Source organism: Daucus carota, chromosome 6 (assembly GCF_001625215.2).
Source record: "Daucus carota subsp. sativus chromosome 6, DH1 v3.0, whole genome shotgun sequence".
Classification (NCBI taxonomy): Eukaryota; Viridiplantae; Streptophyta; class Magnoliopsida; order Apiales; family Apiaceae; genus Daucus; species Daucus carota.
Genome location: NC_030386.2, coordinates 14,476,152 through 14,583,745, shown reverse-complemented (window position 1 = coordinate 14,583,745; position 107,594 = coordinate 14,476,152). Strand labels below are relative to the sequence as shown.

Genomic DNA, 107,594 nt, shown 5'->3' with positions numbered 1-107,594 from the left:
TCTTTGATTTAAGTAAGAAGTCATTTATTTGAAGTTAACTCAAACGGTCCAAATGTAAATTTTGAGTGTCGATGACAAAAAAGAAAAAAAATAATTATGATGGTCTCCACGACGCTTCTCTACAAAATACAACAATATTCTAAAATAATTTTTAAATTTTTTTTTTGAGGTATTGGAAACGAAATAGTACTCTAATAATATACTAATGAAGTCTTAGGAAAAGTTCGACAATATCCCTAACAAATAATTATATATATATATATATATATATATATATATATATTAAAAAATAGTGTCCAAGTGATTTAGTAAATGACTTGGGTAAATGAACTCCAACAATATATTTTATAATTGTGTTTTATTAAAATAATAATATATATTTGAAATAGCACAGGACAGAAACAAAAAGGATGAGAGGTCAAATATGTTTTAAAATGGAGAGAAACTAATCTTTTATTGATAATAAATAATTCAGGACATGTAAAGTGATGTCTTAAAAATCAAACGCTTGTTGGATGTCCCTGTATTTTAAGGGGTCATTATGACATTGTTGAAATATGCCTTAAATTTTGATCTTACATATTATCTTAAAACATTGTTGGACTTGCTTTTCAAGCACCTCCAACTAGGCCTGTAAACGGATCGGATTTGGATCGGATCTAGCTAAATCCATATCCTAATCCATTTAAATTTGTCGGATTCGAATCGGATCGGATCAGGAGTCGGATATTTTACAAGTCAATCCATATCCGGTCCACTCGGATCATGGATAATCGGATCGGAGCCCCGATCCACTAAAAATTATGAAATATATTTTTTCTCCGTGAACAATTTTTTAACTTCCATACAAAAAAAGTGACATTTTCTAGCTATATTAATTCATAAACTTTAGCGTAATAGGTAAAAAAAAACTAATAAAATAGTATTTAATAAAAACTTTGTTGGTTGTTCCTATAAAAACTTCAACACAGAATTTATCAAGTAAATAGAAAAATAATAAATAAGTTGCTTAATACTTTTAGAGTAAGCAAATTATGATTTGCTCCTCTATTAATAAGGATTAAAATTGATAAATATGTCTTAAATACGAAACCAGGTGATTGAGGAGGTTTTAAGTGGAAGAGTCGGCTCCTATGTTTATACTCACTATACATAAAAAAAGAGTGATTATCAGAGTAACCGGATAACAAGAGTGAGAGCTATGTCAAGAATTAGGAGATCGATTATAAGAAAATATGATTTAGGATTTTGTCATGTATCTTTAGAAATTTTTATTTTGTATGTACTCATATATTAATAATAATATATTATATTATAATACAATATAATATAAAATATATAATATAGTTAAGCATGAATCGGATCGGATCGTTAACAGATCGGATTTGACCATATCCATATCCATTCTTTATCGGACCGGATTATTATCGGATCGGATTATTAGCAGATCGGATTTTTTTAATAAGGATCCATATCCATTTATTTAACTACGGATCGAATCAGGTCGGATCGGATATCCGATCCATTTACAGGCCTACCTCCAACTAGGGTTGCACATGAGCTGGGTCGGCCCAGTTTCAACCATTAAAGCGACCCAATCCATTTAATGTGGGATATAAAATATTAACCCATTAATCATTAAAAAAAATTAAAAACCCAACCTTACTAATTGTCTGATGGTTGGGTTGGTTAGGGTTGGGTTGGTCGGGTTGTAAAAACATGTCGCAATCATATCATGACAGTACGAATGCTACATTCTCGATGGCTAATATGAATGATTATTACAGATGTCCTAAATTTGCTAGTTGTTTGCCTCCCATGTACAGACGTATTTTAAATTTTATGTTGCGGAACATATTGAAATGTTTAGTTTAAATAGCTCACTTGAGTACTTTAGTATGCATTACCAATACTCTCCGGTTAATTCAGTTACCAGCTCAAGCTAAAGATCGAGAAGATAATAAGATTGAGTCAGGTGGGGACGGGGACGCGACGACAAGATATGCATGTCTTTGAAGTTTATAACTCTAATCCATGTTTTAAATCGGGCTGTTGTAATTTAGCAGATATGAAATGGATTGAGCTTCATTACTGGACTGGGTTGTGTTGGTTCAAGGTTTTTAATAGCCAAATTTTGACCCAACTCATTATGAACAACCCAATTAAAAATCAACCCAATTAACCCATAATTTTGAATGGGTCGATTTGGTCGGCCCAATACAAAGTTGGGTTGGGTTAATTCTAACGGGTTGAATAACCCATGAGCAGCCCTACCTCCAACAGGATTCTAGTGTGTTTTCTTTATAAGCAATTCAATTTTTAGTAAATTACTCCCTCCGTCCCACCAGGTTCTTTACGTTACTTTTTGGCACGCATTTTAATGCTCCTATAAAGTATACTTACATTATATATTTATTTTTGAAAAAAATTCCGAAAAAAAGTTTGACGTTTAAACTTTTATTCAAAAAATGAAAAAATTAAAAATACATTATAGAACTATACTTTACGAGAGCCTCAAAATGCGTGCAAACAGTGTACGTAAGCTTCCTGCTGGGACGGAGGGAGTAGTATATTATATTGAATGACAACTCCAACAACTATCCCTGTTTGTGCCCCCTATTATAATAATAAGGGTTTTTCCGGGCACACACTAACAATCGCTTTTTACTTAGGTGTAAACAATGATTGGTGAAGATTTTTGTGCATGCAGACGAGCCATCATTATTAATGGGATGGGAGTAGGGCTTTAAAATGATACGGGTGATACCGGATACCCCAGTGTTCAAGTATCGGATCATATTATTTTTAGCTTGTCCAGATTTGGGCCCCCAATCATTTTATTCGGATATAAACCGATCCTGGATATTTGAGATCCGGATCTGAACAGAAAATGATCTAGTATCGTATTTTCTATTTTTTAACCTGGTAGTTTATAATCCAAGGAATATGAGCTGGATATGGTCCACTAACATTAAATATCATTATTATTTCAAATTTTCCAATAATTATCGTTTAGTCTAAATAAACAAAATATTATAAAATATACAAGTTTAAATTAAAACTTACAATTATATGTTGGTATATATAATTTATTAAATATATATGAAGTTAATAAGCATTATCACATTGCATAAATCATATTATATGAATATTTAAACTTAAACAAGATATTACACGTCCATGTGTTCCAGCTACTTTATCGCCTACCTTAATTTCACGTTTCTGTAAAATATATACATTAATCGTTTCTAGATTATAACTAGAAACTACCCTTTTCTGGATCCATCTCACATCAATAACTCGACGCCTACCGCCTATAGATAGTTTTAGACAAGTTTCTTTTGAAGTATACCTGAATGACAAGTATGGCTCGTAACAATCTATCCTCCAAGGCATACGACGATTCCTTCACCATTTAGGACGTTAATTTACCTACTAAAATCTCACCCGTTTGTACCTAAGATCCGAGTGTTTTTTAATCTCCTCGAATAAAAAGGATCAGGTTTATAAAATTTACGGTACAAATGTGAGTACAATTAAACAATTACAAACAACAACTTCAATTAATTTTTTTGATTCACAATCATAATAATAAAATTTGAGATTTGAAAAGCGATAAAAATTAAGGCTACATTCGTCTTCATTTTTCGTGTAATGTCACAAATTATATTTGAAAATAAAATTTTAAATTTAAACAGAGTTAATTACGGTTTGTCATACTTAACTTTGGTCCAAATACACATGGATACCTCCACTTTTATCATGAGATTTTGCTATCTAAATTTTGTAATGCTTACATTTTTATAATTCCAATTCGATTCTCCGTGAAAAATTACGGTTAACATTACTTATTTGTATTTTTATGGTCTTGTTTGTCTTACCTTATTTTTCAGAAAAAATTCATTTATTTATTTTAAAAAATATGAAAGTATGTATTTATTAACAGAAAAGCGCTTGGGAGTATAACATGCAAGAATTATAAATTTAAGTTGCATACTATAAAAAAAATAATTTAAGTGTGTTTGGATCAAAAATAAGGATTACAATTCATTTAAATATAATTGCTCGAGTTAGAGTTCAAACATGAACCGTATATAATTGCTGGAGTTAGAGTTCAAACATGAACCGTTCTAATTAGACAATGTTTATTATAAATAAATGTAGAGGTAATTAAAATTTGAACCCTTATCTTTCGTTTAAAAACGATATTTTACCCATACTTTTAAAAACTCAAATCAAACCCTAAAACTTTATATTTCAAGAACGATATGCACCCCCTCCGTTAACTGCCATTAGCTTCTTACAATTACCGTTAAAATACTCCTTCCGTCCTTTTTTAGTTGTTACATTTGGTTTTGTTCCGGTCAAATTGACCAAAATTTCACCGAAATTTATTGATATTTTAATAAGTATATATTTTCTTTTAATAGAAAATACATATTTCTTGATTTTTAAAATAGAATAATTCATATTTATTAATCATGTGATCAAATGTAATAAAATCTTTTATTTTCTTTCCCTTTCGTGTTTTCTTTCTTCTTTCAATAAAACATTTTTAACCTTAGTTTGTTTTTCCGGATCTAAGGATTCAAAGCCTTTTCCGATTTAGCCTTTTTTTCTTAGATCTCAATTCCACGGAGCTACGGATTTCTCGTTCTTCCCGATGTTTTTATCCTCGAAAGTGGTCCGAGTTATCTTTGTGGGTTTGTTCTCCAGATCTAAGGATTGCGTTGGTTTAGCTAATTTTTCATTTACGCATTTGGTTGTTAGGTTGTCAATGGTTTTATTTTTTTTGTTGTCTCACCATTTGTGTGAGTTGTTATATTCTCACCGTTTGTGTGAGCATGGTGCTTGATTTAGTAATAGAAATTGTCAGGGGATTGCATTCTCAGTCGATAGCTCAAACTGATTGTGGCGGAAGCGAAAGTGGCGAAGTATGTGTATATATCATCTTCAACAAATCACGTGATTTTATCTCCAAGAAGAATGGATTAATCAGTGATTGTTTCTGTATTTTGTTTGTTCGACGCGACTGTTTATGTAGATGCCGTATGGTTTTTTATTATTGAATTAACTCATTTATAAAAAAATAATGTATATATGCTACTCCCTCAGTCCCTTTTTAGTTGTCACATTTCTGTTTTTATTAGTCAAATTGACTAATTTTTGACCAAAGATTAGGAGTCACTCTTTCACTATTTTAAAAAACTGAAAATTACATCTTAAAGTAGATTAAAAGTTATTTCCGGTGATATATATTTTTTATTTTATCAATTGTTAAAATATCAATAAATTTTAGTCAAGTTTTGGTTGATTTGACCGGTACAAAACTAAATGTGACAACTAAAAACGGAAAGAGTATTTTAACGGCAGTTAACGGAGTGAGGTGCATATTGTTCTTGGAATATAAAGTTATGGGGTCCAATTTGATATTTCAAAAGTATAATGATAATATCGTTTTGTGAACGAAAGACAGGGGATCCGAATTGCAATTACCTAGTGAAGGGATTTAAAAGATTTCCGGTCATCTCGAATTTTTTAAAACATAAAATCTACTTCCTGCTGTAATATAATACTAGCTTATAGCCCGTGCAAGGCACGGGAGCTTTTTAATTATTTATAAACTTTTTAAATATATTTTAAATAATGTGAAAAAATTTAATTTATAAATAATAAATTAAAATTGTGTGTATCATGCCAAAGTATTATATTATTTCTATCAAATTTTAAATTATTTTAAGTAGAATATGTGACGCCAACTCCTATTAGATTATATTTATAAATGTATTTTATATTAGAATTATTTTAATGTGATTTAAATATTTTCTTAAAATTTTTTATGGTTCGAGATTAAAATTAATAAACACGATTTGTTTTGAATTAAGAAGATAGAATCATAAAAATGCAATAAGGTGGTAGAATTTGTTTTGGATTAAGAAAAAGTTTTTGTATTCGTTTCTCATATAAATTGGGCTTATTAATTTTCAAATATATTAGATAAAAATAATTTTGTGACGGTTCGATTTATATGATTCTACAAATAAAATTGGTAGAAAATATTTATTTTGGATTAAAAAAAACCAAAAACACATGAAAGAAAGAATTTGTTTTGGATTCAGAAAAGGAATTATAAACATGCGTAGATGTCAGTTTCCTTTTTAAACAGAATTTAATTTTGTTCTAATCTAACGGTGCTTATTTGTTCAATATACGATCCAACGGATGATAAGCTTTTGGACCATAGGACCATGCGACCAAATTATGTCCCTTAGGCTTATTATATATAAGTATATAATTCGACAGTTTGGTCATTGTTTCCCGTGCAGTAAATTCTGGTCCTCCCCGTCCCTAATTTCTTAGGGTTTCATGACTTAAACTGACCTGCTCACTCCCTGAAATCTTTCACTTCATTTCGCACATTAAACCCCTGATCCCCAACAAAATAGACCAGGCATCAGCTGCACATTGCTAAGCTATCAATGGATTTCCTGAAAAAAATAAGAAAAAAAGCCCACAAACAAGCCCCGCTGAATGATTCAGACGCTAAGTCTGCTCAGCAGTCAGAACAGGCAGCTGCTGAACAGAATGTTGATGCATTGGGCAAATCAATCAGTGTTGAGCCTGAAGACAATAATGATAATGGTGATGAGGAGGATGATGACGATGATTTCATTACGAATGAAGTGAAAAGGAGGTTGAAGGAGCTGCGGAGGAATAGCTTTATGGTGCTGATCCCGGAGGAAACGTGCCCCGAAGAGGAGGAGGAGGGGGAGGAGGAGGAAGGCGAGACGAGCTCGGCTGATTGGAGGGATGTGGAAGCGGAAGGGAGGCAGTTCTGGTCGGGGTTCGCGGAGGTGTATGATAAGTATTGTGAAAGAATGCTGTTGTTTGATCGCTTGAGTGCTCAGCAGCTCAACGACATTGGTATTGTTTTCGGGTTTTATCTGTTTCTCTCTTTAATTGATGTGTTTCTTGGATATGATTTGGTACACATATGTGAATTGTAGTCAGTCATAATGTGAGAATATGCAATGGATTTTACAACATGTGATTCTATCTCGTTATCTACATGTGGGAAATCCTACATATTAATCACTATCTCCTCTCGGGAATTAGAGGAAGGTTGAGGATTCTATCTCAGTGTCGGGATTGTGTGTGATTATTATAGTTTCTGTAAATACGTGTGTGAGTATCTCAATTTCTGTCGGTATGTGTGTTATTATTATACTTTCTGTAAATACGTGTGAGTATCTCAATTTCTGTCGGCATGTGTGTGATTATTATAATTTCTGTCGATACGTGTGTGATTATCTCAATCTCGGTCGGTATCTGTGTCTTGAGTATCTTAATTTCTACAAGTGCAATTGATCATAAATAAAAAAACAACAAAACTTAGCAACATAATTAACATAACTGCTATATAATTGACCTGAAGGTTTGAGTATTAGTCCATATGTGTGTCTGAGTACCTTGATTTCTGTCGGTATGTGCATGTGATCATTGAACAATTTTTACAAGTGCAATTGACCATATCCAAAAAACAGAATTTTATGACATACTAATATAACACATTATTGCTAAATAATTGAGCAACAAACAGGACTAGTTTCCTCAGGTTGCTAATAAATCGATATGTAATACACTTACTGCTTATGTGTTTTAAAAAGATATTTGAAATGTTTTTTTTTTCCAAGTTCTCTATAACACTTTATAAAATATATTCCCAAATATGTACTTAGTAACAATAGTTTAATTGCAATCATGCTTTTATGTAAATTTGGTAATAAGTTTGATTGACTTCCTTGATAACTTAAAAGTTGCACTATTCAAATTGCATATAATTTTTGAAGTGTTGTGTGATCAACTCCGTCACGAAGGTTTCCTAATGCAGGTTCTCAATTTTCATCAACTCCGTCACCAAGGTCTCGTGATACAGGTCCTCAAGGTTCATCGACTCCGTCACCAAGGTTTACTTCTAAGAAGCTTGCATCCCCTTTGCGATGCCTATCCCTGAAAAAGTTTGAAGAGCCTGGGGATGAGACTGAACAGTTACAGGAGCTCCCTAACAGCCCATTACAAGATCTTGAAGTCGCATATGCTGCTCATATATGCTTAACTTGGGAGTTGCTCCATTGCCAGTACACATATTTAAGCCAGAAAATATCTGTTGAACCTGAAAATTCCTGCACCTACAATTACAGTGCTCAGCAATTCCAACAGTTTCAGGTTTTGTTACAGAGGTTTGTCGAAAATGAACCTTTTGAACAGGGTCACAGGCCGGAAATATATGCTCAAACTAGAAAATCGCTCCCCAAATTACTGCATGTTCCAATGGTGCAAGGTAAAACTCACTTCGGGTTCCTATACTCTTGAATCTGTAGATCTGTAATTAAAATTTCAGCCCTAAAGACTTGAAAGTTAGCAATAACTCTAAAGTCAGTCTTCTTTAAATATTATTTGTGAATTCTCTTTTCTTGATGTTCAGAAGTTTCATGTCAGTTATAAACGCTCCTTCTGAATTTTGAATATATTCCTCATTATGGTCATTATTTTTTATTTGTGAATTAAAAACTACCCAGGTTTAGACAAAAAAGAGGTGAAAGAAGAGGAGTCAGATCTGAAGGTACTTGCTCCAGATTTAATTAAAACAATAGAGAGCTCAATCCTCACATTCCACCACTTCTTGAAAATGGACAAGAAGAAATCAGGTGGTGTCCGTGACCTTTTTGGAGGTCAGACTCAGTTGCCTACTCCCCTCCAACAAGTTCAGTCATCTCTTAAACAGGTAAATCAGTTATGCTATCTAATTTAAAATCGTTTACAGGCAGTCTGTGTGAAATCATTTTTAGATGCATATTTTTCTCGCAAGAACATTTTAGCTTCTCTCCAAAAGTCTTATAAGGTCAAGTAACCCAGAACTGGGGGCGTCACAGACTCACAGGTTTTAGCATATGTTTCCCCCTATTTTTTTCTCATAGATTACCTTGCATACAATGTTGTTTTGCACATTGTAGTCTCAATAGCTGAATAGTTTGTATAGGAACTAGCCTATCTCGTCCTACCTAATAATTTGTATGTAAAAAAGTTAAACGTTTTGACTGTTTAAATTCTGCTAAAATGTTTAACTGTGAAGATGAGAAGAACAGAGCATAAGCTCTTAATGTATATCACTTCAGATGATGTTTATTATCAGACTTTCAAATGCTAGAAGAGGCCTAGGAACAAAGGTAGCTGTCCAATGTAACATAGTCGATGAATCTTTTACCTGATGCGAATTACACCATATTTATTGACATCGCAGCAATGACCACACTGATTAAATATGGTAATATGGTCCCATAGAACAAGCAAATTATTTACTTCTGCAAATAAGATTTAATACTTTATACATCAACTTATTGATATCTTCTTTGGGTATGACTATTGACTACCTTCCCCTCACATATACGTTACAGTCATTAGATCTCCTTTCCTGCATACGTTACTTTAATTCCCTCTTCTCAAATATCTCAGGCATAAACATATAGAACCTGCTATCATTGATATTGCAAGTTCCACTAAAATTTTCTAGTCCTAAAATTGAATTTAAGTGCCTCGGTTAGTCAATTGTGTTATAGATTGTATTAGATGTAAAACTTCATTTAGTTAAGTAGCTGACAAATGTTAATATGATATGATTCTGACAGTATGTACTTGATATCTGCAGAAAGAGATTAAATTGAAGGAATTGCGCAAAAAGAGGAAGGGTTGGAAGAAGAAATCTTGGCCAGCAACAGAAGAGGACGTGGAGCTCTTGTTAGGACTGATCGATGTCAAAATCTTGCGCAGGGTTTTACGGATGGCGAGGATCAGCAGAGAGCAGTTGCTTTGGTGTGAAGAGAAGATGAAGAAACTAGACTTGTCAAAAGGAAAGCTGCAGAGAGATCCATCTCCTATACTTTTTCCTTGCTAATGTAAGAACCAGATAATGGTGAACTAGCTTGTCAATTTTCATATGAAGTTGCTTGGATGGAAACCCGTTCACTCTGCCTTCCCGAGAATTATTACCGGGCATCATCCTGATTCTTCAATGAGATTTAAGGAATGTACCAACTAAAACATCAAACTTGACATCTAGTTTATAATTTAAAAACTTTACCGAAACCTGTGGATGGTTGAGAAACGTGTGGCTTTCTTTTCCTTCTTCGGTTTATGTCAACCATGAACCAAGGCAGTGAATTTTGGTGGTAGATTTTTACATATATCTGGAGTTTTCTTTTCTTGTTCATTTTGTCAGTGCTTAACATATGCTAGTATTTATATTTAAATCAATATTATTATTATTATTATTATTATTATTATTAAATTTCCAACCAAATCAATGGATCTTGTGCCTATTACCGGTAATACTGGATGGTCCGGATTATAGCAATCTATTTTGGGTTTTTCGTTGCTGTAGACTTTTTATGTGAATATATGGTGTCATTGCGCCTATTCGTGCTTCAGACACATTTTAAATACTTTTATCTTTCCTTTATTAAAAAAACATGCATGTTGGACATATATCTTAAAATTTTCTATCTCCCTTTTATAAAAAATACATGCATTTTAGACATTAATCTACGAATTTTATTTTGTAATTCTTCGAAACAGGGCAGAGGCAAAAAATATTGCTTCAGTTTAGAGTTTAGGACTCAACTATGGAAATTGCTTGAACTATCTGATGGTTTCCGTTCAATGAGTTACATTTTGTTTTTGCCCTCCGGAGAAAAGCATAATCAACTGAGTATAATATAATGTAGAAATGTGTTGTGGTTTTGCCCTCGGGAGAAAAGCATAATCAACTGAGTATAATATAATGTAGAAATGTGTTAGTGTATATAAGAGCATCTCCAAACATACAAAATCTTTAGCTAAAAAGTGAGTTGGCATTCCAAATATAAAAAATTTAGCCAACCTCTTGAAAAAAATCGCACTCCAACCACGTGAATCTGTTGTCTATAATTTTAGTCAACCTTCTATGGACGACTATATTTGTCGAACCTCTACAGGTCTGTAACAAATCTGTAGGATGATTGCATATCATTTATTACCATATTAAACTGATATATTCTATTTTAACAAACTAAAATATTAATAACATTCGATTTTTAAATTATAACCAACCAATATAGCCAATACCATTAAAGTACAATGTCTTACAGGTTCAGCAAATTTTACATAATGTCTTACAAGTTTAATTTAGCCAACGATTATAGCCAACGCAGTTGGAGATGCTCTAATGGGTCTTTAGTTTTACTCAGCCCCGGTGTTCTATTTATCCTGTTAATGAGCCCAATTTCATGCAATATCAGAAGATTTTCACCGATGAAAAACTCCGAATTAGTTTATTTCTCTTGATTTGTTCTCGTTTTCTCAATAATACTTCCTACCGGATCCGTTCCAATATTTAAGATCTACTCGATTTTCAAAATTTTGATTTGGTGATAAATCAATTGTGGTCAATGACGAGTTAAGCGATTGCGATTCAATCTTAGCCATAAGAGTGATTACATATATTTATATTCGATAATGTAAGGCTCGTGTGAATTGACCCCAAAACAATGACATGAGTTCAAAATCTTTTGTTTTAGTGATTTTTAAACATATTTGTCTTATATGTCCTTTCTAATTGGTCATATATTTAGTTTTTTATTTTTATGAATCGTTTTATAACTAGATTTATAAGACTTGTTGTTTCTTTGATTTTTATTATTGTGCCCCTTTCGAGGGAGTGCCATAATTTATGACTTTTGATTGTGTATTGCGATTTTGTTTGTCGTTTATTAACGATTATGTCATTTTTGATGACTTTGTTTTGGTGCTTGGTATAATCTTTCGTGCTTGATTCTTTCTTTATTTCCTCCTTTTCTTTTCTGTAACATCCCACATCGGTTAGATAAGAGAGTATTTGGGCCTTTATATGCATAAGCAAATAACTAATGTATACCAAATTTGCTAGCACTTTTGGGCCGACCTGTGGTGGTTGAGTCCGGTATGCATCTAGTTTTGGGCTTGGAATGTTATAAATGGTATATGTGACAACCCGGATCAAATCCCGAGTCTTTTTCGAAAATCGGGTCGAGTCTCGAATTCCAAATCCAATTGCAACAACTTGGGTAATCCACAAGCCCATCACAGGCCCCCAAAAGATTATGATTTGTTGGTGCAATTGGTAGTAGTACTTATGCCTATAAACTGAACTAAAGTCCACACACTCCTCCGATGTGGGACTGGGGTGTTACAAACTCCCCATTTAAATTCCTGACGTCCTCGTCAGGCCGAAACGGATAGCCCATAGGCCCAGATCGAACCTCTCTAGCCATTGTGGGATAATACCGGCTTGCTCTGTGTCCCCGCCTTCGGATCTCTGCTTTCGAGAGCCTCGCTCTAATACCATATGTGACAACCCGGGTCAAATCCCGAGTCTTTTTCGAAAATCGGGTCAAGTCCCGAATTCCGAATCCGAAAATAAGTCGAAATACACTGGTCCAATTGCAACAACTTGGGTAATTCACAAGCCCATCACATGCCCCCAAAAGATCATGATTTGTTGGTGCAATTGATAATTGTACTTATGCCTATAAACTGAACTAAAGTCCACACAATCTTCGATATGGGACTGGGGTGTTACATTTTCTCTCCTTTAGTTTCTTTCTTTCTGCGGACTTTTGTCTCTCATCCGGGTTTTTTTTTCCAGTCATTAAACTTTTATTGGCAAAATTTCCAGGGCCATCTCTGCAAGACCTTTGGTTAGTCCGGATATTTTTTTGAATGAAAGTTTTCCTTTATTCTTAGTTGTGCGGATTTTGCTTTTCTTTCAAGTGTTTTTTCCAGACATCAAAATTTTTATCTAATTTTGTGGGGTATTTCGACATGTCTTTTGGTTAGATGAAAGTCTTTCATGTATGAAAAAGCTTACCGAGATTCGGTATTGTATTTCGATACAATTCAATGATGTGAAAGTCTTGCGACAAAAAAAAAAAAAATTCTATGAATTTCTATATTTCCTACTATAAAAAATCACCGTAACCTACTTCAATCTCCAGTATAACCGTCTGAATAATGAATTAGTTACATGTTTATGGTAAAGGTGAAACATTTAATTCTGTTATGAGCATAAAATCTCATTATTATTATTATGTGGGATCAAAAACTTGGAAAGTGGACGAGTACTGCACTTGCTCTTACAAACACGATTCTTGGGGGATTGCGTGGAAACCTAATTATATGACGATTCCATGTGGATTCTGTGAAAGGGAAATAACGAGATTGTGTGCCATCTATTCCAGCATCCAAAGCAATTGGGCGTAGCGAGAGATACATTCGCACTAACAGTCTAACATCACCACTTTGTAGTTTAGATCAATCAGTATACTCAAATTCTATTCTGCTCCACAGATTCATACGTCTCATATATTGCGCTATCAAGACGAATAAATAACGCAACAGACCATATTTTACTATTTGCATGTGGGGTAAACTCGTGAATGTCCCAGTTTAGGATCCTTGGCAAATATGCAGATGATGTAAATTAACACTCAAGGCCTGTCATTTTCATGCGAAACAGGACACATTGTATGCTTCTAACTCTAATAATTAAAATATGATGTCAAAATTCTCTTGGCTATTTCACAGCAGTGATCAGCAAGCTCCATTACAAAATGATGGAAATACCTGGTATCCTGACAACTTATTTTTTATACAATACACATATTATTTTCATCAAGTTTGTCCTAGTCATATAGCACAAATCATAAAGAAACCTACCAATTTCTTAGAGCTCGTCTCTGGTGCTATCTTTTGTATCACCAAAAGATGCGTACACTTTGATTATGGACTCATAAATCTCGATTCCTCTCAGGTATTCATCCTTGTTCAGAAACTGCAAAATGAATATACAACAATCAGACACATCACATGGAAATCTCAAAAGCAATTCTATCCTAAAGATCTTTCTACCAAAGCGGGTGCATCGTTTTACCAAAGCGGGTGCTTAAATTTGTATAACATACAATGTCAACTTTTGTTATAGCCAAACATACTATGTCACAACATCATATTTTGCATAAACTTAGTCTCTTGCACATATGAGTATCTCATTCATAAAATAACATTCGAGTTCGACAGACTGATAGATCAGTATATTGTTACAAATACTACCTCGTTGTGGTCATGAAGGAGAATAGGAGTGTTTGCCATGGGAGAAAAGCCAATTGCTGGTAAACCTCGATCCCTAAAGTAACGAGCATCTGTTGAGGCAGGAAAAATCTCGGGCTTTTCAAGTTTCCCATTAGCTTTGGCGATTGCATCTTCTAATAGTGACCACCAATGATTGGATTGATCTGTAGCTGTGAGGATAGGTTGTCCAAACTTGTCATATGCGGAAACCTTCTGCTTAAACTGCCCAAGCTAGTTTCATATAAGTACACGGGGCATGAATTGGAACTTCTATAAGATATTAAAGTGCAGTATTTTGACAAGTTGTTTTACATTTTCGGCCATACAAGTATTATCTATTGTATACCCGCATTTTTATGAGAGGTCCAAGAAAGAAATCCTATAGCGAAAACCATGAGATATGGATACAGATTACAGACATACACACATCTATTGACTTTATAATGGCTTCACAACAAGAGGTGTACGACAGCATGTAATATTCAATATCATCAGAATTAGGGACACCTTAAACAGGCTTTATTGAAATAGCTTACTAGAAACAACTACCACAGGAAAGCCACCAAGGCACATAAAGCTTCAGTTCTACAGTTACAATAAACCATAACTGGCCTTGGAAAGCACGAGGACATTATATGTCTGCATCATTGCGTGTGTGTAATATCTATATACCAAGCAGGAGAACAGAAAGCATATCGAAATAAAAAATTTCCACTTCACATCATCTAACTAACTGGTCAAAAATCATAGGAAAACAAAAACTTTACAGAAATACTGCTGCTGTAAGTACTCAGGAATAGAAAAGAATGCAAGTATGCTTTATCACCTCAAATGTCATGTTACGTGAAGTCGGCGCCCATTCTTCAGCAATTCGTCTCTCCAAGGAAGCTTGATCAGCAGTTGGTGGCACTCGAATATCAAAAGCAGCCTCAGCTTCAGATGGCTGGAGATTCATGACAAAACCCTAGTAGAAAAGAAGGATGGTATTAATATTCAGAACTCCAACGATGCAAAAGCATTAAATTGGGTACACAAAACAGCCAGAGAAACAGATAGAAACAGCATTAACTACAATTTGAGGTCCGTACTATGAATTTACTAATATAGTTACTGTTCCAAAGGCACTTGCTGATGTTGTACGGTTTATAAAATCACAGAGAATCTAAAAGATACAGAGGGATGCTCAATTGCTTTTATGGGGCTTCAAGAACATTTCACAGCCTATCTACCACAAATTCTTCTGCTAGAACTACTACAAGAAAGATATAGACGGCTGCTCAATTGCTTTTATGGGGCTTGGTGATCATTTTACGGCCATTCTACCACAAATTCTTCTGCTAGAACTACTACAAGAAATTAACAAGGTGTACTCATGTTTCAAAGAACAAGTAATTTGTACAAGTTCGTTGTTCCACAAAGTACTGCACTTTATCGTTTATCTTCTCAGTCGTATGAGAACAACTGATCCTAATCAAGATAGATTATTATTATTATTATTTTAACTAATAATGTTAGAAGAGGCAATCTATCGGGCACTTACTATGGCACAACTCATTCAGAGGAAACATGTTTTAAGTTGATAGGATATCCTTATCACCATAAAAGTACGAAAGAGCACCTCTCCACCTTTCAAGTAAACAATGCTTTGTTAATTTATTTGAGATTAATAATGAGCTTAAACCGCAGCCTAATATTCCTAGTGTTCCAGCTTTTACAGATTCTCGCTTACTGCAAGTCATGCAATGCCTGAAGCTCGTAAACTTCACTTGCATTTAATCGGACCATCTAATTGGTAATTATGTTTGTAGATTTCTTGTTTCCTTCAATCTCCCTTTGTCAATTATCTTCTTCATCAACAGAAATCCCACAATTAATAGTTCATCACATTAATAGTTCGATCGCCTCCTGAATCCCACAATTTTTTATATCCAAGTAGCCAATTACCTAATGGTCCAAGTCTTTGTTTTGTTCATCAAGGTTATGAGAACTTAAATTCCCATATTCCAAAACAAGATAATATTACATCCTATAATTTTTTATATGAATTCGTGTCTGCTGGCACATGAATAACGTTCTGCAGCCTTAGTCCAAAAATTATGTATACTTAAATATCTAATGCGCAAAAAAAATTCATAGCATGCCCAACAAAAGAAAAGGGCAGCTTAGCATAAATTCCAAATACAATAAGACGCACATAAAGAATAATGATTATGATTCTCTTTCTCTGATATGATGTGATCAGTATGCACTTACAGTTGGAGACGGAGTGCCAGCTTTGAGGGCTACCATATTTACGGAAACAACCTCGCCTTCAGCCGTCAACCCGGCCTTAACCAAATCAAATTGAGCACCTCTAAACCTCCTAATACTCTCAATACTCTTAAACAAATTCTCCATAGCAGTATTATCATAAAGCTTAGCACCATGTCCAGGAGCACCAGTAGACTTAATAACCAGCCACCATGGAGACCTCTCAGCATAAAACACTCTATACTTCTCATTAGTCGACGGCAACCCCTCATCCAACACAATCCCCACATTCATCCTCTCAAAAACCTCCGAATTCGCAAACTTTTCAGCCCCATCATGCCCTCCAATCTCCTCATCAGGCACAAACGACAAATAAACATCGCGTAAAGGCCTAAAGCCCGAATCTTTAAGCTTCCTAATGGCCTCCAAGTACTGCAACCCTACACACTTCATATCCTGAGACCCTCTAGCATAAACATTCCCATTTTCGACACGGGCCTCAAAAGGGGGCAGTACCCACTTGTGGTCCTCAACAGGGACAACATCAGTGTGTGAATTCAGCAGAATGGACTGTAAAGTTGTGTCCTTTCCAGGCCACTTGAGTATAACAAGGGGCTTCCCTTTCACAAACTCAATTGACTGTGATTCTAAAGACAAAGCCTTTGCTTCAGACAGTATGAAATCAGCTGCTTCATAGTACTTGGGGTTTGGATGGGCTGTGTTTATTTTCAGGTATTGTTGGAATCTTGAGATGATATCATCATCAGTCACTGAAGTTGTCACTGTTTCATCAGTGAAACTGAATAACACAAGTATTAGTAATGCAGAGTACATATGAAAATCTCTTCTTCTCATCATTTTTGTGTTTACTTTCACTTGCAAACACCCCAGATGCTTTTGACCAGAGAGATGATTAGATTAGATCAGATGAGATTTATATTAAATAAATAAATAATTTATTAAGGCGGAAAAAGCAACCTCCGGTAGACTGGTGCCATTGAAATTCCATCTCATCATATTAGAGCCTTTGATTATTATCGACTAATTTTTCTGTTCTAACCGGTAAATTGATTAAATTTTGATTATTCAGTTAATTCTAATCAATTTGATTAATAATTAATCTCGACCAATTGAATTAATTTTTGATTATTTAATTAATCATTCACATTTCAATTTTTTTATAAAATATATGTCTATAAATTATTTCCAAATATTTTATTTTTATGGATGGCCTTTAATGTTCAAATTTCTATTTAGAAATATAAAATATTAAAAATAAATTACAAAACTACTTTTTTATAAAAATCTTAAAATATATGTCAAAGAATGTAAAAGGTACTAAACACATACACATATTAAAGGGGGTGTTCAATTTAAATTTTAAATGATTATTTTTATACATAAAATATGAGATTATTCAGTTTGGATTTTAAAAAATTTATCAGAATCTTGAGGTATTCAATTGAGATTTTATATACCTGACAAAAAAATTGAGATTTTAAATTATGATACAAAATATGAATGTATTCAATCATTATTTTAAATTATACTTAAAAATCCGTATTTAGTTGGGATTGTTTAAAATTCATTAAAATTTAACGATATTTAAATACTGATGAATTTTTTTGAACTTTATAAAGTGATTGATTTTGTAGGATTGCTTAGTATATTTTAATTTTTGTGAAATCGCACATATTTATGAAATTTTGAAGTATTGTACTCAAATTTGCAAAAATTTATATCAACTCCATGATATTTTGTTAAGAATCCAATCAAAATCAAAATCAAATACAATACATTAAAATCCATACATTGAAAACAATCTATGAAAATCTCAATTGAATACAAATTCGTATAAAAATATAATTATACATATGTATATTATTAGTTTTCGTTTGGAATATAACTTTAAACAATATTATATTTTATAATAATCTTACCCTAACTTAGGACGGAGAGTAAGAAATACTAAAATAATAGTAGTTAGGGTGAAAAATGGGGCGGGTTTGGGGCGTGAACTTCATTTCCCAGCCCCGCCCCATATATATTTTCCCTCCCCGTCCCCGCCTCATTTTCTGCATGGATTTATTTTTAATCTCCATCCCCGCCCCACTGGGATTTAATATAATTTCGCCCCGCTGCTATAATATTACATTTTAAATAATCATTTAAAAATTTATTAATTTTTTCTTCAGAATTTAATAAAAATATACGAGGCACATATATTAGAAGAAAAAAACTAAATAATGCATGCATGTCAAATTACAATAACAATATAAGCACACAATCTTTTTTTAGTAACCGTTTTGCATATAAAAATATCAAAAAGAACAGTTTACTTACATAAGAACTTTGTAATACTTTCAAATCTTAATATCTGAACTACTTGAAATACTTCACAAACTAAAGACATTAATGACATAATAGAAAAAGTCTTCATCTTCTCCAAATTAAATAGATTTTAAAATTATAGTTTTGTGTATTATAAAATAATAATATTAAATATAATAAATATGTTATACTAAATATAATAAATATATTATATTAAATATAATTATTTATTTATATTAAATATATGCGGGGCGGGGCGGGAATCCGGCGGGGATTTCACAAATACCATACTTGCCCCATATTTTGGCGGAGCTAAAATCAATCTCTGTCACTAGCTCATTTCTCATATTAGCGGGGCGAATCTACCCCATTGGGACGTGTTCCTATTATTTTTAACCCTAGGAGTAGTGGAGAGAATTAGGATTTAAAGGTACACAATTAATCATATTGAATTAACAATATATGGTCACATAATCTTGATTAAATAGAAAAATAATAATGTATTTACTCGTTATTTTGAGACTCAACTAAGCATGAAATAAGTCCAACTAAGCAATCCCTGACACAAGTGTCTTAAACACCTAGGCGGCCAGGCCACACTCCTCTCCTCCACTCCACTCCACTACACACACAAACACACACACCTCTTCTCTCTCTGATCCGATCAATCAAAGCACAGAAATGAGCACAACAGACTCTCCCCTCCCATACATAAACCCCCACCTCTCCTCCTCCTCCCCCATCCCCGTCTCCGACACCGACAGCTACCTCATCGACTCCACCGCCTCCGGGAGCAACAGCTTCCAGAAGGACACCTTTCTTTCCGCCGAGCCTCTCGACTTCGGCTTCTCCAGGCCTGATTTCCGCCAGGCTCCGCTTGTGGGGACGGTTGATTATTACCAGCGCCATGTGTTTCTGTGCTATAAGAACCCGGATGTGTGGCCGCCCAGGATTGAGGCGGCGGAGTTTGATCGCTTGCCTAGGCTTCTTTCCGCGGCTCTTGCGGCGCGCAAGCCCTTCATGAACAGACATGTTTTTTACTAACCTCCTACTCTTCCTTTCCCAATTTTTTACTCTAATTAGGTCAACACTGCTTGTTTCTTTAGTGAATTGTAAGCTACATTTCGGTGAACGAAGTGTTGTTACTCTTCAAAATGTTGTGGTGAATCCTACTTTTGTTTATAAGTGTTTCCCGGATTGTTGTCGGTGAATTCTCGATTTATAGCATTTCTATGCTAAGAGATTTGTTACTCCTACATTGAAAGCTAACATTAAAATGAAAAATAAAATTAAAAACGGACTACATTGTGAATTGAACTCTTATTATGGGCGATTTGAATTATCGCGAGTCTTTAATCTTCACTACTGGTTTATAGTATTGTACGTGACTGCTGATTTTTACTATTATGAGTCTTGACTAGTGATTTAGTTTTTTCATTCTTGATCTTTGTGGGTGATATGGTTTTTAGTGAAGTTTGTATGGCCCTAAAATATAATTTCATCATGTTGCTGTAGTTGTTTTTGTTTTGATCTTTTTTTTTTTTTCTTATTTCTTGCTAGACACGTTTAACAATATGCGAGGGTCACGATGGGACAGAGACATCAAATGGGGATGTGTTGATTTTTCCCGATATGATTAGATACAGGTTGAGTTTTGTTATGAGTTTTATTACTTTTGGTTTGTGTAGTTACTTTAAATTTAAAATTAAGTTTTAATTTGTTAGAATTGTTTGCGATACAGGAGATTGACTCATTTTGATGTTGACACGTTTGTGGAAGAAGTTCTTGTAAAAGACGGTGAATGGCTACCTGGAACTCCTGAACCACTAAGAGGGTCATACATATTTGTATGTGCTCATGGTACAAGAGATCGTAGGTGTGGTGTTTGTGGACCTTCTGTAGTAGCAAGATTTAAAGAAGAGATAGAATTACGTGGTCTTCAAGGTAAAGTCCATGTCCGTCCGTGCTCACACATTGGAGGGCACAAGTATGCAGGCAATGTCATTATTTTTGGATCGACTATTAGTGGAGAAGCGACTGGTCACTGGTAACTCGTGTACCCTGCTCTTGTCAAATTATTTATGTATACTGTTTTGTTCATACACTGTTTGCATTCCGCGTAGGTATGGGTATGTTATGCCAGATGACGCACCTACTTTGCTTGAGCAGCATATCGAGAAAGGGCAAGTCGTGGATTTGCTTTGGAGGTTGGTCTAAATTGTTCTCATCTTTATAACTCTTTTATGTTGGATGTTTACAGTGTTTTTCACGGTGATGATTAACGTCTTCTTTGGCTAGTTCAAGGCATTACCCATTACTGCTGTAATATTTGTTGTGCTTAATAAAGCAGGAACACCGACATATAGTGCTGGCTAACAAAACCTATTATTTACATAACATTTGTTTCTATTTGATCATTTGCCTATATATACTTCCACACATCCATATATATCAAATTTTGGGTATGAGTGTATGGCACACTACCCAAAGCGTTGGAGACCAGGAGAAGTCTCAGAAAAACAGCAATACGAAAAAGCTTTCATCAGGAGAGAATAAATGGCACTAATCTTTTTATTCAAATGCTTGAGGCTCCATACAATTGAATATTATTGATATTCAGTTTTCTGCTTCAACCTCAATCCGCATGTCACTCTTACCACATAACTGACATATATTATTCTAGGATCTAACAGCATATAATGACCCACCCAATATGAAATGCCTTCATTTTAAATTCATGTGGCAGGTTTTGTTAGTAAGTTTGTCTGAATATGTTCAGCATCTTTCATCTGATGTGTATACAAGGAGGCACCTCACACCGGTAACAATGAAGCACAAACACCTCCTGGCTGAGCACAAAGCATCAGGCTAGGAGTGCCCCACATCCAAGTGGGCGAGGAATACCATATAGATTATATATCCCTCTCTATATGTTGTTTTGTGTTTAGGTTGGGAATTTTGGTAGATATATGTCCAATTACTAAGAATTAGCCTATAGTTTCTTAGATGTGTTATTGTCGGTCTAAGAACATCTTTTAACATTCTCAAAAGCTTAAATAAATAGTCAAACAATTTGGCCTCATAAATAGGCATGAATTGTATTTTTTGCTATGACTTGACTGCAATTCTAAAATATATGTCTGATTTCTGTTTTTTTTATAGCTAGGTCTAACTTTGTAAATTAAAATAAGTTCTAAATATAAGCATTAGGATTAGAATTTTAATGCATATAAATATATATTATGTTTGTAGTACACTTGTATTTTGTGCACTAAAATAATATTATTTTACTTCTCAAGACTCATCTTACTTGTGGTGATTAACATTTACAAATGGTTATTCCTTTTAATTTTTCTGTTATCGAGGGTCTCCTTTTTTATGGGTTTTTTGACTTTCCACTTTGTAGCATGGTTGTCACGTCGGTAAGTCGAAGCGAGTCGATGGACCTTCGGCTAGTTGACTAGTCGATTAGTCGTAGACTAGTCGCAGACTAGTCGGCAAAAAATAATATATTATTATATATTGAATATAATATATATACATTATGTAATTCAGGTTTCCCAAGTTCTGACACCTTCACAATATTATATTCCAGAATCTAAGGAATTAAAGATCGAACACGTGAAGAGAATGACGGAAAAGTGGAAAGAGTTAACAAATAACAACAAAGCAAAGTACTTCTGATCATGTAAAATATGTAACAATTAACAAATTAACAATTGTGTGATACTGTGATGTGTTGTAATTTGTAATTAAGTATGGTACTGGTAGTGCAGTGCACAACAAAATTATACAGAAATAATATATACAGAATTATTTATGCACAATGCAGATTACAAATAAACAGAGCAAAAGCAATAATCTGTAGAATAAAGAGCAGAAATCTGCATAAGTGCAGAACAAACAGTAACAGAAATCAAACTGCGGAGTGCAGAAATTAGAAATACAGAATGCAAGAAACACATAACCAGAAACCATTAACATATCAGTAAACACATTCTGCTGGAAAGTGGAAAAAATAAGAAGTCGGCAATAAAAAAGTCAAAATGCTCAATCTGTAGCTGAAATAGTCGACTAGTCGACCGCTTAGTCGACTAGTCGACTGACTAGTCGACCAGGCGACCGAAATATCGACATTCAGCTAGTCGAAATGTTGAGTCGACATCCCTTCATCGCTTAATCGACTAGTCGCCGACTAGTCGCGACTAGTCGACCGGCATGACAACCATGCTTTGTAGAGCGAAAGAAAGGAAATATACTTACACTGGTAGCTTGGATTTTGTATGAGTTTATGATTGTGTTATACTGTTATATATCTTTTTATTATCTTATTAGACTCTAGACATAAGTTCAAGATATTTTTTGCTTCGACTTAAAACTAGTGCGACTTGATTAATTTTTAGTAAAATCCTACTAATGTCTCAATAGTAATGTCTTAGAGCATCTCCAAGAGTATCTAGTGGTTTCCCTAGAATATATAATAAACAATTCAATTTATAATAAGTTAGACATTATATTGAATGGCAACTCCAACAACTATCCCTATATATGTTTCCTATTATTACTATAATATTAAATTCAAAATCTGTTAATAAGGATATAGTGTAAAAATGGTGGGAAGGAGTGTAAAAAGGTGGGAAGTGAATACTTTATTTTAAAGATGAAATAAGGAATGGTTAGTTGTTACCTATAAGTGAGGAATGAAAGGAGGATCTTAACTTTTTAGGGAATGACTAGGACTCTCTTGGAGTGACATTTTGTACCATATTTCCCAAAATTATAGCCTAGGACATCAGATAGCTAATCTCTTGGCGATGCTCTTATTTCTCTTATGGGGTAGTCATTGGAGTACCTGTTTCATGACACAATGTGACTTGTCAGTCACTTAAATCATTTATATCATATGCCGAAGTATATGCATATATGTGTTTTTGTTATCCAACATAGCCATAGGTTCGCTGTATGCATTTATGTATATATGCAGTCCTAATACAAAAAAAAAAGAGAATAGAATTGTTTTGTTCCGGAATTTGCCCGAAGAAGCATATCTTTGTAGATTCTGTCTAGGACATTAATTGTTCTAGGTATTGCTTTATGTTATGTACTTGTCTTAAAAAAATCTGTCCTCATTGGTTGCTCACTTGTTTGGTTTAAATATATTAGTTATCTTTGCTTGAGCTGATCTTGAATGCAATCTCTCTTTAGGGGACAGATAGGATTATCAGAAGAAGACCAGAAGAAGTCTCAGGAAGTAAGACTTCAGTTAACTGGTGGTAATAATGTGGAAAAAAGCAAAAATGAGACCTCACAGACAATTGAGATCAGTAGCAGTGCATGTCGATCTCAAGTGAAGGGTACTTGCTGTTACCAAACGAATAGCATCTCCCCTTCCTCGTGTTGTCAGGACCTACTTTTGCCTGAAATATCTTATACTGCCGAACCAAGTGCGGAGACAACTACTACTTCTGAAAAGAGAAGTAAGAAACAGCCTTCCCGAAATAATAACTGCCAGGCGGCTCATTCTCGCAAGGTGTGTGCCATGCCAACATGGATTGAGAGCTGGGAACGTGAAGATACCTATGCTACCATGGCTGTTATAGGTGCGGCGGTGTCTATTGTCGTTGCCTATAATTGCTACAAACAGCTAACGTAAGTTTATGCATCCAGCAACCGCTGATGTCTCCTTTAATCTCTGTAGCATAGAAGGGTCCTCCAGGGGAAACCCCACTTGAATGGTAGTTTTTGTATATGCACAAAGAAAATGAGAGTTCAATGTGTCCTGATCTCACCTTGAATTCTATAATACATGAGTAAATATGTTTCCCAGCATGCTCTTTGTTAAAATCTTTGGCGCAGAGAACCTGTACCCGATCATTTCAAATTGGATGGAGGAAATTGCAATTGGTTTACAAAAGCAAATATGAATAAATTTTTTGTTTTGGTTTTATCTGTAATTGTAACTAAATGTGATCATGTTTTAAAGATTGTACATTTTCTTGAAAAGAAATGGAATTGCAAATTAAGTTAATTTGTTACCATTTCTCTCCGTATGGCATTTTAAATGTTACAGTTTTTTATATGTATATGAAACATTTATGGGTCCCGGTTCCCAGCAAGTGATTGCTTGGGAACCGTTATCTAACATATGGTTTTTCCATCGTTAGAGCTGGTCATGACGGTGATAGATTTTTTATGCGTCCAGCGCTTAAAAAGCGCTTGACAATGGACAAAAACAAGCATGATCTCAGTTATTTATGATTCCTCTAACCCTTTTGTCAAGATTACACAATGCTTAAAGACCCACAACAACGCATATTTAACCATTCAAATCATACAATAAAAATCATTTATCAAAATCATGATCTTATAAAAAAATAAAGCTCGCCAAAAGTCTGTAATCCATTGAGTAGTGTTAATGGAAATCCATTGAGTAGTGTTAATGGACGTTTACCTGAGTAGTGTGAACGTGTGATGTGTAGTGTTTGATTCTGGGAATCAATTATGTTCGCACAAACCAGTTGGAAAGTAAAATCACAAAGCAAAGTTTCGCAGGGTAAACGTGGGGAGTATTTTGATTCCGTGATAGTGTTGCTGTTTTTGTCATGTTGTGTTTAAACTATGTCTGTTGTCTAGCGTTTTTTAAGCGTTGGACGTATAAAAAATCTCTCACCGTCTAGCGCTTTTTAACCGCTAGACGCTACGCTTTTTGACCGCTAGATATGTAGCGTCTAGCGGTTAAAAAACGCTGGACGTGTAAAATCTGATTTCTAATTCAGACCGTTCATGACCAGAACTGACGGTGAAAAAATCATATGCCGGATAACGGCCCCCCAACAGTCACTTGCTGGGGCTCAGAACCCAACATCTATATGTTTGACTATTAATAATGTTTTAAAACATTATTAATAGTTTACAATTAGAGATATTAATAATGTTATTAAACAAAGTTAACAAAACAAATCTCAAAACAAAATTAGATGAAAAGAATTATTCTCTCTAAATACGTGATTTTCCGACACAATTTTGAAAAGTTTAGGTATTACAATTTGAATTTTTAATTATTTGGAATAGTAACTAACGGGGGTGTATTCGATTGGGATTTTAATTTTAATGGATTGTTTTTAGTTTATGAATTTTAATGGATTGTATGGGATTTTGATTTTGTGCGGATTCTTGATAAAATGTCGCAGAGTTGATGGGATTTAGGTACAATGCTTCAAAATCCCATTGATTTTGACGGGATTTCAAAAAACTTAAAATACACTGAAGAATGCCACAAAATCCATCATTTTATGAAATGAAAAAAAATCCATCAGTATTTGAATACCATCAGATTTTAATGGATTTTAAACAATCCCAATTGAATACCATCGGATTTTAAAGCATAATTTAAAATCCCAATTGAATACCGCCAGATTTGGTAGCATAATTTAAAATCCCAATTGAATACCTCAAGATTTTAATGGATTTCAAACAATCCCAATCGAATACCCTCGGATTTCATGAATGCAAAAAAATGCTTTAAAATCCCAATCCAATACACCTCTCTAAGTCATGACATGTTCGTCTGCATCAGTGTTGCAAAAAGCAGGAATCGGATTTAATCGGTTGAGTCACGGAATAAGGATTAATCGGAGATTAATTGAACTGATCGGTGATTAATCGGAGATTTATACGGTTTGATGAGTTATAGAATAAAGATTAATCGTGATTAATTACCGACTTTTTAGAAGTTTGCATAAAAATTTAGCGCTCCCTGGTCTAGATTAAATTATTTTTATTAAAAATCGTAGAAATGGATGTCGTTGGACTTAATTTTAAAGAAAGAAAACAATAGTTATATAGATACCGGAAACAAAATGTTTATCTTTGTGATTTTTTTCCCCGACATTCTCACCACCACCAAGGCACCAAGTAGGTGTGGATTTTGTTGCTTCATACTCGACTGACTATACTACAAACGGCCACTACCCCTATCTATATATACAATACAATCTGTTGTAAGTATACATTGAACATGGCCCACCTGGTATCCATCCAATATGGTTACTCGTCGGAGTTGAGAATCTCTCTCACTTGTTCTTCCAAACCACTCACCTCCTCAAACAAACCCAATTCCAGACTTCCAACTCGCGGTAACTAATCGGCTCTTCTAAGAGTTTCCAAACATTATCTTTTAAATTATTGTAATTTAATTTTTCTGTTCTATAAACATTATCTTTTCGCTTCTACTGTTAAAAACAGCGGCTATTCTCTTTTAAGTTGCTACTTATTGGATTTATAATATTTAACTTATCGAGATCAGCCAGGACCAACTGTATATCCTGCGCTTAGTTCTGACTTAGCCTGGAATCATGCTCCAATTTTAAATTATAATAATTATTGTAACTCATCATTTCTGTACACTACTGCATTATGCATTTATGCTCTGAGCTCAGGTTACTTTATCTGCTGGCTCCGGTTAGTTACAAATTTAATCACATGTTATTTGCCTATCTTTCTTTTTTTAAATAATAATAATAATATTTAAGTGTTCTTCTTTTTGATGTGTTTACTTGATGAGCTGCTTAGGACCATCGGAGACGAGGCGCAAAATTCCTAAACTCAATTTGGAGGTTTCGCCACACAGAGCTGGTAAACTTATTTCCATAATCTATATAATTGTCATATATATATATATATATATATATGAAATCTCCGTGTCTCGCAGTTTCAAATGTTTCCTATTCGAGATCATTTTATGCATGGCTACCCTGCTGTATGAAGATTCTATAGTTTTCTTTTCAACTCCCCTTTGATGCCAATGTACTTGATATATAGTACATTTGTCCATAATATTTTATCCTTGCTGACGGTTTGATTTATAAGAATTCTAGTTGATATTTATGTTCCACACGTATTGTAATTTACAGTCAAATGGCAATTATTCTTCTACATCTATCATTTATAGAGAAAAAGATGAGGATATCTTTTCAAATTTTAAGTAGTGCCATTAAAACCTCATAGGCTTATAGCATCATGACCAGAAGATAAAAGTTTATGCTTAGTGCCGAAATTAATTCTTCCCTAATACTGTGTTTTATATTCAATGACACCAAACCACGGCCTGTATAAATGGATTTCAAATCCCAGTCATTCCTCTCACTTTTTAATGTAGAAGATAGTTTGTCCCAGACTAAACAATGTTCATTGATATATCTGAATTTACTGGCATGTATATTACTTGCTGTGGCTTATCAGTGTGCTAGTTTACTTTTTTTGACATGCCTTGTTTAGTTTCAATTAACAATATCTTATAATGTGCAATTGCGTCAGTTACTTGACAGGGGCTTTCAAAATGGATCTACTTTCTTTCTCACCTCTCTTCTCTTTGGCTCATATAGTTTCTGCTGTGAGACTGATGCGAATAGAATTTGGTGGTGCTTTCGCTGATCTATTGAACGAAAAAGGGAAAGGTTCTGGTGAAAATGAGATGGGATATGTTGAAAGAACTCTCGGTTTTCGAACGCGTGATTTGGATGACAAAGACCTGAGACTGGTCTCTCTCTCTCTCTCTCTCTCACACACACACACACACACACACACACTCACACACGCGCGCACACACACATATTAGTATATTATAACTTAATGTATATTATCTTCTATTATTTTCTGAAGCGATTGGCTCTGAATCTATTGATTACTTTACCCTGATGAAAATTTTGAGGGATTACACCAAATCCAGGTCTACAAACTTATTTATTAACACCAAGTGATCAAGCTATTAAATATTCTAAATGATCTTACCATACAGGTAACGGATATTGTTGGAGGTACCATTCGTTGGCGAAGATATCTTGATTATCTCATTTCGTCACTGTGTCATGATGCAAAGACTTTTAGTGGCATGGAACCCCTTCTATTACAGGTTGGGTGGCCTTGTTTCTCTTCCTGGTTTTTTCCCATCATTTGTTAGTTTAAAAGCATTACAGTAGTATTGCGAGTATAAGGTGCTGTTTTTTTTTCTAAACAAGTTGAACTTAAATGTTCATTTGTAGTTACCTAGGTTCCATGCTTGTTTTAGATAGGTATAGATTATCAGATTGACTATTTTAGCATACAGATTTTTTTTGTTTTTCCCACCATCATTTGTGTTTCCATGTTTCAGATTATTTGCGATGTCTACATTGATACACAAACTTTCACTTTCTGTTTGATTAAAACAATTTCTCTCCCCAAATTTTGTGATATTACTTTATAAGGTCAACAAGTTACATTGAAGTGCATAATTCTGTTCAGATTCTTCGTATTGGTTTCTATGAAATCTTGAAGCTAGAGATGCCTCCTCATGCTGTTGTTCACGAGGTAAGTTTAATATGTAAAGTATTTCCTCATACTCCACGGCCACTATTTTCTTTTGAAATTTCTCTTATTATAAAGAACATTATTTAAACTACATGAGATTACATTGTTTAAACTATATTGAGAATAAATATGTGTAACATCATCACACATACGAATTCTTGATAAACTATATGTTAGTGCATTGTTTAAATATTATTCTCAATGAAATGTCCTTGGGGTTTAAATAGAACATAAAACCACCATTTGACGAGGTCAACTCAGTGTCCCAGGCCATAAGTCGTTTTTTTTAAAAATTTGACGGTATTGCCATGTAACTGCCAGCTCACTGCCTGATCAGATTGTTGCCACGTGGCAAACAGCAATTTGATCTTTCTTGTAAAATTTTGATTGACTGCACCTTTTGATTTGAAAGTGATAACTTGAGACCCCGAATTTGTGGGTGGTAAAATAGATATATTGGCAATTATAAAGTGGTCACTTTGATAATTAACCTAATTTTAGTTCACAGAAAAACAAAATTAAAGAAATAAATAAGTTTCTAATTCCAGACAGTGCTGTGCTGAACTACTCTTTTGTATGTTGATGTTCATGCTAGTACTTGGAGAAATGGTTGCAGTTTTATTGTAAATAGTTAGGGTTTTATTGTTTGCACTGCAAGCCCCCGGTGTTTATTTTCCTGTTTTTTTTAGAGTAGCCCACAGTGTTCTTGATACTTTACAGTTTGGTGAATTCCTGTTCCGGATTTACATAATGTCGAAGCATGTTGTAGTCGAAAGCTCAACACAGTTTATGTCATTTTGTCTAAACACTCTTCCATTTGATGCTTCTACAACCTTTAGTTGGTAACTGAAGTAAATTTCCTGGGTGTTACATACATAATTGTAGAATGTAGGGCTCGCAAAGGTTGCCCTAAGGCCTGGTGCTGGTAATATGGTCAACGGAATTCTCAGAAAGCTATTGTTGCTCAAGGTATATTCTCTTGTTTTTCTCCTAACTATCTAAATAATAATATACCATATTACTCTGGACTTCAGTGCCTGCCTTTATCTTTTTGGATTTGCAGGAAAGCAACTCCTTGCCTTCACCCAAATTGGAAGGCAATGATCGTACGCAAGCACGTGCTCTTGCCATCCTTTATTCTCATCCAGTTGTAAGTTTGGAGCTGCATATTTTGTTCTCCTTGTAAAGGTTAGAACTTAGGAGTCAGGCTCCATTCAACAAAAAGAACTTGATTTAATAAGAATAACACACTCATCTAGATAAGTAATTCAAATAAGTAAATAACCAGTAAACAGTGCTAGTGGCTGCTGACTGAGAGACTGTCATTTTTCTCCTCGCCTAAAGTTGGTTATGCATCTAATGTATTCATACTCAATTTCATCTCAGGAGTCAGAATATCATGTCAGTAAGGTACATACAGTTAGGGCTTGATGTGGAATTTATATGTATAATTCTAGTTGACTTGATCATCGGTTATAAAGTTATAAGCTTTAGGAACTGTATTTAATACTATGCAATAGGAGAGATCAAGCAAATCTCACACGGCACTGGAATTGTACCTTTAATGATTCAGTTGGCTAGACCAGTCACTAGACAAGTAGACATGTCTATTAGACTTGCTTCGATATAAATTTCTGATGGAATTAGTTGAATCTATAAAGTCTCAACATCAGTAGCATCTTCTGTAACATAATAACTAAAGTTGGCAGTTCTGATTTTTTTTTTTTTTTTTTTTTTGCTAAATGGAAATTTTGAATTTTATTAGATAGTTATGATGTAAGAAACCTTATTATAATCTGTAAAACTTTGATTACCACTGGCCAGTCTTTGCCCAGTACCAGGGATTGATGATAATATCTCATTCTTGAATTTTTCTCGGGATTTGCGGTTATATGAATCTTTTCAAGTGAAAAGGTGTTGGTTTCTTATGCTATACATATCCAATTGGCTAGCATAGCACATATAAACTTTGTAAACTTTTTCCATTAGGTGACGTACTGACATATGCACAACTTTGTCTTACCCAAAAATGGATGATCCTGTCCAAATGTGAACTTGAATTTCTATATTAATTCTACATTATTTTACCGTCTTTTTGTGAATTGCTGGAATTTTCAATCTGTACATCGAAATTGGGGAGCAAGTAGTTGGCGTTTATGGCGCTTCATCTGACTAACTAATTTAGTATCATTTTAGAAGCAAGGAAGGTATTAGAAATAGGGAATCTATCTAGTGATTCTCTCAGTTTATCTGCACTTCTCATATATACATTTTGCAGTGGATGGTGAGACGATGGACAAAGCATTTTGGGCAAGATAGCGCTATAGAACTGATGACATGGAATAACAAACATCCTAGCTTTAGCTTAAGGTTTTACCATTTAATTCTGTTTCCTTTGAGAATATTAAATTTTCCTGTCCTGATGTTTGGTACATAATACTGCTTTCTTCAGGGCAAATAGTGCAAAAGGTTTTACAAGAGCTGACCTTGAGTTCCAACTTAAGACGCTGAAGGTGTTCTATAATATTGTTTCCTCCCAGAATGTTCATTTATGGATGCATATATTATATAAACATGTTCTGCAGAACTAATTGGACTTCCGAGTCTGATGTATGTCTGCCTCTGTTCTCTACCTCCATCACTGCAGACACATATCAGGAACAATCTGAGACTGAATATTCCTGTAATTGTGTTCACATTTGTTGCATCCTATTTACAGGGACGTAGTTTTCTACATTTGTGCGTTGTATTAAACTGTCATGGGACGGCATCAACAAAGTTGATTTCCTTCTTATAATCTCAGGTTCCCCATGAGCTTTCTCCAAACCTCAGTCATTTTGTGCGTATCAAAACTGGCCTTCAGGTATGATTATAAACATTTGTTTCTAGTATAAGTGGCGTTTAGGAACATGACCTTTCTGTGAAGTATTTCACTGATATCTTCTATTATGTATGACAATTATCTGAGCTCCTCCTATCTTTACTGCCCATCAAACTTTTATCCTTAACTTCAGGGTGGATAAAAGGGGCATGCTTATGACTGGAAGAAGGCCATAAAAGTCTTCGATGTACTGATTGTTCTTACTTCTTATCAGGCAGTCATACAAGCTGGTCTACTGAAAGAAGGTTTATGTTCTGTTCAGGATGAAAGTGCAGGTTAAGTTTATCTTACCAACACTTTCCTAGTCTGTAACTTGTGTTGTTGTATCAATTATTACCGAGAGGAAGAACTGACCCTAGTTTTACTGCAGGCTTGGTGGTTACTGTTCTCGACCCACATCCTGGTGAGATTATTCTTGACTGTTGTGCTGCTCCCGGAGGAAAGACGCTCTTCATTGCATCCCTTATGAGTGGTCAAGGTATTTTGCCAACAACCTGGAGCTTTAGCTAGATGTTAAAATGATTTCAATTAAGATATCACCAAAAATGTACTTTTTTCTTAACTTATGTGCAACTCTACTAGCTGTCTGAAACTATTTGCAAAAATATGGTCTACAAATAATTGCAACATGAATCAACTTTTTTTGTACGTTTTTTTTCCATAAAGAGTTGCAGTTGTATCTTGGTTGATTTTAGCTGCTTCAAGTTTATTCCAGTTTCTGGTTAATCTTATGTTTTAGTTGCATGGGTTGCAATATCGTATTTTTGCAAAAAAAAATTATATTAAGTTATATATTTATGGAAAAACCTCTGTTTGTTTTTCTTTGCCAAGTAAACCCATGTATTTATCTTATTTTATATTAGCTATTCTATGATAGAAAATGCAGGAATCAAGTTTAAAATTACTTCTCGTCAAAATTGTACATTTTCGTATGTAGCTGTTTTTCTTACGGGGGATTTTCTGTGCCTGCGGAATGCAAAACCTAGAGATTTGTAGGTGGCTATTTTAGTTTTCAGTTCTACAGATATGATGCTGGTTTCAGGTATGTTATCTGCACTTGACATAAACGAAGGCCGATTGAGGATACTTGCAGAGACAGCCAAGTTGCAGCAAGTTGACAATGTCATAACCACCATCCATGCGGATCTTTGTGTATATGCTGTGAGTATTGTATGTGTGTGTGACTAGGGTGTGTTGTTTGTGTGAGCCTGTGTATTATATAGAATAAGTTGTCTTAAAGTTTATTGCAGATATTTTTCTTTTGCTAGGTGGATACTGATATGAGATTTGATAAAGTTTTGCTTGATGCTCCTTGTTCAGGATTAGGTGTTCTCTCCAAGGTATGACACTATATAAGTTTTTTTTTTGTACTCATCCTGTTCCAGATTTGGAGATACAGTTACCTTTTTTAATGCTAGATTTTGTGGTAGACAATGGACTGGCAGTACACGATAAGATTTAATGAGAGCAATAATCATTATGTATTTATGACTTTATGTTTACAAAGGTTGGCTTATCTATTTGGTAATTTCAACATTCAGGAAATGTCCAGCGTCAGTATAAAGAAATCCCTACTAACACAACTTAAACTTAATGACTTGTGGAATCTTATATTTCTTGTTTTGTTTGATGGAAGAGGGCAGACTTGCGCTGGAATAGGAGATTGGAAGATATGGAAGAACTCAAATCTTTACAAGATCGACTTCTTGATGCAGCTTCTATGTGAGGCCAATTCTTTTCTTTGCTATTATTTGTTGTAAACAATTATGTGAATGGAATCTGATTTTTTTTTTTGTTTCTGAAGTTAATTTTAGAGAAATAAGGTTCGAACTACTTTTGAATATATAAACTGGTATGTAGTTTAATGAACAATAAAACAGTAATATGATTATTAGAAAAAGGCATGATAGATGAGCTTGCTAAAGTTGTAAATCATGGTTTTATTAATTCTGGTGCACTCAAAAGAACCCCTTCCAGTTATTTTTCTATGGGGTGATGCGTGTAGCTTGGCCTTTATGTTAAAAGAAAACTGACTGGTGCCTTCTCATTTTGGAAAAAGAGGAGCAATCAAGTCCTGGGGTCGCTGTACTCAGGGTTATCTGAAGCACCACCATTAAATTCATCAGCCCTTGCTGAAACTAGATTACTAGATGTGGTTGTGTTCCAGCAGTAGGCATTTTGTCATTTTATCTAGTACGGTTGGTTGACTGTCGGAACATGCCTTCTGCCTTTTCTAATATACTATATATAGTATAGTTTTATTTATATATTGTAGAACAGGAAGATTTTTCATCACATTTGTTGCAGTTCTGATCTTTCACATCTTCCACTTGTAGATTGGTAAAGCCTGGTGGTTTACTAGTATATAGTACTTGTTCCATTGATCCTGATGAGAATGAAGAGAGGGTGAATTCATTTCTTCACAGGCATCCAGTAAGAGCTCTCATGATCGATGTTTTTTTTTATAAGTACATTTATAATGCTTAACCATTAAACTATAAAAGATATCAAGGAATCTTTATTAACGTTTTGACAAATATTTTCTTCTCAAGCACTTTAAAATGCTTTAACTGGAGCCCGTGTGCATATGTTGATATGCAATTTTTTTGTTCAATCATGTTATCAATTTATTATCGCAGTCCTTTGTGCAGATCTTTATAACAGTAACTGAGTTTGGCATCTCTTAGTGTTTATTATTAACTATGCCTCTGATTTTGTAAGTGTCAGCAAATAATGTTTTAATCTAGCAGGATGTTACATAACAATATCAGTTTTCATCTTATAAGAAACTGTATAGATTTGATTATGAAATTCCAAGTCTAACCAGATATGTTCTATTATATGACTATTTATGCAGGAATTCTGCATTGATTCTGTGAACAAATATGTTCCGGCTGAATTTGTTACTGAGAAAGGTTTCTATTCCTCTAGCCCTGTAAAGCATTCCCTGGACGGAGCTTTTGCAGCTCGTCTTCTTCGGGCTTGATAGTGGACGCAGTGGCCTACTTGATGCTTGACCTTCGCTGCTTTATCATTTTAACTTTATTTTGTTTATTCTTTTTAGTTTATTTAGGATTATGCATTTCCTGATTTATTATATTTTTTTTTGTAAGATGTACCATAATTAGTGCTGTCTAAATAACAAAATGCTGATACTAGTGGTGCCTAATGACTTAAGTGCCCACTCTCTTACTGTTTAATCTAAGAACTTAAGATGCTGAATCTCAAAAACTGTTTAACCAACTGTTGTAAATGAGGATGAGCAGACCCTGTAATTAGCCACTTTTCTAACCCTCAGTATTGATGAGAGTTCTCGCGTGGAACCTTAATAGTCTTGTACACATATATACTTAAAATGTCCATTGTTTACAATGATCAATTTATAAGTTCAACAGATGTTTTAATGACCAAGTGACTATGTTAATTAGTAAATAAGGTACTCATAAATCTGACTTTTGATATCTTCTTATGAACAAGTAAATTTATCAAGGTTTTAGTATGATCATTTGACTTCCTAGTACTCTCCAATTCATCACAAACAATATTGTTTCTCAAGTAATCATTGTGTTCTGGAAGTAAATCCCTACGTACAAGCATGAGATCCAGTTCTTCATCCCTTGTTTTGAATCCACAATAATATTTGACAGTTTTTCAATTCCACCATTTGGATGCAATGGTTGCAATTATGGTAATATAAATACTGAACATTTCAGCAGTAGTAAACATACTAAAACGAAGCTCTTCAACATGATTTTCATCTTTTCATATTGTTTATTGTGAGGCAGTCATTTCTAAAGAAGTTACAATAGATACCTTATGATTTCTTATTGTACAGAGTCAAGCTCAGAGTGTTTTTTCATGAAAGTGAATTAAATTAGTTTACAAGTCTAACGAAATTGAGAGGGCACAGACTCTATAATTTACTCTATATCTAATCTAATCAACTAATAAGTAGAAAACTAATTTATATTAAAATTAAATAAACGCATCAAGACCTAGGCTTGAGACCACCAATAACTGGGTCTGTCCACCCCTGTATATACCCATTCCTAAAAAGTAAATTTTGAAGGCAGCAATATTATGCCAAACTTGTCACACGTGCGCCTTCACCTTTCCATACACATCTTTCTCACAAATGGCACAAAGTTGCTCCAGTTTTCAACTCTAAAGATTCTGTCATTCATTCTAAAATATGTGAATGACTTTACAGCTTCAGTCGGTAAATGATAACAATTTGTGTGTATTTGCCTTAATCCAGCCTGCAAACAGCGTACATAAACTGTAAATGTGAGACTTCTATGGTAACCAGCTGTCTCAGAACAGACAATATCTATATGACGGCAAGAGTCCAGATAAATGCAAATGCCCTTGCCCCTGTCATGAGTTAAAGAGCATATATACATTTAACGGGTGCCAGAGAGGCCAAGATGATATAGTAATATATAGAAATATCAGTTTATTAAATTTTAGTCTCTTTCTATTCAGGAATATTTTTGGCAAGATTATTCTATATAAAAATCCTTGTACTTCAGTTAATTTGCCATAGAACATTGTACAGAGAAAAGGCTGCGTACTATTGACAGAATTCCTAATATATAAATTTCTCTATGGTATAAAATACAAGAAAACCATGGCACAACAAAAAAAGTATATTCAAGTTTAAGCTTGCCTGCTTTTTTTTTTTTTTTTTAAATTCTGGATTCCAATTCGTATCTAGCATCACAACATCAGGGATTCAGGATGTTGTTCCAAATTTTATGTCCAGCTAATAGTTGTGCATCTGGTCTGAGACTTGGCTTGCAACAGATTATATGCGAGTTTCCTCATCATTCATGTGGTCAGTGATATAAATTTTCATGCAAAATTCAAGTCTTCTTGAAGGAACCCAATTTCACAAATGCACTGTGATGTATTTATAACTCTGTTTGTTTCTTTTTAAAATTACATATGGGTGGACATCTATGAATTTGTAAAAGATGCATACCTTATCAAATCGTTCATAAGAATTCCTTCCTGTCAAATGTATTACTCTCTTTTTTGATACACTCCTTATCTGTGTTAGACAACATGGTAACATTAGATAGTAATTAGCACAAATACAGCACATTGACCATATAAATGCTGGGTGCAGAGAAACAAAATATCTACGCCCCTGTATTAAAGAGTACTGTTAGAACTTAGATCATCTAATAAGCTCTACCGTGTGTGTGTGTGTGTGTAGGACATGATTCAGACAGTTTGGTTGTGAGAACAATTGTTCTGCACTTTCCAGAAAGTGCAGAACAACTGTTTTGCAGTTATTTTATTTTTTTGATGTTGTATTGTTCTGCAGCTGAACAATAGTGTTCTCAGTGTTCTCATGCTAAAACCTGTTCTCCATAGAGCGCGCCCCTATATATAACACAAAAAGGAGGTGTAACAATAACACTTTTTTGAATGAACATATTGATTGAGTGTCATAGAAAGGCTTGAACAAGTTTGTTATACTGCTCATAGAAAAACATTTTCAGCTTGTTCGTAGATGCATTTGTTGTAATGTCCGAGTCTAGTAAACACTATAAGTCTATAATACATATATGCTTATCTATCTTGTTCAAATTTGAGAGTTTACAGTCCTGAATCAGTAGCAACCTAGATAATATGTCAAATATAATGGTTTGACAGTTCCAAGTGGTAAACTCCCCATGATCATATCCCTTCACAAAAGTGAGAAACAAAGGAATCTTCTATATATGAAACAATTATCATAATATATATTTGTATAAAGATTTGGTTGAAAGGTAGACTTGATTACAGAATATTCCAAATAGCTTAACTACTAATGAAGCATATACTAATTATAAAGAGATTCATTACCTGCTGAAGTAATCCTTCAGCACTGCAAAAATATTTTGGAGGGTTTTCACTGTCCAGCATCTCAAAGCAGCTACAAGGTGAAATGTAAACAATTAAAAATATCTCCACGAAGAAATGTGCAACTCGTAGAGATTGTTTAATTAATTCTTAATCGTTACAAATATCTAAAGTTTCAGCAAATATGATAGCAATATGACAAGGGACAGATTTGCTGTTTCTACCCTAAAAGTAAAACATATAAAAATTGCTTACATAGTTACATTATGCTTTGACAGCTTTACTTATCATGTGTTCGCTCAGAAAGAAGGATTTGACATAGGCATATAGTCAATTTTTAAGCTATCTGGTCCAGCCAATCACAGCCTTGAGCCTTTATACTATCATGAAGCACAAATTAGTATATATGCTAGTAACAGAAACTATGTTGGTCGCCTAGACCTAAGGTGATTCGGAAAACACAAGTAAGAATAATATTTATATATTTTGCAGCCTGCATTTAAGATTTTTTTTTAATATTAAAAAACCTCTAAATTAGCTACCAAGGACATAGCTTAATTAACATTAAACTTAATAGCAGATAACAAATAAAATCATAAGTTGGTCGGCAGGTGTAAATAAACTCTTAATCCTAACCCTTAACTAATCCTCATAGAGTTGCAAGTAAAAATTAACTCAACTATCTTAACAGTCAACATACTTCAAGTAGAACTTAATAAAAATAAACCAAAGAGTATTAAGCTCTTACGCAATTTGCAGTGTAGCTCCATGGCGAGATAACATCGATGCCAAAGGATCATATCCATCCCTGATGGCTGTGTTGTAGTAACCAGCAGTCAGTTCAGCAGGATGGGCTATTGTCTTGAACCACCAGTAGATAGTACCAACCTTAGCCACTAATAAAACGGACTGTTGTTCACTGGCTTCATATATCTCAAACAATTTTGCTGCTTTTGCAAGAATTGCATCTGCATGACCGATCAGTTTACCACTATACCATTCCTACGAGGAAAATGACATTTCAGGTTGCTTATGACACTGAATATGCTAGCAGCATGATAAAAATAAAATAAAAAATTACAAGCTTGCTATTTCTTGAGGTAATTGCCATTTATTTTGGGTTGGGTGTTATTTCAATACATATGTAGTAGTCTTCTTTGCATAATATAGCAAACTATTAAACAAGCTGGCACCCAACCTTGCCAACACACATATGCAGTTTTAAAAGTAGGCACCAATTGCTGTTTCGAAGAAGGCAAGAACAATGATATACAGCTAAACGTTTCAACATTTTTTTGGTTTGGTTTCAATGGAGAAATACGTGTTTCACCTTTTGTACAATGAAGTTACAACACTAACAAAATCACAAAGAGGTTGTAAAGCCCATCACAATGACTCTTTATCACTTCACATGCACACAATTCGAGGAATGCTTTGTGACATTCGTCAAAAGTATATGAACAGTTGTTTTATTCATTCATTTAGTACACTTCTAATAGTTTTTACACACTCAATATTTTTTATATCATCAAGTTACATTATATAACTAATTAGTCATTACTACATTATACGTAATAGATAGGAAGTTGAAAATCCTGGACTTGGCATCAAGCAGTTCTATCATTTTCACACATTAACTTGCAATCGATCATCGACTATAGGAATACAATGCTCAAGACCCCTTGCAAAAGTGTTATTGAACATTCACATATGCTGGTGGCTAGGTATGCAGATGCAGCTGAGCAGCTGACAATGATCAGCCAGAAAATTTAAAAGATAAAATGCCACAGTTAATGCATTTTGTCTGACATGTTCTGCGACATTTGTTCATTATAACCAAGACAATGAGACATAGGTATTAAGAGGAAAATTACATATAGAATTCAGGGTTGTGGAAAAAGGCAAAGGCATTAAACCTAAGCATATCATACAGGTTTATAAGTTAAAATTAGAATAAAGATACAAGGCAGAGAGACTATACAAGTGCAATTGCCATCATTAACAAGTACAAGATCAGCTATCTGTTGGTTAATTATAGGAGACCTGACAACTCCTACCACAATACATGTGGATATCAACTATTAATCATATTTAGAAAAAGTCAATGACCATCCGTTTAGTCAAGGCAACAAATGAAGCTCAAGCAAGAGATGTGAATTTTTAGACTAAAGTTTCAATATCTTTTTAAGCTGCAATCAGATATACATCGACAGAAGATGTATATCTTCTACGGAGGATATGTTTAATACTGAATGAAGAGGAAAATACAATATTAATAGACCTCAGTCAACTTACAAGGAAAAATTGGCCATAATCAGAAAGGAAACTCTCTTGCCCCTCTTCAAAGAATGGGATCCCAAAAGGAATACTGTTATAGCCCCCTGCATTTTGAGGACCCTTACTTCCCCATTGAGGCTTTCCTACCTGGCACGCAGCCCTCTGTAAGTCTTCCATCCTTAAGAAAGAAATAACTTCATGAGAATTGACTCGCAGTATAACTAAATTCCTTTAAACTAAATTTTTTTAACTTACATATACTTATCATAACACTGAAACTCTCCAATTCCAGGGAATTGCCATCTACCGTCACCAAAGGGGTGAGCAGGATACCTGCATGTGATGTCTTTAATATTTTCCTCCAAGTAAACTGTCCTTGGAATCTTTAAACAGGAAAGTACCTAAGTTCCCCACATGGACCAAGACCAACACTGATCTCTTCTATTAAGGTCCCGATCATTGATCCAAATTTGTCTACAAAACTAAACATGAAGTCTTCATAACATTGTAAGGCAGTCCGTCCCCCAAATAAAGGATAATGGTCAACTCCTAGAGTGAGATAATCGCCATTGATATTCCCATTCCTATCCCGATAAAATATATCCTTATTAATATTACCAATCTGGGAAAAAGAAGCACAATATTATCACAACGATGGTTCTAGAAATCTGATAAACATAGCATGCTATTATTTTCCACATATACTACCAGTCTGCATTGATTTCTGGGCAAATTAATATATGAATAGAATAGAGGACTCAACTGATTCCAGGAGAATCATCATTATGGACCTACACATATAATTATCCAGAAGTGGCAAGCATTCTGAGCACCCTATCTAAAAGTTAATTTAGTATCAGTAATAGACAAAGAATGCAAACAGACCTCCATGATCCATTGTGGAAGACTAACACCTCGTCCTGGTTGTGATAAATGCAGATTTGAGTGGAAGGATAATGTCACTTGTAATTTTAACCCAACATCCGCTATCAGTTTAAAAAGGTCCTCATAGAGAGACCAATTATATGCCAAAGGTGATGTACCTTCGACGATTCCCCACCAAACCTCAACTGCAATACCATGGACGCCTGCCAACTTAAGTGCTTTTAAAGATATAGTTAGGGCCTTGATCCTGGAAAGGGGGAAACCATAAATATCATACACGAGCCATAGATATAATTCCATTCATCCTTTAATTTTATTGATAATGGCCATGAATAAAATTTAACAGAGTACCAAGTAAAACACTGCAAAGAATCAAACTATTTGCGGTGTGATGTAAATGGATATACTGCTTTTGTTATAAAATTTCTTACAAAACCAAATTTACTTACTTCCTTATTCTTGGAACCCCAAGGGTATCGATACCAAATGAGTCTACGGGCATCATGACGTATATGGGAACCCTCCTGTGCTTTGAACACTCAGATAATGTCGATCTGGATTTCTCTCGTACATCCATGCTACATTATCATATCAATATTAGTAATATCACTTGTTATAAGAAGCATCAAAATATAGATTATGTGACATACACCAGTTTATTGGGGTACTATGCTATCAATTGCAAATACTACATATTAATAATGCAAAGTTTTTTGAAAACACAAACATAATCAACAGAAACCATAGATTTAAACAAATAATTAAATAGTAGTCGACATGAAATACCAGTTGTATGTGTACGTAATACTTATTTCTGTAGAAACATAATGTAAGGTATTAGTCAAATTCAGCTATGAGAGCAGAGTACCAATACAATTAACACATCAGGATTTACGCAGACCTTCTTTATACATAAAACTCGATATTGAAGTTCCGAGAATAGTAAAATTAGTACAAATGACCTGAGGATAAGGTATTTGGAGAGCTGAAAATTAGAAATAGTTGTTGATGTGCATATTAGCGATAGCCACATAACAAATCACACTCTACATTATGTTGCCATTTCTCGGTCGAAAACTATAATATTGTTGCTAAACTCTAAAAGCATCATTGTAATTTAACAATCACCTATGATATATCCAATTCTATATATACACGTAAACTCCAATAGCATCACCGTAATTTAACAATCATGTATAATTGAGGCGTAACTATATGCTTTATCCACTCCAAAATTTGTTACTAAATTTCCAGTGTCCGAGTTATACTTATTGTTGTTAAAACATTTCTGGAAAAATAAACGAATAATCTCGATAAATTAATAAAATTCTCCGGTCCCCGAGCTGAGGTTTAATTGTGCATATATATAGTAAAAGATAAGCAGCAAAAGAAGATACCTGAAAATGCAATTAGTGGGAGGTGGAGGTGGAGATCGCCATCCCTTAAGAAAAAGCGGAATGGTGGAAAAAGAAGAAGAAAAATAAAGATTCTTCCTCTTCTTAATCATTCTTCTTTTATTAAAATTAAAGAATAATTTGTGTCGCGCTTCCATGACAAGAACACTTTCCATGCACTTGCAAGCCATTTTGAAAGGCTGGATCGATCGATCATGTATATATGAAGCGTCAGCGAGGGCGGGGTTTATCTATCCAGACTAGATCCGATGGGGATATTGTTGTATTTCAAGGCTTACACTCGCCCCCATAACTAACCGTATGCCACTAATTCAGTTATGCTGTTGTTTACTCCTCCCACCCCTCATTGTGTGGCCCTAGTTCGCCACGTTTTCACCTTAAATTGCATCAAACTTGAGTCATACCTTTTGTTAATGGGTTCTGTCAGAATAATTCCGATTTATTTGTGATTTAAGAGTTATTAAAAATATAATAATAATAATTTTATTATTTATAAACAATCGTATTTTATGAATAATTTTGTTCTTAAAAGTTGACGAGAAAAATATCGAAACTGATTTTTGACTAAGGCAACTTAATTAGACGGCCTCTTAGTCAAAGATGGTGCTTTTGGAATGAATATTTGATAACTCTTCCTCCATCGAGGGTGTTGGCCCCCATTATCACAATTTCAAACTTTAATATCCTAAATAGCAGAACGCGAAAATATGGTCATGGATATCATTTATTAACGGTACATCGTGATGAACAAAAAAAAAGACCCCTTTATATTATTCAAAAGTCAAAACTGACACATTAATTCGGACAAAGAATTTCAGGCTTTTGTTGGTTGAGTTGAAAGAAACAGATATATGAGAAATTTTTATATCATAAACTAATAGATTACTTCAGAGAAATTCAGATAAAAAAGAAGTCGGAAAGTTACACAAAAATTTCAAAATAAAAAGAAATAAATAAGTTTCAACGATGTGTCCCTTTTGAAACGAGAATTGATTTTCCTTGATACCTAACATAATGCATGAAAGGATCTTTAAACAACCATAGATTGACCTGAAAGGCCTTAGCAAAAGCTTCTACACGTACAAGATTTTAAGAAAGAAAACGCCACGAAATGGTATCGGGTAACCTTAATTTTATCTAACGCCACATTATGTAGCATTTTTCAAAGACAAACATCATACAAACTAGCGTTGAATTATCAAACCACAGTTTCATCATCTTCTACACATGGATTTCTAAACTCATGAATTGCTTATTCCCGTTGATCACACACTATTATTTGAAAGCTAATTAGAAAAGGATTTCATTGGAGAAATCAAAAGGAGCTCAAACTAAATCACCAGAGGAAGTCAAGAGTTTGGAAATCAGAGAGGCTGTCGGGTGAGAGTTTTTGATTCTATGATTTAAAGTGCTACATGAAGTAGCGTTACATTCCTTTCAAAAATTATAACGCTACACGATGTAGCGTTTTGTATGTTAAAACAAAACGCTACTTCAGACGGCTACCAAATGACATCTGGGTTATTTTTCACAAATCTGTTATTTTGGACATTTCATCTTGATTTTGTGAGATTTGGGAACTTTTTCCCCTCGATCTCTATAAATTTTACTTAAATTTCGGCCTTTTGATTTTTGGGGCTTTTTTCAAGAATACGCAACCTTGAATTTTTTTTTTGTAAAAATGCTGTAATTTTTTTAAAAAATTGCAAAGTACAATCTTCTAAATAAAAATTACAAAAATACTATTTTATTGAATTTTTTCAAAAATATGGTGGTTGGTATAATTATATTTGCAACCTCTGGCACTAGGGACGAGCAGTAAAAACCGAAACCGCAAAAAAAACCGAAAAATGACACCGAAAAAAACCAAACCGCAAATAAAACCGAAAATAACCGAGATAAAAAACCGAAATTAGTGGTGCGGTTTTATTTTCGGTTTTATGCTAAAACCGCACCGAAATTAACCGAACCGAAATATATATATATATATATATATATATAGGGTCTTACTCCAGTACAAACTCCTTACTGTACAAACGTACAAACCAGTGATTATGACAATAATATTTAGTGATTAACAGATTTTAATTTAACAAATACATACATACATCCATCACCACCGCCACCACAATCACCTCCAATCACCACCACCACGCACGACCACCCCACCCACCACAACCACCACCACCCACCACGACTACCCAGCGCCTCTCTCTCTCTCTCCACCATCCACCACCAACCACCACTGCACAACACCTCTCTCTCTCTCTTACCCACCACCACCAACCATCACCACCACCACCACCACCGGCTCTCTCTCTGTGGTTGTTCGCTCACCGATTAGTGCTATACACACACAAACACACACATTCACCACTTCTTTTCTCATCTCCCTCAATCGTGTGTCTCTCCTTCAATCGTGTTTCTAGCACTGCCCTCGCACCGGCGTCGTGGCTGCCGCCGGCCGCGCTGCACCACCACTCGGCTATGCCGCCCCATAAGTGCTCCCCTCCCTTTATCTCTCCATCAGACCCCCTTGGTAGATTTAGTGATTCTGTTCAATCATTTAGTGATTATTTTCAAGTCATTTAGTGATTGTTTGTACGTTTGTACACTAAGGAGTTTGTATCTGAGCACTTGCCTATATATATATATATATATATATATATATATATATATAATAGTAATAAAGCACCTTAGTCATTTTTAAACTTCACATCTAATTTTATATGGAGGTTCTTCTTCTACAAACCCGTACTTGCATACTTGCTGAGTCACTTAAATAACCGGGCACCCAAATATTTGGAGGAGCGCTTGATCGAAAATTAGGGCTATTGTGATTTGCCACAAAGCAGAAATATTTCTGTTGTTAATCTGTTGATCAAATTTTATTATGAAACCTATTCTACTTTTTTATTTATGTACTTTTTGAAAACTTTTTATTTGAATTTCATGATTAGTTGATTTTGGGTAATTTTATTGACTTGACATCATCTAATTTTTGTCAAAATATGTATGTTTTAGTTTTTATTGTGCATTAAGGTTTTTTTTAGATGAAAGTATGTAATGTTTCCTATATTCTCATATAGAAACAATAGTAAATAGTAACCGAACATATTGTATATGTTCATGAAAATTTTATATTTTTTTTAAAAAATCATTATGCACACGAGTAGCAAATAATAGTGGAAAAACCGAAAAAAAAACCGCAATCGACTAATGGTTAACCGCAACCGAAAAACCGTTTTAATTGGTGCGGTTATGGTTAATGATGATTAACCTAACCGAACCGCATTCATCGGTTTGGTAACGGTTAATGTCCGGAACCGCACCAAACCGCACCATGCACACCCCTATCTGGCACTCCCATATGCACTCATAAATACAATTTTGGAAAAAATCTGTTAAAATTTATATTTAATTACATAATAAATTGTGAATAATTGCAAAAGTCAAAAATGAGGGTCACTACAGGGTCAATGCTATCCAAAACCAAATCAAACCAAAGATACCCAGTATACTTAGAGTAGGGTCTGAGGAGGGTAAAATGTAAACATATCATGCCATGCCTCCACTCTGAAGAGTAGAGTAGGGAGGTAAAATGTAAACATATCATGCCTCCACTCTGAAGAGTAGAGTAGGGAGACTGTTTCCGTGAATACCTCCAACTTAGGGCAAGACAAGTTATTGTCTGATATATATGTAAACTCTTAAGAGTAGAGTCAATAGACTGTTTCCGTAAATACCTCCGGCTTAGTGTAAGACAAGTTATTGTCTGATATACATGTAAATAATATCTTGGCCCATAATTTCTAACACATAAGACTCAGCTTTATCGTGAATACATCTGACAACGAATGATGTGAGCCTTTACGTCAAAACATATGTCAAAACAGAACGCTATAATATTCAAAATCTCTTGTCGCTGATGCACGACTAAGCTGGAACTTTTTCTAAGTATAACGTCATGACACTCAAAATCTCAAGTCTCAAATACTTTAATACGCCCTCTCTAATCATTATTATTTAATATCATATCACTCCCGATATCCAGAACTCCCATGTCCAAACAACTCCCACAAAAACGGACCAGTTATATCATGACTCCTTTAGAATAAAAATAACTCAAATAACAAGTAGGAAAACATTTATGTAATTTAATTATCATTAATTTGTCCTTGGTTATTTTAAAGCAATTTTTCCTTGTTGAGTTTGACATCAACACCCACTTAATACTAAAGAAACAAACACAAGTAAATTATACACTTAATAATTTACGTATACGAGGAAATTGAGCTTTTTATTGACTTTGTCAAATACAACATACGGGGGAGGAAAATCGATATATTGACATTGTGGAACATGGCAAAGTCAGAAATTGCGGTTCCAAAACTTTCAATATTAAACAGTTCAGAATCTAAATTCATACAGGCAAACACAGAACATATTCGTAGGCCATGAAAGATATATACTGGAATTTGGATGGATGAGTGGAGTATTAGATTCTCCATACCACCTTTACTTCATCACTTCCTGAGCCCCTTTAATTTCCTTGACAAATTTTGTTAGCTTTCTAGATTCTCACAGCTACGTGTGGGACTGAATAAGCGACTTTCAGTACTTCCATTACAAAACCTTCACGCTCCTAAAACGTGGAACTGTTTATTCTTCATATTGTGTACGTGTCACCTTTCAACTCATTAAAACTGATCTGATACTGCTCTGAAAACATGATCAGTTGCACTTGATCCATGATTCTTATATCCTGTATCATTACAAAGTCCCTGTTAACAAACCTTGGACATGATTACTAATTACATGAATAAGGCATATACATGTAGGGAACTGGATATATGGATTCTGATGACCCACTAGAGTCTAGAATTGGATAGAGACATTTTACACCATTGGACTGCAGACACACCGATCATTACTGTATACAGGAAAAGACATTGTCAGGAAGAATATCCATCAGACTTGCATCAAGCGCAGCAGCACGTATATAACTTAGGCGCTAAGACACAAGACAGATGCCAATGCCACTACTTTCCTTGAATCTACCAACAACGCCCCGTTTTTACTTGAAAGAATTTATCTCAAAATTTTGTATACGAAGAACTTTACATAATATCTATACTATATTAGTGAAGCCAAAACATCAAAAGCTTTAAGGGTGGGTCGGTACTTAGGCCTGGGTTAGTGGATTAGTAAGTACTAATAAGGCCTAATTTTTAGATATTATACATACAAACCTTATCCTCAAAATATACAAGCACCCATAAATACAAGAAACTAACAAAGCATACTCTTTTCAAGCACAAACACAAATACCTATAAGATAAATGATAAATTATATAAATATTTAATACATAACTTACAATAAAATTATAATTATTTTAAAAAAAATAGTACGAAGAAAAACCCATGCATCACTCGGAATGTAAGCTGGTATATACAGTTGAAAAACATATGAAATATTTTAAATTGCTCTAAAAAAAATCAATAAGTTGGGGTAAAGGAAATAAAAATAAAATAGAATGTCTAAAAATCCTGTGTTGAAAACTTGAAGATAAGTGTGTGAGTGTCTTATATATACAAAGTCACAGTAAAAAGTCTACAAATAATCATTAATATCAAACAAGAGTTTTGAAAGGTCATTATGCAAAAGTTCTTGCAATGCAGCCTAAATTTGTATTCTTTGATTTTTTTGGATGATTTAACTGTACCAAATGCAGAATTTATGCCAAAATTTAACCTCCACTAAACCTAGTTAAGTTTCACGTATCAGGCTGCTGCTTCATCAACCAGGTTTGTTGGACGCAGACTGAAGGTGAGAAAGCTACAAACGACGTCCTTCCAAAAAATTAGTGAATACACACACACACACACACACACACACACATATAAATATATATAACAATATATATATATATAACACCCCAGCCATCTTATATATATTGATTTTGTTTGTTTCACAATTCTCCAAAATTAAAATAATATTTTATGTTATATATATGTTAAAACAAAACAAATTTCAACATTAGAAATGATATCTTGGAAAGATTCTTACTGGTTCTTTTCAGTTTTAATTCTCTAATATTAGGTAGTTCTTTAAATATTTGTATGTTCATGATAAATTATGTATTATCTTCCAACCATATATATTCTTTGACGCTACACCTGTAATTCTATCGTAGCACCCAACCACAATCTAAAGTCCTATATAAGCATGGTTTCACCATTCATTTTGACACAACACCTACCTATCTAGTTCTTGCATGCAGCAGCACAATCTTCACCAACCCACTTTGATGATCACAAGTTTGCTCCAAACTTTAAAAAACAGTTTGTGTTTTCATCATAAAGATAGAGAAAAATTAGAGAGGCGTGAGTATTATGGATGATCAGCAAAGCAACTTCTACGGAAACATGAACTGCAACAACAGCCTGAAATATAAAGATCATGATCAACTCATCACAATTACCAGAAATTCCTTGAAAAAGGCTACCAAGTTGCTTCTCTCGGTTTCTGTATTTTCCTTGCTTTTATCATACTCATCATCACTGTACCCTATTTTCATCCATTCCTTCAAGTCAAACAGCTTGTTCCCTCATAATTTCCTAGTACTATTTACCCACATCCTGGACAAAAACTTCACTTTCCTAATTTGCAATGGAATATTAGTGTTCCTCGCGAAGACATCTGGCTTACTTCGCTCCCGTTCAGGGATTGATCATCGTCGCAGGATAAAAAGTATCGACACAGTTAGCATACAAATGCATCATCCTGCTACAGGAACGTCATTGGAAGAGTTGGAGAATTACCATAATCAAGAAGTTGCAGATGTAGCAGAATATTCTTATGTGTCCCCTGATTCTTCTCTGAAAGATGTACCAGCTGCAGCTGGTTGGGGCAGTAGTAGTACCAATCATGACGAAGACTTGTTCAGTGAGGAAGGTAAAAATGTTAAAGGAGGAGAAAGAGGTGAAGCCAAAGAGGGTGAAGTCGAAGAGACTGGATTTCTAAGTACAGAGTTAGGCAGAGGAGCAGAAGAAGATCACACAGATTACCCGTTTACTAACGATGAGAATACTGAGATAGACTTGGGCGGTAGCTTTTTTTCATTCAAAAAAGAAGATGCAGATGAAAACTGTCAATTGGAATCAAGTGGGCTGGTGAGCACAGAAGAATTAAATAAGAAATTTGATGAGTTTATAAGAAAGATGAAGGAAAGACTGGCCACTGAAGAAGCTGGACAGAAACTTATCATGGTTTAGTTTCAAATTTGGTAATTCTGATATTGTGCTTAAGTGATGCTCATGGTATCTGTAGAAAGAATCTCGGACGGTAGCTAAAACCGGAAACTAAAAATCCGAGCTTGAAGGCAGTGACCTATTTATGTACTAATAAGTCTTTTTTATGAAATTGTTCCTCTGAGTGGATCACTGGTGAGATTTATTACAATTGGTTCTAATCAGATTGAATAATTAGTTAGAAATTTTCTAATCCATTCTAAAAACTACACTAATCAGTATTGTTATGTAAGAAGGTGCAGTTCATAAAACAGGGGGAACACTGGGCATCTTCTTCTTCAAGGATCCTCTATAAGCTAATAAATTCCAAAATTGCAAGCTCATACCATACGCGGGTGCGTTTTTTTTTTTCATAAAGCATTCGACTCTGTGAATTACATGTAATATATATATATATATATATATATATATATATATATATGGGTGATGTTCAAGAGAGAACCATTTGAGAGAGAACCATAGAACCCTTACCTTATTTTTATTATTAGGTAGGGTTCTGCAGCAGAACTTAAGTATTAGTTAGGGTTCTGCACCAGAACTTCACATGCAAAAAAATGTCAATATCTATGTATTATATTTTAAAATTATTTTTGAACAAACATAACGATAAAAAAATATGAAAAAACATGTATTAAGATTTAGATCCTAAAAATCTATTTAAAATTTAGGTATCTACAGCAGAACCTTGGTGGTTCTATGGTTCTATTTTAAGGACTGGTTCTCTCTTGAGCGCGACCCATATATATATATATATATATATATATATATATATATAGTAAAGTTCTATGGAGACCACTTTTATTGGAGACCACTTATGTTCTGCAAGTGAAATATTGCATAAAAACATTGCAAAACGTATAGTTTTGCACATCATGTTGTACAAAATCATTATTTCACTTTAAAATCTTGAATATCATATAAGTTTCGCATGTAGAACATTACAAAATGTTATATTCTACGAAATATATTTAGTTCGCAAGACATTGTTCAACTTGCAGAACATACATTATATACTTATGAAACATAGATGATCTTCAACAATTCTAATGAATACATGATATTTGTTGAACATACTTCACAAAATAATGTATTTTATAGTGTTTTGATTGCAGAACATAAGTGGTCTCCACGGTCTCCAATAAAAGTGGTCTCCATAGAACTTTACTCATATCTCGAGAATGAACAACATTAAAAATGAATAATAAAGAACACTACCATAATACTTCGTTTTTCATAGAAACTGATTTGTTAAGATTATAATTACATAGTTAAACACCAATCAAACTTAATATATGAAATCTAACATCCAAACTCATACAAATTATAATATGAAATATTATAAAATTCTGAACAAAATCCAGAATAGAATCGTGTTATTTTCAATCCATATTTATTGTTAAATACATTAGATACTATTATAATTTATAATGAAAGATTATTTAGTTAAAATTAAAATTTAATTCAAATTTTAAATGAGATTCTATATTCAATTCCATAGTGTTCTTCTTTGTTCTTCTTTTAAGGGTGTTCTTCTTTGACCAATGACCTATATATATACCACAAACTTAAATTTAATTATCTGCATTAGTAATTTATATATGACTATTATACTTCTTTCTTTCTTTTTTATGACTATTATATTAGATGTACATTGATACTAATAATCGATTAAACATTGCAGTACTTTTCGATTAAATTATCTTTTTCATTATTACTACGATTATTCAGACATAATATAAATGAAAGAATATAAATATAATATAATCAAAGCAATGGCAAAGAGATCGATTAGTATTATATATTTCAAATGATTTAAATATTAAATACTCCAGGTTGGCTCATAAATGGTCGAGTTTGAATACTTTAGTCCTTTACAAAGCCAAACTAGAGTTGAGCACAAAGGTTTAAATTGTACACCCTTCACTGTGACGTGTGACCAGAGTACTAGCCGTAGTTACTCGTGAATTCAATAAAATATCTTTTATGGTGATTACCACAGTTAAGAAAAGTGGCTTTGGTCACCTTTTTTTGGGGAAAATTAAATAAATCAGCACAAAAAACTTACATGCGTAAGAGATGGAAGACCGAAGCCGACACCTAATTTTTCAGCAAATGTGCTCCAAACAATATTTCAAGGCAAAATGACACCATAACAGGTCCTGCAAGATCTTCAATTGTACATCCTGCTAGAAAATGGTGTAAAACACATTAAAAACCAATCACATGTAATATAGACCCAAGAATCTCCCAAGTTTTGATCTATTGATTTGCAGAATATGCTTGTACCAACCCATTGACCAGCACAAGGGCAATAAACTATTGCACCTACTCCTGCTCCAAGAAATGCAAAAATCAGTGGTACTGATGCACAACACCTGAAAGTGGCAGGGTAAATATTTTTCCACAGTTGCTGAACATTCAAAGCTTTATCATTTGCAACGATTTTCCCTTTAGTTTTGAATGTAGAAGATAAGAAACTGTAATATGTCACAATTGACTTTGACGAGCCATGATGCAGCGACTCCAAGAAAATGACCTGCTTATGACGCGCTACCACGTGATTAGACTGGGGCTTGATTTTCCACTCACAATTAATAAAAAATGCTTTATTCCCTTTATGTATGAGGATTATGAAAAGAAATAAGCTTTTACAGTTTTGGACCTGATTTTAAACCTAGAAGTTTTTTTATTTAATTACGTTATACTAAAAACCATAATTTGCTTTTAAATATTCATCTTTCATTCCTTATTATACAACGTATATTGTTACAAATTTTTATTAAAATATTTTGGGCTTGATTAATTAAAGTGCAGCTTGTTATATATATATATATTCAAATTATATCCTTAAACATAAGGAACAATATTAATAGGGATATCTCTCTTTCTACAGAGGTCAAAGGAATAAAGCCTTTTTAAGGCAAAATAGGTGTGCAAGTGTGTTCAACAAGCAAAATACATAAAATTATTTATTGCTGCATATCATACTTGAAATTGATGGAATTATTTTTTAGCGAAAAACATAGCCTTGACAGAATTTATCATCCAAGGTAAAAGGTGTCGCTAAGCAAGAATCTTGTTCACATTCAGCATTATACGTACATATACAGTTCAACTTACATCGAGTGTGCTTACTAGGTAATAACTTGAGAAATAGCTGACAGTATTACTACAACCGCAGCTTGATTATAAGGAAAACATTTGTTGATTTACCAGTAGTCACGTAGTTTATAATACAGTAATTCAGGCCACTTCTCATTTATAATAGGCTGAAGCTCTAATGATTGGGGAGATAAAATGCTTACCTCATACTAAATCCTGAAATAGTGAAATGAGATACGAATAGGAGCTTCAAATTCACACCAACATTGTACTGAGATAATGTAATATCACTACATATGCAAGTATCCAATACCATGTCCCAGAGGCAAGGAGCTGCTTAATCGTCGTCTATCTCCAAGTCTGCAAAACGTGCATCAGAAGCTCGAATTTGCATCAGTCTATTTTGCATATTCTGGAATGATGGTATATTTACAGCGTCAGCTATTCTGGGACGCAATAATGGATCTTCTGAAAAATTAACAAGGGCTTCTGCAGCATTATCTCTCAGCTCAGCTGAATCATCCTGCAATATATTCGTGAGGAGAGGGATCACCCCTGCATTGGCAAGGGCCATCCTATCTGATTTATTGTAACTTAACTGAGCTATTACACCGGATACTCTCTCCTTAACATCATCAGAATCACTACTACTTAAAAGCTCAATAAGAAGTGGAATTGCTCCTGACCTCTGGACAACAGAGAATGAATGCTTGTAACCTGAGAGATTCCACAGAACATCAGCTGATGCAGCCTGGGCTTCACTATTATTTCCTCCAAGGATTCTTACTAAATGCTCTGAAATTGTTAGCGCAATAGGTTCTTCAACAGACAATATGCAAAAGACGTCCTCTGCGATCTCCTTGCCCATGGGTCCAGGTCCTTGAAGAAGGTCAGCATATAGAGGAATTGTTCCAGCTTCAGCAACTGGCCTAATAAAATTGGCATGAGATGATATCACACCAAGGGCATTACTAGCAACCAATTTTGCTGAAGTATCACCATCCCGAAGTAACCCAGTAAGCACCTGAATAGCACCTAAATCCACAAGCATTCGCCTCGCTCTTCGGACCAACCCAAGCAAACCAATCACCTGAGAAGCTCTAGTTCTAGATATCATGCTGCCTTGTCTAGCAGATTCAACAATAAAACTAACACAACCCAAACTAAAAATAACTCTCCTAGCCTCTCTCGATAGCGCCAAGGTGCTCAATATTTCTAATAAATATTTCCGCAAACCATTAAAGCAGGATTTCAACATAGCAAGTATGACTTCTAGCCCTCCATCACCAATTACTATCATCTGATCAGCATCACCAAAGACAATAACATTTCTAAGGCATTTAAGAAGAATCTTTTGTAGATGGCCCTCAGAATGTGGTAATATGCTCAAAATAACTTTAGTGGCACCAGTCTGGGCAATGATTGTAGCCAATCGGCCATCCCCTTGACAAGCAATGCATTTCAAGCAGTAAGCACATGCTGTGAGCATTGACGTACTTTCAGTTGTAGAAGATCTGCAGAGGAGGCTGACTAGGATGGGCACAGTCCGTACTATTATATTCTCAGGTGCAAGGCTGGACAGACGAGAAAGCTTGATTGTAGCTTGTACACTCAGAGACTCATCATCGCCTAGAATAACCTCCTGGTAAAGATTTAATGCCTCTTCCCACCTTGTGCTACTCTCTGCTTGTCTTCCCTCTAACCTTGACTGCTCCATTGAGAAGTTATAGAGAACAGATGCTACTAATTTACTATTATCTGTAATTTTTTTTAAAAAGTAACATAAATTACAATCTGTAATGAAATCATATCCTAACAAACGATTGTAAATTAAAAACACATTCGCTCTGAGAAAGATAAGCAGATAACTACTGCAATTGGATTACTTGTCGCAAGATATGCAAAATGTCAACAATTTAACAAGAGAAAATTTACAAAAGAATGATAAACAGAACAGATTGTGGTACATAAATTACACGACAATATTTTCTCGGTATGAACTAATAAGCCTATATCCCTAATAAAGTAGCAATGAGATGAAAAATTGTCAACAATATTATAACGATGCAAAGTCTCAAGATATGAAATACTGAAAATTTTCTTTGACGAGGTTTGTGAAGAAAATGAGCAACGCAAACAGCTTTTTCAATACCAGCATTGGCTTAGTGATAATCCTAATCATATGCTACTTGCAATCAAATCGTAAAAATGAAACCAAATATTATCATATTTATTAAACAACCGAAAACATGTAGGTGTAAACCGAATTCAAATATCTCAACCATATCAGCTCTGTTAAGGGTTAGCACTTAGTCCAAACAATGCTCATTAAACAATCATTCTTATTTTGACGAGTTTGAGCTCTAATTAGAATTCTCAAATTCATAATTTATACATCTAATTCAGATCATGCTAATCATATCGAATTCTGATTCGGGTGTTTTAGTTGGCGTTTAATTACTTAATACGTGATTAGTGTACGGTAAAAAACTTAATAGTGCACAGTGAAAGAACAAGAAGATAGAATATTACCAGAAACACCAAAATGAAAATCAGCGCGAGCTTCTTCTTCACTTTCTCAATTTTCTTACAAGCAGAGTTCTGCTGTTCTGAATGGGCAGATCAATTTGGGCCCAGTCAGAGCCCGACTAAGTTCAGTCAGGCGCTTTAGCCAACCCACGAGAAGGCCCGCATAGTTGCCAACATAGAAGGCCCGTGCCTTAACTAATTAAGAGCATCTCCGATGGTGCTCTTAAATCACTCTTTAAAATATAACTAGTAATCTTGCTCGCACACGGGTAGTGTTGGTATTTTTTATACGTAAATAATTGATTATAATGTGTTTTTAGTTATAACGCACTCAATAATAAATTCATGGACTAATAATACAATACAATACGATGTTTAGAGTCGTACGAACCACAATTATTATGTTTTGACTCACAATTTAATATTTCATCTAAAATCTGTCAAATATATGTTGTAAATAAAATTATAATTTGATTAAAAAAAATATTTCATTTACTAAGTATAGATAATAAACACAGGTTAACGTAGATTAAAAAGTGATTCATATTGTAACGCACTCATAATTAATTTATTAGATCATACTAAATATCAGATACTCCAACGGTTGGAGCATTAGTCTTCAAAGTCAAGAAACAAAGCAAAGTGCATGAACTTTGAAATCAAGAAACAAAGTAAAATGCATGCAGACACGGGACAATTGCTTCTACATATGGGAGAAAAATGAAGACCTAAACAAAGCCTGAACTAATCGTGTCCATCTAATGCAATCTTGAAAAGCGTCACAACAGTCTTATCAAGTCATTGGAAAACACGTTCCAACTTAGTGAGCATTCTGAAAGTGTGAGTAAAAAATGCATTGGTCCAGCTGCCAACCAGTATAATAAAATTCCTTTCTTGAACCGTGATACTGCAGCAAGCTGATTCGTGGGAGATGGAGTTACTGGGATATATATGCTTAAAACAGAGTGTAAGAATTAGATCGAAGTATCAGAATTTTACATTGCTTATAAGATGACTTTGTTCCGTGGAACAGCTCTACACTGCACCTGCAGATTTAACTGGTTTCTAACCAGTGTTTGAAGTGGAGTTTGTTTTGCTTATTTTTTGCTATTTAGAAGATCATGTTATTTTCAAGTCTGATTGGCACGGTTGTTATATTGTGATGAAATATTATAATATGAGTATCGAATGTTTTTATGTATAAGAATTATAATTTTTATGTCGCTATTAAGCCAGTTTTAAGCAAGATTCGTGTTTCCTGATTTATATCGGAAGGAAACTCAAATATCACAAAGAAACTTCACTATTTGAAGCTCTTTCTTTGCGCATCATTTTCACTATTATAATTCCTCATTTCAATACAAATTTTGAAGTTGCAGTATTTTTAACGCAATTTTTGGAGTTTCACACATTAACAATATTTGAATTATTCTCTTATAATATATTTCCTTATAAATAGATGTGTGCACGTATAATATTTGATTTTATGCTCAAAAAATAAAATGATAAATAGAAAATAATTTAATTAACAATAACATTTCATGTTTGGAATAAAACATTATAAGTTTTATGAATTTATATTAAATCATTATTTTATATAGTTAAGATAATAAAAAAAATTAGTTAAATTTATTTTTAAATATTTATAAAGGATATAAAAATAATAATTATTATATAATATAAGTTTCTCGGCATCGCCTAATGACGACGCCACGTATGTTGAATAACATAACAAAAAATTGCAATAAATTATATATAAAACATTAGTGTTAAATTTAAATATGTTTGTTTACCAAATTTTAAAGTGAATATCTGTCATAAATGATTAATAAAAAAGTATATTATATTTTTAAAAATAACATTATATTTTAATAAACTTATAAAAAAATATTTATTAAATATATTAAATTAATATAATATTATCAAATATAACTTACTATAATTTTTACTTGATGTATGTTTCATCTTTTATCTTTTATATCTGGAATTCCTGCTACAAAATGAGATTGATTTTTGTTGTCAATATGTAAAACACTCGATTATCGTCTGTTACATAACAACCAATTCCATCCTAAATTATACGCACTCCTCCATATTTATTAATGTCAATATTTATTTTATATGGTATTAAGGTCGATATAATCCTTGAAAGGTTGAGCTTTACATTTGGGACGGTGCGGCAAGAACTTGGAGGCCTATTGTCAGGAAACAACCAGGGTCTTCTGTATCGATGTTGTTGTTTTGTTTCATTGGTACAATCACAAACCCAAAGGAAAGAATAGGAATACGGGATGGATCTTTCCCATTCATAGATAGCTCATAGATAGCTGAACATAGTCTACATCAAGGGTTGTGTAGGCAACCAGACTTTTGGATTCGTCGGTGCATCTTTCCTGCAGCATAAACTCAATGGTCTGTGATGAGTTGCTTGCTACCTCATGAGTAGATCAACATGATTAAACGTGGATGTTTTTTTTTAAATGAGCCCAATTAATTCAATGTCCATCACTTTGTACCACTGCTCTATTAAACCTAAAAAATTGGATACACTTTAAGAGAGTTGAACTACAATATATATTAAGCACAATGAGCCTCAGACGAATGCAATTTAAAACAAAGACATAGTACTTACATTGATGCTAAGGAGAAAGATGCAATTTCGGGATGAGAGCCATTTGCAATGTGAGCCGCCTCATTAAGGGATTATAAGGACCTGTGCATCTTCACGGACACGCAAGTTTTGCACAGTTGGATCAAGGTCATTTATCACCTGAAATTAAAACAATAAGTAGGAAAACTGAATTAATACAATTATGTCAGGATGAAGACTAAAGTTTATATAGTGAATAAGCGACCCATTATCATTTATATCATAAAAGTATAATGCCATGCTCTTGGCACAGGCTCTATGAGATGCTAGCATGCTTATAGATGCATTTAAACTTAACCAGCTGTGTGACGTGGGCTGTTTATGGACTCACAGATAAACCCGAATCGACACACAACAGATCATAATTGGTTTTCAGTTTCAGGTTTGGTTGTTACCAAAGCAGAACCGCGCCAACCCATTATCATTTCTACATGCCAAGTAGAATTCAGGTTTAGCCAAGCCACTTTTCTACAATACTTTATTGGTATTTGCTTCAGGGGGCTCACATTGCAAAAAAAAATCGATTATGAACTTCCACAATTATAAAATTAGAGAAATGGGACAACTGACCTCATTATAGATTTCAAGATATGATACGCGAAGTAAGAACTCCCGTCCTGGTGTCTGGAGAAATAACAAAATTAGCAATCCTTGTAATTTGTAGTTAACCACAAATGAGTTATCTCATATGGGACTGAAATTGTTATAACAAAAATAAAATGAAAAAAAAAAGAGTGCTTCCACATCCATACAACATACTTATATCCACAAAATATTAATTTACTCAACACATATCATACCAAATTTCAGAAACTTCAAACTTCTTTTCTAATCTAAATGATGTCTGCTTGAGTATTACCCATGAATACTATCCATAAAAACATGTACCAAAAAGATATATATGTAGTGTGGTATTAAATTATTTAGAAGCCAAAGTTTCTGATCAAATTATGAGTTCTGCAATAAATAATTCTGTTTTTCAGGTATTTGCTTTACCTTATGAAGTATATATTAACTAATTAGATTTTCGTATATATTCTACTGGCATCAACTTTTATAGATTGTAGGTAATATTAATGAATATCAAGTTTGCAGCTAATTATATAATGAGAAAGCTGCTCTGACTGATGGTAATTCAGGAGCTCTTGTTTCATTTTGTGGTGAGCAAGGAAGAGAAGATGCAATTATAGATCATAAAGAGCATGACTTGTCACAGGATGCAGAGGAATCTCAACCTGGTGGCAAAAAGTTGGATGAGATATTTCTTATTGACAATATGGTGGGATCAGAGGGAAAGGTTAGAATGAGGAACGTAACGGAAATGGAGGTGAATCAAGGTTCCAGGCTGGAAAATGTGTCCACCCCCTGCTAAATGTAGAAATCTCCAGTCCTCTTCTCCTTTCTAATCTTGAAGATATGCCACCAGGTTGCTCTAAAAATTAATATTCAGAACGAAAAATGAAGATATCTAATGAAAATGAAAATCAATTATGCTATAATCTAGTTTTTTTTGGTTTGGAAAAAGGTTATTTATAGGAGTACAAATATGCACGCACACAATACCTCTTATGAGGTTTGAGTATACCCCTGAGCTTAAGTATAGTAGAAGTGAGGGGTATAATGAAACTACAGGCTATACTTTTAAAGGTTGAATATACCTATACTAAGGCACGGATGTTAGTCTCCAAGTTTAGTAGATTCTTATGAATGTTTGGAGGTAACTGGAGTTCAGAGGCAATCCCCGTCTAAAAGTTGAAACCTAATAAAGGTTATAACAGAATCTGTTTAAAAGCGCAAAGAAACCAACTGAGTACTAATTGCTTAGAGTATTTTCCAATTATGGCTTCCTATTTATCAGACTGCTTAGATAGTTAGATATGTGGTTTAACAGATAGCATAACTACCAAGCCAGTAAGGCACCATTGTCACTCACTTGTGTAGTTTAAAAGTCAATAGTCTAACTAAGATCTTAATTAGTAGTACCAAATAAACTACAAAAAATAACAGAATTATTTGTTTCAGTATAGACATAACAGGAAGATATTGCTTGAGTCGAAATGCATTAGAAAACAATGCCTATAGTATGGTGAGTACCTAGTGTTTTTTCTAAAACTGTCCTAATTTAGATTGCTTGAGCATCTGGAAACAATACCTGGTGCTTGAGTTGATGTCTGGACTCCATGGCTTGGATGACTGGCTGGGGTCCGACTACCAAGTGGTAAACGGGAACCTACATTGTAACTGAAAATAATTTACACCTGTATCAGTATAAAATTTTTGGGATTGAGAGTAATCATCGGAAGCAGACTAAATTTTTTACACATACTGGAACATGTGTTGTCATTCATTGAAGAATTATCATAATACAGTGTTATATGCATAAACCCACATAGTATACAGAGTAGTGTGTGTTTAGCGATCTGCAGTGTTCAATAAATCAAGCAATAAACCATGATACAAATGGAACCTACCAGTGTGTCCACCGGAAAATTGAATGGTGATGGGATCACTGTTTTCACCCGAATAAGAAGCAGTTGTTTGAGGATCATAACTATTAGCATGCAAAGATAAGTTATTTTTGGTACTTATCTTCTATCCTGAAAAAATGAGCAAAGACACACTGCATCGGTCATTAACAAATCAGAATCAAAAACAAAAAGGAAGAAGCGGTATTCAAACTCACCAGGACGTGCTGAAGAAAGAGATAGAGGACCCAAAGACGCGCTTACCACCTAGGCTATAGAAGTTTTAGGGGATGGTCACGTCCATGCAATTGAATATGAAGGAACAGATTCAGACTTTCCGCCTTGATGTATAACCGCACTCTCAAATTTCATACATGACAATGTATACAATAATAGCTGTTGTAAAACCTTCCATGTGCAGAAAAAATCAAACTACCTGAAGCTGAGCAGTTGTCACATCCAACAGCCTGCGAAGTCACATTGACAGGAGCACACATGGAAAAAGAGGTATGTGATGCTGGTCATTTTGTCCTCGAGGAACCTGAAAAAAGCACAATGCAGAAGTTGAATACACAATAAGCTGCTCTGTGCATAACATAAGAAGAGGTTTACGCGTGGAACCTGATATCATAATGTTGGGATTGGAATTTTCAGTATCAGTATCTCTGTATTGCACATTAAATTCAGTTGGATGAACATATCGACGTTTCTCTACTAACAAAAAAAACACATATAAGCATCCGAAAAAGAAGCAAACAAAACCATCACTGAGATCCAGAAGCATTTTTTTTGTAACCTGGCATTTTTACTGAACACTCAGATTTATCCTATTAACAATGTCACTCTCCCTGTTCACTCTTATTAAGTTTCATGCTAGTGATAGTGTTTGTTCTGTATTTTAATCTGGTCCAGGAACTTTGAATGTGAAGCATAATGTCAGAATAATACCTGTACACGAACCCAGGGTGGAGTGTGATGGCTGTTGGACAAAATTATCATTACGTGCTGGACTCTGAAAACTTGATTCTGGCATAGATGCAGATGCTCTATTCGGTTCCAAATTCTCACGATTCGCAGATGGCACATTACCAGATGTCTGCACATCATGTGAAGGTCGCCTCCGTTGCGCTAACAACACCCAAAAATGTAAAGGTCAATGGTCTGTATCGATATGACAGAGTTTAAAATTCATTTTTGCTCACCATTTCTAACAGCCGAAGGAGAAACAACACCTAAAGGTATGCGCTTACGACCTGTTCGTAAATATATCCCAACAAACGGATCGAACGCATCATCAAAACACGACTATATAACCACAAACTTCAATTTCTGAAACAAAACAGAGAAGACGGAGACTAACCACTGTCCATGGCTACTACTTGCAGCGGAGATCGCAATGAGTGGAAGGCTTCACCGTCCTGTTTCCGTCGTTAGAGGAGCACGGAAAAGTTGGAGAAACTGTGGATGAAATCGTGGGTCACTAACGGCAAAACCATTTCAAAACTGTGGGTCGTTGCAACTGCAGTTTGTTGTCGAAGGAATGATGGGTCGCCCGTTTTGTGTTCGGATTTTTGAAGCTGTGTGAAAGAAGAATACTGTAAATGCTTCCGGGTCGGAACCCGATTAGAACTGGGTAGTCCAAGAGCAGGTTGAATTTACTGAAAACACCCCGCGTAGTACTAAGAGAAAAAATGAAGGACAAAAAAAGTAATTTTCCAATTTGTTTGTATTCACAAATTAGGATTATATAGATATAATGTTTGGCTCCTAGTGAGTTAAGACATTGAAAAAGATTTCAACTCCAATGCTCCTTTTTATACTTGCTCCTTATTCATATTTTATTCATATAAATGAGAGAGAATAGTAAAAAGAGAGAAATGTTGGAGGTAAAGTTGGAGGGAAATCAATATTATATTCATGAAAAAAAAGTTAAGAGCTCTTACATGCTCTTTAAAAGAGAGGAGAGATGATAAGCTCTTAAATTTTTAAAGAGCTTTTAAGAGCCCATTGGAGCTCTAATTTTTGCTTTGCTCTTTAAATTTGAAGTTAAAAGCTTATTTAGAGAGCCCCTTGGAGATGGTCTAACTACTCCCTGAGTAGACACGTAGACCAAGAAAAAGTGTAAAAAATAATAAAATTAGATGAAAAATGGATAAAGTGGCGGAACCCATCTGTATTTAATTATATATTTGTGATAGTGGAGGAAAATAGTGGGTGTAATAGTATTTATATTATTATAAAATTAAGATAAAGTGGCGGAACCCATATGTATTTAATTATATATTTGTGATAGTGGAGGAAAATAGTGGGTGTAATAGTATTTATATTATTATAAAATTAAGATAGTGGAAAAAAGTGGTTGGTGTAATAGTGTTTTACATTATTAAAAGTTGCTATTTTAGGAATATATAGAAATGATGAGATATCTCAAAGAGAAAACTGTATAAAAATGAACGGGACTGAGGAAGTATCTCTTTTTGGTTCTCTCATCCTTTTCACCATTCAGATTTCAGGATGAATAAACAAATTTAAATATTCGGATATTTTTAATCCGGACTGGATCCCAATTCAGAACTTTTAATTCAAATCACGAATTTACGATTAAAATTATTTTATAAATTCGAATTCAAATATTTATTTTTTGGTGTAGTTTCTCATTTTATTTATCTTTTCCTTGGTGTCCTTTAGTTTCTCTTTTCATTATTCTTTTTGTCCATTTTTTCTTTCTATCTCACTTTCTTCTAGGGCTGGCAATTTCAGACACGACCCGATAACCCGACACGAATTCGACCCGTAAAGTACGAATTCGGGTTAGGGTATTTCGGGTTCGGGTCGATTTCGGGTTGATTCAAAACTGACCCGAAAAAATCGGGTCATTTTCGGGTCGGGTTCGGGTAACCCGAAATCAACCCGCATACATATATATATATTATATATTTAAGAGTTACAGTAATATTTAATATACAAAACCCTCAGTAGTCAGGACACTTGCTCTGTTGCTCATAATACTTCTTTCTTAGTGCTAAGTAGTAAGTCACGGCCGCCTCTCTTGGTATCAACCCTAAATCTCTGAATCTCTCAACCCTGAATCTCTCGCTCTCGTTCTCTTCTTTTAGCCTCCACATCAAAAACTCTCTCTTTTCGAATCTTCAACTTCTCAATCTCCTCCCCCTCTCACTCCAATTCGAATCTCTCACTCCCCTCTTAACTAGATTCGTATTGGATTTACTTTTTCAATTTCGAAATGGGTAAGTTTATCTCATTTCGGTTCGAACAATCACTCGCCCTCTCAGTTTGTGAAGTGTATGAACTAAATATGCAGTTTGTTTGTGTATCCTGAGCTTGATGATTTTTTTAAGAGATCTGTGTACATGCTGAAATTGATTAAATTTGGAGAGCTTCGGGTCATTTCGGGTCGTGTCGGGTAACCCGAAATTATATCGGGTCGTGTTCGGGTTACATATCTGTACCCATTAAATTTTCGGGTCGGGTTCGGGTTGGGTTAAAAATACTACCCGAGAATGCTGACCCGACACGAACCCGACCCACTACCCGAAATTGCCAGCCCTACTTTCTTCTCTCTCGGTGGTTGTGTTTGTATGTGTTTTTGCATTTCCAGGCTTTGAAATTTTACCGTCTATCCGGAGACATCTATGAATAATTTTAATAATTTTACGGGGTGGTATTGTATCATGATTTTTAATGACTTTTACTGACTTTTAAAATTTAAGATGCTGGTATTGTATCATGATTTTCGATGACTTTTATTGACTTTTAAAATCAAGGTGTATTCAATTAAGATTTTTAAATACTCTTTAAAAGTAAAGAGGTATTGTATTAGGATTTCTAAAAAGTCTTTCAAAATTTGAGGTATTGAATTACAATTTTTAAATAGTTATTAAAAGTCAGTTGTTATTCAATATATCAATGACTTTGGTGGAAATATATAATTGATAGACTTTTAATAACTTTCAATGGAAAATTGCATATATTTTTTCAGACAATTGTCAGGCCATTCTTGAAAAGATTTAACATGACTTTATCTTCTCTCAATTAACCGATCGCTCCAACCTAGGATTCATCCTCTGCGAAAAGTCTCTCCAATTCATCATTTTTCTTCTCTATTATGATTTTCTATTATCATTATGTATTTTTACATACATATAAATCTACTTGCTTCTACTCATGATTTTTAATTTATACAGATTGTCGAAGATCTCAATCTTGTTATAAGCATAAAACGAAAATTCAGCTACATTCAAAGACTACCAAGCATATATGCCATGCAAAGGCCATACCTACCAATTAAACATCCGTACACCTTCAAGCCTAACAATGCCCATATAGTGACTGAATCAAGTGAAGCAGAATTCTGTATCGACGAGAAGCACTACTTAAGTAGACAAAAATGTTGCAGTATTACATTTTGTAGTCGCCAGATCCGTGAACATACACCCAACTTGGGTATAGCAGAAGATCGAGAGGGTATAACAAAAAGTCTAGAGGGTTTCAGAGAGGCCATTTATGATTTTAATAAAAGTTTATTAAAGTATTTCAAAGTCATGAATTTGTAAAAAAAAGTCCGTTAAAGTTTTTAAAAGTCATTGTCTCGGGAGTCATGAATTGTTTTTGAAATCTTAAGAAGTCAACGAGAGTCATTTAAAGTCTATAAAATCCATTAAAGTCATCTTCCCAAAATTTGTCATTAAAAATCATGATACAATACTAGCCCCTGAGAGGCTGGCATTGTATCATGATTTTCGATGACTTTTATTGACTTTTAAAATCAAGGTGTATTCAATTAAGATTTTTAAATACTCTTTAAAAGTAAAGAGGTATTATATCAGGATTTTTAAAAAGTCTTTCAGAATTTGAGGTATTGAATTATAACTTTTAAAAAGTTATTAAAGTAAGTTGTTATTCAATACATGAATGACTTTGATGGAAAAATATAATTGATAGACTTTTAATGATTTTTCAAGAAAAATTACATATATTTTTTCAAAAAATTGTCAAGCCATTATCGTAAAGATTTGACATGACTTCAGAATCATTTAACACGCCACGCTCATTCGGAACACATAACATGGACAGGATAGGCTCCCGAGCTTTTTTCAATATGTGCAGGAATACTGCCACCAAAAAGTATCCTGAGTTATAGACAGGGTCGTCACTCGTCAGGTACATTATTGAATTAACGGGGTGGTATTGTATCATGATTTTGTCTTCATAATCTTACATAAAAATTTTACTTCAGACCACAAAGCCAGAAGAAAAATTAACTCTGCCAAATTCCAGATTTATCAACATTCCAAATACTCGTAGACATATTTATTAGTTCTTAACAATTGTCATCAGGTAGGGCAAGTATATATAATACTCTCTTTGTCCCAATTTATCTGTTTTGTTTGTCTTTTTGTGGTCAAATTGACCAAACTTTGACTGAAATTGATATAATTTATTGAGTACTTATTATGTGCTCATGACACATCATAGAAAATTTTATTGATGAGACATGTGGTCATTAGTCACCGAGTATGTTATTGTGCCACATAGTCTACGACACTTTTAGAGGAGGTTCGTTAATCGCCCGAAATTACCCAGTCTCCGAGTTGAAACCATGAATTCACTTTTCATTTTCTGAATAGCAAAAAATGGACATACATTCAGCTTTTTTAGTGTACAAATTAGTAATGCATTCCAAGATAAGGCGAGCTGTGGAGAGGAATGAACGAACGTGGAGAAACAGGGGCCCCTTGTAATCATGAGGGCAGCCAGAGGCAGAGAAAAATAGTAACAGTACTGCCTTAACCATCCACACCTGTTTAGTAACAACTTGGATATCGGTGCTTAAGTTATCGGTGTAATCGGAGAACGACTTGTTAGGATCATATTATATTCAAACAGTCGGAATGATGATGAAAATGAATTCCATAACATCGTCAGCAGTAGTATTGAGTAGAGAATTAAGCAGCAGCAGCAGGTACCACCCTCGCATCAGTACTAATAACTACAATATTCCATGCTCTAGACAAGTCATTCCTATTCCTAACCGTCGTCTTCTGTGGTTCAAGAATACGAGTAATCGGTCTTCCTCTTTCACCTCATTAGCCATCAGCAGCGATCAGGTTGTTTCTGCTACTGAGTCCGACCCCGAGCTCACTTGGCAGATCCTGGTTGGTGCTTTAGGTATCTTCTGCCTGCCTTATCCTGATAAATTTTCATTAATTTGTTCTTATATAATTTAACTGTAATTTATGCAGCTGGTGTTATCCCTTTCGTCGTGGCTGCTATAGAGTTCTCCAAGCGGATTGTAAGTTGTCAACCATTGCTTTTTGTTTATTCATTACCACAAGTCTTTAGGCAAAATAATTTCATCCGGTTAATAGCAATATCAGTATACATTTGTACTAGTAAACTTGTTCTGGCATTCTGTATAACGACCAACTAATAGAAATTAATATGCACAAATCTCTGTTTTCCTATAAAAGTACACATTCACGTTGAATCATAAGTCTGTCCTCGCACTGCAGGTGGCGCAGAAAAAGTGTGAGGTCTGTCAAGGTTCAGGACTCGTATTAATGAAAAAAGAATATATCCGCTGCCCTGATTGTGGTATCATCCTCTTTCTATGCGATACCATGTTCCAGTGTTTACATTTATCCACACACACATTTCTTAATTATTATTCAGCTTGTTTCTCTGTTACTCGTCTGTTACTCATCAGTAAACCATTATACTTAACCTCTCATCCAATCCCTTTCATCCCTAATCTGGCTTATATAGTTTCGTGCGTCTTTCTTGCAGGGGGATTCCTCCCTTGGGTGTCATGGAAGAGATTTTTCTCTGGTTAAGTAGCAACTACTATCTTGTATAGAATATGTTGACGCGATAGTACATTCCGCGAGGTTCATATACATCTGCCACCCGATATAGCATACTTCCTCATATTGTTATGTATATACAGTTACTGAATATTTGCATTAGAGAATTGTAAATGAATATGATTCTGCAGTTTTGTTGGGGAACATAAATTATCTCTGATGAAAAAAACAATACTATGTCTTGATGGAATTTCATATTAAAACAACCAAGATGTGACCAATTTACGGGCAGTAATGCCGGCTAGCAATCACAGCAAGTGACAAAACTATTGGCCGATAAGCAATTTTCCAAGTGTGATAGGTTGTGACAGATGTAGACTTAGGTTTGGATTATTGAATTTGTGTGCTTATTATTAGACTTGGAGAGAACAAGAGTTCAGGTAGCTTAATAAGGGTTAATGTTCTGGTGTTTTTTCCAACTGAGAACTACAGTACTGAGAATTTTCAACTGGGGACTATCCAAGAGTGTGCTATCATATGTAACTGTTGTGTTAGAGAATCTGCAGGTATCATATATGCAATTCAAAATCAAGACTAAAAAGATAAGTTTGTAGGGTATGTAGTTTCTATCCAAATGTATCTGCCATTGATGCAAGATCATATGGAGTGATACGTAAACTTAGCATGCCTGATAAGCAAGCAAGACTGTTCTTCAAATAGTTCCTCGAGTTTATGCGTTTTGCAATCATCTTATTTCCTGTAGTGTTTTTAAAGTTAAAAAAACTTGCAGGGAGCCAGTGATTACAACAGACGAATCTGGTTTACATGTCAGGTTAAGTTTCGCTCTTGAGAGTTTGATCAATATATAACTACAACGTAAAACAGGAAGGCAGAAAGCCTAACTCAGCAGAACCTGACAAACTGGGGTTTTTAATTCAGTGATCGTTTTCCTAATACAATATCAATGTCTCATTGTATTCCTAATTCAGTGATCAATCCTTTTGCTTCCCTGAAATTTTGAAAGAAATGCTGAGACTTTACCAACTGGATACAGTTCCCGCAATCTAAAGCCAAGGCACTGAAAATAATCTCTGCATACATTGTTGCAAATGTCAGTGCCTCAAAGATATGAAAAAACATATATCATACCTTCACAATAACTAAGTAGACAATTAAGCACTGGTCTTCATCCATTCAGGAAGTATGCGTGCTTCTGAGCTAACCTGAAGGTCAGCCTCCGCAGGAATTTCTCAACTTAACTTGAGGCTCCGTGCAGAATATAGGTATTTAAGCAAAAGTCTGCGAGCAGTAACAATGTCAAACAGACCTCCTACCAGATGATGACTTACGGGAAGTACTTTGCTGAAGGTACCATGATTATACAATTCTGCTGTCGAAATTGGTATTATAATCGCAAGAGAAAAGAACCTAGAAAGAAATTCCGCTGCTTCATCTATAGGTGTACAAGATAGCAAAATTGTTCAAACATTTGTTGAATTGCTTCTAGGATTATCAGATAACGTCTTGAGTAAACAAATATGTCAAAACAGTGCTTATTATTATGGATCCATTGCACAAACCAATGTAAATAGGTTGTAAAGTTATTTAGATGTACTAAACATTGCTAGTGTCCAGGATAATATGTCCAATAAAGAAAACACTATCCAAAACATTAAAAATTCATCTATGCTGCTGGTGTCATGTACTTTAACGTATCACCAACCTCCGGTCTTAGGCATCTCCTCAATTATACAAAAAAGAACATAAAAACAAATAGTATATAGTTTTCAGTTGTTTGTTAATGTAATCTCAGAAGGAGGAAGATCATAAAATTTTGCTAAATACGTTAGAGCATCCAAATTGTTATCACATACTTTCCACAAGGACTGAACCTCTCCTTCCCCGACAGTTCCTTCGTCCTTGCACTGATCCAAAAACTCTAGCAGCTTGGAATAGAAAGAGTCGTAGTTCATCAATATGAAGGGGACTGGATGTACTGATCCTATCCTTTCCAGTTGAATTAATGTTAAAATCTCAAAAATCTCATCTAGAGTCCCTATCCCTCCAGGGAGGCCAATTACCGCAGTCCTGTCAGAGTTACTAGCCCTGACTGCAGCATCCACAAGTCCATGCTTTCTTGCGGAAAAGAATCTGCATTGTCTTTCAATCAGTTAATTGACAATCTACAGATAAAGCTTGAAACAGCGTTTCTAAGTTGACATTACCTGCATGTAAGGTAAGTGTCAGAAGGGAGATAGGGATGATAATTTGTGGCAGTCCATTCACCGGCTTCTTTAGCTATCTTAAACCCACCAACAGCCTTTCCTGCTTCTAAGGCACCCTGGGTGACAGCATCCATTAGGCCTGGGCCGACCCCTGACCACGATGTACAGTCCAAAAGGTTCGCGACCTGCGAAACCATACATATAGGAACAGATACATTTACACATATATCTTAGTATGTACAATATCGGTATTAGGCTTCCTATACTTGTGAACTCAACTAATGACAAGTATATACGGAAAATGAAGAGACATACCTCTCTTGCTAATTCTAGTGATTGGTTGTAATGTGGGTGGTCATCTCCCAATCGTGAGGATCCTAGATAGACAACACCCCTGCCAAGTCTGTTTATGAGTTGATAGCATCTTTGTATTTCCTTGTTCACCTTTTTTACCAAGATATAGATTAGTAAAGATAAAGATACGACCATGTCAGTCACAACGGTACTAACAATAGTGAGTAAGAAATATTGTTCTACATACCAAGTAAATTAGCTTATAGGCTGTTTGGTTGGGGTAACTAACAAAGGAAAGGTAAAGCTGTAAAGGTAAAGGAAACTATTGGTGTTTCATTAAAATTGTCATTCTCTTTAACCCTTTTTAGTTTTAGGTTTATCCTTCTTCACAAATCACAATCCATTCCCCATCCCCACTAGATATTTCTTTTCCTGATTCATTTTCATTTTTTTTTTTTTTTGAAACAAAAGGCTTTCATTACTTCTTCAAATCATCCAAAATAATCTCCACCAAATGAGTAGGAGGAGATGTAAACACAATAAAGCAATTTAACATACAGGGAACTCTTGCCAAACAATGAGCTTTCATTTATAATTTATGTTTGAAATCATAAAAAATAAAATTAATATATATATAATATTTTTAAACATTAGAAATTATTTTTAATTTTTAACATTAATCTTTCCATTCTACTCATTTTCCTTTCGGAATTCTATTCCAATTTCTCAAGGCCCAAACGGCCCCTTAAAGTGTTGAACTTACGGTAATTATCAATAATCTCCATTTGTTATAGCAAACATGATAAGGGAAAGATTATTGTAGTACACTATGGTAGATCGGTAGTCTATACGATTATAAACTAAAAGGTGGTTTTTCAACCAAAAGTTCTATAGGATAAATTGAAGTTTTAAGGTATTTACCTAAGATTATAAGAAATTCATGAGAAAATGGTGGCACAAGTGTATGTGGTCATATTCAAGGATCTTGAAAGAGTCTTCAGAAGTATTTTAATTTAGACATCTGACAGAACTCTAACGGATCAAAGACCATCGCGGCGTCAACTGTTGCCTGACTAGAGCCCGTTTGGCTGAGCTTATGACTTTGGACTTAACGCGACTTATCTGAGAAGCTGAGATTTTAAAATATTTGTTCGGGTAATTTTGACTTATTAATGACCTACGAGTTATTAAAAATATAATAATAAAAATAAAAATGATTTATGAGTAACTTATGAGTTAGGAGTATTTTTTATCAAAAAAAAAAGTTCAAAAAAATTTAGTCACTCAAAAAAGTAACTCAGACTAACTTCTGGCTTTAAATCAGTTTCCGGCTTATTTCTGACCTTAAGCCGACTTCTGGCTTATAACACAAAGAGACATTTTCCAGCTTAAAGCCAGAGATGACTCCAGGCGCAAACAGGCTCTAAGCTTCTCCTCTGTGTAAAATTAAACTTTAATCAACATATACTGAAAGGCAAATTTCAGCAAAATCCCTAAAAATGTAGTACTAATCAGAGATTGTATGCTTATGTTCCGTGAAAACATATTACTCTCAATGCTCGGTACTTCACTGCGCGGAATCCTCAAATAAACGAAAAATATAAACAATTGATGAACCGCGATTGTTAAAATGGTGGAGAAAGGAAGGATAGTTATTAGTTACCTGGAGTGGACTTGTTCTCTCATCAAAAGCAATTAAATCAGAAGAAGAGGACGATAAAATAGATGCCGATGATGATATTATTCTTGATGTATGCTTGGACTTTAAAATCTGAGGATAACAAGGGAGTATTGTCGTTGTCTTCCTCTTGCTCTTCGAAGACGACGACGAGACCGCCAGCTGATTTGGCTGAGCCTGAGGATGATGATTGCACGAGAAAATTGTGTTGACAAGACCTCCTGCTGCTCCTACGACTGAAAATTCCCCCATTTCGATTAAGCGCTACTGCTTGTGAGTCCCGAGAGTTTAGTCGGGGACAACCACTTGGTTGTACTAGTTGGTTTCAGTGCCAAGAATTTGATGCCTTCTTTTCCCACATTTGCCAGATTCCAAATGCAACCATCGATGTATGTACTATGTACTGTTTGGTATTGCCTCGGAGATAACTAACAGTTTTTTATTAAAAAGACATCGGAAAAAAAAAAGGATTTTTATCCTTTTGGTTGCAGGTTCAACTTTTAAAGCGGGCAAATTTGTGATTATGTCTCCTGGATCATTGCTCTGTCGCACACAGTGCGATTTATCTGATTCACGTAGTTTGCAGGCTATTGCGTGAACTCGTGGGTTTATTCCCTGCGCACTCGAAGGGTAGCAGCTACGGTTCCTATGTAAAAAAAAAAACTAAGATCAGCTTTGCTAAATAATAATTTCTAGTTTAAAAACTGTTTTTAGTGATTTTGTAAAATGTAGTATTAGAGTTCACTATCAAATCTCATCAAAAATATTATTTTTTATATTATAACTTAAAATATGTAATTATAAAAAAATTATTAGAAATTTAATCTTTATAATTCATGTTTTTTGCCGATACCTTTTTGGACAGTTAACAATTTTTAACAGCATTTTCAAATTCTTGATACAAGGTTAGGCAATCATCGGCATTTGCAAGTTTCAAATTATATGATCTGATTATATAACCAAAAAAAATAAGAGAATTTGAAAAATATACCAACTTTTGGATATTTGTTTGTAAATATAATGTGGGTGTTTGGCAACACTGATTATAAGTGTTTCCGGGCTTTTTTAGCACTTTAAGCTGTTTCTGCTTTTAGTAGTGTTTGGCAAAAAAAAAAAGCAGGAGTGCTTATTTTGGATTTTTTAAGCTAGAAGCTGGAAGTTAGAAATGCTAGCTTTTTTTGGATTTTTTTTAGTAATTTGCATTTTTTTATGAAAGTTTTAAAATTTTAATATGTAGTAAACTTTATTTATTATAGAAGTTTCTTTTATTTTAATAGTTTGAATTTTTTTTTTAATTTATAAATTTAAATTACCAAACACACAATTGACTTATAGATCAAAGTTATCCAAACACTTTTAATAACTTACAAGTCAAATTCACTTATCACTTATAATCTATTTCTTATTATAAGCAATAAGTCACTTTTTTTAAGTTGCGCCAAACGGCCTCAATACTTTACCTAAAAACTTACAAATTTACAATCTTTTAACATATAAACAATTAAACTCCACAATCTTGCTCTTTTCTCACTCCTCTCACCGTCCCCTCTTTCCTTCTCTCCTTTCGATGTGTCTCTCACAATCATATCTCTCTTGCACTCCCCAGTATGTCTCCCATCACTTTCATTAATTTTTTCTCTCGCATAATTTTCTTCCCTCTCAGTACTTTCCGACGTTAAGCTCATTGAGTCGAACGATCACAGACGGCGCGGGCTGGAAGAGTAATTGTTCGTGCTTATGGCTCAAATGAGGTGAGGATGTTGTGATTTTTGGAGGTGGGTATAGAGTGGTGATGATGACTGCTGATTTGAGTGTTAAACCAGAAGTGTTGGTGTGGTGGAGCTCCCAATGAAGCGCATAGTCTCGGCAGGGGATGACGAGTCTAGTGCGTGGGAATGAAGCAGGATGTTGTTTGACGGAGCTGCGATGGCGGTGAATCATCAAAGTTTATGGTGGATTGGATCTATATGGTGAATTTTGTTTTGTTTTTAGCTGATTACATGGTTGTTTTTTGATATTAGTGTTGGCCTCGTAGGGCACCCATTTTTCTGTGTAGCAACCAGTTATAACTTATTATGCAAATAAATGTAATTTAAAAATAAAAAATCAAAGTTACATTTATGGTTACATATATAATTGCTAGCAGTTGCCAATATGGTTGCATTTGCGACTCCGTATTTTTGCATATATGTTTTGAAAAATATTAATTTGCAATTTGTTTTGAAAAATAACAGTATTTTTACAAAAAAAAAGCCTATAAAATTTCATATTTCGATCGGATTCCGAGAAGAAACTATTTACTTATGATTTATGAATACTCCTAAGATATATTAGTCTATTCACACATTTTTAAAAACTTTGTTCGCATATATTTAAAAATTTCTTTTTATGAATAAAAATACGATAGTACATTTTTATTCATAAAATAAAATTTGAAAAAAATATTTATAAATATACGTCAAAAACTCTTAAAAGTATGACTCTTATATCCCGACTGAGCGAGTACGACGATAGTAGGGTTTTAATTTAACAACACTACCAATTTTACTCTCTGCCGCCGCCGTTCCCGGAGATTAGAACCTTCCTCTGCAATCATGGGTACGTGTATCTCTGTGTATGTGTTTAGGCATAGATCATTCTAAATCATCTCTTCACTTCTCTCATCAAATAAAATTCAATTGTTAAATGTCGATTTCATTATTAATTCGCAGGTATTTCACGAGATTCTATGCACAAGAGGCGTGCCACTGGTGGCAAGAAGAAGGCATGGAGGAAGAAGCGAAAGTAAATTTATATGTCACTGTTCCTATTAATGTTTAATTTTTATTTTTTTTGAGCTTAAATTTATCGTAGATTTGTAGAAGTATCCTTAAGTGTTTCACTAGAAGTGGCTCAGTGTTCATTTGCGATGCGTAATTCAGAATCAGAATAGTAATGCAGACGATTAGAATGCGGTGTTTTCTTAAGTTATTGTGAAAAACTAATAGCAACCTGAAATCGCATATGGGTTACTAATAATTGAGAAGGTTTTAGCTACTTGGAAGGTTTATGATAATTAAATTTAAATGGACTGTGGTGGGAAGTTTATGAACTTTGAATTTTGATGGACAGTGGTGGGAACCGGGAAGTTTGATGATCTTTGAATTTAAATTTTGAGCTTACTGAGTACTCAATTTGTACTTTTATAAAGAGTATCAAACTGTTGAACAGAGAGGTAGGGATTTTTCCAAGCAAGAGGAAAGAAGTGAAATGCAGAGGACTTGTTCCTTATTTTAGCTATGTAATATGTTAGTACCATTTTGTGACTTAAGTGATTTGAGGGAGATTGTTTCATGATATATCATTGCTTTGTAGGTACGAGCTAGGAAGGCAACCTGCAAACACAAAGTTGTCTAGCAACAAGACTGTTAGAAGGGTAAGGGTCCGAGGTGGAAATGTCAAGTGGCGTGCGCTCAGGCTGGATACGGGGAACTACTCTTGGGGTAGTGAGGCTGTGACTCGGAAGACTCGTATTCTTGACGTGGTCTATAATGCGTCCAATAATGAATTGGTGAGGACACAAACATTGGTCAAGAGCGCAATAGTTCAGGTTGATGCAGCACCATTTAAGCAATGGTACCTTCAGCACTACGGAGTTGAAATTGGTAGGAAAAAGAAAAGTTCCGCTGCTGCCAAGAAAGAAGGAGAGGTATGCACCTTTTTTACTTCAGTTATTTGGTTTCTATAATTTTCTACTTTTATGCTGTATTTTCTTTGGATTAGCCCTTCAGTCAAACTATGAAACAGTATTGCTAGTAAATTGGTGATAAAATAACAATTCTCATGCCTGATTTCTTCACGAGTCAGTTAATCTGTCCGCATATATATATTAGGCTCAACTTTTGTCATAGTTTGTTACACAATTATACACCATAAAAAGTCATTTTCTTTAGTATAGTTGTGTCTAAAGCCTCTAATGCAACTACTAAATCTGTAGAAGGGGGGTTTGTTACGCAATAATACACCATTAAAAGTTATTTGCAGTATAATCGTTTCTAAAGCCTATGATGCCACTGCTAAATCTTAGTAGGGGTTTAGTGCTTTTTGGCGAATGAAGAAATGCATGGCGTAGCAAAATGATTTGTACTTGAACAATGATAATCTGATGAGATATGTTTAGTTCTGCATGCATTGTTGCTATCAAGCAATGTAATATACTAATATGTATGTATAGTTGACCGTGTACTGGTGTAATGGATAGTATGGTGAAGCTGCTACTGAGGATGCAAAGAAAAGCAACCATGTACAGAGAAAAGTACAAAAGCGTCAGGAGGATCGTAAGATAGACCCACATATTGAAGAGCAATTTGGAGGTGGTCGTCTATTAGCTGCAATTTCATCACGACCAGGCCAATGTGGTCGTGCTGACGGGTATGTGATCACATCTTCATGTGTAAATATCTGACTTCAAATTGAGTATTGGGATTTTTGTGAAAAAATCATTGATGTTAATTTTTCTTTAAATATTTTCTTATATGTGGTGTCCTTGTACTTTGAATATTTACAAATCGGTTTTTTATCCACCTGACAACATAGTTTTTTGTTCTTTTCATTTGACAGATACATTTTGGAGGGCAAGGAGTTAGAGTTCTACATGAAGAAACTTCAGAAGAAGAAAGGAAAGGGGGCAGCAGCTTAAAGTTTTTTGACCTATATGGAGATTGGAGAGCTTAACTTAGCCTATTCTTTATATTGCTTTCATGTAGTTCTGCCGCCTATTTAAAACTTATGCAAATCCAATATCTTATGTCCGGTCTAAACTCCGTATTTTGGGAATGTTGTTTTCTGTTATATCTTTGAACAGTGGTAATATCTAGGAATATTTACAATTTTAATATACTCTAAATACTTCCCTGTGAACACTTGAGAATTTTAGTTTGTCGTGTGCGGCCATGAAAATGTGACAAGCTACGACTAACGTTTTAGAATGTTATGACTGCACGTTTTAGAATGTTATGTTTGTCTGTAGAGTTGTACAATCAGAAAAATGTGACAGAAGGATGGTGATATTGTGACGCTCCTTTACAGCATTGCGATAATGAGATACATCTCCACATATGACAGATGAGTGATGATAATGATATTATTGTGATACTCCTTGACTGCAACATATGAGTGGTGATATTGTGATACTCCGTAGCATGGCTGTATCTGCTGTTATAAAATCATATTAGTTTTTGAGTATATACCACTCAATTTTTTTTCTTTTTCTTCTTTTCAGATTTTAGATTTATTATTCTGTAGTTGCTTGGGCAGATAATAAACTTTAGTCCCACTCTAGCTTCTTAAAATTTTGAAATGCAACGTAATAAACCAATTGTTCGACACAAGTATTGGTTATCAGCGGTCGAGTTTGCTTGTGTTTTTTAAATCGGTTGATTATTAATGGTAATGACTTGTGCAAGGCTTTTTGCCAAGTGTACCTTCTGTCATTTCTTTAGATATATATTTGTTTACTGGGATTCTCATCAGTTATCAATCTGGTAAGTGCGCATCAAAAATCATGTACAAATTGATGTTTCCACAAACAAAAGGGACTTCATCAAGCACTGCTTAAATGATAATTACAAAAGATAGCTCCTTTATTCAGAAGAGCAGCACTTGTGAACAAACATTGTCATTGCATAACGATAAAGGTGAGGTCACAGCTCAAGGCTACAAGAATGAGGAGCAACGAAGTTGCCTCTTGACAAAATTACTAGATTGTGCATAAAAACAAAATCGGCTAAACTGTAATATACTGTAGCAGATAATCAGTACCAACCAATTTTAGGGGCTGCTATCCACGACCTCATATGTGATTCAGAAGTTCTTAAAGCAACAAACAAGTGGCCCAGACAATGTCATTGAATAAGTCGGACAATATAACTTACTCGGTAACTCTTTTTTTTTTTTTTTTTTTTGACTTGGAGAGCTGTGCAGTTTGATCATTAACTTGTCGGAAAATATATTATTATAGGTTAAGCGTTACACACCACATGCCAGAAAGAAGTATTGATGAACTTTATCAATATACATTGCATAATAAAGTTAAATAGGCATCAGAGGCAGAGCAAATAGCAAGTATTCAAATTTCAGAGGTAAAAGCACAGCACTGCAAAGGACCTTATTAACCTTATACAATGGTAAACTTTAAACTACAAAAAAGAAATCTGTAGAAATGGATTCACTAAATAAAGTTTCAAACATCAAACAAATAATCAAGTGATCAAATAATTCAATGTACTTTTATAACCTGCTGGATTATTGTTCTAAACTCTGTTTGACAAGATAGTTTCAAGCTTTGGTTTGAGCTTGTTGGAGAGCTATGCTTAATAATCAACTTTTCAGAAGATATAATTAATTGTGAAGCTTCTATTATAGGTTGAGCATGATACAGCAAATGCCAGAAAGAAGTATTGATGGACTTTACTGATATATTGCTTGATAAAGTTTGGGAATAGGCATCAGAGGCGGAGCAAGTAGCAACCCTAGCCATATGGATATTGGGAACTCTACACTAGCGCTAAAAGGACTGAAGTTGCAGTACAAAGTATGATGAGGTCAAATGAAGATTATGAACACTTTCATCCTTATAGGAGAAGAAATCTTCCATGGGAAGCAAATATGCAGCACAGACGAAGTGAAATCGAAAAAGCAACAGATGTTTTAGCACAAAAGCGGAAACTGGAAAGATACCAGCCTAGTGGTACAGCGAGCAAGTATTCAGATTTCACAGGTGGATGCACAACACTGCGTATTGCAAAGGATCTAATTAACCTTATGGAATGGTAAACTGTAAATGATAAGAAAGGAATTTGTAAAAATGTATTCATTATATATAAAGTATTAAATAGCAAACAAATAATCAAGTCACGCACCAATTCAGCGTACTTCTATAACTTGCCATATTTCTGTTTTAATCTCTGTTTGACAAAATCATTTCGAGCCTTGGTTCGAGCTTGTTGAGGAGCCACATTGACATACGACAGGTGCACGCCAGCAGCAAAGATAGAGGCACCACCAAGAAACATTCCGAAAGTCATAAGCAACTTCTTCGGTGTTGACGGATAGCACGTAACCATGTGATACTTGTTTTCTCTACTCTAATCAAGATAACAATCTTCAAAACCTGTTACCAACAAATTTCAAAGGGCATAACTGAAAATAAGCACAACAATTCAATAACCCTAACTAATTCCGACAAAATTGAAAAACATCATCATAACAAAGTGAAAGCTTGAGCTACCGGAATTGAATGAAACAGATTCTATGCATTAGTATTTCGCTCTGACCTCAAATCAACAAGACATGAAGAAATTGAATTCGTACAATTATAAATTTGATTTGCAAGAAATTCACGAGATTGCAAGGAGGTGTTAACATGGAAGAACTTACATAGAAGAACGCAACAGATTGGTTTGAATTGCCGATTGCTTTGTTGTGTTGGAGAATTGAGAAATTAGCAGCTGCTTCGAGTCCAGACTGGGACGGCCAAATCTCAAAATTCTCAAGTTTCTCGGTTTATTTCAGGATAAATGCCCTTTAAATCCTTTATATTCGGAGTTATATACATATATGGATATAATATTTTAACTCGACGATCTTATTTTTCAAATGCAAATATTAGATGCGTTTTGCGTAGTTCTCGTACCAAAAAATATATATAACATATGAGACAATCATGATACCGAAGATTAAAAGAGCATAAACATTACCGTTAAAACTTAAAAGGTATATTTTTTAGGCGCTAAAAATATATCTAAAGAATAAATGTATTTCTTTAAAAAAAAGAACATTTAATATATTATTTAAGTGCTTAAAGAAACGAGCAAACTTTATATTAAAATTGTCAAGTTTGCTCTTTGTTATATACCATTTTTTAAGTGAGGCCAATCATAACATAACACATACTTAGAAGATTGAATCCGTCAGAGTTATATTAAGCCGCATCGATACACAATCCAAGTATTATAAATATGAGAGATAAGTTGGAAAATAATATATATTTGGAGAGTTGAATCGGCTGAGTTAAAATGTTGAGACCACATCAATACCCAACACAAATATTAGAAATTAAAGGACATTAAGCTTACATTTCACTATTTAATTATTTAAAATTTTCATTTCGATTAAAAATCATCATAAATCAAACAAAAAAATGACACCATTCAACTCAAACTCGAATTGCGAAGTTATACACTCACTCTGAAATTGGAATGGAAGTATTTTACTCCCTCTTCACTCCTTCCCTACATTTATTGAACTCAGAACTAAACTGTTTGTTAAAACGAGTTTTATTTAATTTGCAACTTTTTTTTAAAAAAAAACTATCAGCAGACATGCAACTTAGCGAAAGAATCGAACAGCATAAATGACAAACATAGTATTCAGTTTTTATACACAAGCCCTGTACTCAAATTACAAGGAAAAGGAATGAACAATGTCCTAAAATCTTCAATTCACGCGTTAGGCATCTAAATCATCTTCATCTCAGCTCCAAACATCTGAAAATTTAAGCTAGGCTACAAAACAGGCGAAGAGTAGGAATAATGGAATGTGCAAAATTATTGGGGAATATGACTGTCTTTCGTGTTCAAAATAGCAGAACAGTCACAAGAAGAATGGCAAGGTTCGATACGAAAATGCCCACTACTACTTTAGCTTGTCCACTTGGTTGCTTAGGAGGTGGTGCAGTAGTACCATCGCCAGTACCATTATTACTATCTGGCTTCGCGACAACAGAAGGAAATGGGGGCTCCGTCACATCAGACACTTCCAGGACCGGGCTGGGAGCTACAGCTGCTGGCTGAGTTTGACTGACTGATAAGAGATTTCCAGGACCTACAGGAGTCATGTAATTTGGTGTATCCTTTCCTAAAGTTAAGCAACGGTTTCCTGTAGAGCACCATAAAAAATAAGAGAGCGGAAGAAAGAAAAGGCAAATTACTCTATGATACGACAAACCAAATATTACTGCTCCAGTACTTTCCTAATTTTAAGAAAGAAATTCAAAATTAAGTTGAATACTTTTTACGATGATAGAAATATGTTTTACTTGGATAATAATTTTTTTGTAGTTATATTTCTATTATAGATAAGTAAGTAAATATTATAAAGAAGAGTCAAAAATAGATTAGGGAAAAAAATACTTGTGTCGACTATAAATTGGAAAAGATCAGAGTGCATATAATCGTGAGTATCCCACTTAACACCACATGACGAGAATGCAAAGGGTTAAAAAGTGTGTAGAGAGATGCACACAATAGAGTTCTCGCACAAAGTGAGATAATTGTGCTCAAAATGTCAAGTGAGGGAGCAACTTCATTCATGTAAATCATTCTTACAAGTGAAATGTGGTTTTACCCTCTGGTAAGGAGTTTCCTTTTAATTGTGTTGTAATATACATTGGTGCTTGCTATGCTGTTCCATCTTTTTAGATGTAATTCTAGCATGGTTATTTTAGCGTCAAAGAGTTTAAGTAGAAATTTTGAGATAATCTAAGACAAAAAGATCAAGAGATAATTAACAGGGTATCATCCCAAAAAAAAGGCAAGGAGATGGTTAAAAGGTATAAATATATGGGTGTTGGTCTGGAAGAATCAATTATTAGTAAGATATGTCCAGCGGAGAAAAAGCGCTGGACAAGAGAAACCTTAAAATGATTCAGTTTTCCGCTGGATGACACTATAGCTCCCTTGCATATGCATCAAAAACTTAGGGTTAAGCCATCCAACAGTTTTTTCCGCTAATAGTATGCCCTGACATGCGTATGTCAGGGACCCAGACCCTAAATATATAGTATATACCAGTATCAGTTCAGCAGGAAACAATATAAACTTACTTCTGTATTTGTTGGCTGTCCCAGGGAAATCAGTGATGACACCATCAATACCACTACCAACAACATATGTGTTCAGCTCCACATATGCATCTGAGAAGAAATCCCATGCTTGAGAAAAAAATTCATTTTGAAAAAGTTTCACGTAGACAGGTAGCTTAAATGCCTGCATCTTTGACACAACATCTGTAGCCCCAGTGAGGAATCCAATATTTTTGCTATAGACAGAACTTTTGCTGATAACCAGAGAATTTGCAAATTTTTTTATGTCCAAGATGGTTGAATTCAAGGCGTCACGGATATCCTCCTCAACCTCATAAACAAGCTCATAGTTGTTTTTCCCCTCCTTTAGTTCAATTAGAACAGCACTATTCGGAGATTGAATCATTACTTTTTTCCTTGTCTGATTATTGTAACCAGCTTTGCTCAAGGCATCCACAACAGCGTCTATTACACCCAGTCCCTGTTTTTCTGCTAGGTAGGATGCATTCTGCAAAATAGAGGAAATTCCTAATATCATTAGAAGCATTCCGGTCAAGCTGTAGGGCCCAAAAATAAATGCCACACACCATGACTAGACATAACCTTCGAATAATTCAGATATATTCAGATTCTGGACCCATGACGACAAAAGGAATCTCAGAAATTTCGAAAGAACCCGTCCAAATGATAAGATGATTCTCTACCAAACTTCTAGCTAATGTAAGTTGTTAAAATTATCGTAATAGTTTTGAAACCTATTGAGATCATAAAGTTTGACTGTGAACGTATTACAAGAGATCAAGAAACCTAATAAACTCACCTCAATGCGAATAAGGACACCAGAAATAGAAGTTGCGTTGTTTGCCAAGGCCAGAAATTCCGATAATGCCACAAAACTTCCAGCATTCTTGTTTCGAGGATTCCGATACAAAAATGCATCTGAATAGGGATTTGATATCACCGCTGCCACGAAATTTTCGATAACATATCAAATTATGAGCATAATAAAAATCATAACCATTACAGAAGTGCAAAGGTATTGAGTGACAAACATAAAGGAAGAAGAATTTCTTAGACACTGATTGATGGATACTTTTTGGAAAGCCCATATGATTGAATTAATTAATAATTAAAATATTCTGTACTTTGATAATTTCAGGTCACCGGCATACACTGTGAAAAGTGGCAAGAAAAGGTTCAACTTACGTTTGAGAGTTTGTATGTCACTCCAGTCGATGCTGAAGGAGAATATTCCCTCGCTATTAAGCTCAGGAATGTTGACTACTAGGTTGCTGAAGGATTGAGCAGCTGTGGTTCTCTCTATAAGGTTTATCGAGCCTAGACAAAATGGTGTTCCGTCCTTCGACATTTGGACCGGACAGTCAAGAACGTCAGCCCCATCTGAAATAGCTTGTTTATATGCTAAATCAGTACAACCAGGGTATTCCCCACTTGATCCTTCGTGTGAAATGACCAAAGGGATTGCTGCAAGGAGAAACCAAAAGATTTAATCATGCTTGTGGGTCTTCAGTTGTACAAGAAGTAAACCATGTAACAATAATACAAGAAGTAAACTATGTAACAATAATACAATAATGTACAGTAGGTTTTAACAATGAATTCTGCATCATTACAAATAATATATAAAAAAAACCTTAAAACAACAAAAAGAAATAAGATGTGTGCATAAATTATAACGACATACCTGGTCCAGAATTGTTTTTGTCCATATGAGAGAAACAATCTGCAGAAACAAAGATAATCAAAAGAAGAACTAATTTTCATATTAACAGTGAAACCATAAGTATGTTGGAGCTATCTAGAGCCTAGGATTTAAGTAACAATCTGCAGAAACAAAAATAATCAAAAGAAAAACTAATTTTCATATTAACAGTGAAACCATAAGTATGTTGGAGCTATCTAGAGCCTAGGATTTAAGTAATTTCCTCACAACATAGAAAGGGTAGGTACTCCCTGGACATAATTATCTCTTAGGTAATCTTACTTGATCATTTGTTTATGCCATATAGGACATCTTACTTGGACTAATACTTAGATTGCATAAGCAGTATGGAGCACAAAGGGCCAGAGTGGCCCGACGTCCTATTCACAAGTGTACAGTAGTAGGCGTGGGGAAAAAAAAGGTTCCTGATAAATCAGCAGTGAATTACATGTTATTATACTGAATAAAACATGGAAATAAAATAGTAATACACGTTACCTATGGCCTCTGATGGAGTTATTGGGAAATCAGAAAGCACACCATCCACGGAAAAGTTGTCGTTGTCGATAAAATTTAAATACTCGGCTACAGGATCATAGTTGTAATCATAAGCAAACGGTATATCATTGGCAAAATCAGATGCAAAAATTTCAAGTCCCTCTTTATGAGCATCCAAGACGACTGAGGTATGAGGCTCCAAATATAGATCTTTATCCACAGGCCATATGTAGGTTTTCGGAACTAATATTCCAGATGAAAATGTTTTAATAAATGTCAGATTCTTCAAAAGAGAGCCGTAGGTTTGGTTGGTAGAAGGCTCAATATCACTCTGTCCTAGAAATCGGAAAATAAGTTTTGTTTGACTAGGTTTGAATCGTGTAACAATACTTCTAAGAAAGTTAACCTCTGGTGATGAGATATAATTAACGATAACACTTCTAGATGCAGATATCACGAAGCTTCTCATGCTTAAATTATGTTGGCTGAAGAATGCATCATGCTGCAAACAATTTAAAATGCATAAGCTGGGCATATAACATAACGAGGAACTAGTAATCATAGAACGATGTGCAGATCGAATATTACCTGAATATTTAACCAGAATCCAGGTGGTTTCAATTGCCTAGCCACCTCTTCAACAGTAACTACTTGAAGGAAGCTCCGATCAAAGAGATTGGACCTAGAGAAAACTCCTTGGGTCACTGTACAGATTACAAAGAAGTTTATTAGTCTGTCAAAATCATCAATATTTGTTAAGCACTTCTATAATTATCATTTAAACTCCAGTCCAATGTTTACACAGAAGACTTTATGACAACAATTGGTTTGTTAAATATATGTTAGGCTTTAGTGGACCCGGAGTGGATTGAATAGGACCGGAGGTGGGCCTGTGGGTATGACATATAAGGGTGGGTGTTGGTAGGAGGAGTTTCCCTTGGTTTCTATTTAGTTTATATTTGATCGTTTGCCTATATATACATATATTTGGTTGCTACTACGTCTCTTCTTCCTTGTGCGTTCTCAAAATTTTAGACAGTTGTCTTGAATCTCAAGTTGGCCTCAATCTCGTACATGTTTAGTGTTCATGTATTCTTTCTAAAAAATTTGAAGGACGCAAAATTGGTAAATCAGATCGGAATCCAGAGTGAATTCTACGAAACAGAACGGCTATCCAGGATGATGGTTCCAATTAACAGCTACATGGCACTACCCACGAAGCGTGTAACAATGATCCAGTCACAGGTTTACACATACCAAGAAGTCATAGGAAGCTTCTGTAAATTACAGCTATATCTCATGCTGAGAAGCCAAGTCAGGTAAACTTTAACAAGGTCTAAAGTGGCTAATCTTTTGGTTAGAAAAGGTTTTACAAGATTTCATGAAGATTGTACAACATCGACTGACGACAGAGAATCTTAAGTGTACATAAATTTCTTCTCAAACTTATCCTAAGCTTCCTGGTTGTATAAATTTTAGACATGTCTCTTTTTCCATGATATCCCTTTTCATCATTAAAAAGATTAATATATCAAAGTTGACTTACAGGATACATTTGTGAGAGCATCTAGGGTGAAATCCACTGAAAACCATCCAGTCCTACTAACACCATTCACAAGGTAGGTCTTACTGCTTTGGTTGAATAATGCCCCAATGTCAGAACCATTGTTAAGAGTAACTTCCGGAAAACAAATTCCAGCACCATCACTTGTTAGTTGTACGTCACACCACAATATCATATCAGGTAAACCAGTAATTAATGCCAATTGATATGCGTCCAGACTGGAATCAGGAAATATCCCAGAAAAGCCACCACGTGCAATGGCTAGAGGTGGATCTCCTACAAAATGAATAACATAAGTGAGTTTTATACTATTTGGGATAATCTTAATATTAACGAAAAGAGAGCAGTGCAGCATTTAAAAACTAAAAAATTCAAGAACAAACCATGAAATTGCTAGTCTTGGATCACTATAAAACTGTACCCTGTTTCAATGAATTTGAACTATTACATTTTAGCTCTTTCCACCAGCCAGAGAGCGCTGAGGTTGATAAACCAACTGGACAATGACACTAGTCAGGGCGCAATGCCCATTCAACAAAATTCGGTTTCTCCACTATAACTACAGTATAATAACTTGCTCACTTTGGGTAGTTTGGAAATTACAGAGCAATAGTTTTCAATCAATCCGTGAAATGCTCAACACCTGCCTTGATTTTAACTTCGTATGGTGATCCTACTTTTTGCAAAATTCCCCAAAAATATATTTGAAATGAAAATTTAATTTAAAGCCACTGTATGTGCATAATACTTAAATCGCATTAATACTGAATTTCCTATAATTGCCAAAATTTAGTAAAACCTGTAAATAGTTGTCCATATATTCAGCCAAAGTACATATGAGTGAACACGCTAATCAGCAAGCAACAATCTCATTAAATGAAAATATGTAGAGAGACGCAGTTCCATTAATCAAGAGACAAATAAAGAAGGGCACTTACTAATTAATAACCAAAAATAGAATAACCAAAAATAGATTAATCAAGAGACAAATAAAGAATGGCACTTGCTAATGAAAATAAAGAATAGCATGTGGCTATGGGCACACACCAGACAAACCCAATTACTAAATACTGAGCAAAAAAATTTACTGATCCCGAAAGGAAAAAAACTCAACTTGCCACATCTTTCTTTCTGTCGAGGGAGAGGGGGGGGGGAGAGAGGGAGGGAGGGAGGGAGAGAGAGAGAGTACCGCTTAATGTCTTCCACAAAGAAGTGTTATTTTTACCAGATCGCTGAGCAGCACCAAACAGAGGCAAGCAAAGAACAAAGAAGAAGCATAAAGCTGCCGCCTTTAACTTGAACATTGCCGGAGAAGTGGTCTGTTATCCGGAGAGTATAGCTCTCACAACTTGACTATTGTTCCTTCTAGATTAATCTCGGGATTCGGGAACGCTGAGTTCCAGTTTACAAAAGACTAGCAAATTTAAGACATGGGTTTTCTATATTTATCTGAGGAAGACTGGAAGAGAGGAAGGTGACATACTATTATTATAAAATTAATTATAATTATATTAGTTAAAAGATTTGGTCCTTGAAACTACTATATAATATATATGGAAATACTAGTAGTAATTATTTTATGTATATTTGAAGAGCCGGCCGGTTGTTAATTTGTTATTATTTGACTGACGGAGTCGCTGGCAAGCCTGATCGGAGCTAGCTGCTTAATAAAGCTTAAGTAGACCGGAGACATGTATGCCAAATGGACATGATTACAGATAAAAAATTAAGATGTCGAGGTATTTCAGCTTTCTCGTAAATTTTTTTTGCCAAGTAAATATAACAGATTTCATTAATTAGAATAAAACCATACTGGGATAACTCCCAACTGACGGTACAAACCCGATAAAAAATAAAATAATTTGTTTCCTGACTGTTTAACAAATAAAATATTAAAAATTCTTGAATCTAAGAATGAAATCAAAGACATATTATTCAATATAAATTGCACCGACATCTCTAAATACATTACAATTGACCTTAACACATAAAAAAAATTGATAGCCGGTGTTGAGAAATCCCAATTGCATAAATTGAGGTTGGAGAAACTGCAGCTCGACTATCTACTTGCTCGATATCAGCAATAAATATGTTGTAAATGGAATACACCAAAAAATGAACAATATTCTGTTGTGAAAGGTGAACTCTTGGAATAATCACTGTTGCGGTAGTCTTGATACAGACTTTCTAGATCTCCGAATACACCAATTGAATCACTCTCAAAGGACCAACATATAAAAACAAAACACACAAGAATACTAAAACATACGACACACTTCAAAAGAAGAGACACAAATCACCACTCCATAAAGAGAGACATAAAATCACCCAAAAGATGAATGCAAGATTCTCACCAAAAGGTGAAAATTATTGAAGGAAAAATGAAAAAGAAAACAATAGCCTGGAGAGAATAGATCTCCTAAGATGACTACGATTATTTAGATAGTAGAAGAGAAAGAGAAGAGTAGACGACAGAGCAAAGGAGAGAAAGGGGGTCGACTCTCATTGTAACCCTAATGCTTTCTCGTAAGTTAGCCCGTTAATAATCCACCCAATTGATTATTGAAAATTCTTATAATTTCAAATTTCTAGATTAACAATTAGATAATTTTCTTTATTTGATGGAAATTTCAATTAATGGAAAACTAATACTTCTCATTGGAAGTTAGAGGTTCAAATCAATTTTTTAATATAAATATGATAGTAATGATTAATGTTTTTTTTTGCCAAAGTAATGATTAATGTTAGCTTTTAAAAAATGACAATTTATTAATTAACCAAAATGTCTGACAAAGGGATCTCTGACAACAAATGCGGAGTAGATATAAACAAGTTGTAGCTATTCAACAACCGTTTTTTTATGGTATGTATGCCCATGTACACACAATAAACACAAGAATTGATAATTTTATTTTGTTTTGATTGGCCTAAACCCTTGAATAACAGTGTAATCTCCTGAATTTACAACGATCACACCAATCAAAATACACAAATTCATAAATTTTAGTGCCTAGTATGTGCACATGGGTACAAACCTATTGAACAAACATGAAATTCTAAACCATTTCATCAGCTGTCCTGTTTGCTTCTTTCTAACATGATAAATTATGAGGTATATCAGGTCACTCATTTGTCCAAGAATACTCTTGCAATGGTAATAAAAATCAATAACTGTTCTTTTCTCTGGATAAAAGATGTAACTTTTTTTTCTATTTACTAATATGTTATAAAAACATATTCATCAAGATATAAAATAAAAAAAGGGTTAGTTATCGACTTATAATCGAAGTCGTTTAATAATATAAGTAGGTTACTTATATTAATCATGGGTTCTCACTTGAGTGATATCAAATAGGTCACCACCTTAAATTGAACAAAAAATATAACACATAAGCCATAGGCAGGACCAGAAGGGGCGATGAGATGCTAGAGCCCTCCTAACCTCGAAAAAATAGTGTATATTTTTTTTCAGCCCCCGCTGAATTATTCATGTTAATATAATTTAAGGCACTTAGATCGAGTTCAAGAGATGCCTTATAACATGTCTTAATTCATAATTCAGGGTATTTGATGAAAAATGTTGATATAACAAAATCCTAGTAATGCTTTATATCACTAGGACAACCTCTTGAAGTCTTATTTATAAAGCACCTCTCTTTCCTTGTTCTATCTTATATATTATAATAAATTGTTATACATACTCGTTTTCTCTCTCTACTTAGGACTTGGACTTAAACTAACAAATACATTCAAATAGATACACTCATAAGTCATAAGCACACACTTGACACTGCCCTAACTCAGCTTCTCATTGCGATAAATTCATTCAGCCGCGAACCCGCGACAACATGCTCAGCTGCGCTCTCCCTTCCGGCGGCTGGCTCCCAGTGCCCACTGCCCACAGGCCCACAACCTGCTCTCTCCTACTGTCTCTGCCTTTAGTAGGCTTAATATTTCCGGCAATGGGGTTCTTGCGGGAAGGACAAACCGGGCCATTAATGGTTCTTATTTTATCACGCCACACAAGGAGATGGAGACATCTTGGAAAGGAATAGTAAAAAGCCATATCACTTGGAGCTGGTTGCTTACGTTTTTTTGAGGTCTACAACCGTTATGTTGCGTAAAAAAATCGCTATTCTATAAGTCAACTTTTTTTTCCGGCGCGGCTTCTTATTGCTGTATTTATGTTAATGCACTCAGAACAACGTTCTCTTTCAGGCCTTTTAACCAATCAATACGCGCAACCTAGAGAGATGGTCGTCTCTTTTTTGATGAATGTGGTATCAAGGTTCGGTATTCAAATTTCAATCAGTCTTTTACAATCTCACTTGCATCCAAATTTGAGCTTCTAAATATTATTCATAATTCCGCCGCTGACCATACACTGACAGACATGGTGCTGAGCTAGATATTAGACATATAATTAATGTAGAAAATCCATAATGGATAATATTTTGGATTTCTTTTTAACACATATACAAGCTATAATCGCGTTAATTAAATGATTTTTTATTAAAATATTTTTATATTCACTAACAAAGTATATATTTATACTTTTTTTGTTAATTAAATGATTTTTATATTCAGGAATTTGACTTAATGTGATAAATATTTGAATAATTTTATATTTAAGGTGACTTATAAATTACTACCTCCATCCCAAATTAGATGGCCCCGTTGACTTTGGGCACGTAACTTTAGGTGCATTGACCGTCTACTTCCAAAATTTATTTTTTTTATTTTTTCTTTTGTAAATAAAAATTTCATATTTAAATATTTATTTGCAAAAATAAAATTTTAAAAATAAGTCATGTAGCTATGCGGTCAATGAACCTTAAACTGTGTGCCCAAAGTCAACGGGACCATCTAATTTAGGATGGAGGGAGTATTAAAGATATAATAACAAAAGATTGCATATGTTAGTGTCGAAATTAATTTTTATTAAAATATCACAAAAAAAGATAAGTTGTTCAAAATAACATATCATATAAATTTTTGATTTTAAGTCGATTTGTGACTTATCTTTAACTTGTTACACAAACAAATATTTTTAAGTTCAAAATCGAAAACAGTTTAAAATCCCAATTTTAATCTCGGCAAACTAGCCTTTTGAAATGCATGTAATATTGGGGTTGATTATAAATTAGAGTCATTGACCAAAATTTGATCTTGTTTGTATCATCCATTTAAAATAAAGTTACATTCTAATAATTTTTAAAATTATATATATAAAAAATTGACCATCGAAGGTTTTCTGAATAAATATATCCAATATTTTTTACTACTTTATTTTTTCTAACCAAACATCTTCTTTTTTCAATTGACCAAACAGCTTCCCTTTACAATTGAGTTCAAACTTTATTTGTGTAAACTTTTCGGATCTATTTTTCTATTTTTCATCATCACATTTTCTTATGCAGAAATTCACGTCAAACTCCAATAAAATTCATGCCATATAATTTAACAAAAAAAACGATTATTTTAACCTAATTTTGTAAAAAAATACGAAGATATAATTTGAAGTAAGTGTGCACATGAGACTAAAAATTTATTGGTAATCCTCTTGATACATTCAAATGAAACAAGTGACCAAACTGATAACTAACCCAATATTTGAGAGATAGTTGCAATTTTTAACCATTTAATTTGTTCAAAGACTCCAAAAAATAAAGTTAAATTTATTTATTAAAGATAGAAAAGCTAAAAATTAAGAAAATAATGTTGAAAATCGAAGTGCCAAATAAATGGAAACTAGCGAAAAGACAGGGAGAAGAGAGTGATGAAACTGGGACCCTCCGATAAGAAAAGAAACATAGAGTAATATGGGCTATGGATTATTGTTATTGTTGTTATTATAAATACATCGCGCACTCAAAGCCGCGTTTAAATGCCTGCCTACGACTGCAGACTTGTTGCTGTTTTCAGGTGAAAGGGACAAGGTGACGACTTCACATTATCCCCTCTCTTCTCTACATATTTATCCGGGAGCGCGGGGCCAAGTTGATAAAATATATTACTCCCTCTATTTCAAATTAGATAAGTTTTTGAGCCAGTTGCATTTCGGTGGTCAAACTTACCACCGGTTTACAAAAAAATGGCTACATTTCCTGTTTTACATATCGGTGGCTATTCTTTCATTTTAAACAGATTTTAGTGGCTCCCGTTAAAACAACTAACAGACTTAACATATTTGACGGAATAGTTAATTTTTAACTAATTAACTTTACTGTTGAATTATTCTTTATTTTTATATCATTTTTTAAATAGATTATAGAGTTGTAATATTAAATTCAAATTAAGCCAGACTAACTAGACAATAAATAATTTACAGGCTCTAAAATTTTCAAATGCTTAAAATTATATAACCTTAAATGAAAAATTAAATAAGATAATTCACAAAATATTAAATAACATAATTCACGGAATACATCATCAGTGCATCTTTTAAAAGTACTACAATCCAAATTTTGTGCCAAAAACACAATAAGCAGAGCACCCATATCAGGGACTTACGTATGTTAATAATAGAAATATAGTCACGTAAACCCAACCACAAAAGATAGTTCACATGGACTCAAGCATTTTTGTTTTTTTGTGTTGCTCTCAAAGATTTCACTCTCTCAAGCTCCTTTCTGGTAGTCACGTTTTGGCCCATGTGTAAGAAGTATCTAGGCTCTGGATTCGATTCAAGGAGTTGGAATTTTGATTTGCCATCCCTGGTCTTATGAAAGGCCTGTTAAAAACACCACCTTGCAGTTGCCTTGTGTTTGATGGCTATGGAGTTGGTTGTACGATGGGCTCCTGACTTTCCTGTAAATTATCAACATGTTGTGAAACACCTTGGCTTATTTCAACTTGTTCATTATTTTCACTAGCCTCATTAGTGCCAGTGATGCCACCAGTCTCATTGTTTTTCCCACTAGCCTCCGCAACTTCTTTTTCTTTAACCTTACCATCACTTTTCTGCATTTTTAACTAAGTAATTATGCACCAAATAAATCTCAGAATAATTTACTTAACATATTAAGCATACATAAATTATTACCTTTAAAGAGCAAGTCCTTTTATTGTGTCCATATTCCTTACAGTGACCACATCTTAACGTGGTATTCTCTCTTTTCAGCTTTGTAGGATACACCGCTGGAATATCATTTTTCCTTGATCTTTTTTTAGGTCTTCCTGGAGCAGTTTTGACATTTGGTGGCAAAGGTTTTGGATATGGTGTTGACTCCCAAAGTTCTGCTCCGTTAATTGGCTGTAGAATGTGCTCATACACCTTGAAAAAAAATAGAAGACATGTCAAAGAAGCCATTTTGTATAATAACATCTAGAAATAGATAAAATGTACTCCCTCTGTCCCAGTCTATTGTATACGTTTCTTTTTCACTGCTCGACACGCTTTTTAAGGCTCTTATAAAACATAGTTCCACAACTTATTTTTAAGATTTTCTTTTTTTGTATAAAAATATAAATGTTATACTTTTATACAAAAAAAGAAAATCTTAAAAATAATTTACAGAAGTATACTATATTGAAGCATTAAAATCCGTGCCGCGCCCCCGTCCCCCAATGTATACTATTGACTGAGACGGAGGGAGTAGTAATTAATGTTACCTTTAAATACATATCTCTGCTGTAAGATGGATGTATGCCTTGTACAGGATCTATGTTTCTAGAATGATAGCATGCCACGGCATGAAAACACGGTATTCCGGACAACTGCCACTTGTTACATGCACAAGTCTTATTAAAAGTATCCACAACCATTTCATAGCCTCCAGAAGTACTAGTGACAAGAAATTTAGGTCCTCCTGACCATTCCACCAGAGTATCCGCAGACCTAGTTATTGCCCTGTATAATTTTATCAGCCACAATGTACGTATAAGGATTGCATACATTATCATATATTAACCAAGTCTTTCGCTAACTTACTTGGTCAGTTTTTCATTGCCGTACTGCAAAATGCATCTTCTCTAGCTAACATCTTGTCTCTTCTTTTCTGTATTCTTATCATTAAAGCCCTGTGAATTTCCTTAAACATGGTGATGATCGGCAAATGTCTATACTTTGTGATGGATGAATTAAACACTTCGCAATGATTATTTACGAACATATCACTAAGACAATTACTATGAAAAGCAGATCTAGTCCACTGAGATTTTGGCTTATCCATTAGCCAATCATAACATTTTTTTGAAACCTATAAATTTCTGTATAGATGCATGACACAGAACCTGTGTTCTGCTTCCGGAAATATTGTCTCTACTGCATTAATCAGTCCCTAACAAAATTAAGATAAAAGTCAAATACATTCTACAAAATTATAAATTATTAACATCATAAATTAGTAACTAAATACTTAAATGATACCTTTTGTTTGTCGGAAATAAAAGTCCACATTGCATCATTTTCAATGTTTATATCAGCTTTCAACAAGTTCATGAACCACAGCCAATTGTCATAATTTTTAGCTTGTACAATTGCCCAGGCAATTGGGTACATTCTCTCGTTGGGATCTATCCCAACCGCAGCCAGTAATTGACCCCCAAATGCACTTTTTAGATGACAACCATCAAATCCGACCAATGGCCTACAACCCTCCATAAATCCCTTTTTAATTGGCCCTAGACATATATATATATATATATATATATATATATATATATATATATATATATATATATATATATATATATATCCTATTAAATCTGCCCTTGTCCTATCCAAGTTCCTTGTCATCCATCTCAATCACAATAGTAGAATCTGGCATCACTTTTCTTAGTTCGTGACCGTAGTCCCAAAGCATCTCATATTGTTTTTCATGGCTGCCATGTATAACTTTTAATGCCATATGTTTGGCCCTGTAAACCATTGACTTCTTCAGGTGACACTTCAAATCATTCACTAGTTTGCGATGAAAAGCATCAATATCCCATGTTGGATTCATCCGAATCTCCTCTTCATATGCCTTCGCAATCCAATTATCTGAAATCTGCTTTTGATAAAAAGTTTGTTGACGTGTGTGTGTAGGATGGTAAGTCTTTATTTGATAAGTATCTGATCTCTGGCACTTACTAGCATAAATTTTCCAATTGCAGCCATTGCTACATACATACTGTATCTTGGATCCCATATTATTTGATCTCTTAATTGGTCTTCTTTGTCTTATCGCATGAGTCCTCACAGCTGTCCTTAATAAAGTACCAGTAGCAAACAACATTCCTAATTCAAATTCTGGATTTGCCATGACAATATTTTCATTAAACTCCACAGAGGCATTTTTTTCCTTCTCATCATCACTGCTTACCGCCATCCTTTCATCTGAACTAGTTCCGTAGTCAGTACTAGCATCATCATATTGACTAGTTTGCTTTCTATTATCATCTTGACCTACCTCATCTTGATCCACATAAGCCTCAAAATGTATATCATCGTCAGTTTCATCTAAATTTGAACTATCTTCATGCCAGCTAACATCACTTTCATCTCCATTTTCTTCAATTGTGTCTTGTCCTGCCTTTTCATTCGGATTTTCTTCTCCAACATCCTTTGCACTGATACTTGATTGAATGGGTGTTAGGTCCAGATATGATTGTAGAAGGGGGGGGGGGGTTGAATACAATCAGTACCAAATCGTCGCGGAAGTGAATCTGATTGAATATGATTTGTTAATCAGATTATAATTAATTAATATAACAATGTTTGACGTTGTTATATAATTAAAATGGTTCAGTTTTAATGTCCACTAAAGTTCGTAGAATAAATTCGACAGGGTATATTCTAGATTTAGTGATTAAAACAACCGGGTTATCAAAGCACAGAAAACTGTGGATATAACGATCAAGCAAGTTACAAACAACTTGAAAGCTTTACAAATGCTTTGAATACAAAGTGAAAATGAACACTAAAAATGAAGGATGCAATGCCATATTTATAGGCAAAGCATTTGTACTTGTAAGACAATTGAAAGACAAGACAATTGTAAGTAGCAAAGACAAAGTGGAAGGGGCAAGACAATTTTAGATTGCCTTGCAAGCACAAGACACAGCAGAAAGACAATTTTAGAGCTAGCAAGACAATTTAGAGCTCGGTCAGACAATTATATTGTCTTGGCAGTGTTGTTTTCTCGGCCAGACAATCCAATTGTCTTGGCAGTGCACCTTCGGTCAGACAATCAAAGATTGTCTTGAAAGACTCAGGAATTGTCTTGCAGGCATTCCCTCGGTCAGACAATCTATTGTCTTGCAGGCAATGTAACTTCGGTCAGACAATTACCATTCGGTAAGACAATCAACAAATGTCTTGCACGCCAACTGATTTCTTCGGTAAGACAATGACTGGTTGTCTTGGCAGTTGATTCAGGAACATTTCGGTAAGACAATTCTATTGAGATTGTCTTGCCGAATTTTAACAAGACAAAACAGATTGTCTTGATGCCAAAGTGTAGGTGATTGAAATGTAATTTGTAGATTATATTTAAATAGAAAATTATCCACTTAATTAATTTAATCATATAAATTCATAAATTAAATTAATTCGAGAGTGAATTAATTTAACAAATAAATTACATAATTAATTTAATTATTTGAGAAGTGAAATAATAATCTATTAAATATTAAATCACCCCTTCTTCAGTAGAATAGCTTCCCGTCTTCTTTAAACATTAATAACTCCGTCTTGATTAGTCGAACGAACGAACCACCAACTCTGCTTGACTTCAAATATTCAATTTGAATAACTGATACACAGATGTACTGTCTGGTTCATCTGTATCTAGTTAAATCAAATATTCTTTGTCAAATAAACATTTAAGAATTTGATTTGTTCGTCGAGTCTTCGTCTTGTAAGTACTTCTTCATTAAATGGAATCTTCTGATAAAATAAAGTATAGAAACTTTATATCTTCTGAACTCCTGGACGTGCCACAAAAGATTATTTGTGCACTGAGGCTTGAACATATTAATAAACTTCTTTCAGTGGTGTGCAGCAGCATCCTGGAACTTATCTGACATATAATTCCCATAAATCATTTGACGTTCTTCGTACGGATTCCGTTGACTTGCTATTTACTGAGCTTTCTTATCTGAGTTGAGTTGTACCTCTTTAAATACAAATAGGCTGAACATATGCCTTTCAATCTCCCCCTATTTGTTTGTTAACATAACATGCAAATTTCCTAGAGGATAACTCAACTAACAGATAAGACAAAGATTTAAACAAAGGAATGTAAATAGCAAAAGTTTATGGCTTGCATTGAACATTAAACCATATTCATAATAGATTACAAAAGGATGTTCCTTGAACATATCTAACAAAATATCCTAATCAATCTATTCACTCAGAACGAGTGACTTCTCCTTCTTCAGCATCTGAACAGTGAATAATTGGAGTAGAAGGCTCATTCTGAGTAGGCTCTTCAGCTGCAGTGGATTCTCCACGCTTCTTTCTTTCACGAGCCAAAGAGAGATAATATTGAACTTCAATATCCACAGGGTCTTCGATGAAATCTGCTGGCTGAGATTGGTTGATATACTTCATCTTCCTGAAGTATTGTTGAATGTTTCTCCTTGTGCAGTAGTTTACAATCTCAGTATCAGCATCAGCTTTGGCCTTAGTAGCGAAGCCCTTGGTACGTAGAATTGTAGATACAAGAACCAACTGACTCACATCATACTTAAGAAGATGTTGGTGGTCCAGGTAGAAGGTTCCAAACTTTCTCTCGTGAATGAACTTGACACAGTAGGGCTTTCTGACAACTTGTGGACTGTTATGAATAGCACAATCCATAAGTCTGTCACGTAGGAGTTCATTCAGATTCGAGCTGCGTCTGATCTTGTTACGAATCACCCAGATTTCAGTTAGAGATAGAAACTTGAATAAATCAATTGAAACCCTGAATGTTCCGTTTCTCTGAGTAGAAATAATGATCTCCCATTCATTGAGAAGATTCTTGACACCAATTGTTATATATTCTAACTCGAGAGCAAGAGCACGCATAAACATATCTTCATTAGGGTTAGCCTCTCTTAGGTCATAAATGAAGGATTTGAACTTACCATCATTGAAAGGTTCCCTTTGAGGTCCAGAGAGGATTTGCCTTGCAATATCCCAGCTTTCACCAACTTTTCTGGAGATATCCTCTCTCTTTTCCTTGCACTTAGCATCCCATAGTTTCTGTTTCTCCAGCTTGACCAACTCATCAGTTGTCCTCTTCTCATCTACCAGTTTCTGCAGTTCCTGAAGCTTTGCTTTGCTAGCTTCATGTTGAGCTTTAAATATTTTGACCTTTTCCATGTGCTCCGGATCTACAGACTGATCTTCATTGAAAAGAAAGCCTTCCTCGAAACGACCTTCTTCCTCAGCTTCAAAATAAGCAGAGTCAAATGCATCATCATCATCAACATCTTCAGGAATGTTGTCATAATCCTGATTAGTGAAGATGTTCTCAGTTTCAGGCATTTTGCCTTTAGATTTGCTAGCTGCAGAAGAGTCTTTTTCACTTGCTCCTTCTCCACCCTTATCACTCCTATCAGTATCACCACCCTTGTCACCCCTGTCAGCAGCACCAGCATTGCTGTCATCCTTATCTTTGTCATCCTTATCCTTCTCCCCCTTAGTTGAGGGATCCTCTGGAGTAGACTGAGATGTTGACGGATTGATCTTTAAGTGTTGAACAACTTGAGCCAAAGTTTGCTCCAAGTTGTCAAGCTTCGTCAGACAGAGCTCCTGAGTTGTATCAAATTTGTCCATCCTAGAGTGAATGCCCCGTACATGATCATCCAATTCCTTTTTGAGGGAAGAGAATGAAGGATCAACAACCTTTTCTTGTAGAGTCACCAACTCTCCACTTCTGAATCTGGCATTCTCAGCATTTAACCTTGCAATCTCAGCTCTCAGAGCAGCCATTTGTTCCTGTAACAGATCTGTGTTGGTGTGTGCACTCACCTCACGAACACTCAAAGATTTTTCACTATCCTCTCGTGCATGTGTTTCGCTCGGTGTTTGCCTGATTTCACTCGTGTTTGTCACACCGTCACCAGTACCTGTATATACAACCATAGTTCCCTGAGATGGAACTGTAGGTTGTGAAGGAACAAATTGTCCTCCGAATGCCTGTGAAGGCGGATGTACTTGCAGGTTGCCAAGTAGATCCTGATCCAAAAAGAAAGAGTGATCAGAAAGATTTTCATATAACATGTTTCGAAATTCTGTGCTCTCTCTAAGTGAAGAATCAAAAGACACAGGTTCAGTGTTTACTAGCGTGAGTGCTAGTTGTGTGCTTGACTCTTTACAGGATACCGCGGTCGGACGGCCAATTTCAATAAATGCATTCTGTGGAGAGAATGAATCTAGAGACTGTATATTTACCGTTTCAGAGTCCAAATCCTTTTGGGAGGAAATGGATGCAGCTGCAGTTGTCTCTGGTTCTGCCACCCTTTGCTTCTTATGAGACAGAGCTGCGGGATCTCGTAAAAGTGCACTCCCACTCCGTTTCCGGGCTACCTTTCTAACAACAGGGGTTGAAGTAGTGTTGTTTGAAGTGTTTGAAGAAGAATCAGTAGTTGAAGCGGAAACATCAGCTTGGATATGAACCTGGGTGTTTTCAGGTTCAATGCTGGGAGTCTGGAAATCAAATCCAATATCACAATCAAAATCTGCAATATCAATATTAAAGGTATCAGTGAGATTATAAAGTACCTGAGCTACCTGTAAATCTGTCCTGAAGTCCTGTAGCTCTGGATTGATAGCAGAATCAGCAGGCAGAGGCTGAGAAGTGGATTGTGGTGGAGGAATGGTATGTGTATGTGTAGGTGAAGGTATTGGTTCAGATTGAGAGGGAAGAATGGAGGCTTGTTGGTCTGGGAAGAAGTTGTATTGTGGAGGGGATTGATGTTGAGATTGGTGAGGAGAATTGTAATCTGATTGGTGAGGTGATTGTTGTGGTGAATTGTAAGGAGGGTTGTAGGGAGAGTAATGTGAGGATTGGCTGGATGATTGGTAGTCTTGGAGGAGTTGAAGTGGTTGATTGATACGTGGAGGTGATTGTTGTTGTTCAGGATTAGCTGGTTGTTGTTGTTGTTGTTGTTGATATTGTTGCTGTTGTAGTGGTTCTGGAACTTGTACAGGCTGAAAAGGAACACTGAATTGCTCGAGCATGAATGGAGTCACCACCAGTGGTACATTGTCATGCTTTTTCTTGTTGACCAGCCTAGTTTGGATCTTGGCACAAGTCCTCTGAATAGGAACAACAGGAGAATCGACGTACATGTGCCTATCATCAGCATTCATCTTATCATTCATAAACAACATCAGGAATCTGGGGTAGAAGCATTCAACTTTGTCATTCCTTTGAATTGATCTCTGTGCAACAGACCCCATCTTTCTGATAATCTCCCTCAGCAATATCTTCCCAAAATTGATTCGACGGTTATAAGCTATGCTGAATCCAAAGATTTGCAGCATTGAAGATATATTCCCAAAGTTCTTTCGATTAGTGGGAGCAAACACCTTGGCAAGGGTGTCAAAGAACACATCCCATTCAGCTTTCAGATTTCCCTTTGACATCTTCGGGAGAAAAATCTGACCCTGATAGTGAATATCCTGAAAGAACTGTCTCAATTCATCCTCTGAGGGATCTGGCTCAAAATTGTCCCTAGGAAGTCCTAAGATCCGGTTCACATCATCGACAGTGATTACAATACGTTTCCTATTAGGCAGATCCCCTATGATCTTGTAATTCTCCAGAGTCGTAGAATTGACAGCATTTGAGTAGAAGTCAAAAAGAGGTTGCAGCTTAATCGGAATATCTGCAGTCAGTGCCGTACTGACTAAACTCTGTCGCGAAAGAAATCTAACCCAAGTCCGGAATCTATCAGAACAGTCATCGGGGTTAAGGCTGGCACAGTAGTTAGTCTCAGCAACCACGAATTCTCCGGCCATTTTTAATAATTAAAAATTGAATTAAGCGAGAATTTTTCAAATTTAAAAGTGAATTCTCAAATATCTCGCAAATTTCAACTAATAATTAAAGCTTAATTAATTAATTAATAATTCGAAATATTTGGATAATATCGAATTAAAAGTTAATTAACTTAAATGGCACTAATCAATTAAACTCCACAAACTAGACTTCCAAACACGGCCTTAAGTTAAAAATCCCCAATTAATCAAAACAATTCAAGCCAAACAGCCCCTTAGGATCAAAAACCCCAAAAACAAATAACAACACGCTAAACGCAGCCTTAAATCCAATTATCCCCTAAACACTCCAAGAACCCTAGCCTTCAAAATAACCCAAACGAAAACTTTGATCCAGACACACGAATGAATGCAGAGTGTCGTAAACTTAAGAACACGCCGAAACCGATCAAAAACTTCGCACGAATCAGTCGAAAAATGGACAGCAGTTCGAGAGGAAATCGAGTAAAACAATGTAACCAGCAAGCAGAGATGCTTGAAATCGAAACCACAGCAAGTTTTTAAAGATAAAACTTGAAAAACCGAACTGAAATCGTGTGAGTATATATGCAGTCGTGTGTATATGCGAGGTTGGAGATGAAGATGAGTGGGCAAGACAAATGAGATTGTCTTGAGGGTTTTGAATGACTAAGTTAGAAAGACAAACGAGTTTGTCTTAAACGGGGTTGACAGGGAACCAGTAAGACAATCGGTAGCGATTGTCTTACCGAACAGCAACGAGGGGTGAAAGCAAAGCTCGGAGCGACAATCAGTAAGACAATTCAAAATAAATTGTCTTACCGAGTGTGACAGAGAGAGAGCTAGCAAGACAAACAAATAACGGTTCATCAAGACAAATAAGATTGTCTTACCGAACAACAAAAAAACTTTGTCTTGCCGAAATAAAAAAAAAAATAATAATAATAATAATATGATTTATGATTAATTTAAAAGATATAACATTTTGCAATTAAAATCAAAAATCTATAATAAAAACAATACTATATATTACACAAATATTTTGTAAATTTCAACTTTAATTGAATATAAATACTTATGACTTTAACTTTTAATTCAAAAAGATGAATTAACTTAAAATCAAATATTTATGCTTAATTAATTTTGAAAAATACAAAATAATTACAAATAATTATCTAAATGCTTAGGGAATATTACAGGAGAGTGTATGAGCACTTAGAAAATTACAGGCTAATATACAAACATGCATAATTACTCAGAATATTATCAGATAACATACAGAAAATCATATAAAATCTAATAATATAGATATAATTATACAGAAAATTCACAAAAATATATAAAAACATATAATGCATATGAAAAATATATACAAGAGAACTATGTCATATTTAACATCCCTAATTCACAAACCAGCTTAGAGAAAGTGGATTCATCCAGTGGTTTCGTGAAGATGTCAGCAATTTGCTCAGTCGTGGGTACAAAATGTAACACCACTGTACCATTCATGACATGTTCTCGAATGAAATGATACCTGATATCAATGTGCTTGGTTCTTGAATGTTGAACCGGATTGTTGGAAATGGCTATGGCACTTGTATTATCACAAAATATGGGAATTTTGTTTACTACAACACCATAATCATTCAGTTGGTTCTTGATCCACAAGATCTGAGCACAGCAGCTACCGGCAGCTATATACTCAGCTTCAGCAGTAGAGGTAGACACTGAGTGCTGCTTCTTGCTATACCAGGAAACCAACCGACGTCCTAGAAATTGACAGCTTCCAGACGTACTCTTCCTATCAATCCTGCATCCTGCATAATCAGAATCTGTATAGCCGGTTAAGTCAAAACCAGTATTCTTAGGGTACCAAATACCTAAACCAGGTGTACCCTTAAGATATCTAAAGATTCTTTTGACGGCTATAAGATGTGATTCCTTAGGATCAGCTTGGAACCTAGCACACAAACATGTTGCAAACATGATATCTGGTCTACTTGCAGTAAGATAAAGTAGAGAGCCAATCATACCTCGATAGCTTGTGATATCGACTTTCTTACCAGATTTATCCTGGTCAAGCTTTGTGGCAGTGGCCATGGGTGTCTTTGCTGGTGAAGAGTCTTCTAGATTGAACTTTCGAAGAAGATCTCTGACATACTTGGATTGGCAAATGAATATTCCATCTTCCTTTTGGCTTACTTGAAGACCAAGGAAGTAGGACAGTTCACCCATCATACTCATCTCATAGTTACTCTGCATCAACTTAGCAAATCTCTTGCACAAGTTATCGTTAGTAGAACCAAATATAATATCGTCAACATATATTTGTACAAATATCATATCCTTATCATGCAATTTGTAAAAGAGAGTTTTGTCTATGACACCTCTAGTAAAATTGTTTTCAATTAAAAACTCAGAGAGAGTGTCATACCATGTCCTTGGTGACTGCTTGACTCCATAGACAGCTTTGAATAGGAAGTATACAAAATCAGCAAACTCTGGATTCTCAAAGCCAGGGGGCTGTTCCAGATATACTTCTTCTTCTAGCTTTCCATTCAGAAATGCACTTTTCACATCCATTTGATATACCTTGAAGTTGGAGTGTGCAGCAAATGCAAGAAATATTCTGATGGCTTCAAGACGAGCAACTGGAGCATAGGTTTCATCATAATCAATTCCTTCTTCCTGTGAATAACCTTTTGCAACCAGTCTGGCTTTGTTCCTTACAACAATGCCATCACCATCTAACTTGTTACGGAAGACCCATCTAGCTCCAATTGTAGATCTTCCTTTTGGTCTTGGAACCAGGGCCCAGACTTCTTGTCTCTCAAATTGATTGAGTTCTTCTTGCATGGCAAGAACCCAATCAGGATCAGCAAGTGCTTCTTCTATTTTCTTTGGTTCTAGTTGAGATAGAAACCCAGAGAATAGGCATTCATTTGTCGTAGCACTTCTAGTCCTTATACCAACATCAGGATCACCAATAATCAGATCAAAGGGATGATCTCTGCTCCAAATCCTTTCCCTTGGAAGATGTGTCCTTGATGATTCAGCAGTATTATCATTAAGCTGAAGTGTGTGACTAGTTGATCCATCAGCTCCCCCTGAGTTGTTGCCAGGTTGACTTGATGATCCACCACTGGCATCAGTGGAATCTCCAGCATTATTGCCATTTCCTCCACCATTGCCTGGATCATTATCATTGTTGTCATCTCCTGTTGCAACCTCAGGTGGAATATCATCATCTGAATCAGAGTCTGGATAGTTGTCAAACTTCAGAGACTCAGATGGATCAGCAGATTGTATACTTGGAAGTTTAGTGTCATCAAATGTAACATTGACACTAACTTTCACTGACAGAGTATCAATTATAAAAACTCTATAAGCATTATTTGTATAACCAACAAAAATTGCTTCAGAAGCCTTTGGCTCAAACTTGTTCAAGTTCTCTTCACCATCCTTGAGAACATAACACTTGGCTCCAAAGACATGAAGATGTTTGACATAAGGTTTCTTGTTGTTATACAGATGAAATGGAGTTTTCATATGATCCTTGTTGATCAAAGTTCTATTCTGGGTATGGCAGGCAGTAGACACAGCTTCAGCCCAAAAGTACAGAGGAAGCTTTGCTTCAGCAATCATAGTCCTTGCAGCTTCGATCAGTGTACGATTCTTTCTTTCGACGACTCCATTCTGCTGAGGAGTTCTTGGTGCGGAATACTGCCTTCTAATTCCCTTTTCAGAGTAAAAGTTGATTAGAGTTTGATTTTTAAACTCAGTTCCATTGTCTGATCTTACAGCTTTTACAGGAACACCTTTTTCCAACTCAACCAACTTGATATGATCAATTACTGTCAGGGGAGTTTCATCCTTAGAAGCCAGGAAGTAAACCCAAGTAAATTTTGAGAAGTCATCCACAATAACCAAGGCATATCTTCCTCCATCAATGGATGCAACATTCACAGGGCCAAACAAATCCATATGCAACAAATGAAGTGGATCTGTAATGGTATTGATGGTTTTGCCTTTGTGAGATGCTCTCTTCGCTTTTCCTTTCTGACAAGCTTCACAAAGATCATCAGTTGAGAATTCCAGGGAAGGCAACCCTCTCACTAGATCTCTCTTGACTAGAGAGTTCATGGTTTTGAAGTTGAGGTGTGAGAGCTTCTTATGCCATAACCAACTATCTTCAGCTGACGCTTTGGCGTAGAAACAGTGAACTTCGTTTCCTGGTCCTGAAGACAAATCAGCTACGAATATATTGCCTTTCCTTATGCCACATAGTGAAGGACGCTTATCCTTGATATGTTTAATGATACATATCTCCTTTTCAAAATGAACATAATAACCTTTGTCACAGAATTGACTGACACTCAGGAGATTATGTTGAAGTCCTTCAACTATTGCAATATCTTCTATGATGATCCTTCCAATTTTGTACTTGCCATATCCCACAGTACGACCTTTGCTATTATCAGCAAAACTGACTGTAGGGCCAGCTCCTTCTCTTATGTCCTCCAGCAGGGATTTATTGCCAGTCATGTGCATTGACGCTCCACTGTCAAGCACCCAGGTAACACGAACAACTCCACTGGCACCCTGCAAAAGACAACTTTATTAGACAGTCTTTGGGACCCACACTTGATTGGGTCCGGCAGTCTTAAAGAACTGATTTCTATTAGGTAATACAACAGAGCCTCTTGGACTGATACTTGGTTCAGACTTGACTGAACTTACTTCCTTAACAACAGCCTTATAAACCTTAGTTTTAGGCTTTGGAACATAAGTCTCCTTCCTAACATGAGTAGGACTAGCAGTCTTTGATCTTGCATGCTTGTTGTTTGTGTGTTGTCTAGGTGATGTGTTTTCATTTTTAGCATGCAAATTTTTAAAATAAGCAGACATCAAATTGAAAGCACAAGTCATACAATTATCAACACTACAAAATTTATGACATGCATCAAAAGCAGGAACAACAGGAGTATCAGTCCCAATAATAGGAACATCAACAGATTCTACTCTACTATCGTTAACAGTTTTAAAATTCTCAGTAGAATGGCATCTATTGTTTCTGTTCTTACTATTCACAAAGTTATTAGGCTTGTTGAACTTAATTCTTTCAGAGTTGACACCTAACCAGCTTTAGGCAACCTAACATTGCCTTTCACTTTAATTGGTTTCAGGTTTGTCAGAATCTCATCTCTCATCTCATTACTCTCTTTCATTTTAAGGTCTTCCTGTTTTAGTTCATATCTAATGACAACAGGAGTCTCTAAAAGAGGTTCAGCTTCTGAGGTTTTAAACAAAGGTTTAAGGGAATCTTTCAAAACAAAAGGAATCCCTCTCTCTTCAGCACTCTTCTTAAAAGGAGTAATGTTACTAGCCTTACCTACAGATTTGTTATAGTCAAAGCCTATTCCAACAGTTCTCTTGATCTCTTGTTTATCATTAAGTTCTTTGACTATCAAGGAGGCATCCTTAAAGGCTTTACATTTCACTTTCTCTTCGTCTAGCTGAAGTCTTAAAGCAACCTCACCTTTCTCTAGAACTTTGACTTTAGCACATTGTAATCCTAAGTCCATAGTCAATTGTTCTATTTTAGGTTTTAATACTTTCATCTCATTCATTTTATAAGCATGAATTTCTAAGACTAAAGTATCAATTTTAAGATTAGCAGCTTTCATCCTTTTAATAGCATCATCTCTTTCAAGTCCTAATTGCATAAACAGTTTAGGGCATGTAGGATCTACCTGAAAGCTTCCAGCAGGAGGAGGTGAAGATGATCCAGTAGTAGCCATGAAAGCAACATTCCCTAGCTGCTCCTCTTCATCACTATCTGTATCATCCCAGCTTTTGCCTTCTGCCAGATAAGATTGCTTTTGAAACTTTGACTTCCAGAAGTACCATGATGCTTTCTAACCAGTGCATCATACTTCTGCTTCAGCTCATCATACGAATCTTTTCTTTTTCCTTGAACCTTGGGCTGTTTGCATTCAGTTGCAAAGTGTCCAGGTTCACCACAATTGAAGCATTTGAACTTGCTTTTGTCCACCATCCCAGTCTTGTATCCTCCTTTGCTTGTAGAAGATGAATAGCCTCCCTTCTGAAACTTACTAACAGTAGGTTTGTATTTATAGGAAGGGTTCTTCCGGAATCTCATGTTTCCAAACTTCTTGGCAACAGTGATAGAGATTGATCTTCTAACTGTTCAAGCTCTTCCATTGTATAGAACTCTTCGTCACCACTGGTAGAAGCAGTCTGACCCATCTCAGGTAAAACAAATTCCTGAGTAGTCTTAGAAGGAACAACACATCCTTCTTCTTTTCTTCCAGTACAGGTGACTCAACAACTAGAGCTCTCGAATGTTCTGTGTTTTACCCCAGCCATATCTCTGTTTACTCTGAACTTGCTCCAGTTCATAAGTTTTCAAAACTCCGTAGAGTCTTTCCAGAGAAATCTCATTCAGATCTCTGCTTTCCCTTATGGCAGTGATTCTGTGTTCCAGATGTTCAGGAAGGGTTAAGAGAAACTTCATGTTGACCTCTTTCTGTTGTAGAATTTCCCATTCAGATTTAAATTATTTATCAAATTATTAAGTCTGATAAATACTTCTGAAATCCCTTCACCGGGATGGGAACCAAACTGTTCATACTGAGCCATCAGTATCTCTTTCTTGTTTCCCTAACTTCCTCTGAGCCTTCATTGATAATCTCTAACGTATCCCAGATTTGCTTGGCGTTCTTACAATTTACAACAGCATTGTACATCACTGGATCTAGAGATTCAACCAAAATTAGTTGAAGAGCATCATCTAAATTCATCTGTTCACTCTCTTCATCTGTGTACTCAGAAAGTTCTTTCGGAATGATCTGATGAGGTATTAACACACCATCCTCTTCGTGTGCTAATATGACATTCATCGGAGTAGTAACACCTTTGTCTAAAATCCCGATGTATTTTCTGTTCGCAGTGCGGAGGAATAGGAACATGTGCCTCTTCCATAGGCCAAAGTGTTCCTTGCTGAACGGTGGGATTTTGATGCTACTGATCTTTTGTGTACTCATGTTTAAGGATTTGAAATGAATAGTGTTTGGATGAGATTTGGATTTTTGAAAGAAAAATATTTTAAATTAAAATTAATTTTTGGAATAAAATTAATTCGAATAAAAAATATTTGGACGTTACAGAGTGGTATAGGATCTGATACGGAAAAATGGTATCAACCGCTCTGATGCCAATTGTTAGGTCCAGATATGATTGTAGAAGGGGGGGTTGAATACAATCAGTACCAAATCGTCGCGGAAGTGAATCTGATTGAATATGATTTGTTAATCAAATTATAATTAATTAATATAACAATGTTTGACGTCGTTATATAATTAAAATGGTTCAGTTTTAATGTCCACTAAAGTTCGTAGAATAAATTCGACAGGGTATATTCTAGATTTAGTGATTAAAACAACCGGGTTATCAAAGCACAGAAAACTGTGGATATAACGATCAAGCAA

General features: G+C 34.8%; 12 protein-coding genes and 1 long non-coding RNA gene across 37 annotated transcripts; 5 read left to right on the top strand and 8 right to left on the bottom strand.

Moving 5' to 3' along the window:
* Positions 1–6,323: 6,323 nt before the first annotated feature.
* LOC108224521 (uncharacterized) lies at positions 6,324–10,143 on the top strand. Its single transcript, XM_017399169.2, has 4 exons — positions 6,324–6,924; positions 7,892–8,341; positions 8,580–8,785; positions 9,707–10,143. The coding sequence occupies exons 1-4, from the start codon at positions 6,480–6,482 to the stop codon at positions 9,950–9,952; spliced, it is 1,347 nt and encodes a 448-aa protein (XP_017254658.1). The 5' UTR covers positions 6,324–6,479; the 3' UTR covers positions 9,953–10,143.
* A 3,482-nt stretch (positions 10,144–13,625) lies between these two features.
* Positions 13,626–17,443, bottom strand: LOC108224269 (uncharacterized). Of its 2 annotated transcripts, none has more exons than XM_017398790.2 (4): positions 16,453–17,443; positions 15,026–15,163; positions 14,182–14,421; positions 13,626–13,903 (listed from the first exon to the last, which is right to left on the bottom strand). In XM_017398790.2, exons 1-4 carry the CDS (start codon positions 17,305–17,307, stop codon positions 13,796–13,798), a joined length of 1,341 nt encoding a protein of 446 aa, XP_017254279.1. In that variant the 5' UTR covers positions 17,308–17,443; the 3' UTR covers positions 13,626–13,795. The 2 variants fall into 2 exon arrangements, with proteins under 2 accessions (XP_017254279.1, XP_017254278.1); XM_017398789.2 differs by having other exon boundaries at positions 14,182–14,430; positions 16,453–17,389.
* Positions 17,444–19,328: 1,885 nt separating this feature from the next.
* On the top strand, positions 19,329–24,815 carry LOC108224488 (uncharacterized). Its single transcript, XM_017399129.2, has 5 exons — positions 19,329–19,812; positions 20,341–20,426; positions 20,522–20,827; positions 20,904–20,987; positions 23,986–24,815. The coding sequence occupies exons 1-5, from the start codon at positions 19,462–19,464 to the stop codon at positions 24,431–24,433; spliced, it is 1,275 nt and encodes a 424-aa protein (XP_017254618.1). The 5' UTR covers positions 19,329–19,461; the 3' UTR covers positions 24,434–24,815.
* A 1,803-nt stretch (positions 24,816–26,618) lies between these two features.
* On the top strand, positions 26,619–35,251 carry LOC108193003 (uncharacterized). Of its 6 annotated transcripts, none has more exons than XR_010284469.1 (18): positions 26,619–26,915; positions 27,352–27,414; positions 28,164–28,318; positions 28,577–28,690; positions 29,062–29,127; positions 30,013–30,096; positions 30,191–30,277; positions 31,406–31,497; positions 31,580–31,640; positions 31,775–31,810; positions 31,931–31,990; positions 32,223–32,283; positions 32,379–32,486; positions 33,051–33,169; positions 33,277–33,348; positions 33,652–33,730; positions 34,345–34,441; positions 34,866–35,251. XR_010284469.1 is itself a non-coding variant. In XM_064079430.1 (18 exons), the coding sequence occupies exons 1-18, from the start codon at positions 26,798–26,800 to the stop codon at positions 34,992–34,994; spliced, it is 1,608 nt and encodes a 535-aa protein (XP_063935500.1). In that variant the 5' UTR covers positions 26,620–26,797; the 3' UTR covers positions 34,995–35,251. The 6 variants fall into 6 exon arrangements, 5 of the variants coding, with proteins under 5 accessions (XP_063935500.1, XP_017215048.1, XP_063935502.1 ...); XM_064079430.1 differs by having other exon boundaries at positions 26,620–26,915; positions 33,645–33,730; XM_064079432.1 differs by having other exon boundaries at positions 26,859–26,915; positions 28,096–28,318; positions 33,645–33,730.
* Positions 35,252–35,796: 545 nt separating this feature from the next.
* Positions 35,797–42,787, bottom strand: LOC108224546 (inactive beta-amylase 4, chloroplastic). 2 transcript variants are annotated; one of them, XM_017399198.2, is made up of 10 exons: positions 42,421–42,787; positions 41,473–41,601; positions 41,024–41,270; positions 40,540–40,760; positions 40,394–40,441; positions 40,157–40,316; positions 38,610–38,863; positions 37,865–37,934; positions 36,993–37,061; positions 35,797–36,267 (listed from the first exon to the last, which is right to left on the bottom strand). In XM_017399198.2, exons 1-10 carry the CDS (start codon positions 42,606–42,608, stop codon positions 36,115–36,117), a joined length of 1,539 nt encoding a protein of 512 aa, XP_017254687.1. In that variant the 5' UTR covers positions 42,609–42,787; the 3' UTR covers positions 35,797–36,114. The 2 variants fall into 2 exon arrangements, with proteins under 2 accessions (XP_017254687.1, XP_017254686.1); XM_017399197.2 differs by having other exon boundaries at positions 40,394–40,471; positions 42,421–42,786.
* Positions 42,788–46,770: 3,983 nt separating this feature from the next.
* On the bottom strand, positions 46,771–55,540 carry LOC108193036 (U-box domain-containing protein 4). Of its 8 annotated transcripts, none has more exons than XM_064079771.1 (5): positions 55,387–55,540; positions 53,058–54,612; positions 52,043–52,127; positions 51,818–51,938; positions 46,771–47,203 (listed from the first exon to the last, which is right to left on the bottom strand). In XM_064079771.1, exon 2 carries the CDS (start codon positions 54,569–54,571, stop codon positions 53,192–53,194), a length of 1,380 nt encoding a protein of 459 aa, XP_063935841.1. In that variant the 5' UTR covers positions 54,572–54,612; positions 55,387–55,540; the 3' UTR covers positions 46,771–47,203; positions 51,818–51,938; positions 52,043–52,127; positions 53,058–53,191. The 8 variants fall into 8 exon arrangements, with proteins under 8 accessions (XP_063935841.1, XP_063935840.1, XP_063935839.1 ...); XM_064079770.1 differs by having other exon boundaries at positions 51,818–51,935; XM_064079769.1 differs by having other exon boundaries at positions 52,043–54,612.
* A 3,061-nt stretch (positions 55,541–58,601) lies between these two features.
* On the bottom strand, positions 58,602–62,065 carry LOC135146935 (uncharacterized). Of its 4 annotated transcripts, none has more exons than XM_064078840.1 (9): positions 61,859–62,065; positions 61,701–61,751; positions 61,447–61,626; positions 61,120–61,209; positions 60,935–61,039; positions 60,717–60,770; positions 60,505–60,653; positions 60,186–60,274; positions 58,602–58,657 (listed from the first exon to the last, which is right to left on the bottom strand). In XM_064078840.1, the coding sequence occupies exons 1-5, from the start codon at positions 61,866–61,868 to the stop codon at positions 61,020–61,022; spliced, it is 351 nt and encodes a 116-aa protein (XP_063934910.1). In that variant the 5' UTR covers positions 61,869–62,065; the 3' UTR covers positions 58,602–58,657; positions 60,186–60,274; positions 60,505–60,653; positions 60,717–60,770; positions 60,935–61,019. The 4 variants fall into 4 exon arrangements, with proteins under 4 accessions (XP_063934910.1, XP_063934908.1, XP_063934909.1 ...); XM_064078838.1 differs by having other exon boundaries at positions 60,505–60,630; XM_064078839.1 differs by having other exon boundaries at positions 60,717–61,039.
* A 4,056-nt stretch (positions 62,066–66,121) lies between these two features.
* On the top strand, positions 66,122–67,572 carry LOC108226539 (uncharacterized). The gene is made up of 4 exons (XM_017401509.2): positions 66,122–66,687; positions 66,762–66,811; positions 67,032–67,113; positions 67,306–67,572. The coding sequence occupies exons 1-4, from the start codon at positions 66,411–66,413 to the stop codon at positions 67,350–67,352; spliced, it is 456 nt and encodes a 151-aa protein (XP_017256998.1). The 5' UTR covers positions 66,122–66,410; the 3' UTR covers positions 67,353–67,572.
* Positions 67,573–68,085: 513 nt separating this feature from the next.
* Positions 68,086–71,943, bottom strand: LOC108225077 (probable cytokinin riboside 5'-monophosphate phosphoribohydrolase LOGL10). 6 transcript variants are annotated; one of them, XR_010284763.1, is made up of 6 exons: positions 71,505–71,942; positions 69,863–69,991; positions 69,548–69,732; positions 69,197–69,473; positions 68,472–68,621; positions 68,086–68,331 (listed from the first exon to the last, which is right to left on the bottom strand). XR_010284763.1 is itself a non-coding variant. In XM_064080348.1 (5 exons), the coding sequence occupies exons 1-5, from the start codon at positions 71,769–71,771 to the stop codon at positions 68,387–68,389; spliced, it is 885 nt and encodes a 294-aa protein (XP_063936418.1). In that variant the 5' UTR covers positions 71,772–71,943; the 3' UTR covers positions 68,086–68,386. The 6 variants fall into 6 exon arrangements, 4 of the variants coding, with proteins under 4 accessions (XP_063936418.1, XP_063936416.1, XP_063936417.1 ...); XR_010284764.1 differs by having other exon boundaries at positions 68,086–68,413; positions 68,546–68,621; XM_064080348.1 differs by lacking the exon at positions 68,472–68,621 and having other exon boundaries at positions 68,086–68,413; positions 71,505–71,943.
* Positions 71,944–73,961: 2,018 nt separating this feature from the next.
* Positions 73,962–76,418, top strand: LOC108224556 (small ribosomal subunit protein eS8). 2 transcript variants are annotated; one of them, XM_064079954.1, is made up of 5 exons: positions 73,962–74,117; positions 74,231–74,303; positions 74,874–75,207; positions 75,760–75,929; positions 76,159–76,418. In XM_064079954.1, exons 1-5 carry the CDS (start codon positions 74,114–74,116, stop codon positions 76,205–76,207), a joined length of 630 nt encoding a protein of 209 aa, XP_063936024.1. In that variant the 5' UTR covers positions 73,962–74,113; the 3' UTR covers positions 76,208–76,418. The 2 variants fall into 2 exon arrangements, with proteins under 2 accessions (XP_063936024.1, XP_017254704.1); XM_017399215.2 differs by having other exon boundaries at positions 76,119–76,418.
* A 644-nt stretch (positions 76,419–77,062) lies between these two features.
* Positions 77,063–79,092, bottom strand: LOC108226544 (uncharacterized). 2 transcript variants are annotated; one of them, XR_001807678.2, is made up of 3 exons: positions 78,936–79,092; positions 78,419–78,669; positions 77,063–78,333 (listed from the first exon to the last, which is right to left on the bottom strand). It is a non-coding gene; the product is annotated as an uncharacterized LOC108226544 (long non-coding RNA). The 2 variants fall into 2 exon arrangements; XR_001807677.2 differs by having other exon boundaries at positions 77,063–78,290.
* Positions 79,093–79,886: 794 nt separating this feature from the next.
* On the bottom strand, positions 79,887–86,700 carry LOC108193033 (glycerophosphodiester phosphodiesterase GDPDL3). The gene is made up of 9 exons (XM_017359599.2): positions 86,335–86,700; positions 85,128–85,421; positions 84,170–84,285; positions 83,582–84,083; positions 83,066–83,104; positions 82,567–82,845; positions 82,181–82,323; positions 81,382–81,868; positions 79,887–80,435 (listed from the first exon to the last, which is right to left on the bottom strand). Exons 1-9 carry the CDS (start codon positions 86,447–86,449, stop codon positions 80,134–80,136), a joined length of 2,277 nt encoding a protein of 758 aa, XP_017215088.1. The 5' UTR covers positions 86,450–86,700; the 3' UTR covers positions 79,887–80,133.
* Positions 86,701–91,919: 5,219 nt separating this feature from the next.
* Positions 91,920–93,750, bottom strand: LOC108225908 (uncharacterized). The gene is made up of 5 exons (XM_017400862.1): positions 93,517–93,750; positions 93,381–93,427; positions 92,760–92,997; positions 92,191–92,421; positions 91,920–92,108 (listed from the first exon to the last, which is right to left on the bottom strand). The coding sequence occupies exons 1-5, from the start codon at positions 93,748–93,750 to the stop codon at positions 91,920–91,922; spliced, it is 939 nt and encodes a 312-aa protein (XP_017256351.1).
* Between the last annotated feature and the right edge of the window lie 13,844 nt (positions 93,751–107,594).

Coding starts and splice junctions, on each gene's coding strand:
- LOC108224521 (XM_017399169.2), top strand. CDS start 6,480: ATGGATTTCCTGAAAAAAATAAGAAAAAAAGCCCACAAACAAGCCCCG. Junction 6,925..7,891: donor TCAGCAGCTCAACGACATTG/GTATTGTTTTCG, acceptor TTCCTAATGCAG/GTTCTCAATTTTCATCAACT. Junction 8,342..8,579: donor GCATGTTCCAATGGTGCAAG/GTAAAACTCACT, acceptor AAAACTACCCAG/GTTTAGACAAAAAAGAGGTG.
- LOC108224269 (XM_017398789.2), bottom strand. CDS start 17,307: ATGATGAGAAGAAGAGATTTTCATATGTACTCTGCATTACTAATACTT. Junction 14,431..15,025: donor CACGTAACATGACATTTGAG/GTGATAAAGCAT, acceptor ATATGAAACTAG/CTTGGGCAGTTTAAGCAGAA. Junction 13,904..14,181: donor TCCTTCATGACCACAACGAG/GTAGTATTTGTA, acceptor TTCATTTTGCAG/TTTCTGAACAAGGATGAATA.
- LOC108224488 (XM_017399129.2), top strand. CDS start 19,462: ATGAGCACAACAGACTCTCCCCTCCCATACATAAACCCCCACCTCTCC. Junction 20,427..20,521: donor CCCGATATGATTAGATACAG/GTTGAGTTTTGT, acceptor TTTGCGATACAG/GAGATTGACTCATTTTGATG. Junction 20,988..23,985: donor GTCGTGGATTTGCTTTGGAG/GTTGGTCTAAAT, acceptor ATCTCTCTTTAG/GGGACAGATAGGATTATCAG.
- LOC108193003 (XM_064079430.1), top strand. CDS start 26,798: ATGGCCCACCTGGTATCCATCCAATATGGTTACTCGTCGGAGTTGAGA. Junction 28,319..28,576: donor ATGACAAAGACCTGAGACTG/GTCTCTCTCTCT, acceptor CTTACCATACAG/GTAACGGATATTGTTGGAGG. Junction 33,170..33,276: donor CGGATCTTTGTGTATATGCT/GTGAGTATTGTA, acceptor TTCTTTTGCTAG/GTGGATACTGATATGAGATT.
- LOC108224546 (XM_017399197.2), bottom strand. CDS start 42,608: ATGGCTTGCAAGTGCATGGAAAGTGTTCTTGTCATGGAAGCGCGACAC. Junction 38,864..40,156: donor ATTATGGCCAATTTTTCCTT/GTAAGTTGACTG, acceptor TTTTCCTCGTAG/GAATGGTATAGTGGTAAACT. Junction 37,062..37,864: donor CTGAAGGATTACTTCAGCAG/GTAATGAATCTC, acceptor TGTCTAACACAG/ATAAGGAGTGTATCAAAAAA.
- LOC108193036 (XM_064079764.1), bottom strand. CDS start 54,571: ATGGAGCAGTCAAGGTTAGAGGGAAGACAAGCAGAGAGTAGCACAAGG.
- LOC135146935 (XM_064078839.1), bottom strand. Junction 61,627..61,700: donor TCCTTCGGCTGTTAGAAATG/GTGAGCAAAAAT, acceptor GGGTGTTGTTAG/CGCAACGGAGGCGACCTTCA. Junction 61,040..61,119: donor TCCCAACATTATGATATCAG/GTTCCACGCGTA, acceptor TGCTTTTTTCAG/GTTCCTCGAGGACAAAATGA.
- LOC108226539 (XM_017401509.2), top strand. CDS start 66,411: ATGATGATGAAAATGAATTCCATAACATCGTCAGCAGTAGTATTGAGT. Junction 66,688..66,761: donor GATCCTGGTTGGTGCTTTAG/GTATCTTCTGCC, acceptor TAATTTATGCAG/CTGGTGTTATCCCTTTCGTC. Junction 67,114..67,305: donor TATCCGCTGCCCTGATTGTG/GTATCATCCTCT, acceptor TCTTTCTTGCAG/GGGGATTCCTCCCTTGGGTG.
- LOC108225077 (XM_017399890.2), bottom strand. CDS start 71,771: ATGGGGGAATTTTCAGTCGTAGGAGCAGCAGGAGGTCTTGTCAACACA. Junction 69,733..69,862: donor CACTAGAATTAGCAAGAGAG/GTATGTCTCTTC, acceptor ATGGTTTCGCAG/GTCGCGAACCTTTTGGACTG. Junction 69,474..69,547: donor GACACTTACCTTACATGCAG/GTAATGTCAACT, acceptor AAGACAATGCAG/ATTCTTTTCCGCAAGAAAGC.
- LOC108224556 (XM_017399215.2), top strand. Junction 74,304..74,873: donor GCATGGAGGAAGAAGCGAAA/GTAAATTTATAT, acceptor ATTGCTTTGTAG/GTACGAGCTAGGAAGGCAAC. Junction 75,208..75,759: donor CTGCCAAGAAAGAAGGAGAG/GTATGCACCTTT, acceptor TGTAATGGATAG/TATGGTGAAGCTGCTACTGA.
- LOC108193033 (XM_017359599.2), bottom strand. CDS start 86,449: ATGTTCAAGTTAAAGGCGGCAGCTTTATGCTTCTTCTTTGTTCTTTGC. Junction 84,286..85,127: donor TGCTCTCACAAATGTATCCT/GTAAGTCAACTT, acceptor TAATCTGTACAG/TGACCCAAGGAGTTTTCTCT. Junction 82,324..82,566: donor TGACATACAAACTCTCAAAC/GTAAGTTGAACC, acceptor ATTTCGTGGCAG/CGGTGATATCAAATCCCTAT.
- LOC108225908 (XM_017400862.1), bottom strand. CDS start 93,750: ATGGAGGGTTGTAGGCCATTGGTCGGATTTGATGGTTGTCATCTAAAA. Junction 93,428..93,516: donor TTATTTCCGACAAACAAAAG/GTATCATTTAAG, acceptor TAATTTTGTTAG/GGACTGATTAATGCAGTAGA. Junction 92,109..92,190: donor AAAGGACTTGCTCTTTAAAG/GTAATAATTTAT, acceptor TTAAAAATGCAG/AAAAGTGATGGTAAGGTTAA.